This window comes from Hyla sarda, chromosome 1 (assembly GCF_029499605.1).
Source record: "Hyla sarda isolate aHylSar1 chromosome 1, aHylSar1.hap1, whole genome shotgun sequence".
In the NCBI taxonomy this organism is placed as follows: Eukaryota; Metazoa; Chordata; class Amphibia; order Anura; family Hylidae; genus Hyla; species Hyla sarda.
The window spans coordinates 410,775,078-410,902,357 of record NC_079189.1 but is presented as its reverse complement, the minus strand read 5'-3'; the positions used below and the strand labels follow the sequence as shown (position 1 = coordinate 410,902,357).

Below are 127,280 nucleotides of genomic sequence, written 5' to 3'. Positions count from 1 at the left end.
TTGAGGATGAGTGGTTTAAGAAGAGAGACGTGAAAGGCATTAGGGATACGAAGAGAAGGAGGAAGAAGAAGTTTGTAAGAGACAGGATTAATTTGACACAAAATTTTGAAAGGACCAAGATAGCGTGGTCCAACTTGTAGCTAGGGACACGGAAGCGGACATATTTAGCGGAGAGCCATACCTTGTCTCCAGGGGAAAAAACGGGAGGAGCTCTTCTTTTCTTATCCGCAAACTTCTTCATGCGTGATGAAGCCTGTAAGAGAGAATTTTGGGTCTCTCTCCATATGATGGAAAGGTCACGAGAAATTTCATCCACAGCGGGCAGACCAGAGGGCAAGGGGGTAGGGAGGGGGGGAAGAGGGTGACGGCCGTACACCACGAAAAATGGGGATTTGGAGGAAGATTCAGAGACTCTGAAGTTATACGAGAATTCGGCCCATGGAAGGAGATCTGCCCAGTCATCCTGGCGGGAGGAAACAAAATGTCGCAAATAATCACCCAAGACCTGGTTAATTCTTTCTACTTGTCCATTGGACTGGGGATGATATGCAGAAGAAAAATTTAATTTAATCTTGAGTTGTTTACAGAGAGCCCTCCAGAATTTAGACACGAATTGGACGCCTCTATCCGAGACGATCTGCGTAGGCAACCCGTGAAGACGAAAAATGTGTACAAAAAATTGTTTAGCCAACTGAGGCGCTGAAGGAAGACCAGGAAGAGGGATGAAATGTGCCATTTTGGAGAATCGATCAACGACCACCCAAATAACAGTGTTGCCACGGGAAGGGGGTAAATCAGTAATAAAATCCATACCAATCAGAGACCAAGGCTGTTCGGGGACAGGCAGGGGATGAAGAAAACCTATCGTCTATCCACTTTTTTGGGGAATTCTGGGTAATGCTGCATAGGAGAACAGTGCTAAAGGGGAATTGAACACTTGGTACAGGAGACAACTGTGGAAAATAGCGGGAGAAAAAAATACAGCTTGCACTATCTTTCTCTCCTGCTACTCCAGCTGAAAAACAGTGGCGCCCAACAGACCCCATTGACTATAATGGGGTCCATCGGGACCCACTGTTGCCGTTGCGTCCTGTCAAAATGACAGCCGTCAAACTCCCAAAAAAATAAAAAAAGAGAGTTTGACTACCGTTTTTGATGGGGAGCAACGGCAGTGTGAAAGTAGCCTAAGAAACTAAGGAGTTCTAAGGTTTTGCTGCAATGTATTTCCTAATTGCATTTTTAAAAATATATAATAACATTAGTATCTTCTGTCTTTCAGTAGAGGAAAAAATATCAACTTCCCATGAATCCATGTTAAAATTAATGCCCCGGAAATCTGATTTGGAACAAGCAATGTTGAACTTGGAAAAGAAAATACAGTTAGTGAGTTAGATGCATGATCCTTATTTGTGATGTGAACATATACTGTAGCTATCATACCCCTGTATAAACATGTGACCACTATTGTCACGAAGTCTCTGAAGAACCATACGGACATGCTGGCGGTGTTCTTCTAGATTGGCGGAAAAAATTAGGATATCGTCCAGATATACAACAACACAGGAGTATAACAGATCACGAAAAATTTCATTAACAAAGTCTTGGAAGACAGCAGGGGCGTTGCACAGGCCAAAGGGCATGACCAGATACTCAAAGTGTCCATCTCTGGTATTAAATGCCGTTTTCCACTCATCCCCCTCTCTGATGCGGATGAGGTTATAGGCGCCTCTTAAGTCCAATTTAGTAAAGATGTGGGCACCTTGGAGGCGATCAAAGAGTTCAGAGATGAGGGGTAGGGGGTAGCGGTTCTTAACCGTGATTTTATTAAGACCGCGGTAGTCAATGCAAGGACGTAGGGAGCCATCTTTTTTGGACACAAAGAAAAATCCGGCTCCGGCAGGAGAGGAGGATTTACGGATAAAGCCCTTTTTTAAATTTTCCTGGACGTATTCAGACATGGCAAGAGTCTCTGGGGCAGAGAGAGGATAAATTCTGCCCCGGGGTGGAGTAGTGCCCGGGAGGAGGTCGATAGGACAATCATAAGGCCTGTGAGGAGGTAGAGTCTCAGCTTGTTTTTTGCAGAAAACATCCGCGAAGTCCATATAGGCCTTAGGGAGACCGGTTACTGGAGGAACCACAGAGTCACGGCAAGGGTTACTGGGAACCGGTTTTAGACAGTCCTTGGAACAAGAGGGCCCCCAACTCTTGATCTCCCCAGTGGACCAATCCAGGGTTGGAGAATGAAGTTGAAGCCAGGGAAGTCCAAGGAGAATTTCCGAGGTGCAATTGGGGAGGACCAAAAGTTCAATCCTCTCATGATGAGATCCGATGCTCATAAGAAGGGGCTCCGTGCGGAAACGTATGGTACAGTCCAATCTTTCATTGTTTACACAATTGATGTAAAGGGGTCTGGCGAGACTGGTCACTGGGATGTTGAACCTGTTGACGAGAGAGGCCAAAATAAAATTTCCTGCAGATCCAGAGTCCAAGAAGGCCACAGTAGAGAAGGAGAAGGCAGAGGCAGACATCCGCACAGGCACAGTAAGACGTGGAGAAGCAGAGTAGACATCAAGGACTGTCTCACCTTTGTGCGGAGTCAGCGTACGTCTTTCCAGGCGGGGAGGACGGATAGGACAATCCCTCAGGAAGTGTTCGGTACTAGCACAGTACAGGCAGAGGTTCTCCATGCGGCGTCGTGTCCTCTCTTGAGGTGTCAGGCGAGACCGGTCGACCTGCATAGCCTCCACGGCGGGAGGCACAGGAACAGATTGCAGGGGACCAGAGGAGAGAGGAGCCGAGGAGAAGAAACGTCTTGTGCGAACAGAGTCCATATCTTGGCGGAGCTCCTGACGCCTTTCGGAAAAACGCATGTCAATGCGAGTGGCTAGGTGAATAAGTTCATGTAGATTAGCAGGAATTTCTCGTGCGGCCAGAACATCTTTAATGTTGCTGGATAGGCCTTTTTTAAAGGTCGCGCAGAGGGCCTCATTATTCCAGGATAATTCTGAAGCAAGAGTACGGAATTGTACGGCATACTCGCCAACGGACGAATTACCCTGGACCAGGTTCAACAGGGCAGTCTCAGCAGAAGAGGCTCGGGCAGGTTCCTCAAAGACACTTCGGATTTCCGAGAAGAAGGAGTGTACAGAGGCAGTGACGGGGTCATTGCGGTCCCAGAGCGGTGTGGCCCATGACAGGGCTTTTCCAGACAGAAGGCTGACTACGAAAGCCACCTTAGACCTTTCAGTGGGAAACGGGTCCGACATCATCTCCAGATGCAGGGAACATTGGGAAAGAAAGCCACGGCAAAACTTAGAGTCCCCATCAAATTTATCCGGCAAGGATAGGCGTAGACCAGGAGCGGCCACTCGCTGCGGAGGAGGTGCAGGAGCTGGCGGAGGAGATGACTGCTGAAGCTGTGGTAGTAACTGCTGTAGCATAACGGTCAGTTGAGACAGCTGTTGGCCTTGTTGCGCTATCTATTGTGACTGCTGGGCGACCACCGTGGTAAGGTCAGCGACAACTGGCAGAGGAACTTCAGCGGGATCCATGGCCGGATCTACTGTCACGATGCCGGCTGGCAGGAGGTGGATCCTCTGTGCCAGAGAGGGATGGCGAGGACCGTGCTAGTGGACCGGTTCTAAGACACTACTGGTTTTCACCAGAGCCCGCCGCAAGCGGGATGGTCTTGCTGCGGCGGTAGTGACCAGGTCGTATCCACTAGCAACGGCTCACCTCTCTGGCTGCTGAAGATAGGCGCGGTACAAGGGAGTAGGCAGAAGCAAGGTCGGACGTAGCAGAAGGTCGGGGCAGGCAGCAAGGATCGTAGTCAGGGGCAACGGCAGGAGGTCTGGAACACAGGCTAGGAACACACAAGGAACGCTTTCACTGGCACGATGGCAACAAGATCCGGCAAGGAAGTGCAGGGGAAGTGAGGTGATATAGGGAAGTGCACAGGTGAAGACACTAATTGGAATCACTGCACCAATCAGCGGCGCAGTGGCCCTTTAAATCGCAAAGACCCGGCGCGCGCGCGCCCTAGGGAGCGGGGCCGCGCGCGCCGGGACAGGACCGAGGGAGAGCGAGTCAGGTACGGGAGCCGGGGTGCGCATCGCGAGCGGGCGCTACCCGCATCGCGAATCGCATCCCGGCTGGGAGCGGAATCGCAGCGCCCCGGGTCAGTGGATCTGACCGGAGCGCTGCAGCGGGGAGAGTGTAGCGAGCGCTCCGGGGAGGAGCGGGGACCCGGAGCGCTCGGCGTAACACATATTATGGCAAATGTCCTGCGGGGGGTATATATTTATAAATGCGCCGGCGGGGTCATATCTTTATTATTACGCTTCAGGGGGCATATTATTAATGCGCTGGGGGCTAGATATATAGGCTATATGTCTGCCCCCCCCCCCCTGCATCGCTATATATCTAGCCCCCACAGCGCTTTTAATACAGATATGGCCCCAGCTGCCACTAACAATGTTCATTTAAAAACACAACTGGGAGCCCTGAATGCCTCCTTGGTACTGGCCATTCAGGGCTCCCGGCGGCGGATTTAAAAATGAAAGTAAATACACAGGATACATCGCAGGGTTGTGGATCATGCCACCCGCTCCCCTGCTTTATAACTTCTGATCGCATGGGGTCTCAGAAGTGAGACTCGGTGCGATCAATCCCTCAACCCCTGTACTACAACCCCCATCATGGAACAGACTATGTTCCAAGATGGAAGTAGTAGTACAATCACTAATATAGTCTCCCCAGCCACCCGCAGACTCCTGCAGCTGGGGGAACTACTACTCCCATCATGGAAACAAGTCTGTTCCATGATAGGAATAGTAGTAGTCCCACAACACTGCAGGAGTCTGCTGATGTCACCTCTTCTGAGCATGCTCAGAAGTAATAACAGCTAGTATAAACCGGGGGCAAACGGATGACATTACAGGTTCATCTGTTTGCCATAGACTTCAATGTTAAATTTAAAAGAACCGTTTTTCACCCATTATTTTTGACGGCCAAAAAAATTCTGCATTCAGCGTCTTTTGCCCATCCAAAATAACAGATTATGACTAAGGCCAGCACCTGGCCGAAACGCGTCATTTCCGACTTGTACCTGTTGCTTTGGGTGTGATGTTGAAATAAAGCTGCGTATATTTGATCTGCATCTGAGCTGGATTCCGTTCTATTTTTTCATTGTGCTTAAGTGCAAGTCTGCACTTTACCGTGCTCAATATCCGGACCAGGGGTGAGCTGGCTTTGCCTTAAAGTTTCTTCAAAATAACAGATTAAAAACAAAACGGGTGATACCCATTTGCAAAAGTAGTAAACGGATTGCAGAACGGGCATTTTTTCACGGGAGCAGGCGGCCGTGTGAACGAGCCCTTACCTGGTGGCAGTTATTAAACTTGATTTTTACCATAGTGCAGCATGAGAGCAAGTTTATGGGTGCAGCATTTGAATGCTGTGCCCTACATCTAAAAAGGTACTGGGGTAGGTTTTTAGGGGTTATGGGCACAATATATGAATGTTGTGCTCTACATCTAAAAGGTACTGGGGTAGGTTTTTAGGGGTTATGGGCACAATATATGAATGTTGTGCTCTACATCTAAAAGGTACTGGGGTAGGTTTTTAGGGGTTATGGGCACAATATATGAATGTTATGCTCTACATCTAAAAGGTACTGGGGTAGGTTTTTAGGGGTTATGGGCACAATATATGAATGCTGTGCTCTACATCTAAAAGCTGCTGAGGACGGCTTATAGTGGATAGGGTTAGAGGACCTTCATTTTAAAGGAGTTCTCTAAGCTAAAACTTTTAACCCCCGCTGTGCCCGGGCTGTAAAACTATACATAATAAACTTTCACTTACCTGCCTACGATCCCCCGTTGTTCCGATATCGCCGTCCCGTTCTCCGGTCCCGGTCTCTTCCACTTCCTGCGGGTCGGTGACTTCACTCTGCACACAGCCTATCATCGGCCGCAGCAATGTCCCGTCACAGCCGCTGATAGGCTGAGCGCAGAGTGAAGTCACCGACCCGCAGGAAGTGGAAGAGACCGTAGAACGGGACGGCAATATCGGAACAACGGGGGATCGTAGGCAGGTAAGTGAAAGGTTGTTATGTATAGTTTTACAGCCTGGGCACAGCGGGGGTAAAAAAATTTAGCTTAGAGAACTCCTTCAAAGCCTTCCTGTTCTTTCAAAGGCTTTTTGAGTGGTTACAAGGTGATTTAAGTTCTCTCACTGCTATTATTGAGCCACAATCCAAGCTCTAAGAAGTGCTAGAGCATCAGCAAGTGCACTGATTGATATCTCACTAGGACACTGATCCTGGCTGTATATTTCAATGTGCGGTGCATACTGACATCAAGCAATAGATCAATATCTCATCAAGCAGACAAGAAGAAAATTCTTGTGCCCCTAAGAGGACCCTTAATTGCACAGCTATTTCTCATTCTCTTCATTTCAGGGGGCAGGATCATAGCTGGACTGTTTACCAGCAGTACTCATCTCTGGACTTCCTTCCTCTTACTACTTTGGTCATTCACAGAAGAGCACTTCCACTTTGCTATGCCTTGAAATAGAGCTCATGAAAGTGCACTGGACTGAACAGACTGGCACTCTGCTTAAGGATTTATGGTACAGTACTATAGATGTCATATCGGGGAAAAGAGGGTTGTAAGAAACATCAGCTGCACAGTAAGAAAATTATTACACTAAGTACTAAACTACTGATGATAATGACAAGTTAAAGGGAGTAAAGTAAAAGGAGAAAAAGGCAGGAGGACGGCGCCACGTGTAATTCTGTGGGTAGAAATAGAGATATAGATTCGTCTCTCACCTTTTAACCCCCTTGGGTTCATGTATATCACCCCTTTATAATGGGGTACTTAGATGAAGTAGACCTGCAGTCCGTTAGTGCAAGGAACTGGTATCCTAGGCAGGAATCCGTCGGTAAGTCCAGAGAAGGCGAAAAAGTGCACCGGAGCGGTGCTGGATCTGTGTTTGTGGTTTGTAGAAATTTGGCAGAATTCCAAAGTACAAGTGAAGCAAAAAGTAAATAAAATGAATAAATAAAACAACAACAAAATGCATTTCGGGGGTTAGATCCCCCTTCCTCAGATTGGCATAAGTACATGGTGTTATAAAGAGGCTTTAAATATACACAAAATGGGCACCAACAATAGGTGTGTGGGGTCTGGTGGTCACAAAGGGGTCAATCTCAGATTCCTCATATGGTTAAAAAAAAAGGTATATAAATAATAATTTAATCTGAGCTTTTTTGAAATAGTATTGTTTATTCTCAGGTCAGATGTCTCCTGACCCAGCGGTTATGTCCAAAATGAGGCTCAGTGGGAGTATATCATAACACTCATAGCTGTTATTGTCTGTAGTGCTCGGGCGCTCAGTAATGAGAGCGCAACAGAGATCGTGGTTTGTTCTGAGAGGCTGGAGGCTGTCAGGCGCCTGTGCTAGCGCTGATGTCAGCGCAGTGGTCTATAATGAAAAGGTTACGGCGCTCGCTGTATAGTTGAGAGTGCAGCGCTGTGTGTACATTACATGATGATAATGGGCCAATAGGAATAAGGGGGAGTGAGTGGTCCAGAAAGCAGAATGAATGAATGAATGATGATAGTAAATGGGGAGCATTGCTGCATGAGAAAGAATGCCGGTATAATAGATCATATTGCTGGAATGGGAAATGCCATTAATGGTATGATATGCTGAGGATACAGTATGATATAATAGTTATATGGAAAAATGCCTAAATGTCATGGACATATGAGTATGAGTGTCTGGATGGTTTTACTATTTTATAATCATGGACATCAGGATGGTTTCGCTATTAGTATAATTTACAAGTGTAAGTTCCAATATATAAGGAACAAAAGGGTCATATATTCATAAAAATGCATGTTTTATTAGTACTGTATATGGTATAGCATACATAAGTAACATAACTATATGCACAAAAAAATATTATTTAGTGCATAAAATAATAATAAATTAATTATAATAAAGCATGTATATAAGAGGGAGGGGGGGGATGGTGCCCTTTGCATGAAAAGAACCATGTACATGGGGTCCATAAATGGAGTGCAGTGACAAGTAGTAGAATGATGATGTATAGTTAAACTGAATATATCTGGTTGCTGTCTGGTATTAGACGTTTTCTATATACTCGTTGAGACCAGTGGGGACCAAATGTTTTAAGTTTATGTATCCAGAAGTTTTCGTGCTTGCGTAGTGACCCAAAGCGTTGGATGGTGGTTTTGGGAATATGTTCGATCAATATGAGTTTGAAATCAGTGATTTTGCAGTCATGGCTGGTAGCAGCGTGGCGTGAAATGATATGTAGGGTAAATCCTTTCAGAATATTTGCCCTATGCTTGTTTACCCTGCATTGGAGGGATTGAATGGTGCTACATACTGTACATATTGTACATTCCAAGAGGTAGACTACGAAATCTGTACCGCAGTTGATAAAGGTTTTCATTTGGAAAGTCTCTCCGGTGATGTTACATTTGAATTCCTTACAATTGTGAGAGATAGAAGCACAGCATTTACATTGTGTGCTGCCACATTTATGGCTACCAGTGACTGGGGGAAGGAAGGTTTTGGTGGTTTTGATGGATTTCAGTTTGCTTGGTGCTAAATGATTTTTGAAGGAGTAGCCTTTTCTGAAAGTGATCTGGGGTTTGGAGGGAAGGATAGTTTTCAGGAAGAGTCTAGCAGTAAAATGTTCTAATGTTCTTGGATTATGGTCCGGATGTACTTTGTTGTCAGCAGTGTAAGTTGTCATGAAATTGCACGGGAATTTTTTGTGGACATTCGGTGGTACAGGTTTGGGTTATAAACAGCTTTTTTGATCAAGAGTGCTGGCTTTCTGGAAACTGTTGTATTAAAGGCTTGGGATAACCTATAGCTAGAAATATGTTTTTTTAGGGTTCGTCCTTGTTCTTGAAAATCATCCAGTTGAGTGCGGTTTCTGCATATCCTTGGACTGGCCGAAGGGGACATTCACAAGCCATTTGTTATAGTGTGGACTTTTGAAATCCAAGTAGCTGTTACTGTCAACTGTTTTGAAGAAGGTTTTTGTATTGATTTCGTGCTTGGAGTTGAGAAATATTATTAGGTCCAGGAATTCAGCATTGTTGTTAGTAATGGTATGGGTGAAGTCCAGACTCCAGGAATTTTGGTTGAGGGTATCTACAAAAGTATTTAAATCTTCACGGGTGCAGTTTCGGATGATGAATATATCGTCTATATATCTCTTATAGGTTACGCAGTGATGGAAGAGGGGATCAGTATAGATGTTCTTATAAACCCATAAACAGATTTGCAAAACTTGGCGCGAAACGCACCATAGCTGTTCAGCATCGCTGTATGTACATTTGTCCAAATTAGTTGTGTTTGAGAATGAAGTGGATACTTTCTAGTATGGAGTTGCATTGAGGTGGTGGCATCTGGGTATCTTGTTTGAGGAAATGTGCTATGTCTTTTAAACCAAGGTTATGGTCTATGATGGTGTAAAGTAAGGTCACGTCCATAGTTAGAAAGCAGTAGTTTTCCTCCCAGGGTATATTGATGATAGAGTTTATGAGATCCAGAGTATCCTTGGTATATGAAGTTAATTGTATGAAATATTTTTGTAATAAAATGTAAATGTACTGAGAGGTTGTACCATAATGAATTTATTCCTGAAATGATGGGCCTCCCTGGAGGTTTGCTGGGATTTTTATGTACTTTTAGGAGATAATAGAACAGGGGGGTGTTGGGTTCAGTGATATTGTATTGGGTGTTGGGTTCAGTGAGTTGTATTCCTGCTTCGTTAGGACCCCTTTGGTGTAGTTGGTTTCCAGTAAAGTTACGTCTGGTATGTTTTGGTAGGGTTGTAAGACAGAGTACTGTAGAACTTGGTGTCTGACAGGAGTCTTAATGCTTCCTCAATATAAGCATCTCACCCCCCTTATTTGATGATGAATTCTGTATCATAGCTCTTTTCTGTGAAAGAGTTAGATTTTGAGTTTATTTTATTTTTTGTGAGCAGAGGTTTTCAAAATCTTGGGAGACCCCTGCTGAAAAAGTTTCAAGGAAGCTTTGTTGATGGTGGGCGGGGTAATACGTGGATTTTGGTTTGAGATCTATTTTGAGGGGTGGTGGATCTAAGACGATGTTGTATTCTTCTCTGGTTGTACAGACTGCAGGGTTGGTGTTGGTGGTGGATAGTAGATTGAAATGTCTTTTTAAGATTAGTTTGCGGACATATGAATTCAAGTCCAGAAATAGGTTGAAACTGTCAGACTGGCTGGTTAGGCAAAAGGAGAGTCCTTTTTCCAAAACACTCTGTTTTGTGGGTGAGAGTGTGTTTTGGAGAGATTGAAGATTTTTATGAGGTTGGTGTCAGAGGGATGTTTCGTTTCTGGGATTCCAGACTGAGTTTGTTTATTTTTTTTCTCTCTTTTGTGTATCCCTCCTCTCCATCCCGTTTTTCATTTTAATGTAACGGGTGGTGCTCGGTCTATTTCTTCCAGTGTGGCCTTGTTGAGAGAGGGCGGAGGAGATGGTGTTAGGGTCTGGGGTAACCCTAAAAAAGAAACTTGTTCACAGAAGGTCACTTGTAGATGTAGGGTGTTAGGTGGTTCCAGATGTGTGCGTGGTGTGAGAAATATGTTTGTCTCATCACCCTGAGATTTGGGCTGAGAAGGAAGTGGATCATGGATGGTAAGGAGTGAGTCTTCTAATGTTATGTCAGACTCATCCGTAGAGGTACTTGTGTGAACCTCCCTGTGGGTAGGGATATGCTAATAGATGGATTGTCGCATACAAGTCCTGGGTTGGTACATTAGGTGCTGTGTACGTGTAGAGGGGTATTTAGGACGGGTGCTGGGTTGGTGTCGGTTATTTGTTCTGGTATTGAGGTTTGGAGGTTTTGGATATTTTTAAAGCCAGTATCTGATGTTTTTATTGGAATGGTCACTTCTATCCCTATTGAGTTTGCCCAGTTTTTTGTTCAAAGCCTCTTTTTCATTTAGGTGGAGTTTGTTAGAAAGATGGGTGACCCACATGCTGAATTCAAGTGTGTGTTTGAATTCCAGCAATTGGGTCATACAGTTGTCTATTTTGTCTGATACGGTGTGCACCAGACTGTCTCTTTTTTCAATCAAGGTTTCAATAAGCGTATTAGAACATATAGATAAAGCAGTATCCCATTTTTTACTCTAATTAGGATTGACCTTAAAAGTAGGCATAGGACAGAGTCATAAAGGGGTATTCAAGGAAAAAAAACTTAGATATATATATATATATATATATATATATATATATATATATATATATATATATATATATATATATATATATCTATCAACTGGTTCCAGAAAGTTAAGCAGATTTATAAATCACTTCTATTAAAAAATCTTAATCCTTCCAGTAATTATGAGCTGCTGAAGTGGAGTTGTTCTTTTCTGTCTGGCAACTGTGCTCCCTGCTGACTTCTCTGCTTGACTCAGGAACTGCTTAGAGTAGAAGAGGTTTGCGATGGGGATTTGCTTCTACTCTGGACAGTTCCCGAGACAGGTATCATCAGAGAGCACTTAGACAGAAAAGAACAACTCAACTTCAGCAGCTCATAAGTACTGAAAGGATTAAGATTTTTTAAAATAAAAGTAATTAACAAATCTGCCAAAAATGGAGAGGCTCCTGTGGAAAGTTTCACCAAGTGACCTGGGCAACTCAAACTGGCACCTGTAACTAAGGTGTCTGCAAAAGGCTACTAAATAGTGAAAATTATTGAGGCTCAAGGTCTGTACATAAAGTACACACTTGTTTATTGATAAATAATGAAAGATGGGATATCAAACTGACACTCCGGGATCACAGGGCCCTTGTGTATCCTCAGAGTCAGAGATATTAAATTAGTATAAAATCAATAAAATTAATAAAATGTATAAGAACACTATAAAATGTAATAAATGATATATCATCAATAGCAGCTTCTTCAGATTGGCAAAATATCAATCAATGTGCCATAAAGCTGTTGTTCAATGTCCATTACAATGCCATTGCGATTGCAGTCATAGGGAAATCACAGTTATTTTACACTTGTTATCTGTCTTTTGAAATTAAACAATTCTGTAACAATTAGGTATCCACACTTTAGAGGTCGCAGAGGTAACAATGTTCCTCAATGTAGCGATTACAGACAGTCTCAGAATACTGTAATTGTTCAGTCCACTACCACTGGTTAAAGTAATCAGTGCCGGCAATTGTTTTAAACTATGCCCATAGTATAATAATGGAAATCTCTCACCTGTCCAGATGCTGGGATATCGATCTTATAGCTACCACTCTGTGGTTGTAGCGATGTATGACAGCCGTCTGTGCCCGCTCTCCGGCCGGAGAGCGCACCGCTGGAGTCTCGGCCGACTCCTAATTCCGCGGAGCTTGCTGATGGTGGGCGAAATACTCAGGGGCTGCAGCGCTTCCACAGGTAGGTATCCTCCTCGTGGAGGTAGCGCGCGCTTCTGGTCTATGACCGCGTGTTCAGAGAGTGATTTCACAAGCCTCTGTAGATAGTCAGTGGTGGTTTCTATAGACTGCAGATAGTAATATGGATATAAGTGGTCTTAGAAGTCTTTTAGGGGGGTCACTGGACGCGTTTCAGCACCCACTAGGTGCTTTCTTCAGCAGCTTAATATATATACTTTAGCTGCTGAAAAAAGCACCTAGTGGGTGCTGAAACGCGTCCAGTGACCCCCCTAAAAGACTTCTAAGACCACTTATATGCATATTACTATCTGCAGTCTATAGAAACCACCACTGACTATCTACAGAGGCTTGTGAAATCACTCTCTGAACACGCGGTCATAGACCAGAAGCGCGCGCTACCTCCACGAGGACGCCACTCAAAGATACCTACCTGTGGAAGATCAATATCCCAGCATTTGGACCGGTGAGAGATTTCCATTATTATACTATGCGCATAGTTTGAAACAATTGCCGGCACTGATTACTTTAACCAGTGGTAGTGGACTGAACAATTACAGTATTCTGAGACTGTCTGTAATCGCTACATTGAGGAACATTGTTACCTCTGCGACCTCTAAAGTGTGGATACCTAATTGTTACAGAATTGTTTCATTTCAAAAGACAGATAACAAGTGTAAAATAACGGTGATTTCCCTATGACTGCAATCGCAACGGCATTGTAATGCACATTGAACAACAGCTTTATGGCACATTGATTGATATTTTGCCAATCTGAAGAAGCTGCTATTGATGATATATCATTTATTAAATTTTATAGTGGTCTTATACATTTTATTAATTTTATTGATTTTATACTAATTTAATATCTCTGACTCTGAGGATACACAAGGGCCCTGTGATCCCGGAGTGTCAGTTTAATTTACAAATCTGTTTAACTTTCTGGAGCCAGTTGATATATATATATAAAAAAAAGTTTTTTATCTGGAATACCCGGGCCCATGGTACCAAGTTTTCAGATATATAAACGTTCAAGAAAAGTCAAAATGGTGTTGAATCTCCAACTTAGAGAGATTTTCATGTTCCAGAAAAAGGTTTCTCATGACATTAAAACCCAGAGCAATGCTGCTACCAGCCATGACTACAAAATCACTGATTTCAAACTCAAACCAATCGAACATATTCCCAAAACCACAATCCAACGTTTGGGACACTACGCAAGCGCCAAAATTTCTGGATACATAAACTCCCCACTGGTCTCAACGAGTATATAGAAAACGCCTAATACCATCTTTCAAAAATACCAGACAGCAACCAGATGTATTCAGTTTAACTATACATCATCATACTACTACTTGTCACTGTACTCCAATTATCGACCCCATATACATGGTTCTTTTCATGTGAAGGGCACCATCCTCCCCCCCCTCCCTCTAATGCTTTATTACAATTAATTTTATTATAATTTTTTATGCATATTGTTTTATGTTACTTATGTATGCTACACCATATACTATCTAATAGACCATGCAATTTTATGAATATATGACCCTTTTGTTCCCTATATATTGCAACTTACAATTGTAACCATACTAATAGCGAAACCATCTTGATGTCCATGATTATAAAATAGTAAAACCATCCAGACACTCATACTCATATGTCCATGACATTTAGGCATTTTTCCATATAACTATTATATCAAAATGTATCCTCAGCATATCATACAATTAATGACATTTCCCGTTCCAGCAATATGATCTATTATACCGGCATTCTTTATCATGCAGCCATGCTCCCCATTTACTATCATCATTCATTCATTCTGCTTTCTGGACCAATCACTCCTCCTTATTCCTATTGGCCCATTAGCATCATGTAATGTACACACAGCGCTGCACTCTCAACTATACAGCGAGCGCCGTTGATGTAAAGTTTACCTCGATCCGTAGAAAACAGAGCGCATGCGCAGCACTATGCTGACAGCATAGGGCTAACGTAGGCAGCATTAGGAGCGTAGCCCTGCACATGCGCAGTTGTCCGTACCGCGCAAGCAGTATTCTACGATTTGTAGAAAACTAAGAGCGCATCCGTAGAAAACAGAGCGCATGCGCAGCACTATGCTGACAGCGTAGGGCTAACGTAGGCAGCATTAGGAGCGTAGCCCTGCACATGCGCAGTTGTCCGTACCGCGCAAGCAGTATTCTACGATTTGTAGAAAACTAAGAACTCATCCGTAGAAACAGAGCACATTTGCAGCACTATGCTGACAGCGTAAGGCTAAAGTAGGCAGCGTTAGGAGTGTAGCCCTGCACATGCGCAGCTGTCCGTACCGCGCAAGCAGTATTCTACGATTTGTAGAAAACGAAGAGCGCATGCGCAGCTTTCCTCCGCTACGCAGTTAGCCTAGCGACATTTAGCGCAGGTGTTCAGTGTAGTTTGTAGAAAACTTGGTACGTTTATAGTTAGAGTAGGTAATGTAGAAGGCAGGGAGAGAGGGAAAGCAGCGTAAGGTTAGCATAGTTTAAAGGGGTAGTCCAGTGCTGAAAAACGTGGGGGGGTTCGCTCCTATGGACATGGGTTAATCGGGTTACCTGCCCTTCTTCCTCCGTCTGTGGCCTGCATATTGTGGTAATTCTGTGTACAGCACATCATTATATTCTGTTTCATTTATCATTTTTTGCAGCACTGAATCATTCACCATTTACTTGATTCATTATTATTTATTTTGTCATTGTATTTTGGTGTGTGCATCATTTTGGTATATCTGTTTATTGTTCAGACCACAGCATTAGCTCAGGTTTGAGGGGGCCCTTATATATGTTATACCCATGTCCTGTGGTGATCTTTACAGGTCCCACTGTTGTAGTGTGGCTATTTGTAGCCCTTTTTAAATGTTTTTACAGTGTCTTTTTTGATATTTGCATTTTGTGTCAATAAACTTGTATTTTTGCATTACATTGTGTATTGGGTGTACGTCCATTGTGGCATTCTAGCTTTCCCTTGTTTTTCAGTTTTAGTGTAGTTAGCGTAGCACAGTTTTAGCGTAGTTTTACACAGGTGTAGTTAGTGTAGCGTAGTATTACACAGGTGTAGTGTAGTTAGCATAGCGTAGTATTACACAGGTGTAGTGTAGTTAGCATAGCGTTAGTGTATTAGCACACAGATGTAGTGTAGTTAGCATAGGATAGTGTTAGTGTAGTATTACACAGATGTAGTGTAGTTAGCATAGAGTGGTGTTAATGTAGTATTACACAGGTGTAGTGTAGTTAGCATAGCGTAAGTGTAGTATTACACAGATGTAGTGTAAATTCGATTCGTCACGACTCTTTCCTAGGACTGTATCCACCTTTTCCAGCCCACGGGAGCACCTGAAAGCTGAACTAATTTATGCAGGAAAAGTCATCAACTGCCGAGCTGAGAAGTTCGTGATGAATCGAATTTACTGTAAGTTCGCTCATCGCTAGTAGGTAGCTTAGTTTTACAGGCAGATAAAGTGTAGTTTAGAGAGTGTAGCGTAGGGTGTATCTTAGCTTACTCATACAGTGAAGGGGCTACAAATCCCAGCAAGCCCAGAAAGCCAAAGGCAGGATGAGAGTTGTAGTTTTGCATAAGTAGCAAAGGCCATTGCGCTCTGCTACATCAAAGTAGCAGAGGCCATTGTGCTCTGCTACGCTAACATGGCAGAGGCGAGTATGTCCTTGTACGTTAATGTAGCAGAGGTGAGTGAGCCCAGAGCTGCGCTAGTTAGTTCAGTAGGGTTATACAGCCATCTATATAGATGGCTGTATACGGTGATCAGAAAGCCACTTACCCACCTCCATACCTGCTCCGTCACTAGACGTGGAGCAACACAGGAAGATGACAGAGCTGGAACGGGGGGGGGGGGGGGGGGGGGGGTAAGTTAGGCTCTCCAGGGAAAGAACCTCCAAAAATGTACTAGCCCATTTTTTTTGTGTTTTTCTTGTCTTACGTGAATGCGGAGGACTATGACCTGCATTTTTTGTTTTAATAAAATGGTTAGCTAGGGCTGTAGGGGAGTGTTTTTTCTAATAGAAATGTTTTAACTTGTGGGTGTCAGTTTTTTTTTAAATTACTTTACAGGCTTAGTAATGGAAGCCGTCTTATAGACGGAGTCCATTACTAAGCCGGGGCTTAGCGTTCGCCTCAAAAACAGTTAGCGTTAACCCACAATTACCCTGGTACCCACCGCCACAGTGGGAATGGGCAGAGCCGATACCAACAGGCCCAGAGCACCAAATATGGCACTCTTGGACCTAGGAGGTAAGAGGCTGGCATTATTTAGGCTGGCGGTGGGTACCAGGGTAATAATTGTGAGTTAGCGCTAAGCCCTGGCTTAGTAATGGACTCCGTCTATAAGACAGCTTCCACTACTAAGCCTGTAAAGTAATATAATAATAATAAAAAATAAAAACATTTTTATTAGGAAAACTACTCCCCCACAACCATTGTCATAGTCCACCAAATTCGACAGTCCTCCGCATTCACGTATCTGAAACGAGGAGAAAAAAAAAATGGGTTAGTACATTTTTGGGGCACCCCCGTTCCAGCTCTGTCATCTTCCTGTGTTGCTTCAAATGTAGTGACAGAGCAACAGAGGTGGTAAGTGGCCTTGTGATCACCGTCTACAGCCATCTATATAGATGGCTGTATACCCCTAATGAACTAACTAGCGCAGCTCAGGGCGCATTCACCTCTGCTACATTAACGTAGCAGAGCACAATGGCCTCTGCTACATTAACGTAGCAGAGCGCAACTGCCTCTGCTACTTTAACGTACAAGGACGGACTCGCCTTTGCCACATTAACGTAGCAGAGCACAATGGCCTCTGCTATATTAACGTACCTGAGTGCAATTGCCTCTGCTACTTTTGCAAAACTACAACTCCCATCCTGCCTTTGACTTTCTGGGCATGCTGGGAGTTGTAGCCCCTTCACTGTATGACTAAACTAAGCTACACCCTACACTACACTCTCCAAACTATGCTTTATCTACCTGTAAGTTACTACTACGTTAGCTACACTACACCTTTGTAAAACTGTGCTAACACTACAATAACTACACTACGCTAACTACTCTAAAACAGCGATAACACTACGCTACACTAAATACCCTAAAACTGCGCTAACACTACACTTCGCTAAATACATTAAAACTGCCCTAACATTACACTACGCTAAAACTGCGTTAACACTATGCTACGCTAACCACGCTAAAACTACACTAACACTACGCCACCCTAACTACACTACACCTGTGTAAAACTATACTAACACTACGTTAAGACAGCACTAACGCTACACTAACTATGCTATAACTGAACTACACTACGCTAAAACTGGGCTAACAGTACACTACGCAAAATATGCTAAAACTGCGCTAACACTACGTTAAAACTGCTTTAACACTACAATACACTAACACTACGCTATGCTTACTACGCTAACACTACGCTACGTTGAACTCTATAGCTGTGAAAAACTACAACTCCCATCCTGCCTGTACAGCCTTTAGCTGTCTGGACATGCTGGGAGTTGTAGTCCCTTTACTGTAAAACATGCAAAACTACAACTGCCAGCATGGCTGGGCATGCTGGGAGTTGTAGTCTCTTCACTTTAAAACCTATAACCTACCTCCTTTCACTATAAACCTAAGCTACGCTAACTATGTTACAATCTAAGCTAGCTACGCTACACTAATGTTAAACTGCGCTAACCCTACGCTGATTTCCCTCTTTCCCTGCTACCTACTCTAACTACGTACGCACTGTTTTCTACAAAACTGTCTGACCAACTGCACAAACGCTAACTTACGCTAGCCTCCCTACGCTGTGTAGTGGAGGAAAGCTTAGTTTTCTACGTATCATAGAAAACTGCTTGCGCAGTACAGACAACTATGCATGCGCAGGGCTACGTTAGCCCTACACTGTCAACGTAGTGCTGTGCATATGCTCTAAGTTTTCTACAGATCGAGGTAAACTTAAACATCACCGTAACCTTTTTATTATAGACCGCTGCGCTGACATCAGCACTAGCGCAGGTGCATGTCAGAGCCTGACAGCCTCTAAGAACAAACCACGATCTCTGCTTGCGCTCTCAATACTGAGTGCCCGAGCACTACAGACAGTTACATTAACAGCTATGAGTGTTATGATTTACCTCCATTGAGCCTCGTTTTGGACACAACTGCCAGGACCGGAGACATCTGACCCGAAAATAAACAATACTATTTCAAAAAAGCACAGATTAAATTATCATTTATATACCTTTTTATATGTATTGACTATAACTATGTATATTTTACATTGCTTTTAAAAATTTTTAGTACCATATGAGGAATTTGAGATTGACCCCTTTGTGACCCCAGACCCCACCCACCTATTGTTGGTGCCCATTTTGTATATATTTAAAGAATCTTTGTAACACCGTGTACTTATGCCAATCTGAGGAAGGGGGATCTAACCCCCAAAACACATTTTTTAATTTTTAGGGATGTCCCGATACCATTTTTTTAAGACAGAGTACGAGTACCAATACTTTAATTCTAGTACACTTTTATTTTAAAGGGAATCTGACAGCAGGGTGACGCGGTTTCTGGCGCTGCTTACCGTATGATATGTAGGTTGTGTACAATGGAGGCGGCTGCTGTATGAGCCAAGATTTCTCTCTTCTCCATTGGACAGAACAGGGAATTTGCATTGTCTGTGAAACCGATGACCACATGGTGAGCAGCGGTAGAAACCGGGTCACCTGCACTGTCTATCTAGAAATTCAAGTTAATGCAGGTGACTCTGCTGTAAGATGGTCTTTAATGGTAGGTAGTATCCCCTTGCATTAGCACATTAGCAGCAGCCCCCCCCTATAGACTGCAGGCCCCCCTTGTGGACAGCAGCCCCCCTATAGACTGCAGGCCCCCCCTTGTAGACAGCAAGCCCCCCCCTTTAGACAGTGGGCCCCCGTTTAGATAGCAGCAGCAGGGCCCCCCTGTAGACAACAGGGCCCCCTTTAGGCAGCAGCAAGAGGGCCCCCCTTTAGACAGCAAGCTCCCCTGTAGACATTAGTAGTAGCACACAGCTCACCTGCGGCTGTCCTCCGTCGGGTGCTACCGCTCCACTGCCCCGTTCTTCCGTCCTCCCGGTCCGCATCATGGCGTCCTATGGAGGAGCATGTGACATATACGTCACTCCGCTTCCTCTGTAGCGTAACGCCGGGCGCAGGGGAGGAGGCGGTGTGACGTGTGTGTCACATGCTCCTCCATGGAACACTATGAAGCGGACGAGAGGACCGGAGAACGGGGCAGCAGAGCGGCAGAAGGTATCGGACATGGTATCGGGGACATTAAACGAGTCCCCGATACCATGTAAATGGCTAGTATCGGCCCCGATACCGATACTAGTATCGGTACATCCCTATTAATTTTATTTACTTTTTGGTATCAGTAAACCTTTTGATGCTTCACTTATACTTTGGAATTCTGCCAAATTTCTACAAACCACGGACACACATCCAGTGCCACTTTTTCGCCTTCTCTGAAGTTAAAGGGAGGGGAATAGTTAGGAGGCAGTACAGTGAACATACAGTACTACATACTCCAGCATGTATACAAGAGACAGCTGCTGAGAACTTTATGGGTGGTGAGATGAGAAGAAAGCCTTGATTTACCTTGCAGGGACAGTGTGGATACTCTGGAGGAGGCAGTCAAACTCACAGATGACAAATACACAGTTTAAGCTTTCTCTCCTCCCGTCATAGCACTTGCTAAGCCTTGTCTCCACTTTATGTGTTCTGTCTTAGTCTCTCTGTTACTAGAGATGGACTGAGCCTAACAACAAGCAGGGAACAGCAACTTGCAGGAAGTGAGGCATCTAGTGGCCAAGACTTCAGGGTTTTATTCTACATAAGGAATAATTTTTTGTAAATAAGGTGATGTACAAATATGTTTCGATTACCTAGGCTATAAAAGGGAGGGAAGATGTTTTTATTTTGCTATTATGCGCGGGCTGCTGCAACTAAGATAACAAACCAAACTTACCTTGTGCAGCTCCCCACGATGGTGCTGAAATCCCTTTCTCATGCTTCGGCCCCAGTCTTCGTCCTGCTTTTCGTGCCTGACACATCACACTGTGCTCCGCTAATTGCTGACCACAGCTATGTCTCACCTTGGCGTGTGATAGGCTGAGTTGCACTGTGATATAACAGGTCAGCGAAACAGAAAGATGGCCGGGCCAGTTACATCACACTGCTTTTCAGCCTATTACTGGTTCCTGGATTATAGGTTACTGCCCGTGAGTGCTCAGGTCTTATTCCTCCAGCATGTTGCACTTTTACTTGTTCTCTATTTAGGGACATATATTTTGCCTGTTCTTTCTATACATCTTTTGGTAACTACTTCATTAATTTTCCTTGCATTATCCTGCTGCACATCCCTTTGTATTTTATGTTATAGTCTAAGAGATGACGCCCTTTTTATAATGTACTATTTTGTCTCAATAAAATTTGTACATTTATTTGGGAGAAGTTCCATTCTCCCCCCCCCCCCCCCCCCTTGTACCATAGGTTAATGTAGATTGAGGTTGATGTAGATCTTAAAGGGGTACTCCGGTGAAAAACAATTATTAATCAACTGTTGCCAGAATGTTAAACAGATTTGTAAATTACTTTTATTTAAAAAAATCTAAATCTTTTCAGTACTTATCAGCTGCTGTAGACTACAGAATAAGTTCTTTTTCTTTTAAATTTATTTTCTGTCTGACCACAGAGCTCTCTGATGATACCTGTCTGTCTGTCTCAGGAACTGTCAAGAGCAGGAGCAAATCCCCATAGCAAACCTATCCTGCTCTTGACAGTTCCTGACATGGACAGAGGTGTCAGCAGAGAGCTGTGTGAAAGAAATAAAATTCAAAAAGAAAAGAACTTCCTGTGGAGTATACAGCAGCTGATAAGTACTGGAAGGATTAAGATTTTTAAATAGAAGTAGTTTACAAATCTGTTTAAGTTTTCTGACACCAGTTGCTTTAATGTGTTTTCCACCGGAGTCCCCCCCCCTTTAACGTCCTGTTAAAAAGAGGCTGGGCTTAACAAGCTCTGCCTCTCTTGTATGAGATCTTTACAGGGTGTGTCTGTATATGAGTGCGTTAACAGCAGTGCTAAACCTTACAGGATTAAACAATACAAAACAGTTTTAAATATAAGAAACACATTCATTAGCTTTCCACATGCTTTGAGTGGGGCACTACACATTTCCCTAGAGGATTCCTCTACAGTGGTTTTTTTTCTTCTTCTTAGTGCTGGGGTGTGATTCTTCTTTATTTAGGGTTTTACCAATTTTCATGTTATGTGATGTGATTTTTGACGTTGTGACCATTGACACCCAATTACATGCACTAAGCCATAAGGCTATACACCTGCCTACCACACAGTGCATTCCCGCAAGTGCATACTCATGTTTGAATTAGAGGTATTTTATTACCGCAGTGTTATAAGCTGCTTTCTAAGCTGTTTCCATAATTTCACTGATTTCAATAGAGAGATATGTCAATTCTGGCAGGAACTACATAGAATAGCCAAATGAGGGTCACACAGCTTCATCTTTGAGGCCCCATGAGTGAGAAGTGCAGCATTGTCATTACTGTTAGGGTTCCTCTATTTGTACAGTAGTACAGTTTTGCATGTGAGTGCTTGTTGTTTGTGGGACAGCTTGTAAGTTATTGGCCATGTTGCGGACTCATACTGCCATAAAAAGATGTATGGCAGGAATATGGCTCTTCCATTTGAAAAATTATGTTTTTGTGGCTTAAACAAAGTCAGTTCATTTTTTTGGTAGAACACCACCTATAATCATGGGCATAAGTATTATTGGTTTAATAAAGGACAAAAAGTTTTAGAACAGAGACCATACCAACAGACAACACGTATACTCCACCGAGATTTACTGTATTTACATTTTAGCAGAAATGGCAGCAATGACCATAAAAAGACATCATGCTTTTGTTTTAATAGTATCCAATTATATCAGCAATAAACACAACTTTAATGTTTCCCTGAGTAAAAATTACTAATACACTGCCTGGTGTATTCTAAACTACTTTGAGATACTTAAAGTTTAAGTCTATATTAATTTATGGTCTATTCAAACCTACAGTATCCTGTGCATATTTGATGCGCAGGATTTTCTGCTGCAGATTCCAATGTAAACTAGATGACCGAACACAGCTTCAAATCTGAGCAGAGTACTGTATGTGTGAATAGACTCTTAGGATGCCATTAGCTCAAGCTCAGCATAACACATCAGGTCCAATAACACCTTGGTCCAATTGCGAATTCTAACTCTTTGGACTTCTAGTGGCAAATCTCATTGATGGTGGACTTTAATAAAAACTCAGTTAAAGTTTTAATTCAAGCCACTATAATAACAATACCCAAGAATGGTTAATTTAGGTTTTTAGTACTATTTGTGTAAGTCTGCTACACCTGAGATCTTTCCTCGTGAGTGTAAATATCTCTGGTGAAGGAGCAGAATCTATGGACAGATGAAAATGGGAATGTTTTCTTTGAAGAGATGCCAACTGTCTCATTGTAGAGGAGATATCTTTAAAGGAATCATGATACGGGACTCCATGTTCCGCACAAGAGGTACTGCAGGGAAACAGAGGAAAGAAGTTAATAATTTGGTAATAGAAAAATAGCACAGCATGTTAAGATATCAGTTACAATCTATAACAATCTTTGTTAACCCCTTCATGACCCAGGGTTTTTCCATTTTTGCACTTTCGTTTTTTCCTCCTTACCTTTAAAAAAACCATAACTCTCAATTTTGCACCTAAAAATCCATATGATGGCTTATTTTTTGCGCCACCAATTCTACTTTGTAATGACATTAGTCATTTTACCCAAAAGTCTACAGAGAAACAGAAAAAAATTCATTGTGCGACAAAATTGAAAAAAAACACAATTTTGTAAATTTTTGGAGCTTCTGTTTCTACGCAGTACATTTTTCGGTAAAAATGACACTCTTTATTCTGTAGGTCCATACGGTTAAAATGATACCCTACTTATATAGGTTGGTTTTTATTGTACTTCTGGAAAAAATCAAAACTACATGCAGGAAAATTTATATGTTTAAAATGGTCATCTTCTGACCCCTATAACATTTTTATTTTTCTGCATATGGGACGGTATGAGGGCTAATTTTTTGCGTCGTGATCTGAAGTTTTTAGCGGTACCATTTTTGTAATGATTGGATTTTTTGATCGCTTTTTATTCATTTTTCATGATATAAAAAGTGACCAAAAATACGCTTTTTTGGACTTTGGAATTTGTTTGCGCGTACGCCATTGACCGTACGGTTTAATTAATGATATATTTTTATAATTCGGACATTTCTGCACGTGAAGATACCACATATGTTTATTTTTATTTACACAGTTTTTTTTTTTTAAATAGGAAAAGGGGGGTGATTCAAACTTTTATTAGGGAAGGGGTTAAATGATCTTTATTCACTTTTTTTTTCACTTTTTTTTTTGCAATGTTATAGCTCCCATAGGGACCTATAAACACTGCACACACTGATCTTTTACATTGATCACTGGTTTCTCATAGGAAACCAGTGATCAATGATTCTGACGCTTGACTGCTCATGCCTGGATCTCAGGCACTGAGCAGTCATTCGGCGATCGGACAGCATGGAGGCAGGTAGGGATCCTCCGGCTGTCATGGAAGCTGTTCGGGATGCCGCGATTTTTCCACAACGATCCCGAGCAGCTCCCTGAGCTAACCGGAATTAGTTTACTTTCACTTTAGACGCGGCATTCAACTTTGAACGCCGCGTCTACAGGGTTAATAGCGCGCGGCACCGCGTTGCTAGGTGCCGGGCCCGACCCGCTATGACGAGGGGCCACGCTGTGGCCCCACGTTATAGAATGGGAGCCGACCCATGACATACATGTATGCCATGGGTCGGGAAGGGGTTAATGATCCATTAAAACTCAACTAACTAACCTCATCTGATCCCAGTCTGACGCCATCTGGTCCGGCTTGTTACCACGGCTTGTTTCCCACATTAGCCAGTGACTGGATAAGCAGGCAGTCCTGCTGAGACTGCTAGTCTCAGGATCAGGAAGAAGCAGAGACCAGATGTCCGACAAGGAGCCGCAGGGGATCAGGGGAGGAGAGTATGACTTATTTTTAATTCATCTTCAGATATATATATATATATATATATATATATATATATAAAAATGTTCCGAAAACTTTAAAAAGGTAAAAATAGCCTCATAATATGTCACTTGATGCAAGCCAATCATAGCAAGTTGCTAAGCTGCAAGGAGGATTGCACCAGGGACCAGAGCAGTTTTACAAGAGAAAAAAATACTAGAAACAAAACCCAAAACCTTCTGCATTACCCCTTGTAATAAAACAAGGCTAAATATGGGACCAGTCACACGGCTATCATGCCTTATGTAACTCTGCACAAATGTTATATTATATGATCCAGCTGCCATCTGAATTTCAGTTGATGTGTGTTTTTTCCATAAAGCAAAGTTGGTAAAATCAGATGTGTCCCACATACATATTTGTAAAGAAGGACAAACTGTGCTTCACTTCAGACAATATATTAGTCTAGACCTATAAACCCCTTTAACAAACCCAGGTTTAGTTACTTTACAAATGCAATTTACAAAACTGGTATAAGAATTAATGAGCAGTACTTGAAAATTTATTTATAGAAAAACTATGCCTTTAAAAGGGGTACTCCACTGGCCAGCGTTCGGAACATATAGTTCTCAATGCTGTGTGCACACTGTGGGGGCCAGCCCGAGCCCCCTCATGACATCACGTCATGCCCCCTCAAATAGACTTGTACTGAGGGGGCATGGTGTGACATCACGAGGGGGCGTGGCCAACCCCCGCAGCATGCACACAGCATACGTAACTAAAACTCCCAAACGCTAGCCAGTAGAGTACCCATTTAAATAATAAATTAAGGTGGCATTTTGGCTTTAGAAATACACATGAGAGACTACTGGCTTCCAATACCTGTATAATAGACATTTTCATCCCAGCCTCTTTTGGACCATGCAGCTTTCCTAGTTTCTTCTCTGGACTGTAGATCTTTGTAAGCTGACAAACAGACCAATAATAAGTAATTTCAAAATATATATTAACAAGATTATATGTATACAACCTGTAAAAGTAGCAAAAGACAATTGCATTCTTTTAACCCCTTGACGACATAGGACAAACGTATGTCCTGGTACTTAACGTACCAGGATGTACATTTACGTCCTATACATTATGGTGCTCGCTTCATGCATGCCAGGTTCCGGCTGCTATCAACAGCCAGGAACCCACCGGTAGTGGTTAGCATCAGAAATCGCGCTGATGTCCGCCATTAACCCCCCCAGATGCCTTGATTAATACAGATCATGGCATCTACGGCAGTGCGGGTGTTCTAATGGATGATTGGATTGCCTGCCAGAATCCAATCATCCAAGATGGCAGACATTTTCCTCTGCATAGGCTTTGATAAATCTCCCCCAAAAAGTGTAAAAAAAAAAAAAAAGTGAAAAACTCCATCCCCCAATAAAAAGTTATAAACATATTTGGCATCAGCGTGTGCGTAAATGTCCGATCAAAATATACCTCAGGCATTTTGGGAAGGGAATGAACTTACTATACAGTCCCACCTTCGTGAAGGCAGCTTCCCTTACAATCCATGTCCTGGAATTGAGCCAATTTGCATATTCTATTCCCATGGAGCATTGCACGGCTTGAAAGACTCTATACACCGGTTTGGTGATCTCCTCAAGGAGACACACTACTCCCCTAGCCCCAACCTTGCTATCAGGAAGTTATAACAGTCTGACATGTTACAGATAAAAAAGGGAGATGCAGCTTGGGCAAAGTCATTATCTCTACAAGCCTGCTAGTTCACATAACACTAGCCACTCTTCATCTCTCTATTTAGTACGCGCATATATATTATTTTAGTGCCGAGTCTGCTGTAATCACAGGTTTTCATTAACTAAAGATGAGCAGGTAGGAAGTAAATGGCAGCAGAATATCTGCAATAAGTCTTTTCATAATACTGAAATGAATGAAGTGTGCAGTCCACAGGTCAATGAAGCTTATAAATAGCATAGGGCACTTTTTAAATTCCCAATTAGAATTTACATACTTGGGTGCATATCAGAAGAGACATTTAAGTAGCATAAATTGGTTTTAGTAACATTAAATTGTAAGGTTCCTCTTAATGTAATTTTTAACCCAATAAGATTTTTATTTTTTGGTTTAGTATATGTGCGCACACAGTTTATTTGAGATGTAAAATCTACAACAATGTCAAGTTTAGGGCTAAAAAAAAAGAAAAAAAATGTATAGCCTTTTTAACCATTAAAGGCAGTAGTAAAATTGATCTTATTTCACATGCAGTTAACCATGTAAATGTTTAGTACTGCTTTTGTTTTGTTTTTTTAACCAAAAGTTTAAAAAGAGAAAGAAAAGTTTTAAAGTCTTAAAAAAAAAAAAAAAAACAGTCTGAAGAATTAAAAAAAAAAGTCCCAAAATGGCAAAGGAGAAAAAAAAAAAACACAAAACATGAAAGTTTCAAACTTTTCTTGCTTGTAAAACTGTTTTTTTCCTATCTAAAATATAGAAAGAAAGAACACATTTGTGCCTAGCTTCACTCATCAACATGTCTTGTTTTTAACAGGGTGTATTACTGTATATACTTAAAGCGTACCCGTCAGATCCAACAAATATAAAAATTTTTTTTTATATATCACTCAGTACCTAATCCTGACCATGTACATCTAATTTGTATGTGTCTAGCACCTTTATTTTATTATTACACTTTTAATTTAGCTCACTAGTCTGAATTCCTCTCAAAGGCAGGGGGTGTGGCCTCACTGTGCAGGTCTCCGCCCCCTCCCTCAGTATGCTGTCTGCTCACATCTCCCCTAGCAGTTTTTCTATCTGACAGTGCCGATTTAAGGTTCGAATAATAAAAAAAAACCTCAATTAAATTAAAAAAATCTGATGTAACATTTTATTATGAACTTTGTTTTCAACTTTTAAGAGCCAAATATTTATTGTTATGAAGTGTAGTTTCACTGTATGAAAAATTTCTAAAGGAAGATTACATAAACTCCTTTTTTTAATCATTCTGCTTATCATCAGTGGCTTTTTTTTTTTTAAATAAAAAAAACTAATAAGGATGCCAGCAGAGTGTAACAATGTGTACTCACAGCTTCAATAGTAGAATCAGCACTAAGTACTTCCAACTATCAGCAGACATATACGGTAATAGATGCTAATTTGTCACTGAAGGTTTAACAAGTGACTTGTGCTGGTTACTTTTGTTTTTTACAAACAGTAAGATAAGAAAGGTCAATGGCTAAGACATCAACCAATAAATCAAGCATGTTCTGTTACCACATACTGTGTTTTATTGCTTCACTCCCTTGTAAAATAGCACTGGATTAATGATGTACAAGAATCATTCTCAAGGGGTGGAGTAGACTGTGTCATTAATGCGCTGGTGTTTTACAAGGGATCAAATTGCTAAAACAAAGTGTTCTAAAAATACTAACTATGGGCTCCATACCGTTTATAGTGGCAACACAGTGTTACTGCTGCGTCAACTCCAATTCACTAGAATAGGAACTGAGGCTGAAGTAACGCTGCGCTGCCAACACTCATTATGCAGCCTCATACTTCTAGCTCTGTGTTTTGTGTCATGCTGGTTGCAAACAGCTGATCATTAGGGGTGCCGATCAACTATTTATGACCTACCCCGTGGATACACATCCACTGCTTCCTGTTGATTTTACTATACCAGAAGGACCAATAGTTAAGCAGTATATACTAGAATGCAAACTTTATTGTGGGAGGAACTGATTTCCAGGCTATAATGGCCACTTCATCAGGTACTAACGTGAACATAGACACTCCTATATATAAAAAACCACGGGAAATTACATCACACAATACATCATTCATATACGTAATTGCATTAAAAAAAAGATTACCTCATCTATTTTTCGAACACCTCAATTAATACTGAATGAAAAAGTGTACATAATCTAAAGATACAAAAAGGATTCCCTATTGATAAGCTTTCTCTATCTATTCGGGACATACTCTAGAACAGTTTAACCCCTTAACCTCTTAAGGACCCAGCCATTTTACACATTAGGACCCGGCCATTTTTTGAACATCTGACCACTGTCACTTTAAACATTAATAACTCTGGAATGCTTTTAGTTATCATTCTGATTCCGAGATTGTTTTTTTCGTGACATATTCTACTTTAACATAGTGGTAAAAAAAATTTGTAACTTGCATCCTTTCTTGGTGAAAAATTTGAAAATTTTATGAAAAATTTGAAAATTTTATGAAAAATTTGAAAATTTTGCATTTTTCTAACTTCGAAGCTCTCTGTTTGTAAGGAAAATGGATATTCAAAATATTTAAATTTTTTTTTCACATATACAATATGTCTACTTTATGTTTGCATCATAAAATTGACAAGTTTTTACTTTTGGAAGACACCAGAGGGCTTCAAAGTTCAGCAGCAATTTTCCAATTTTTCACAAAATTTCCAAACTCACTATTTTTCAGGGACCAGTTCAGGTTTGAAGTGGATTTGAAGGGTCTTCATCTTAGAAATACCCCACAAATGACCCCAATATAAAAACTGCACCCCCCAAAGTATACAAAATGATATTCGGTCAGCCTTTTAACCCTTTAGGTGTTTCACAGGAATAGCAGGAAAGTGAAGGAGAAAATTCACAATCTTCATTTTTTACACTCGCATGTTCTTGTAGACCCAATTTTTGAATTTTGAAGAGGGGTAAAAGGAGAAAATGTATACTTATATTTGTAGCCCAATTTCTCTCGAGTAAGCACATACCTCATATGTCTATGTAAAGTGTTCGGTGGGCGCAATAGAGGGCTCAGAACCGAAGGAGTGACAAGGGGGTTTTGGACAGTACGTTTTTCTGAAATGGTTTTTGGGGGGCATGTTGCATTTAGGAAGCCCCTATGGTGCCAGAACAGCAAAAAATAAAAACACATGCCATACCATTTTGGAAAAAAGACCCCTTGAGGAACGTAACAAGGAATTAAGTGAGCCTTAATACCCCACGTTTTTCACAACTTTTGCATATGTAAAAAAAAAAAAAAAAAAAAAAAAATTCACTACAATGTGTGTTTCCCCCCAAATTTCACATTTTTGCAAGGGTTAATAGCAGAAAATACCCCCCAAAATTTGTAACCCCATCTCTTCTGAGTATGGAGGTACCCCATAAGTTGACCTGAAGTGCACTACGGGCGAACTACAATGCTCAGAAGAGAAGGAGTCATATTTGGCTTTTTGAGAGCAAATTTTGCTCGGGGGGGGCATGTCGCATATAGGAAGCTCCTATGGTGCAAGGACAGCAAAAAATACCCACATGCCATACCATTTTGGAAACTAGACCCCTTGAGGAACGTAACAAGGGGTACAGTGAGCATTTACCCCCATTGGTGTCTGTCAGATCTTTGGAACAGTGGTCTGTACAACATTTTTAATTTGCACAGCCCACTGTTCCAAAGATCTGTCAGACACCTGTGGGGTGTAAATTCTCACTGCACCCCTCATTACATTCCGTGAGGGGTGTAGGTTCCGAAATGGGGTCACATGTGGGGTTTAGTTTTTTTTTTTTGCACTGAGTAACACTGAGTAAGGAAACAGACAATGTTTCCCAACCAGTGTGCCTCCAGTTGTTGCAAACCACAACTCTCAGCATTCTCAGGCATGCTGGAAGTAGTAGTTCGGCAACATCTTTAGAGCCAGATGTTGCCGAACTACAACTCCCAGCATGCTTGGAGTTGTAGTTTTGCAACATCTGGAGGACTACAGTTTGTAGACCACTAATACAGTGGTTCCCAATCTGTGCCCTTCCAGATGTTGCAAAACTACAACTCCCAGTATGCCAAAACTGTCCAGGCATGCTGGGAGTTGTAGTTCTGCAACATCTGAAGGGCCAGATGTTACAGAACTACAACTCCCAGCATGCCTGGACAGTAAGGGCATGCTGAGGATGTGTAGTTTTACAACATCTGGAAGGGCACAGTGGTCCCAAACTGTGGACCTCCAGATGTTGCAAAACTGCAACTCCCAGCATGCCCAGACGCCAAGGGCTGTCTGGGCATGCTGAGAGTTGTAGTTTACAGGGTCCCATTACAGCAATGCATGTCGCTTTACGAAGACGTGCATTGCTGTAAAGGGCCCGACAGCGGCTGAAGATCTACTCACCTGTCGCCGCCATCTTCCTCGCCGGGATCCGGGTCCTCAGGGACGAGGTAAGTACCGGGGCCGGTCCCCAGAACTCCCCCGTCGCGTCCTCCGGTCTTCCTCCCGTCCTCTCCGGACTTTCAGGGGCCGGGCAGGACGGGAGGAAGTAACCGCCCCCCCTCCTGCGATTGGTCGGTTAACTAACCAACGGATCGCAAGGGATCGGAGGAGGTGGCCGGCTTGCCACCTCGCTCCTATACTTCAGCATGGTCCTGGCTGTCTGTGACTGCCGGGATCATGCGAAATTACCGGGCGGTCGGGTCCCAGAGACCCGATCAGCCCGGTGTCGCCGCAGATCGCAAGGGCGATTTCCCTTGCGATTTGCGGCAATCGCCAACATGGGGGGTCTACATGGCCCCCCTCGGCGTTTGCCCTGGATGCCTGCTGAAGGATTTCAGCAGGCATCCAGTTCCGATCTCTGCCCGGCGCGCGGCAGAGACTGGAAAACGCCAGGGCGTATGGATACGCCCTGGGTCCTTAAGGCCCAGGGTGTGAGGGCGTATCCATACGCCCTGGGTCCTTAAGAGGTTAAGGACCAAGGGCGTAATGTTACGCCCTTGCGCCCTGGTACTTAACGACCAAGGGCGTACCTGTACGCCCGTGGGAATTTCGGTCCCCACCGCGCCGGCGGCGACCGGACCGGGGTGACTGCTGATATCTATTAGCAGGCACCCCGCGCAAATGCCCAGGGGGGGTCATCAGACCCCCCCCCCCATGTCTGCGATCGGCGCAAATAGCAAGTGAATTCACACTTGCGATTTGCGCGATTCCGGATCATTACGGGTCTATGGTGACCCGGAATATAAGGGGGATCGCGGGTGTCTAAGACACCCACAATCCCCCTGAAGAGATAGGAGTGAGGGGGCAGGGGTTCCACCCCTCCTATCCCTGCTATTGGTGGTCTAGACACGACCACCAATAGCAGATCGGGGGCAGGGGGGGTTAACTTTAGTTTTCCCCGTCTTGCCCACCCACAATAGGTGAAGCAGAACGGGGAAATGACAGAGGACCGGTGCCGGAGTCCACTTACCGATCTGCGGAGGCTGCGGGCGACGATCGGCGTCGGAGATCGGCGATGTCGTGCAGCAAGCTCCCTGGATCCGACGGAAGCCAGTAAGTTGCCTAGCAACATCTGGAGGGCTGCAGTCCGAGACCACTATATAGTGGTCTCTATACTGTAGCACTCCAGATGTTGCAAAACTACAACTCCCAGCATGCCCAGACAGCTGTTTGGGCATGCTGGGAGTTGAAGTTTTGCAACAGCTGGAGGGCTACAGTTTGAGACCACTATATGGTAGTCTCTGAACTATAGCCCTCCAGATTTTGCAAAGCTACAACTCCTTGCATGCCCACACAACTGTTTGCTGTCTGGGCATGCTGAGATTTGTAGTTTTGCAGCATCTGGAGGGCCACAGTTTGCAGTGGTCTCTATACTGTAACTCTCCAGATGTTGCAAAACTGCAAATCCCAGCATGCTGGGAGTTGTAGTTGCGATCCCTCCAGCTGTTGCATAACTACATCTCCCAGCATGCCCTTCGGTGATCAGTACATGCTGGGAGTTGTAGTTTTGCAACAGCTGAAGGCACACTGGTTGGAAAATATTGAGTTCGATAATAGAACATAACTGAAGGTTTTCCAACCAGTGTGCCTCCAGCTGTTGCAAAAGTACAACTCCCAGCATGCACGGTCTGTCAGTACATGCTGGGAGTTGTAGTTTTGAAACAGCTGGAGGTTTGCCCCCCCCCCCATGTGAACGTACAGGGTACATTCACACGGGCAGGCCTACAGTAAGTCTGCTTCAAGTATGACCGGCGGCAAATTCCTAGCAGGGAACTCACTGTAAACCTCCGCCAGTGTAAATGTACCCTAAAAACACTACACTACACTAACACATAATAAAGGGTAAGACACTACATATACACCCCCTTACACTGCCCCCCCCTCCCCCACAATAAAAATGAAAAACGTATTTTACAGCAGTGTTTCCATGCTGGGAGTTTAGCAACAGCTGGAGGCACCCTGTTTGGGAAACGCCCCTATGTAATCCCTAATTTAGTCCTCAAATGCGCATGGCGCTCTCTCACTTTGGAGCCCTGTTGTATTTCAAGGAAACAGTTTAGGGCCACATATGGGGTATCTCCGTACTCGGGAGACATTACACTACAAATTTTGGGGGTCTTTTTCTCCTTTTACCCCTTATGAAAAGGAAAAGTTGGGGTCTACACCAGCCTGTTAGTGTAAAAAAAATTTTTTTTTACACTAACATGCTGGTGTTGCCCTTTACTTTTTATTTTCACAAGAGGTAAAAGGAAAAGAGGACCCCCAAAATTTGTAACGCAATTTCTCCTGAGTACGGAAATACCCCATATGTGGGCGTAAAATGCTCTTCGGACGCACAACAAGGCTCAGGAGTGAGAGCGTACTATGTACATTTGAAGCCTAAATTGGTGATTTGCACAGGGATGGCTAATTTTACAGCGGTTCTGACAAACGCAAAAAAATAAATATAGACACGTGACCCCATTTTGGAAACTACAACCCTCACGGAATGTAACAAGGGGTATAGTGAGCATTAACACCCCACAGGTGTTTGACAAATTTTCGTTAAAGTTGGATGGGAAAATGAAAAAAAATTATTTTTTCTCAATAAAATGCTGGTGTTACCCTAAATTTTTCATTTTCACAAGGGAAAATAGGAAAAAAGCCCCCCAAAATTTGTAACCCCATTTCTTCTGAGTAAGAAAATACCCCAGATGTGGATGTAAAGTGCTCGGAGGGCGAACTACAATGCTCAGAACAGAAGGAGCGCCATTGGGATTTTGAAGAGAAAATGTGTCCAGAATTGAAGGCCACGTGTGTTTACAAAGCCCACATAGTGCCAGAACAATGGACCCCCCCAACATGTGACCCCATTTTGGAAACTACACCCCTCACGTAATGTAATAAGGGGTGCAGTGAGCATTTACGCCCCACAGGTGTCTGACAGATTTTTGGAACAGTGGTCCATGAAAATGAAAAATTTTATTTTTCATTTGCTCAGCCCACTGTTCCAAAGATCTGACAAATGCCAGTGGGGTGTAGATACTCACTGCACCCCTTATAAAATTCTGCGAGGGGTGTAGTTTCCAAAATAGGGTCACATGTGGGGGGGGGGGGGGGGGGTCTACTGTTCTGGCACCACGGGGGGCTTTGTAAACGCACATGGCCCCTGATTAGCATTCCAAACAAATTCACTCTTCAAAAGCTCAATGGCGCTCCTCCTCTTCTGAGCATTGAAATTTGACCGCAGGGCACTTGACGTCCACACATGGGGTATTTCCATACTCAGAAGAAATGGGGTTAAAAATTTTGCGGGGGTATTTTCCGCTATTAACCCTTGCAAAAATGTGAAATTTGTGGGGAAACACATTTTAGTGAATTTTTTTTTTTTTTTTACATATGCAAAAGTTGTGAAACCCCTGTGGGGTATTAAGGCTCACTTTATTCCTTGTTAGGTTCCTCAAGGGGTCTAGTTTCCAAAATGGTATGCAATGTGTTTTGGCACCATAGGGGCTTCCTAAATGCAACATGCCACCCAAAAACCATTTCAGAAAAACGTACTCTCCAAAATCCCCTTGTCGCTCCTTCTGAGCCCTCTACTGCGCCCGCAGAACACTTTACATAGACATATGAGGTATGTGCTTACTCAAGAGAAATTGGGCTACAAATACAAGTATAAATTTTCTCCTTTTACCCCTTGTAAAAATTCAAAAATTGGGTCTACAAGAACATGCGAGTGTAAAAAATGAAGATGTGCATTTTCTCCTTCACTTTGCTGCTATTCCTGTAAAACACCTAAAGGGTTAAAACGCTGACTGAATGTCATTTTGAATACTTTGGGGGGTGCAGTTTTTATAATGGGGTCTTTTATGGGGTATTCCTAATATGAAGACCCTTCAAATCCACTTCAAACCTGAACTGCTCCCTGAAAAATAGTGAGTTTGAAAATTTTGTGAAAAATTGGAAAATTGCTGCTGAACTTTGAAGCTCTCTGATGTCTTCCAAAAGTAAAAACTTGTCAATTTTATGATGCAAACATAAAGTAGACACATTGTATATGTGAATTAAAAAAAATTATTTGGAATATCCGTTTTCCTTACAAGCAGAGAGCTTCAAAGTTAGAAAAATTCAAAATTTTCAATTTTTTCATACAATTTTGGGATTTTTCACCAAGAAAGGATGCAAGTTACCACAAACATTTACCACTATGTTAAAGTAGAATATGTCACGAAAAAACTATCTCGAAATCAGAATGATAAGTAAAAGCATTCCAGAGTTATTAATGTTTAAAGTGACAGTGGTCAGATGTTCAAAAAACGCTCTGGTCCTAAGGTGTAAAATGGCCTGGTCCTTAAGGGGTTAAAGGGAACCTGAAATAAGATTTTACCATCTATGCAACATGTGGCAAAGTGTTATATAGGGTAAAATAATTTCCCTTACCATGCCTGAAAGACGTTCCCGTCGGCAGTGATGGTGAAGATATGAAATCTGAAATGTGTCCCCTGCTGGCCCGTAAGTAGCCTCCTGGATGGGGAGCCAGCCTCTGCAAGTCCTGTCTGCTTGGACTATAATTACGCCCAGGCACGGCGCACATCATTGATCTGCTCTGTCTACTTCGAGTACAGAGCAATAACATGGATTGTCAATCAAGTTGAGTAGGGCGTGATTTCCATCCCTAGGACACAGGACTAGGATGGCTCCTCGCCCTGGGGACTACCTACAGGCTGGTGGGGGAAAACTTTCAATGATTATAAGTTTCATATCTTCAGTACACCTACTGAACCTATTTTTAGTATTGGGCTTCTTAACTCTTAGGCTTTTGTGGCCACAACAAATATTTCAGAACTAAGTAGTCCAAGCTTTACTAGAGAAAGCAAAACAGCACACAGTTAAGTAAAACAAACTTATCCTTACTAACCCTGAGAGGAAAAGTATTTTATTATTTTGCGGAAAATGGACAGAAATTTGAAAATAGTACAGACTTTAAAAAAATAAATCCTGTCGTTATGCAGTGTATTTTGACACTCAAGACAATGCTTGATATACTGTATCTATAAAATGCTAAGAACAAAGGTTCTTTAATTCAGCTTGACATGTCTTTCTGCTGTTGCTCACTATGGGAAAACAGTACTTATGCAAAACCAAGCCCTGCCATTCCCATAAGTTGGTTTATATCCTATCACTGTCAGCAACAATAAGAGATAACACTGGAAAGAAAAGCAACTAATACAAAGGGATTATTATTGCTACACAACATTTTGAATAATTTTTTTTCAAAGAAAATGAAGTTTTACTATACAGTGGTCCCTCAACATACGATGGTAATTCGTTCCAAACGAGCCATCGTTTGTCGAATCCATCGTATGTTGAGGGATTCGGGCAATGTAAAGTATAGGAAGCTGTACTCACCTGTCCCCGCGACTCGCGATGGTGTCCCCGCCGCTCCAGATGGTGATCCCGGGCCTCCACTGGGCTCTCCTGGTCTTCTCCGGTCCTCCGCTGTCTTCTCCGGTCCTCTGCTGTCTTCCGCAAGGCCTTACTGGGCCTGCGTAGCAACGTCATTACGCCGCTGTGTACGCCATTCCTATTGGATGACGTGCGCAGCAGCGTATTGACGTAATCAGAGAGGGCAGAGAAGACACCGCAAGACCAGCGCTGGACCCGGAGGGCACCCCGGAGCATCGTGGAGGGGTAAGTAATACTTACCGCACCACACGGGGAACATTAAGCAGCAGCTTAAGCATTTTGCGCTGCCGGATAGCACTCAATGCGATGGCCCCGACATAAAAAAGCATCGTATGTCGATGATGACATCGACATGTGATGGCCTCTGAGAGGCAATAGTATGTCGATTTGATTATATGTCGGGGCCATCGTAGGTCGGGGGGTCACTGTATGTACATATTTACAATGTAAAATCTTACAACATACAAATGACAACATAAAACAACAACATGAAAATGCACTTCACTGTAATGCATTGCTTAAAGGGGTACTCCGGTGGTTAATTTAATAGTTTTTTGACTATATGGCATCTTCTTTGTAAGTTTTTTTTTTTTGCAATATACATGTGTTATATGTTTTGGCAGCATGTATGTCTTTTTCTTACCTGTTTGTTGGGCAGGAAGTTCTGTAGTTCAGAGGGTTTTCTTTTACTGTCGCCACAGCGTCGGCCACATTCTGAGTCTGTTGTGGACAAGATGTCACAGCTTCTTTTTTCCTCTGTCTGCATGAGAGGAATAAGCCACGCCCCCTCATCTCATCCAGCTGAATACACAGCTCCTCACCTCCCCTCCCCCTTGCTCTGTATTCTATGGATGCAGGTCTGCACAATGAGAAGGACCTCACAGAGAAGATAAGTGTTATCTGAAGGGGAGGATGAGAAGGTGCACGGGCTGGGGATGTATGGACTGCAGGGGAATAAATCTCATACTGGGAATGATCTCTATGGGGGGAGATTTTTCAAAACCTGTGCAGAGGAAAACTTGCCCAGTTGCCCATAGCAACCAATCACATTGCTTCTTTCATTTTTCACAGGCCTTCATAAAAATGAAATAATCAAGCTGATTGGTTGATATGGGCAACTGGGCAGGTTTTGATAAAATCTCCCCCTATATGTGAAGGGGGAGGGGGGACTCCTGAATGACACATGCTGGGAGTTGTAGTCCCTGTTGTGTGTGTGTATGCTAGTGTTTACAAACCAGTGTGCCTCCAGCTGTTGCAAAACTACAACTTCCAGCATGCCCTGACAGACTTTGGGCATGCTGGGAGTTGTAGATTTGCAACAGCTGGAGGCACACTGGTTGGGAAACACTGTTCTAGCCTATTCATCAGCATACACATCCTGTTACACCAGTGTTTCCCAACCAGTGTGCCTCCATCTGTTGCAAAACTACAACTCCTAGCATGCCCAAAGGCAGTCAGGGAATGCTGGGAGTTCTAGTTTTGCAACACCTGGAGGCATCCTGGTTGGGAAACACTGGTGTATGCCCTACAGAGGTGTGGTGAACTACAACCCCCAGGAGACTACAGAGGCAGCATGCTGGTGTTATACCACAGACTGAAGACTCCTGAATGACACATGCTGTGAGTTGTAGTCCCTTTTGTGTGTGTGTGTATGACAGTGTATCCCAACCAGGGCTGATTATATTACTGTGCTGTGTATAAGGGGGCCGACCCGGGAACATAGTAGGATGGGTAAAGGGCGGAACAAACAAACAAAAAAAAGGAGCAGCCCCAAACCAGCAAGGCATGTGGCATGCTGGGATTTGTAGATTTCAGCACAGCAAGAAACAGGAAATAGAAGCAAAGATAGAAAAACAAAGTGGGGGATAAAAAGACAACAAAGAACGGAAATAGAGTAGGCTAAACAACAAGAATAGAAACAAAACAGGGAAAGTCAAAAACGGAAAAACACGTTGACCACCGGAGTACCCCTTTAACAACGACCATTAAGGGTCACCTTTTAACACCAAGCTGTAATTTGATCCACATTTCTGATATATTTCCCATAAAATATCTTTATAGCAGTTGAAGCATTATTTTTCTTATGCAGTTTGAAACCATTGCATAGCCACATTACGCCTGTCTGGCTTTTTCAGACCAGAAAAAAAATAAAAACAAAGATGCAGTTAGTGTGATTTTTTTGCAATATTTTAGCAAATTTGGAAAACTGCCACTAAAAACGCCACACAATGGTGGGAAAAAGAAGCCACGCGAGTATGCTGTTTTATAGTTCCCTATTGACTGTCAGTTACCATCTGGCTGCAGCCTTATGGGGGTTTGCTTATGAGAGACAGTCATACTCTCTTTGCACGTAAGAGGATGAGTCTCCAACTGGTAGAAGAGCAGCACTATACAGCCACCATTAGGAAGTGCATTAAAACAATGACCTGCACAGAATAATGCTCAAAAGGTGGATATTTGATTTAAGAGGCGATTATGGTGTCATATAATCCTTACCCCAAAGGTGATGCACTACATATAGCTCTCCAATCTGAGAAAAAAATCCTCCTACAGCTTCTCGATTCTCCTGGCGGTGCTTGATAGCACGAGCCCTTAATGCAACAATATAAACAGTTATGTAGATATTGAACAACTGTTACTACCAATAGTGACTCAGAACAACCTGTAGAACAATACAGTAAAAGCTATAGCCAACTTATTAATCTTTGCTTAATTGTGTAGTATATGGAGCACTTTGCAGCAATCGTATGATAGCTGTGAAAAACACATGCAACATGACAGTTATCTCGGATTATAATGTAAAAAGCTCAATCATAACTTTTGTCAAGAAAAAAAAAAAAAACACACACACACACACACACACACACACTATTGGACAAACGTTACCACTTGACCTATTGCTAGGTAACACTTCCTACAGCCACATTAAATTGAGGAAGCACATGATCGTCTGATGCATTTTACAGGGGAAGTATATTCCTGCATAATCAGCTTTAAAACAATGGAATGTATTTTCCAGCTTACATGTTACAGCAGAATTACTCCATACAGGAAGCTGTATACTGTACTTTAGCCAACCAAGTCTTTCACATACACATATGTGCTCATAAGTTTACATACCCTTGCAGAATTTATGATTTCTTAACCATTGCCCAGAAAATATGAATGATAACACAAAAACTTTTCCTTTCACTCATGGTTGGCTGAAGCCATTTACTGTCAAACAACTGTGTTTATTCTTTTTAAATCATAATCACATCACAAACTACCCAAATGACCCTGATCAAAAGTTTACATACCCCAGTTCTTAATATTGTGTATTGCCCCCTTTAACATCAATGACAGCTTGAAGTCTTTTGTGGCAGTTGTGGATGAGGCTCTTTATCTTCTCAGATGGTAAAGCTGACCATTCTTCCTGGCAAAAAGTCTCCAGTTCCCCTAAATTCTTAGGCTGTCTTGCATGTATTGCACGTTTGAGGTCTCCCCAGAGTGGCTCAATGATATTTAGGTCTGGAGACTGAGATGGCCACTCCAGAACCTTCACTTTATTTTGCTGTAGCCAATGACAGGTCGACTTGGCCTTTTGTTTTGGATCATTGTCATGTTGAAATGTCCAAGTACGTCCCATGTGCAGCTTCCTGGATGATGAGTGCAAATTGTCCGCCAGTATTTGTTGATACAGCATAGAGACAAGCCTCAAACCTTCTGGCACAAAGTCATTTGGAGTGATGAGACTAAAATGTAACTGTTTGGACACAACCATAAACGCTACATTTTGATGAAAGGTACACCATTCCTACTGTGAAACATGGTGGTGGAACGTTGATGCTTTGGGGATGTGTGAGCTACAAAAGGCACAAGAAATTTGGTCAAAATTGATGGCAAAATGAATGCAGTAATGTATCAACAAATACTTACAGACAATTTGCACTCATCATCCAGGAGGCTGCCCATGGGACGTATTTGGACATTCCAACATGACAATGATCCAAAACACAAGGCCAAGTCGACCTGTCATTGGCTACAGCAAAATAAAGTGAAGGTTCTGGAGTGGCCATCTCAGTCTCCAGACCTCAATATCATTGAGTGACTCTGGGAGACCTCAAAACCTGCAGTTCATGCAAGATGGCTCAAGAAGGAAGGAAGAATGGTCAGCTTTACCATCTGAGTAGATAAAGAGCCTCATCCACAACTACCACAAAAGACTTCAAGCTGTCATTGATGTTAAAAGTTGTTATGGTATTAACAACTGGGGAATGTAAACTTTTGATCAGGGTCATTTGAGTAGTTTGTGTTGTGATTATGATTTTAAAAAGCGTAAACACAGTTGCTTGACAATAAATGGCTTCAGCCAACCACTAACCAAGAGTGACAGAAAGGTTTGTGTGTTATCAGTCATATTCTCTGGACAATGGTTAAGAAATCATAAATTCTGCAAGTGTATGTAAACTTATGAGCACAACTGTAATAAACTATTCTTGATTGTTAGCCCCACAGTCAGCTGTAAGCAATGGGTTGGATGCAAGTTATAGTTTTTCTCCCCATTTAGTGATGAACTGTCGTAAATACTTTGGACACTGCAATCTTAGCACGCTCTAAACTTAAGACATTTCTTTTGCACTGTGTGAGCTGGAATTTTTTTAAGTTGTTCACAACAATGTAACATCTGACCTCTACTGTAAAATAGTTTGATGGCGAAAATGCAGCAAAACCAGAATATGCCTTATTCAGACTTCATTTAGTAACTGGTGGGACATTTAACCCTCTCCATCACATGACACTAATATATCATACTCTGTACAGTTGTTTGCAAAAAAAAAACCTGCAATCGTTAATTTTGTGTGTGTAACATCATAACATAATGGCCAACTGCTGTAACAGCCAGGATCTGAGAAAATTCAAACCTTGGCCATTTATCCTTTAGATGCCACAGTTACTAGTGACTGCTAAATCTGTTAAATGAAATGTAATGGCGGGAGGGAGTGCAGTCAGCCTCACAGACCCTAGATGGAGTGGCAGCGCATGTGCTTGACCACTGACTGCAGCTGTGCTGCCTCCTTTATTTTTTATGCCAAAACCTACTTTTTTCAGTATTTATCTGTCAATTTCATCATCCTCAGTGTGTGGAACATCGTGTTTATGAAAAAAAAAGGAGATTTTTTAATGCTTACCGTAAAATATCTTTCTCGAAGGATCCATTGGGGGACACAGACCATGGGTGTATGCTGCTGTCTCTATGAGGCTTGACATTATGGCAACAGAAAAGTCGGCTCCTCCCAGCAGGATATACCCGCCCACAGGCACCTGAGCTAATCAGTTTTAGTCCCAGAGCAATAGGAGAAGACAGACAGGTCAAGAGAAAACCACAAACTGTCCGAGCAATCAGAAGAAAAGGCAACTGAACACACCTTCGGACAGATAACTGAAATAGGAACACCAGAAAAAAAGGGTGGGAGCTGTGTTCCCCAATGGATCCTTCGAGAAAGAGATTTTACGGTAAGCATAAAAAAAATCTCCTTTTCTCTATCGGCTCCATTGGGGGACACAGACCATGGGACATACCAAAGCCATCCCTTGGGTGGGTAAGGAATCAGACAGGTGGACGGTTGGACCACCGCCGTCTGCAACGTCTTACAGCCCAGAGTAGCATCAACTGATGCGAAGGTATGAATCTTGTAGCACCTTGAGAAAGTTTACAAAGACGACCACGCGGACGCCTTACAGAATTGCAAGGCCAAAGCCACACAGCGGAGGGCCTAGGATGCCCCGAAAAACGGGTGGAATGAACCAAACCCCTGAAGGGTGGGATCTTCCCCTTGCAGCGGTAAGCTCCCAAAATAGCAGACCGGATCCACCAAAAAATGGTGGTCGTAGAAGCAGGTTGCCCTGTACAACGACCTTCCGGGGGAAAAAAAAAAAAAAAAAAGGGGGGTCACACTGCCGAAAGGAAAGAGTGACAGAGATAAGTCCGAACAGCCCTCACCATAACCAGGTTGCGGAACAAACGCTTCCAGAGATGAGAAGGGGCCGGACAAAAGGACGGTAGGACGATGTTCTCATTGAGATGAAAAAGTCAAAAACCCTCTCAGGTAAGGACGGACGGACCTGGACGGAAAACAACTTGTCCTGGTATACAACCAGGAAGGAAGAACAGCAGGAGAGAGCTACCAGCTCTGACACCCTCCTAACAGCGGTAAGAGCAATAAGGAACGCCACCTTCCGGGGAAGGAGGCGAAGAGAAATGTCCCTGAGAGGGTCAAAAGGGGTGCCCTGCAGTGCACCTAAGACCAAGTGTAAGTTCCAAGGGAAAGAAGGGGACTGATAAGGAGGGGCAGCTTGTGCCACTCCCTGAACCAGGTTTGGACATGATAATTGAACGTCAGAAGACGTCGAATGGAAAAGACCGAACCTTGACCCTTAAGGAAGATGAAAGTCAACCCCTGGGCCAGCCCCGACTGGAAAGGGAAAGGGGTCAGGAAAGGAAAACCGGAGAAAAGGGCTGAGTTTCACACCAACGAAAACAAGACCGACAGGTATGGTGGTAAGTCTTGCAGAGGAAGGCTTGTGAGCCCTCAGCATGGTGCAAACCACTTGGGAAGAGAAACCGTGGGTCCTCAGAACCGTTGTCTCAACCGCCACACCGGCAAAGTAGAGACAGTAAATAGGGTGGCACAGGAGAACTGAGATAGGAGGTCTGGACAATAGGGAAGGCGCAGCGTTGAGTCGTTCAGGAGTCTGACCATGACGACGAACAACGGCTGGGCCACGAGAATTGCGGGAACGCCCTACTATGAGTTTCCTCAGGACCCCGAAAAGAGAGGAAGGGGAGGAAACAGATAAGGTAGGGCAAAGCCCAACCAAGAGAGAGGAATGCTTCGGTTGTGGCGGGACAAGCAGAGGTCCATGCCAGGAGCGCCCCAGGGGTTGCAGATCACTGCAAACACCCCCGGGTGTGGAGACCACTCGTCTTGGATGACTGAGGACCAATTGAGAAGACCACATCCCAGGGACGGCTGGAATGAAGATAGCTGAGATAGCCGGAAACCTGAGTTCCGCCCAGAAGGGAAATTCCCAAGAAGCAAGCAAAGAAAGAATTGCCCTAGACCCCCCAACATGTTGAAGGGGAAAAGGGCTTTTTGGGGGACCAAGGCCCCAGACCAGCCGGTCCCTGAAAACACCTCCCCAGCCCGACAGACAGGCAGGGAGGGGCAGGAAGGAGCGCCCCTGAAAAATCAGGGGGAAAACTTAGCCACCATAGAAGGGACTGACAAGACTGTCGAGAGCCAATGGAGACCTGTCCCACCGGAAGAGAATCACCAGTTAAAAAGATTGGTGATGAAAGTGGGCAAATGGCAAGGCCTGCACCAACCAACCCAGGACATCCATGCAAAAGCGAATGGAAACTGGAGCAGGGTGCCAAGGTCATCGGACTCTAGATAAGAGAGTCGGACGATTGCTCGGCGGAGTCGAAAGCGGCCAGAGGCCGAGTCGAACTGGAGCCCCAGGAGAACGGTTGGACTTGTCTCACTTCAGTTGGATGGTCTATCAGGACAAGGTCTGGAAGTTGAGACTAAGACTCTCCAGGATCTGGGCCCTGGCTGGAGCTCAGATCAGGAGGTCGTCCAAGTCAGGAATCATGGAAACAACTCATGTCTGTATTAAAGGGCTATCACAGGCGCCACGACTTGGAAAGGGTCCGCGGAGAAGTGGCCAGACCGAAATGGACAGCCACAATAGAAAATGACCGTCCGGAACTGCAAAGCTGAGGTACCGCTGATTACCGGGATACAATGAGACGTGGAGGCAGGCATCCTTGATGTCCACCGAGGAACAAAGACTCCCCTTAAACCATGGACGCCAGCACCGAACGGAGAGACTCCATTCGGAATGGGAAAACAGAAGATGCTGGCTGAGATACTCGAGAACCAAGATTGGGCGAACAGAAACGCCTTTCTTGGGGACCACAAAGAGGTAGGAATTAACCTCGAGAACGTTCCCCTGAAGGAACCGGGACAATTACTCCCTGGATAAAAAGGATCTGGAGCGTGCCCCGAACTGCCTTTGCCAGAGAGGGGAAACAGAGGGTCCAGGAAAGAAAAAGGCAATCCCATGGAAGGGAAGCAAATTCAATCCTGTATCCGTAGACTACCACATCCCTGACCAAGGAATCCTGAATGTGTGTGGTCCAGGCATCCCAAAAGAGTAAAAGGCGACCAACCAACCGAGAAAGGTCGGTGGGTGCGGCAACCCTTCAGGCCGAGGAAGGCCTACAGGTGCCTGATGGAGCCGAAAAACGGCCCTAACGGATAACAGACCTCCGGGAGGGACGGGTCCGGAAGGGGGGAGCCCTCTACCCGTGAAGGCGCCTGGCTGGAACTTTTGTTGGAACCAAAGGTCCGCAGGACCGGAAGGAGGAGGACTTCCGATGGAAAGTGGTTCTGCGAGCCTTATCCAGAGGTATAAGGAACTCTTACCGCCTGTCGCCTCACTTCTTGAAGGATGTGTCCGCATTAAGGCTATAAGCCAGATGGAGCGACGGAAGGCTACCAGGTAGTCTGTGGCAAAGGCAGCACAGCGGCTGCGCATGGGAGCAGAACACAGAAAATCTCCGGCTGAGGAGCATCGGAGAGCTAGTTCAGATAGATTCTCTGGAGGAATCCTTAATACTACCTGGCGGAGTTGTGAGACCATACTGAAAGGGCATCTGACACCCAGGCAGAAGCAAAAGCAGGAAGAAAGGAGGAACCTGCTGTCTCAAAGGCAAATTTTGCCAAAGTCTCCACCTTTTTGTCCGCTGGATCCTGGAAGGCAGCCGCATCCGTCAACGGCAGGACAGTCGCCTTAGAGAGGCGGGAGACCGGTAGATCCACAGTTGGAGAGGAGGTCCACCGAGCAATGAGGTCCTTGGCGAGGGAATACCGCGCTTGAACCTTCTTCGTTTCTTGAAACTTCTTGTCAGGATGCCTCCAGGTGGATTCCAGCAGGACATCAAATTCAGCATGAGAGCTGAAAGTCTTGGGTGCCGGTCGGGCACGAAGAAAGGAGACTTCTGGAGCTATGTCCGAAGTTCCTGGGTCCTTTAAATGGAAGATGTCTCTTATGGCCGAAACCAATGAGCACACCACATCAGGCATATCCGTGCGGTCCTCTGAGTCGGAGGCTGTAGCAGAAATCTCATCCACAAGTTCTCCAGGTGAATGGGAACGAGGTGAGGCAGCCCTGGAAGAGGTCGGGCACAATGAAAGGCAACTTCTGGAGCCACGTCCGAAGTTCCTGGGTCCTCTAGATGGAAGGTGTCTCTTATGGCCGAAACCAATGAGTCCAATATGTCCGACATATCCATGCGGTCCTCTGAATCAGAGGCCGAATCGGAAACTTCATCCACAAGTTCTCCAGGTGAATGGGAACGTGTGAGGTGGCCCTGGAAGAGGGAGAGACTGACCTAGTACGCGGGTCTGGAGAACCAGAGCGGCGACCATGGGAGCGTCCTCTAGGGGAGCGACGCTTGCTACCAGCTGGAGTAACAGAGCGATGCCTGTGAGGGGAGCGCCCGTGCCTGCCAGGAGACTCGGGGGATGAGTCAGATGAAACACCCCTATGACGCTGCAAGAGCGTCAGGATAGGGGGGGGGGGAAGAGCGGTTCCCTCTGGAGGGCCGGTGTAGGGAGGATCCCTCCAAGGCAGTCACCACAGAACGGGAGCCCTTCACAGGGGGGTCTGGGGGAGCAGTGGTATAGGTAGAACAAATGGGTTCAGCAGAACCATACATTTTTAGCGTTACAGCCCCTAAAGGTGTAATAAGTAACCTCCCGTAGCTGTTTAGAGGGAGGAACCGGTCTGGGCTCGGACATAAGTCTCACCCAGCAAGGGCATCACTGATTGGCCCTGAAAAATCCCTCTGCGCGCACACAGCACTGATTTGTGGATAATTTGCACGCTCTGAGGAATCCCCGCTGGCCACGGGTGGGCGGAGCCAAGTCCGTACAGGGCCCGCGGTCAAACTACATGCGGCCGATAAAGGCGCCCACTCCTGGCCCCAAACGCATATGTGAATGACAGGGGAAGTGAGCGGGCGAACACACCGCCGGCAGGCTCCGCTATCTAACAGGGAACTATGAGAGGCACGATATGCAGCTTAAGCTGTTCACATTTAAAAAATAGTGAAAGTCGCAGCCGCAGCTCGCAGGTGGGCTGAGCCCACAGCTGAGAACAGGTGGGCTGAGCCCGCGGCTGAGAACATGTGGCCGGGACATAATGGCGCCCGCTCTCAGCCCTAAGCCCATATGCGGTCGCATGTGCGAGCGCAATGGGAAGGGAGCGGGTGAAAACACCGTCGGCAGCTTTTACACGCTGCCGAAGGGAACAGAGAGACGGGCGCGAGATGCGGCTGAGACTGAAGCCGGCACTTGCAAATTGAAAGTCGGCAGCCACGGCTGCTGAGGGAGGGAGCTGGCCAGTGCCTGAATACAGTTCTCACTACTGCAACAAGTGTCACACCACTGCATATGTACCCCAAACCTGAAACTAAGAGAGGGCTGCCTAGTCCCTCTTGAATAAGCCCCCAGACCACCATGAATGGGTTGTCCAGGTGAAAATAAAAAGTGGGCCAAAAACTAGTCCGCACCTAAAAGGGGGAAATACTCACCTCAGTCTGAAGAACTTACCTCATGAAGTCTTCAGCCAGCTTTAGTCACCTGCATCACGCCGGGCTACCATGTGCGAGCGAGGCGAGCAGGGAGGTAGGGGGACCCGGACCCATGAGGTACAACCCCAGGCGCTGACCGTTGGCGAGGGGGGGGGTTAACAGCGCATATACGCAATGTCTGTGCCCACTCAATCGCAATGGGGAAACAGTGAGCTGCAGTTCCTGAGTCCCCAACTGAAAACAGGAAAGAAAACGGAATAAAAAACTAACACTTCCTTAAATCTAGGAAAATAATAAAACATAAGACCTGGTCTGGAGAGAACTCCAGACCAGTGTCTACCTCCTTAGACACTAAGCTAAAACTGATTAGCTCAGGTGCCTGTGGGCGGGTATATCCTGCTGGGAGGAGCCGACTTTTCTGTTGCCATAGTGTCAAGCCTCCTAGTGACAGCAGCATAAACCCATGGTCTGTGTCCCCCAATGGAGCCGATCGAGAAAGGGAACATTTTTGCTTGGTTTTAACTACAAAGGTACCCACTGAAATCAATCTACAAAAAAATTTAATTACTTTAGCATAGAATGGCTTACAAAATCTGGAAACTGTTCTAACTTACCAGTTATTCCCCCATTCAATCATTGTTCCTGGCTGAAAGTAAAAAAAAACAAAAAAAAACACATTAGTATATTCTCAAAAACGCCTGCCAAACTTAGAAAGTTAGAAATCTGTATAGTATGAATGGGACCATGTGTGCTACTAAGAGACAAAGTATACAACATGATTTTTTAAATATAAGTAATGACTAAAGAGAAAAAAATAAATCAGATCTTACATCAAGTCCAGCACAGTATGCTCTAATTCCTGATTCCCAGCATCCCTCTCCATCTCTTTTATAATTCCTAGCAAGTCTATCTTTTTCTTTCCTGGCTCCCAGCATTCTTATCTGTCCACAGAATGGCTTCCAATCTTAACTCTGATTCCATTATTGGTTCCAGTCTGAATCTTGGTCCCAGCATGTCTAACCTCTAATTCCTGGTCTTCAGCATGGCTCCTCTCATTCTCAAATAAATGGTCCCCTGCATAGCTTCCCCTCTTATTCCTAGTCCCCAGCATCTCCCCTCTTTTTTTCTTTAAAGCTCACAACATGGCCTCCTCTCATTCTAAGTCTCCAGCATGGCAACTTTTCTTATTCCTGTCACTATAATGGCTCTCTTTCTAATTCCAGGCCCCCCACCCAACATGGCTGCTCCTCTTACTCCTGGCCCCCAACATGGCACTCTCTCACAGACCAGAATTACATGGGCTGCAGCCTCCCTGGCCTGGAGATGGAAATCCTTCTGCTCTCTCATCTCCAATTTTGAAGCACAATTTTGGTTGCACCAGTTGCATCAGGTAGAAGGTGCGAGAACAAAAAAAGGGGTGTTTCATATAAATGATACATTCCCTTTCCAATGTGTACTTTCTGTATTTACATCACTACAGTAACTACAAACCTTTAATCTATATGTTCGCAATTCATAGATGTTCGGACCCTCACGAGGTGTTGGCTCATTCCAAAAACTAAACTCCAGAAGTAATTGGTTTCTACGGGAAAGCAGCATGCGACTACGCTCCTCACGGAAAGCCAGATATTCCTGTGGAAAAAGAGGGAATGTGTTGCTTAACACCTTAAGGACCATGGACGTGTATACACCTCCAGGCTGAATGCACGTTCAGCCATTAGGACGTGTATACTCGTCCATGCTTCTCTTGGGTGCTGCCCAGTGCACCAACGAGATCTCAGCAGGGACTCGGCTGTAACACAAAGCCGGGACCCTGCCACAATGCCGGGACTGAAGTGAACTTCAGTCCCGGCATTTTAACCCTTACAGCCGCAGTCGGAAGTGACCGCGGGCTGTAAGTGTTATGACAGAGGGAGCTCCCTCTGTCTTCCCTGCAGCACCCTGCAGCGCGATCGTGGGGTGCTGTGTGTAATCCCCGGTGGGCGGGGACCTGCGTTCCTGCCGGGACCGAAGAAAACTTCGGTCCCGGCAGTTTAACCCTTACAGCCGCGGTCGGAAGCGACCGCGAGCTGCAAGGAGTTTTGACAGAGAGAGGGGGCTCCCTCTGTCTCTCTCCTGTAGCACCCCGCAACTATCACGGGGTGCTGAGGCTTACCTGGGCAGCCGGGGGTCTTTACTAGGACCCCCAGGTCTGCCCCGGTTATTGCCTGATAGGACGTCCTGATATGCTGCCTGCTAGTGTAAAACTGGCAGACAGCATATAACTGCAATGCTTTGGAATAATAAATATTCCAAAGCATAAAAAAAAAGTGTAAAACAATATAAAATAAATAAAAGTTTAATAAATAAAGTTTAAAGACAATAAAAGTAAAAAAAAAAAAAAATTAAGCGTTACGTTTTTTTAAAAAGTACAAAAAAATTTAAAAAATACATTAAATAAATATAATCAAAAATAAAAATGAATAATGTGTAGGATCACAAGGCGTACATCCGCAGCATATTACATGCTGCGGATGCCCGCCAACAGTCACAATAATGAGCTCCCTTCTGCGGCTTGGTAGCTTTGTGTGTCCACTAATAGCGGCGGATTTCCCGCCGGCAGTCATGAGCGGATACACTGAGCTACCCAGCCACAGCAGTGATCTCACCCCTTGTGACTGCTGGCGGGGCATCCGCGGTGTGAAATAAGCTGCGGATGTGCTCTGTGCCCCTACACTGCATCCCGTTCATACTGCGTTTCTGCAGTGTTAGAGGTATCTGTCAGCATCACGTCAAAAAGAGTGATGCTGACGAATACTGTAGCAGCTCCATTTATTTCTGAATGAGACTGCTACAGTATACATTGGATCCCTTTTTTGACATGACAACGGACACCTATACTGCATAAACGCAGTATGAATGAGGAATATTCATATAATGATGCCCTGAAAGCCAAAGGGGGCTCCTCTCCTTCTTGGTCCTACCAGGCGGTCAGGCAACCAGATATAGCCTAAGTAGGGGTACTGCCCAGCCCGGGACGAACAGGGTGATAAAATATGGGGCGTATTTCCTTTATTTCAAAAGCGACTTACCAAAATGATGTCCCACAAATAAAGAATTTGTGGGGAAAAAAGCTCATTTCTATTTTTCCACTGACTTTGAAATAATTCTAGCCACACAATAAGGGCTCAATGTGCTCACTTTTGCCCTAGGGGAATACTTTAGGGGGTGTAGTTTCGAAAATGGGATCACTTCTGGGGGTGCGGTATTGTACTGACAGCTAGAATGCTTTGCAAGTTGAAGTGCGGCCTATAATTTGTATAATGATATCCTAAAAGCCAAATTGTGCTCCTCTCCTTTTGGGTCCCACCATGTGGCCATGCAACCAAATATGGTCTAAGCGGGAGTATTACCGAACACGGGACGAACAGCGTAATAAAATATGGGGCGCATTTTCTACATTTCAGATGCAATGTACTAAAAATACGTCCCACAAATGATGCATTTGTGGGGAAAAAAAAAGATATTTAATATTTTCCACTGACTTTGTATCCATTCCAGCCACACAAAAAGGACTCAAAGTACTCGTTTTTGTTCTATATGAATACTTTAGGGGGTGTAGGATTCCAAAATGGGGTCACTTGTGGGGGTTCTGTATGTTTCTGGCAGCTAAAACCCTTTGCAGGCATGAAGTGTAGCCTATAATCCATTCGGCCTAAAATGATGCCCTGAAAGCCCAATGGCGCCCCTCTCCTTCTGGGTCCTACCGCGCAGCCAAGGAACCAAATATGGACTAGGTGGGGACATTTCCAAACACGGGCCGAGCAGCTTAATAAAATATAGGGTGCATTTCTTGCAATATCAGAAGTGATGTACAAAAAATATGTCCCACAAATGATGCATTTGTGAAAAAATGCAAATTTCGAATTTTTAACACTGACCGTAATAATCCCTGCCAAAAAACTATGGTGTTAAAATACTCACTGTACAATTTGCATTGTAAAAAAAACTCCAAATGATATCGGCTTACTTTTACTATGTACATGAAGGACAACTTGTGACAAAAAAAACAATGTCAGAATTATCGTGATTGGCAAAACGTTAGCAGAGTTATTCTCTAATAAAGACAGACATCCCCGATTTGAAAAAACAGGCCTGGCCTTTCAGGGGCGTACAGGTTTACTTGTATTGGTCCTTAAGGGGTTAAGGACAACCAGAGAGCAGGTGGTATATATTTCTTCACAGGAGAAATAGACAAGAACATCATGTGGAAGAAAATATAGAAGAAGAAAAAAATCATTGACTATTAATGAGCAAATAACTAGATATAAATGGTATTTATAAATGGTGGTCTACAAGAGGATTTTGTGGCATTGTCTTTGTGCATTACCTTGCTATTTTTCAACTTATTCATACAGTCCATGAGAGCAGGATATCCCCCAGAGAATCGCCACAGATGAACTGAAATGAAAACCAGCTTTTAACCAGCAACAGTGCAAGTACCCTCCCAAAAAGTCTGTACCCACCTGCTTGGTCCTGTTCCCCATACCACGTATTCCAATTACCCACCAAATCACATGGGTAATCTGGGTCATGGTGCAGTTTGGGAAGTACTTCCTCTCTACATACACAGACAGAGACAAGTAAAGCGTATTAGATGTAATATAAAAACCTTCCCCCAGTCATCATCACAGCTGATCACCAAACATTTCAGGAAGGTGTTGTCTTCATGGTACAACCCTTTAAGTCTCCAATATATCTTCTAGTTGTTTAAATCTAAGGCATGTTGAAATCTAAATATACATTCAAATGTACTATATACACTGCATATTTGCTGAAACAGATTGTATCATTGATTTACCAGCATATATTGTAAATGTGAACACACCCTGAAGAAAATACTCAAGGCAGATTTTTCTAAACTATAACAAGGGAAAGTAAAGGCGCTGCCATATATGAATTTCTGTTCTCATGAATATAGCCCCTGTCCATATACCTTATTAGGGAATAGAGACATTACAGAGTGAGTGTGGGACCCTCTATAAGTCAAAATGCACAGCTCTGGTGAACTCGTGCCATCCTTACAGTACCTAACCAGCTGCCATGTAATACTACATTACCCCAGCCAGGGAAAATGCCAGCCGGTTTGTGGCTGTCCTCAGCAAAATCAAAGGAGTACCATGGCAGCCACTTTGTGAAAGGCTTTCTCTCTGATGGACAAAGTCTTTAAAGTGGTTTTACAATATACAAACTGAGAAATGACAAAGAAATATGGTAGAGGTACAGTACATTGCCCTAAATTATGATTACATATGGATTGCCTGTGTATAGCACATGGCAGGAAGACAAGGATCTGGTGCATGATTTCACTTTTAGGATATCCTTTACTGGATAACTTTCATACAGAATCAACCGATTCCAGTGGACTGGATTACTCTTATCTGTATCAGCATTTATCATTGCAGAGTTTTCTCTGCATTCTTTTAACCCCTTAAGGACGGACCCATTTTTATTCCGCTATTTGTATTAAAATTGGCGAATTTGGCACTTTTTTAATTTATATTATAGCTTCAAAGTACACGTCATTAGAAGAACGTGTCATGACCTAATATGTATATGATTTGTGTTTGTTTTTTAAATGATAATACAGGGCTTTTATTGGCAAAGGGGCATTTTTATAATTTTTTTTTTGTTGTTTTTTTTTTACTTCATACTTTTATGGACAAACTTTATTTGTTCCACTTTTTACAGATTATACTATGCTGCAATACATTTGTACTGCATCACAGTATGACCTGATCAGCTGCCAGCCTCTGGATCTCACAGGCTTCTGTAGCAGGCAGACAGGAGGTCATAATCTGACCTCCTGCTGCCATAGCAACCAACGGTGACCTGCAATCGTGTTGCGGCACCACCGTTTGTGAACAGGGGGAGCTCCCGCCCTCTGTCACCTGCGAACAGTGCTGTGGGAACATTGACTGCAGCACTGAAGGGGTTAACTCAGGATCGGAGCATAGCTGCGGCAGGTGCCCTGCAATATGCGATTGCCAGCCCCAGCCGCCGATCACCTCCCGCACACTTGTGGCGCTGTGATTGGGAATGGACATATATATATACGTCCTTTTGTGGCAAGGGGTTAAAGATGTATTTGAATGTGTATACAGATAGGAGTAAGCAGAGCAAAAACAATGCCAGACCTCAACTTAAATAGAATGGCAGATAGATGGTACTCACGTCAGTTTGTTATAAGAGTCCAAGCATTCTGGCTTTACATTATGAACTAAAGTGGGAAAGAAAAAAAAGAAAAATAAATAAAAACTAAGAAAACTTTCCTTAGATGTGGTTAAATTTTTATCTCTAGATTAGAACACGTTAATACCTGGGGTTTCTGGTTCAATCTATGGTAATTAAAGCATATTACAATATCAAATAACAAAACAGGGGTGGCAATTTAGCTGTGTGTTTATGGCCATAAGGACTAGCTGCCATTCGGGATTCTCTGGCCGACATTTATCATCGTCTTTAGACTGTTTTTGTGTGTCTACAAAAGGCGCAAGCAGGGTTTATTTGTGCCTTTTTGTTTACACATTTCTGCTGATTTTGAGTTGTAATCCACTGATTTTGGCAATACACATGATATGGAAGGGTTTTATGAACTGCGTCTTTTTGTGAAAAGGCGCAAAAAAGGCACAAAGCCACTGAAATGTCTCAAACTACAACAGGCCAGACTTAGCTTAGCTTTTTGGTGTATGTGAAGAGAGAAATTTCAGAAAATGTGACCTGCACAAAATTTATCAAATGCTCTGTGACAATTTAACCCCTTCAGGACGGAGCCCATTTTGGCCTTAAGGACCGGAGCGTTTTTTGCACATCTGACCACTGTCACTTTAAACATTAATAACTCTGGAATGCTTTTAGTTATCATTCTGATTCCGAGATTGTTTTTTCGTGACATATTCTACTTTAACATAGTGGTCAATTTTTGTCAATACTTGCATCCTTTCTTGGTGAAAAATCCGTAAATTTGATGAAAAATTTGAAAATTTTGCATTTTTCTAACTTTGAAGCTCTCTGCTTGTAAGGAAAATGGATATTACGAATAAATTTTTTTTGGTTCACATATACAATATGTCTACTTTATGTTTGCATCATAAAACTGACGTGTTTTTACTTTTGGAAGACACCAGAGGGCTTCAACGGTCAGCAGCAATTTTCCGATTTTTCACAAAATTTTCAAACTCAGTATTTTTCAGGGACCAGTTCAGGTTTGAAGTGGATTTTAAGGGTCTTCATATTAGAAATACCCCATAAATGACCCCATTATAAAAACTACACCCCCCAAAGTATTCAAAATGACATTCAGTCAGCGTTTTAACCCTTTAGGTGTTTCACACGAATAGCAGCAAAGTGAAGGAGAAAATTCACAATCTTCATTTTTTACACTCACATGTTCTTGTAGACCCAATTTTTGAATTTTTACAAGGGGTAAAAGGACAAAATTTTTACTTGTATTTGTAGCCCAATTTCTCTCGAGTAAGGACATACCTCATATGTCTATGTAAATTGTTCGGCGGGCGCAGTAGAGGGCTCAGAAGGGAAGGAGCGACAAGGGGATTTTGGAGAGTACGTTTTTCTGAAATGGTTTTTGGGGGGCATGTTACCTTTAGGAAGCCCTTATGGTGCCAGAACAGCAAAAAAAAAAAACACATGGCATACCATTTTGGAAACTAGACCCCTCGGGGAATGTAACATGGGATAAAGTGAACCTTAATACCCCACAGGTGTTTCACGACTTTTGCAAATGTAAAAAAAATAAATAAAAATTTTACCTAAAATGCTTGTTTTCCCAAAATTTTTTTATTTTTAAAAAGGGTAATAGCAGAAAATACCCCTAAAAATTTGAAGCCCAATTTCTCCCGATTCAGAAAACACCCCATAAGGGGGTGAGAAGTGCTCTGCTGGCGCACTACAGGTCTCGGAAGAGAAGGAGTCACATTTGGCTTTTTGAACGCAAATTTTTCTCTGGGGGCATGCCGCATTTAGGAAGCCCCTATGGTGCCAGGACAGCAAAAAAAACCCCACATGGCATACTATTTTGGAAACTAGACCCCTCGGGGAATGTAACAAGGGGTTAAGTGAACCTTTATACCCCACAGGTGTTTCACGACTTTTGCATATGTAAAAAAAAAATTTTTTTTTTTACCTAAAATGCTTGTTTTCCCAAAAATTTTACATTTTTAAAAAGGGTAAAAGCAGAAAATAGCCCCCAAAATTTGTAACACAATTTCTCCCGAGTACGGCGATACCCCATATGTGACCCTAAACTGTTGCCTTGAAATAAGACAGGGCTCCAAAGTGAGAGCGCCATGCCCATTTGAGGCCTAAATTAGGGATTGCATAGGGGCAGACATAGGGGTATTCTACGCCAGTGATTCCCAAACAGGGTGCCTCCAGCTGCTGCAAAACTCCCAGCATGCCTGGACAGTCAACGGCTGTCCGACAATACTGGGAGTTGTTTTGCAACAGCTGGAGGCTCCGTTCTGGAAACAGTGGCGTACCAGACGTTTTTCATTTTTATTGGGGAGGGGGGCTGTGTAGGGGTATGTGTATATGTAGTGTTTTTTACTTTTTATTTTATTTTGTGTTAGTGTAGTGTAGTGTTTTTAGGGTACAGTCGCACGGGCGGGGGTTCACAGTAGTTTCTCGCTGGCAATTTGAGCTGCAGCAGAAAGTTTGCGGCAGCTCAAATTTGCAGCCAGATACTTACTGTAATCCTCCGCCCATGTGAGTGTACCCTGTACGTTCTCATTGGGGGGGGGACATCCAGCTGTTGCACAACTACAACTCCCAGCATGCCCGTTGGCTGTCGGTGACTGCTGAGAGTTGCAGTTTTGCAACAACTGTAGGCACACTGGTTATGTATCACTGAGTTTGTGACCTAACTCAGTGTTTCACAACCAGTGTGCCTCCAGCTGTTGCAAAACTACAACTCCCAGCATGTACGGTGCATGGTGTACGGTGACTGCTGAGAGTTGTAGTTTGCAACAGCTGGAGGCACACCGGTCGTGAAACACTGATTTAGGTAAAAAAAAAAACTCTGAGTTTCACAACCAGTGTGCCTTCAGCTGTTGCAAAACTGGCATGCTGGGAGTTGTAGTTATGCAACCAGCAGATGCACCACTACAACTCCCAGCATGCACTTTAGCTGTTTGTGCAAGCTGGGAGTTGTAGTTATACAACAGCTGAAGGTACACTTTTCCATAGAAAGAATGTGCCTCCAGCTGTTGCAAAACCATAAGTCCCAGCATGCCCATAAGGGAATGCTGGGAGTTATGGTGGTCTGCCTCCTGCTGTTGCATAACTACAGCTCCCAGCATGCCCTTTTAGCATGCTGGGAGCTGTTGCTAAGCAACAGCAGGAGGCTGTCACTCACCTCCAACGATCCAGACGCTGCAGGTCAGTCCCGCCGCCGCAGCTGCTCCTGGGGCCCCGATCCCAACAGGGGCGCCGGGGATCGGGGTCCCCAGCACCCGGGGTGCACGTCCCGCACCCGCTCACGTCCTCCAGAAGAGGGGCGGAGCGGGTGCGGGAGTGACACCCGTAGCAGGCGCCCCGATTGGTCGGCCGGTAATCCGGCCGACGAATCAGGGCGATCGTGAGGTGGCACCAGTGCCACCTCACCCCTGCAGGCTCTGGCTGTTCGGGGCCGTCAGAGACGGCCCCGAACAGCCAGTAATTCCGGGTCATCGGGTCACTGGAGACCCGATTGACCCGGAATCGCCGCAGATCGCCGACATGGGGGGGCATAATGACCCCCCTGGGCGATATGCCGGGATGCCTGCTGAACGATTTCAGCAGGCATCCGGCTCCGGTCCCCAACCGGCTAGCGGTGGGGGCCGGAATTCCCACGGGCGTATGGATACGCCCTCGGTCCTTAAGGACTCGGGATGCAGGGCGTATCCATACGCCCTATGTCCTGAAGAGGTTAATACATTTAGTGCTCCTACGCATTACCAGCACACAAAAAAATTTTGTAAAAAAAATGCTTCACTTACATCTACAATGATAAATGTCAGCCTCTATTTCTAAGGTACAGAAATCAACCAAAGGTATTCAATGATTGTGCCTGCTGCAAGAAATTAGGTGGTCAAAAGACACGTCAATCATAAGGATTTTACCTTGAGAGAGCAGAACGAAACAACATCCATGTTGCTCATTAACATCCTTGTTTAATTAACCATATTACTGCCAGAGGGCAACTTACTAATCCCAGTGTAATCACTTCTGCACTGGTCATAGAGCATGCCAAGAAAACTCCAATACAAGTGAATAGAGTTTGCTTAAGGCCATTGGGGGGAATTTATCATTATGTGTCTATTGTAGACACAGTTCTACCCCTTTACACTTGTCTATTGTACACTCCTGCTCAGAATTTACTAAGGCTGTACACTCCTTTGATAAACCTTGTGCAAATATAGAAACTCCTCCCTACCTCACAGAAAAAGTGGACGTAGGGATTTTGTTCTATTGCTTTCCGAGGCCAGGATTCCATTGAGGTGTTTTGTCCATCAGCAAAAAACGCCAGAAAAACTGTCCCAGCTTTTTCCTGCGTTTTGTCAGTTTTTTTTGCGTTTTTTACTTGCGTTTTTGCTGGTGTGTGGAAATAAAACAAAAATTACGAAACTTTTAGTTGTTTTTTTTCTTCGAAAATTTAGATACGTGAATGCGGAGGGCTATGTCAGATTTGGTGGACTGCGACGATGAACAGCGTTTTTTTTAAATGTCAATAAAAGGGTTAAAGAGGGCTGTGGGGGAGTGTTTTTTTTTAAATAAATTTTTTTTTCAATGTGTTGTGTTTTTTATAATTGAATTTTCAGGCTTACTAGTGGAAGACGTCTTGTAGACAGAATCCATTACTAAGCCAGGGCTTAGCCCCCAAAACAGCTAGCGCTAACCTCCAATTATTACCCCAGTACCCACCGCCACAGGGGTCCTGGGAAGAGCCTGTGCCAACAGGCCCAGAGCATCAAAAATGGCGCTCCTGGGCCTAGGTGGTAACAGGCTGACGTTATTTAGGCTGGGGAGGGCCAGTAACAATGGTCCTCGCCCACCCTTGCAACGTCAGGCTGTTGCTGCTTGGTTGGTATCTGGCTGATACTGAAAAAATTAGGGAAACAAATAAAAATTAAATAAAAAAGTGTGCGTTTCCCTCATTTTTTCAGTATCAGCCAGATACCAACCAAGCAGCAACAGCCTGACCTTACCAGGGTGGGTGAGGACCATTGTTACTGGCACTCCCCAGCCTAAATAACGCCAGCCTGTTACCACCTAGGCCCAGGAGCCATTTTTGACACTCCGGGCCTGTTGGTACCGGCTCTTCCAGGCACCCCTGTGGCGGTGGGTACCGGGGTAATAATTGGGGTTTAGTGCTAGGGATCGACCGATTATCGGTATGGCCGATAATCACGATTTTGGGCATTATCGGTATTGGCCTATAAGCAGATAATGCCCCGACCCACCGCACCGCGTCGCCCCCCGCCCCCACCGTAGTGCTGAGCGTCAATAAAAAAAATTAAACTTACCCGTAATGGGGGTGGTCCGGGCCATCCATCCTTCCTTCCTGTAGTGTCCGGCGGCATTCCGGGTGGAGGGTGAACCGGTCCGGGCTGTCCTTCTCCGGGGGTCATCTTCTCCACTCCGGGCAGGCTCCGGCCTAGTACGCTGCATAGACGCCGCTACACCGTGACGTCAGGTGCGTCGCTGCACACAGGCGTCACTGCGCAGCGGCGTCTATGCAGCGTACTAGGCCGGAGCCTGCCCGGAGTGGAGAAGATGACCCCTGGAGAAGAAGGACAGCCCGGACCAATTCACCCTCCACCCGGAATGCCGCCGGACACTACAGGAAGGAAGGATGGCTCGGACCACCCTGACAGGTAGGGGGAGAGAAGCGGGTGGTGGCGGCGGCCTATGGCACCGCAAAAAGCCACTGCAGTGCATTGATTTAAAGTGCCCGCTTTAAATCAATGATCTGCAGCGGTGTCGAGGGGGGATAAATAGCCGATAACTTATACCGGAATATCGGTATAAGTTATCGGCTATCGGCCCTAACCTCCACCGATTATCGGCCCTAAAAAACCCGATATCGGTCGATCCCTAGTTAGCGCTAGCTTATTTTGGGGCTAACACTAAGCCCTGGCTTAGTAATGGATTCTGTCTATAAGATGGCTTCCACTACTAAGCCTCAAAATTCAATTATAAAAAACACGACACAAAAAAAAAATAAATAAAAAAAAAAAAAAATCACTCCCCACAGCCCTCGTTAACCATTTTATTGAAATTTAAAAATGTGTCGTGGCAGTCCACCGAATTTGACGTAGTCCTCCGCATTCACATATCTGAAATAAGAAAAACAAAAACAAGAAATATGGGTTAGTACATTTTTTGCGCTCTCCCATGGGAAGAGCGCACATAATGCAGCGTGTTCCTAAACAGGGAGCCTCCAGTTGTTGCTAAACTACTAAACTCCCATCATGGGGGGCAGTAGTTAAGCAACAGCTGGAGTCTCCCTGTTTGGGAACACACTGCTCTGTTCCCATTATGCAAAATGCATAATGTGAACAGAGATCTTTCCCTCTGCCCTTGGACTACTACTCCTATCATGGGACAGAGTCTGCCCCATGATGGGAGTAGTTGTAGTACCGCAGCGCTGCTGAGGGATGGCACTTGCACATCCCCCGGCTGCGGGACTTTTAGGGCTACTACTCCCATCATGGACAAACTCTGTCCATGATGGGAGTTGTAGTCCAGGGGCTGAGGTGCAGATCGCACTGGGTCATTCTGCAGAGACCCGCTGCGATCCGCATTTAAGTTAGGAAGCCGGGCGGTACATGCGCCTACATCGCGCTGCCCGCGGCTTCTATATACACTGACATAATTCATAATCCCCGCCGGTAGAGGGGAGCTCTGATTGGTAAATAGGTATTCTCCAATCAGAGCTCCCGTGTTCCGGTGGCGGGGATTATGAATGATGTCAGTGTATACAGAAGTAGACGCATGTACCGCCCGGCTTGCTAACTTAAATGCGGATCGCAGCAGATCATTCTCTGGAGATACGGTGCGATCTGCATTTATTAACTATACAAAGCGGCGGTACATGCATCTACATTGCGGCTTCTATATACAGCTGTCATAATTCATAATCGCCGCCGAAGGGAACACGGGAGCTCTGATTGGAGAACAGCTATTGACCAATCAGAGCTCCCCTCTCCCGGCGGCGATTATGAATTATGACTGTGTATATAGAAGCCGCAGTGTAGACGCGCATGTACCGCCGGCTTTGTATAGTTAATAAATGCGGATCACAGCGAATCTTCAGAGAATGATCTGCTGCGAACCGCATTTATTAAGCGGTACATGTGTCTACATTGCAGATTCTATATACAGCAGTTATAATTCATAATCCCGGCCGGGAGAGGGGAGCTCTGATTGGTCAATAGGTATTCTCCAAACAGAGCTCTCATGTTCCGGCGGCGGCGATTATGACAGCTGTATATAGAAGCCTCAATGCAGACGCATGTATTGCCGCTTTGTATAGTTAACTAGCTGAGTACCCGGCGTTGCCGGGTTTTTCCTTCCTAATCCTTGTTGGGGAGGAAAATAAACAAAAGGAGGAAGCTTTTGACTTCATATCCCGTCCTCATATATTGTTGTCATATCCCGTCCTCCTATCCCGGTCCTCCTATCCCGACACTTAATATGTGTACCAGTTATTGAAATATCTCCAGCTGTACGGAAGTTATGTGGGAACATACATTTCCCATTGATTTGCAAGGGACTTTAAACAATAACCCCAACCCTCACAAATGGGGGTAGTTAAGGGTTCAATTAACTATCCTATATTTTAAGTGGATATATAAGTAACATGTGACCAAGTATTATCGAAATATCTCAAGCCGTTTGGAAGTTATGCAGTAACATATATTTCCCATTGACTTGTATGGGACTTTAAACATAAACCCCGCCCCTGGCAAATGAGGGTGAGTAAGGGTTAAATCAGCTATCCTATGTTTGTTGTTGACATAAGTAACGTGTGTCAAGTTTCATGTTAATATCTTTAGCTGTTTGGACGTGATGCTGGAACATACACTATACATATACATATACATATACATATATATATATATATATATAGTGATCCGCATGTAAGATTAAAGGTCGGGCAGTACATGGGTCTACATCGCGCGTCATTATTCATAATCCCCGCCGCCGCGGAACACGGGAGCTCTGATTGGAGAATACCTATTGACCAGAGCTCCCGGCGGGGATTATGAATTATGTCAGTGTAAATAGAAGCTGCGGGCAGCACGATGTAGACGCATGTACCGCCCAGCCTGTTAACTTACATGCGGATCGCAGCGGGTCTCTGCAGAATGACCCGGTGCGATCTGCACCTCAGCCACGGGACTACAACTCCCATCATGGGCAGAGTCTGTCCATGATGGGAGTAGTAGTCCTAAAAGTCCCGCAGCCGGGGGATGTGCAAGTGCCATCCCTCAGCGCTGCGGTACTACAACTACTCCCATCATGGGACAGACTCAAGGGCAGAGGGGCAGATCGTCATTCTCCAAAGACCTGCTACAATCCGCATTTACTAACTATACAAGCCAGCAGTACATGCGGCTACACTGCACTGCCCGCCAGCTCCTATATACAGTTCTTATAATTCATAATCCTCGCTGGGCTCTGATTGGTGGATAGCTATTGACCAATCAGAGCTCCTGTATCCTGGTGGCGGGGATTATGGCAGTGTATACAGGAGCCGCGGGTAGCGCAGTGGAGCAGCCGGCTTTTTAAGTTAATAAATGTGGATCGCAGCGGATCTCTGCAGAATGACCTGCTGCGATCTGCACCTCAGCCCCTGGACTACAACTCCCATCATGGGCAGAGTCTGTACATGATGGGAGTAGCAGTCCTTACTGTCCCAAAATAGACACTTCGGTACGTGTCCTCCGAGGTGGTGTATATTTGCATAAGAAAAGTGCGTTTGCGCATTTTTTGGGGTAAAAAAAAAAACGCAGTTAATAAATTCGATTCTGCAGTAGAAAGTGCTCTATAGTAAACTTAACCGTAGACATGGCCATGAAAAATTCTATCAGATTTTGCGCAAAAAAAATGCACAAAAAACCTCCTGAGCAAATTTTTGCCTTAAAAAATACACCAAAAAAAGCTCTATATACAATGATAAATTCCCCCCATTGTGTCTATGTCCTTGGGGATTACAGTAAAAGCATCTAACTTAACGAAACTATGAACTAATAAAAATTAAAACTAATAAATATACAAAAAAAAAATACTATAGAATGGAAACTGAAAGAACAGCATGTTCCAGTATCGGTCTCCAATGAGACCTCCATATAAATTAAACTGTCTGCCAAAAATGGCAAGTTTGGCCAAACCCAGGAGAAGAGGATGCTGACAAAAAAAAAAAAAAAAAATTATAATAATAATAAAATAAATAAAAAAAAAGTAAAAAAAAAAAAAAAAAATCTGAGTGGCAGTGTGACATATTGGGCCCCGACACCAGGAAGAAGTCCCTCAGCCTATCAATGGCCGGGACAGGACATCACTGCGGCCAGTGATTGGCTAAGCTGCAGTGTGATAAGTCTAGGTACATCCAGTTTAAAGTGGTTTTATTTATTTTTTTTTTTTTTTATGCCAACTTTCTGGGCAGGCTTGTTAACCCCTTGAGGATGAAGCCTATTTTGACCTTAAACAGGCACTGTCATTGTTAAAAACTTTTCATATATTGCAGGACTCATTATAATATGACATTTCACAATATACACCTGTTAAAAAAAATTAAAATTTTCACCTGAAATTCAAGCTCAAAATAGCCACCACTAGGGGTCGCTGTCTTTTAGCCAGACAGACTAGTCTAGATTTTACAGCATACTGGATACCGGCCGTAAAGCATACCGGTATCCAGTATAAGAGATTTCAATTGTGTATGCAAAACTACAGATAAAGGATGTGTGGACATGCTGGGAGCTGTAGTTTTACAACAGCTGGAGGCAACACTGCTCTAATACAGTTATTTACAAACATTGCAGCTTCAGTTGTTACTAAACTACAACTCCCAGCATGCGGAAATAGTCAAAGCTTTCTCAGACTCCTGAATGACAAAGAAGTTGATCAGACATTCAGGAGTCTGTGAAAGATGAATGACACACATAGTGACAGCTATGCTGATTAGCATCCAGCTTTACTAGGAGAAGATAAAACAGATAGAACATGTATTCATAAAAATGCTGTACTTTTATCTAAAAAATCCTTGCACTAATTTTATAAAGATCTATTCTTCTATTTATACATTTTATCCTGTTATGAATTCACCATAATGTATTCTGATTACTGCAGGCAAGCTCCAAGTATCTTCCTCTGACACATGACACAGCATAAAACCAGAGAGGAAAGGGTTACAGAGTAGAGAGTATTGATTGGCTGACTGCCCAGGCTTGCTCCTGTAAGGGAGACAGACTGACACGCCCCCTCCAGCCTGCACAATGAAAAAGTAACTCACCAGCAGATAAATGATTATATCTCTGGATATATAGGTCCGAGACACATAAAAATTATATGCCCCTGATCAGGATTGGGTACTGAGTAACATATCACTTTTTTCTTTTTTTTGCACTATGACAGGTATGCTTTAAGGACCAGGCCAATTTTCGTTTTTTTGCACTATAGCTTTTTTGGCGCGCTCCTGACTCAGCCGGCCAGCGTCGTCGTCAGGCTACTCCCACTGACAAGGAGAGCCGGTGTGAGGTGGATTTTTGCGACCCATGCAAATGTACAAAATTCCACCTCACACCGTCCCTGCCCTGCACTCCGCCTGCATACAGGAAGAAGGGCGGAAGTGGCCCGGCAAGGCTTCAGATGACGTTGTGCCTGCCGGGCCCCGCCCACTTCCTCCCTTCTCAGACGCTCCTATCTGAGGTACCGAAGATGAACATAAAAAGGTATTTTTATGGGGTTTAGAATTAAAATGAACGCTAGGATAGATAGATTTAGAGACAAAGACAGATAGGGAGGGGGATTAGGGAAAGTTTAGTTGATAATAGGTACTCTTTAAGTACTAAAGACCGAGGGCATACCCCTACGCTGTTAGTCCTTAAGGTGTTCCTTTTTGCAATTCTGACCACTGTCACTTTATGCATTAATAACTCTGGGATGCAATTTCTCTCGAGTAAGGAAATACCTCATACGTGTATGTAAAGTGTTCGGCGGGCGCAGTAGAGGGCTCAGAAGGGAAGGAGCGACAATGGGATTTTGGAGAGAGAGTTTTTCTGAAATGGCTTTTGGGGGGCATGTCACATTTAGGAATCCCCTATGGTGCCAGAACAGAAAAAAAAAAAAATGGCATACTATTTTGGAAACGACACCCCTCAAGGAACGTAACAAGGGGTACAGTGAGCCTTAACACCCCACAGGTGCTTGACAAATTTCCGCTAAAGTTGGACCTGAAAATGAAAAATATTTTTTTCACTAAAATGCTGGTGTTACCCCAAATTTGTTCAATTTCACAAGGTGTAATTGGAGAAAAAGCCTCCCAAAATTTGTAACCCCATTTCTTCTGAGTATGGAAATACTCCATATGTGGATGTAAAGCGCTCTGCTGGCAAACTACAATGCTCAGAAGAGAAGGAGCTCCATTGAGCTTTTGGTGAGAGAATTTGGTGGGATGCCATGTGCGTTTACAAAGCCCCCCCGTGGTGCCAGAACAGTGGACCCCCCCCCCCACATGTGACCCCCATTTTGGAAACTACACCCCTCACAGAATTTAATAAGGGGTGCAGTGAACATTTACACCCCACTGGCATTTGACAGATCTTTGGAACAGTGGGCTGTGCAAAAGAAATTTTTTTCATTTTCACGGACCACTGTTCCAAAAATCTATCAGACACCTGTGGGATGTAAATGATAACTGTACCCATTGTTACATTACATGAGGGGTGTAGTTTCCAAAATGGGGTCACATGTGGAGGGTCCACTGTTGTGGCACTATGGGGGCTTTGTAAACACACATGGCCTTCAATTTCGGACACATTTTCCCTCCAAAATCCCAATGGCACTCCCTCTCTTCGCATTGTAGTGCACCCGCAGAGCACTTTACATCCACATATGGGGTATGTTCTTACTCAGAAGAAATGGGGCTACAAATTTTGGGGGGGCTTTTTTCCTATTCTCCCTTGTGAAAATTAAAAATGTAGGGTAACACCAGCATTTTTGTGAAATTATAATTTTTTTTCATTTTCACATCCGACTTTAACGAAAATTCGTCAAACACCTGTGGGGTGTTAAGGCTCACTATACCCCCCTTGTTACATTCCGTGATGGGTGTAGTTTCCAAAATGGGGTCACATCTATGTATTTATTGTTTTGCATTTATGTCAGAACTGCTGTAAAATCAGCCACCCCTGTGCAAATCACCAATTTAGACCTCAAATGTACTTTATGCCCACATATGGGCTAGTTCTGTACTCAAGAGAAATTGCGTTACAAATTTTGGGGGTCTTTTTTTCCCCTTTTACCAGTTGTGAAAATGAAAAGTATGGGGCAACACCAGCATGTTAGTGTAAATTTTTTTTTTTTTAACTAACATGCTGGTGTAGCCCCCAACTTTTCCTTTTCATAAGAAGTAAAAGGAGAAATAGCCCCCCAAAATTTGTAACGCAATTTCTCCCGAGTACGGAGATACCCCATATGTGGCCCTAAACTGTTTACTTGAAATACGACAGGGCTCCGAAGTGAGAGAGCACCATGCGCATTTGAGGCCTAAATTAGGGATTTGAATGAGCCACAAAAATACCCTACAGCAGTGTTTCCCAAACAGGGTGTCTCCAGCTGTTGCTAAACTCCCAGCATGCCTTGACAGTCAGTGGCTGTCTGGCAATACTGGGGGTTGTTCTTTTTCAACAGCTGGAGGCTCCGTTTTGGAAACAGTGGCGTACAAGACGTTTTTTTTTTCTATTTGGGGGAACTGTGTAGGGGTATGTGTATATGTATTGTTGTACTTTTGTAGTGTTTTTAGGGTACGCTCACACGGGCGGGTTTACAGCGAGTTTCTCGCTAGGCGTTTGAGCTGCGGCGGAAAATTGGCAGCATCTCAAACTTGCAGCAGAAAACTCGCCGTAAACCTGCCCGTGTGTGTAGACTGCACATTCACATGGGGGGGGGCAAACCTACAGCTATTGCAAAACAACAACTCCCAGCATGCACTGACAGACCATACATGCTGGGAGTTGTAGTTGTGCAGCAACTGGAGGAACATTGGTTTACGAAACACAGAGTTTGTTACTTAACTCAGTGTTTCGCAACCAGTGTGCCTCCAGCTGTTGCAAATCTAGAACTCCCAGCATGTACAGTCTCTCAGTGCATGCTGGGAGTGGTATTTTAGCAACAGCTGGAGGTACACTGGCTGCAAAACAGTGAGTTAGGTAACAAACTGTTTCACAACCAATGTGTCTCCAGTTGTTGCAAAACTGCAACAATCAGCATGCATTGACAGCCGAAGGGCATTCTGGGAGTTGTAGTTTTGCTACAGCTGGAGGCACACTGCTACAACTTCCAGCATGCCCTTTGGTAGTCTGTGCATGTTGGGAGTTGTAGTTATGCAACAGCTGGATGCACACCTTTTCATAGAAAAAATGTGCCTCCAGCTGTTGCATAACTACAACCCCCAGCATGCACAGACTATCAAAGGGCATGCTGGGAGTTGTAGCTGGAACTCCAGCTGTTGCAAAACTACAACTCCCAGCATTCCATTTGGCTTTGCATGCCGAGAGTTGTTGCTAAGCAACAGCAGGAGGCGAACAGGCCTCTACTCCTACTGTATCCTGCCACCGGGACCGCCACTGCTGCCACTGATCCTGCTGCTCCTGTCGCCACCACTGCACCAGATGGGACCCCCACCGGACCAGGGAAAGGTAAGAAACTCCCCCGGCCCCGATCGCCGCCATGATCGCCGTCCCGATCACCGCCCAGCAGGATCGTGATTGGTTGATTGTTCTAACGATCAATCACATGATCGTGAGGCGGCACCCGTGCCACCTTACTCTTGCTGGGTAAGGGTGAATGGGCTGTCTCAGACAACCTTTTTTCCGGGTCACTAGAGACCCGATTGACCCGGAATAGCCGCAAATCGCCAGTCTGAATTGACTGACGATTTGCGGCCATCGCCGACATGGGAGCGGGAGGGTATGTGCTGTTGGGGGTTTTGCACGGGGTGCGTGCTGATAGATATCAGCAGTCACCGCAGTCCGGTCCCCATCTGGCGAGCAGCGGGGGACCAAAATTTCCCATGGGCATACCCATACGCCCTCAGTCCGTAAGGACTTTAAAACGGGGGCATATGGATACGCCCGGCGTCCTTAAAAAAAAAAAGTCCTCTTTAACTACAGCGTGATCATTTCGATGGGCCAAATATGGTCTAAGGGTAGGGTCACACACAGCGAATACAAAGCGTATTTTTACTTCAAGAAATCTGCTGCTGAAAAGTTTCTCTACAGAACAGGAAGTATCAGCTTATTACTAGTCCCACTCCCCTACAGCTCCCATTTGCCTCTGTCCGATCCCCTGTCCCTCTCTTCTTCCTGCTTTTGAGACGAGCGCAAACTGATATGACTGTTTTCAACAGGTGTTGTGGTCCTCTAGTTACCCTCTGATTTCCACCATGTATTTTCCTATGTTTTGTCTGATTTTAGATATGGATTCTCCCTATTCGGTAGGGATAATCCCCATTCTTACTTCCCATCACATACTCCATATAAACTAAACCATGTATTTCGAGTGAAAACAAGTCACATGACACACATTTTTCTGATGCAGAATATGTGTGAAAAACATGCTGTGGGATCATGACCTAAAGCAGACAACTTAAAAGAATCTTTGCAAACCTTCAAACTGTTCACTTACATTGAATTTTGTAGAGGCCACTGGTCTCCCTTTTAGACAGCAAAGTTGAATGAGCATCTTTCCGTGGATCAACCTTCCGTACAAAGAGAGACCGAAGCCAGCTGCTCTCACTGGAATCAGATGAATAACTGGAGGGAAAAAAAAGCATGGAGAGTAAATAAGCAAAAATTATTGAGCATCTACACAGAAAGCTGTGCGGTGGCAAAGTTATCTTAGCAATCATCCCATCACTTAAAGGGGATGAATACCCTTCAATGGTATGTTTACATGTACAGGATCTGATGCCTAGTTTGCTGCATATGTTCTGCAGCGGATTTTGCTACCAATTGAAGTCCATGGGTAGAAAAATCAGCATTAGAAAATATGCAGCAGATCCTGTATGTGTCAATATATCCAAAAGCAATTTTAACTTTGCAAAATTCAAAATGCTGCATCATAATGCTTATTTCTATAAACTCTGCCTTAGTTTTGTCTGCACGGCATGAGCACTATTTGAGGTGCCAAAGCCATGGTTTCTTTCTTTCTTTCTAGAAAAAAGTTCCATTCTTTCCAAATGAATGTGGCCAAAAAACAACATCACTAAAAAAATAAAAATAAATTGTACTCCCTTTTATAACCCCTTGCCTCGGTCATTCTGACCATGCAGAGTCATGCTGCTTAGTGATTCCTGATGTTGGCCTCGATCACTGTCGGAGACGGGACACCACTGCAGACAGTAAGTTGCCAATGAGGCCTTCTTTGTGTCAAGACTGCCACCAGGAAGTGCTGAGCAGCAGGAACAGGCTTAATTAGAACAATGGTGGCAGGGGATTGTTGAAATGGGCACTGTCGGATACAGAAACTTTTTATATGTTGTATATCTTGGCAAAACATTAACCTAATATACCTCATAAGAAAATTTTACTTCCTTTTATATAAATCATGGCTTATAAAATCATGGCTTTGTCCAAGCTGAAGCACAGGCATGGACAAAGTCCAGTAAATGAGGGTGGGCTAGCACTCCTCTGTGCTGTCTGATCGGACAGGAGAGAGCCCAGAGGGGTGCTATCGGACAGGAGAGAGCCCAGAGGGGTGCTATCGGACAGGAGAGAGCCCAGAGGGGTGCTATCGGACAGGAGAGAGCCCAGAGGGGTGCTATCGGACAGGAGAGAGCCCAGAGGGGTGCTATCGGACAGGAGAGAGCCCAGAGGAGTGCTATCAGACAGGAGAGAGCCCAGAGGAGTGCTATCAGACAGGAGAGAGCCCAGAGGAGTGCTATCAGACAGGAGAGAGCCCAGAGGAGTGCTATCAGACAGGAGAGAGCCCAGAGGAGTGCTATCAGACAGGAGAGAGCCCAGAGGAGTGCTATCAGACAGGAGAGAGCCCAGAGGAGTGCTATCAGACAGGAGAGAGCCCAGAGGAGTGCTATCAGACAGGAGAGAGCCCAGAGGAGTGCTATCAGACAGGAGAGAGCCCAGAGGAGTGCCATCAGACAGGAGAGAGCCCAGAGGAGTGCCATCAGACAGGAGAGAGCCCAGAGGAGTGCTAGCCCACCCTAATTTTCTGGACTTTGTCCATGACTGTGCTTCAGCTTGGATAAAGCCATGATTACTATAAAAAGGAAATTAACCTTTCTAATATACTTTATAAGAAAGTTATGTTTTGCCAAGATGTACAACATATAAAAAGTTTTGTATTTGACAGTACCCAATGAAGGAAAGTAAAGTTTTTATTTTTTGTACCCAGCCTGAGCATATTTACGTATAAAACTAGTCCACAGACTATCCTTCAATATCTTTTTTAGTTCTTTACAGGAGGTATTCCCAACTTTAAAAGATAGCCTCTATCCTGTGGATAGCAGTTAACAAGCTCATGGGTGGGGATCCGATGGCTGGGACCCACCACCAATCTGGAGAACTGAGAAAAATTGTCCCTTAAATTAATGAAGTGCACCACATTATCGGCCAGCACTCCAACCTTTCCAAGGACAATTTTCTATATTCTGCAGAAGCATGGGGTCACAACAGTTGTAACCCCACCAAACAGCTTATTATGCCCTATACTGTTCAGTGGAAATTGTTTTGGAGTTGAGAATTCCCTTTAAGCTTTAAGAGAAAGAAAGACTCTGTGGTAAAATGTATGCTTGAGTATTTGTGGGTAGTAAAGTATAATAAAAAATAAATAAACACAAGAACCAAATACATGTTCTTGATATAGAACATCTAATAAAAGAAACAGACTACCCAGTATTAGTAAACAGTGCACATTACTTCAGTACAATTGTTACAGTCTGTTTATTATGGGATTAGAACAAATGAACATTTTCAATTGCTAATTCAGCAGATTGGCTAGACAACTGTGATGGGAGCATATAGAGTATCAATGCCCATATCAGATACAATAGAACAGCAAGGTACAGAAATGAGCCTACTAAACTCTCAGTGACAATGTTTATGGAATGTGTATTAGGATAAAACAACTATAACTGAGCTTTAAACAATCCATATTGTTATTGTTCAGCCATCTACTATCCTTCTAAATTCTAACATCTCCATTGTAGTGGTATCACCATAGCTCCTAGACATCCTACCATCTGTCCTTTACTCCCTGTATCACAGAAGCACCTAAAAGAATCCACCCTCTTCTAAGGGTAAGGCTACGTTCAGACTACGGAATCTCCGGGCAGAAAATTTCCGTCCGGAGATTTCGAGTTCCGCCTGCGCCGACTGAATTAGTCGGCGCTAGGACCGCTTGGACACTGCAGTCTCCCTTAGACTGCAATGGGTTCCACGCGGATTTCCGCCTGAAGAAAGAGCACCGCCTTTCTTCAGGCGGAAATTTCCAAGCGGATTTTCCGCTTCACAAATTCCGAAGTGTGAATTTGTGAACGGAAAACCATTCACTACACTAGACATTTTAGCAAGTGGAATTTCTGACGGAAATTTTACGTCTGAATTTCTGTCGGAAATTCCGTAGTCTGAACCTAGCCTAAATGTCCAAAAGTATCTGCTGCTCTAATTCATTCTTGCCTGGATTTCAGCAAAATCATTACCAATAGGTCTTCCCTTTACTAAACGTCCCCCACTTCTGAATACAGCAGCAAGGCCCATCCTTCCTACTACTGTATATACCATAACTAGTTCCTGCACTATTTGCCTGCTCTCATAAGAAAATTAATTTATAATGCTTACCCACAAAGCCCTCCACAGTGCTGCACCCCTTTGTATCTTTCCCTTTGTCTCCATCTACCACGTGGCATCACACCTTCCACTAGTCTCCCTGACTTTTCTCAAGCTGTACCAATTCTAGGGAAAGCACCTCCCTGGGAATTAGAATCATTTGCAGTGTCCAGTTTAAAAGTGACCCTGTCAGGCCATGTTGCCCTCGCTGGAAAGACACAATGGGGGAGATTTATCAAACTGCTTAGACGGTCTATATTTGTCTCTCAGAAAGTCTTAGCCTATTTAGTTGAGACTTGTATGAGACTTTAGCTTTAGAGCCCTTCTTCGCAGAAATAGTATAGTGGTCTACAATAGAGGATAAAATTTAGTGGTCAGGAATTTATCAACTGAGACTTTTATTGAAAAGTCTCAAAAAAAGTCTCATCAACGGAAAATGCCGACGCCGAAATGTCAGACCATGTCAGACCTGGCGGAAATCCAATCTAAATACACTTTTAAAAAAAATAAAGAGAACACTTAACCCCTTAAGGACGCAGGACGTAAATGTACGTCCTGGTGCGGTGGTACTTAACGCAACAGGACGTACATTTACGTCCTAAGCATAACCGCGGGCATCGGAGCGATGCACGTGTCATGCGCGGCTGATCCCGGCTGCTGATCGCAGCCAGGGACCCGCCGGCAATGGCCGACGCCCGCGATCTCGCGGGCGTCCGCCATTAACCCCTCAGGTGCCGGGATCAATACAGATCCCGGCATCTACGGCGGTGCGCGATTCGAATGAATGATCGGATCGCCCGCAGCGCTGCTGCGGGGATCCGATCATTCATAACGCCGCACGGAGGTCCCCTCACCTGCCTCCGTGCGGCTCCCGGCGTCTCCTGCTCTGGTCTGAGATCGAGCAGACCAGAGCAGGAGATGACCGATAATACTGATCTGTTCTATGTCCTATACATAGAACAGATCAGTATTAGCAATCATGGTATTGCTATGAATAGGTCCCTATGGGGACTATTCAAGTGTAAAAAAAAAATGTAAAAAAATGTAAAAGTAAAAAAAAAAGTGAAAAATCCCCTCCCCCAATAAAAAAGTAAAACGTCCGTTTTTTCCTATTTTACCCCCAAAAAGCGTAAAAATTTCTTTTAAAGACATATTTGGTATCGCCGCGTGCGTAAATGTCCGAACTATAAAAATAAAATGTTAATGATCCCGTACGGTGAACGGCGTGAACGAAAAAAAAAAAAAAAGTCCAAAATTCCTACTTTTTTAATGCATTTTATTAAAAAAAAAATTATAAAAAATGTATTAAAAGTTTTTTATATGCAAATGTGGTATCAAAAAAAAGTACAGATCATGGCGCAAAAAAGGAGCCCCCATACCGCCGCTTATACGGAAAAATAAAAAAGTTATAGGTCATCAAAATAAAGGGATTATAAACGTACTAATTTGGTTAAAAAGTTTGTGATTTTTTTTAAGCGCAACAATAATAGAAAAGTATGTAATAATGGGTATCATTTTAATCGTATTGACCCTCAGAATAAAGAACACGTCATTTTTACCATAAATTGTACGGCGTGAAAACAAAACCTTCCAAAATTAGCAAAATTGCGTTTTTCGTTTTAATTTCCCCACAAAAATAGTGTTTTTTGGTTGCGCCATACATTTTATGATATAATGAGTGATGTCATTACAAAGGACAACTGGTCGCGCAAAAAACAAGCCCTCATACTAGTCTGTGGATGAAAATATAAAAAAAGAGTTATGATTTTTAGAAGGCGAGGAGGAAAAAATGAAAACGTAAAAATTAAATTGTCTGAGTCCTTAAGGCCAAAATGGGCTGAGTCCTTAAGGGGTTAAACACCACAATATAACTCCAAGTCAATCATACTTCTGTGAAATCACACTGTCCACTCAGGAAGCAACACTGATTGACAATCAATTTCACATGCTGTTGTTCAAATGGAACAGACAACAGGCGGAAATTATACGCAATTAGCAAGACACCCCCAATAAAAGGAGTGGTTCTGCAAATGGTGACCACAGACCTTTTGAATGCTGGCGGTACTTTCACTCTAGTGGTAGCATGAGACGGAGTCTACAACACACACAAGTGGCTCAGGTAGTGCAGCTCATCCAGGATGGCACATCAATGCGGGCTGTGACCTCACCTCTAAGCACAGCAGTGCCACGTCGGAGTTCACTGTGCCACCGATCAGTGCGCCCATCGCCCTGCTCTCTCTCTCAGTGTACAGGGCCCCGCCTGTCCTCAGTGTACAGGGCCCCGCCTGTCCTCAGTGTACAGGGCCCCGCCTGTCCTCAGTGTACAGGGCCCCGCCTGTCCTCAGTGTACAGGGCCCCGCCTGTCCTCAGTGTACAGGGCCCCGCCTGTCCTCAGTGTACAGGGCCCCGCCTGTCCTCAGTGTACAGGGCCCCGCCTGTCCTCAGTGTACAGGGCCCCGCCTGTCCTCAGTGTACAGGGCCCCGCCTGTCCTCAGTGTACAGGGCCCCGCCTGTCCTCAGTGTACAGGGCCCCGCCTGTCCTCAGTGTACAGGGCCCCGCCTGTCCTCAGTGTACAGGGCCCCGCCTGTCCTCAGTGTACAGTCCTGACGTCACGGACTTCCGTTCCCGTCGTCGCGACCCAGACTCTCCAGCGCTTCCGGACAACAAACAGGTGGATGCCACATGCAACATTGCGGCGGTCTTTGGATAAGGGATAAGATGTATAGGGTGGGAGTACCCCTTTAAAAGGAATGGCTGGATCATCCATTCTTTTCTACTGACCAGTTTTTATGTATCTCATCCAGCATACTATTTACAGAGAGTATATATTATAATTATTTTTTAATACTTACATATTTTAAAGTTTAAATGGGGGTACTCCAGCATTTTAATACTTATGCTCTTTCAAAAGGAGAGGGGATAATTGTCTGATTGAGGGGGACCTTACCGCTGGGTCCCCCCACAATCTCTGCGGGGGGGGGGGGGGGGGGGGTCTCTGCTGGGAAATCATCAATTTTTGAGATCACCATGGGGGAGATTTATCAAAACCTGTGCAATGGAACTGTTGCTTAGTTACCCATAGCAACCAATCAGATTGCTTCTTTCATTTTACAAAGGCCTTGTTAAAAATGAAAGAAGCGATCTGATTGGTTACTATGGGCAACTTTTCATCTGGACAGGTTTTGATAAATCTCCCCCGGTAAATTCAAGGGACTCACATCACATCTGTGCCCTCCTTGGCACGTATACTTCGGCAAAATTACAAAATGGGATGGCAAAATATCCACAAAGAGACATGGGCTACATTGATTTCAGTGGTCCAAATATAGCCAGCTAGTTACCACGTTTGGGTTATTTTTCAAACTTATAGGAGCTTTGTCTCAAAAATGCAGCAATGTACAATTAAAGACAAAACTTGTATATGCTTAGAAAGTGACCTGAATTTAGTCACTAGCTGACTACACTAGGGCCATTCAAATCAATAGGACCATGTAGAAATGGGAAGGCCTTGGAGAAAAAAAAAAGGGAAAATTGTATGTTTTTTTTATTTTTATTTTTTTACCAAATCAGTTTTTTTTCCAGAAAAATTTAAGAAAATAAATTATGGAGCATGGAATATATTCTTTTATAAAGATAAATAATCTGTTTATAACATGGTATTTAAACTATATAATGGTTTCAGTTCAGGTTGGCTGTGGTTAGGCTCCATCTTGTAGTATTACAGTAATTGATTGTTTCTATCCTCTCAGATCGGCCTATCAGAAAGGGCCTGAGATCCAGTTCTCATGTATCTTTGGCTTTCCCATAGAGATACATTGAGAGATCCCCTTTAGGGTCTATTCACATGTACAGTATTCTGCGCAGATTTAATGCACAGGATTTCAAGCTGTGTTCAGTTTACATTGAAATCTGCACATCAAATCTGCACAGAATACTGTACTTGTGAATAGACCCTTAATGAATATTTATCTATGCAATTCCGATTTATGGTCTCCCCCCCATTACAGTTTATGTTCTCCCCATCACAAATAAATGTTTGTCTATTTCCTGAGTCTTTACTGACCAGTTCATTGGTTTGCCTTTGACCAATATCCAGCATTGAAAGGATTTTCAATTTGTATAACTACTCCACTCCATTTTTTTTCCCTCTCTGTGCACGGATATGTAATGATATGTCAGAACTAGAGTTGGGCAAACTTACAGTAAATTGGCTCATAGTGAACCTCGCAGTTCGGCTGTTGATTACTTTAGTCTGCATAAATTAGTTCAGCTTTCCAAGGGCTCCAGTTGCCTGGAAAAGGCGGAAACAGACCTAGGAGACCCAAGACTGTCATCCTGGACTTTTCCAGGCAACCAGAGCCCTTGGAAAGCTGAACTAATTTACGCAGACTAAATTAATCAACAGCCAAGCTGTGAGGTTCGCTCAACTCTAGTGAGAACCCCTAAGTAAACCTGCTGAATGTAAACATAAGGTAGAACACAGGTAGGACAATTGTCACTGTGTAGAATTGTAGTCCCATAGCCTTGGGGCTGGCTTTACATAGACTGTATGCTTTACTGCAGAGCTCAGCCATATTCACGATTCAGACTCTCTGTAGTAAGTAAAGTCAAGAAACAAGAGCAAAGGGACATATACAGCACCCAGCTAAACTTGTTTACTGACAGATGATAGAGCGAAAGGTTAATTGCTCCCAGTCCATGAAACAAACAAAACCTTTACCCCCTTCATGCTCCAAGGCCTTACAGTGCGCGCGCTTGTAAAAGGACTTAAGGCAAACATGTCCCACCTGTCCTGAGGGAAACAAAGTAGTAAAAAATAAGCAAATTCCAGCGGCCTGTCACTTATGTGTGAATACTGAGAGTCTGGCGTATTCATGAGCTGCAGCGTCCTCTGACAACTGCTGACTAACATCTTCAGCCCCATTACTGTACATAGTGACAAAGCTGTCAGTCAGCAGCGGTTGGGCAGCGGGAGTCTACACCTCATGAAAAAGAAAATCGGCACCTGCCTCTAGTGCTGCAACAAATATGCATCTAGGTTCTCCAAAAACGAAGACATACTCACCATGGCACGGCAGTATGAATGATATGATATGCACAACAGGTATAGTAGCATGGCTTATACCGCTACATTATATGCAACCCCTCAGCCGACATGTACATAGCACACCCACTCTCTTGTAGCACAAGATACTACATTTTGGAAAACACCATGGAAGATTAGGTACCGTATTTTTTGTCCTATAGGACGCACCGGCGTATAAGACGCACCCAATTTATAGGTGCAAAATCTAAAAAAAATAAAGACTTTGAACACAATAGTGGTCTTCAACCTGCGGACCTCCAGATGTTGCAAAACTACAACTCCCAGCATGCTGGGAGTTGTAGTTTTGCAACATCTGGAGGTCCGCAGATTGAAGACCACTGCATAGGAGGTAGTACTCACGTGTCCCCGCCGCTCCGGACCCGTCACCGCTGCCCTGGATGTCGCTCCATCACTGTCGCTCCGGAACGTCTCTGCTGCCGGCCGGGTATCCTCGCACTCCGTCGCCGCCATTACGTCGTTACGCACGCCGACGCGACGACGTGATGACGAGGAAGGAGAGCGCAGGCCATACAGGGGATCCCTGAACGGAGAAGACACCGAGGAGGCAGGTAAGGTCCCTCCCGGTGTCCTGTAAGCACTAACCTGGCTATTCAGTCGGGCTGTTCGGGACCACCGTGGTGAAATCGCGGTCCCGAACAACCCGACTGAACAGCCAGGTTAGTGTCACTTTCCCTTCAGACGTGGCGGTCAGCTTTGATCGCCGAGTCTGAAGGGTTAATACAGGGCATCACCGCGATCGGTGATGTCCTGTATTAGCCGCGGGTCCCGGCCGTTGATGGCTGCAGGGACCGCTGCGATAGGTGTGTATTCGCCGTATAAGACGCACCGACTTTTTCCCCCCAGTTTTGGGGAAGAAAAAGTGCGTCTTATACAGCGAAAAATACGCTATATCATTCAAAAATTACCATAAATCTTTGGCTATGTCTACAAAAGGGAATTATCCATGAAAAGGGGGTGTGGCTTCCAAGTTAAGCGCAGTGCCAAATCACAAAAATAAACTAAAAAGTAGTCAGGTATTTCAGCAGGTACATAAAGTAGGAATGAGATGCAACAGGTAAGGGTGCATACACACCACGTTTTCTCTATACAGTTCCCGAATACGGTTTCAAGTTAAAAACCGTACAGAACTGTATAGAAAACCTAATCCATTGACTTAACATTGTGAACCGTATGTCAAACGCATCATCCGGTTAAAAGGGTACTCCACTGCCCCAGTGTTCAGAACATTGGGTTCCAAAAGCCCATTTAGTTCCGACACGCCCCCTCAATGCAAGTCTATGGGAGGGGGCGTACGCCCCCTCCCATAGACTTGCATTGAGGTGGCGTGGTCGTGACATCACAACCACGCACCGAGCTTTGTGAACTAAAATGGTCTGAAAGCTCGTGCAGTGGAGTACCCCTTTAAGGGTGCATTCACACCACGTTTTTGCAATACAGTTCCCATATAAATTTTCTATGTGAAAACCGTATGCATTGACTCTCCATTGAAAACCGTATGCCAAAAGATGCATCAGGTTGTGTCCGTTTTGCATCCTGTAAGGTTTTGTCAGTTTTTTTCCCCCGTACCCAAAACCGTAGCCTACCACAGTTTTTGGTCTGGGTGAAAAACTGTATTAAACCATATGCTTGCTTTTTTTTTAAAAAAATTATTTTTTTAAATAGGAGTCAATGGGAACCGTACAGAACTGTATGTGCAGTTCCATCCGGTTTGCACCATACGGTTTTTGACTTTGTACAGTTTTTTTTCTTGGAATGTCAATCAAACAAGTAAAACTTCATTCATAGTGAAAAGTTAAAAACTTATACGTTTTTTTTCTTAGAAAACGGATGCAACCGGACATTTTTTTTAAACCTTATATGGTTTTTAACTGTATACGGGTTAAAATTTGTACACATGTTTTGATACAGTTTAGTCAGGTTCACACCACGTTTTTGCTATACAGTTCCCGTATCCGGTTTTTGATGAAAAACGGATTCCTCAAAACCTGACTAAATTGACTCTCCATTGAAAACCATATGCCAAAAGATGCATCAGGTTGTGTCCGTTTTGCATCCTGTACAGTTTTGTCAGTTTTTTTCCCTTACCCAAAACCCGTAGCCTACCACAGTTTTTGGTCCGGGTAAAAAACTGTATTAAACCTTATACGTTTTTTTTTTTTTTTTACACATGGGAGTCAATGGGAACCGTACAGAACTTTATGTACCTACGGCTCCATCCAGTTTTCACCATCCGGTTTTTGACTTTGTACAGTTTTTTTTTCTTGGTATTTCAATCAAACAAGTAAAACTTTATTCATAACGGAGTGAAAAGATAAAAATGTATACTTTTTTTCTTAAAAAACGGATGCAACCGGACATCATTTTTTTTTATCCGTATACGGGTTAAAATTTGTACACGCGTTTTGATACAGTTTAGTCAGGTTTTGAGGAATCCGTTTTTCATCAAAAACCTGATACGGGAAATGTTTAGCAAAAACGTGCTGTGAATGCACCCTTCGTCCGTTTTGCATCCCATACGGTTTTGTCCAGTTTTTTTACCCGTACCCAAAACCGTAGTCTACCACATTTTTTGGACATGGGACTGAATGGGAACCGTACATAACTGTATGTGCGTACGGTTCCATCCGGTTTTCACCATACAGTTTTTGACTTTACACACTTTTTTTTTCTTGGAATTTCAATCAAACAAGTGAAACTTTATTCATAATGGAGTGAAAAGTTAAAAACGTACATGTTTTTTTCTTAACTGAATGCAACCGGACATCATTTTTCAAACCGTATACAGTTTTCAAAAGTATATGGGTTAAAATTTGTACACACGTTTTGATACAGTTTAGTCAGGTTTTGAGGAATCCGTTTTTCATCAAAAACCTCATACGGGGACTGTATTGCAAAAACGTGGTGTGAATGCACCCTAAGATCGGTCATAGCCCTCAAGCAAGGTGGAATATGGTACAAGCTTCATACTGGCACAACACTAGGCACCGTACCGGCATTAGGAAATACCTTCCAATGTGTCTGTCGCGCTATACTGACCCTGACTGGCTCACAACCAGGGGCGTAACTATAGAGCACAGTTTCCCAACCAGGGTGCCTCCAGCTGTTGCAAAACTACAACTCCCAGCATGAACGGACAGCCGTTGGCTGTCCGGGCATGCTGGGAGTTGTAGTTTTGCAACAGCTGGAGGCACCCTGGTTGGGAAACCCTGCTATAGGGGGTGCAGAGGATGCGGATGCACCCAAGCCCTGGAGCTTGAGGGGGCCCAATAGGTCTTTCTTTCCTATATGAAGAAACACATACAATATTTGAAGAAACTAGTAGGGGGCAACATATTTTGCATTGGGGCCCCACATCTTCCAGTTAGTTCTATGGCGAGTGCACAGCTGAAATAACTGAAGGGAATAAGTCTGTATGCACACCTGCAGATATTTCCCCCCATTTTAGACCTATGGCACTCACACAACCTCTACAGCAACGGCATGCTGGGAGTTGTAGTTTTGCAATATCTGGAGGTCCACAGTTTTGGAGACCGCTGTTCTACAAGTATGGCCAAATCCTATTTCTAGCCAAGCAATCAGAATAATGGAGACTACTAATCCACTTACTGTGACTTCTACCAGCAGACATAGCAGATCTGTCACTAAGGCATGGAAACGGTTAATGTGTTAACAGGCTAGAAACTTCTGTTCCCCCATACTAGTGGAGCCGCCCTATGATGGGCGCACAGGTGACCCGCGCTAGCGCCCCATAGTGACCGTCCTTACCAGCGGCTCAGCTCGGCCATGCATTCCCCTCGGAGCCCATAGCAGCGGCTCAGCCCCGGGATGAGGGAGATCCGTGACAGCATGTCCTCAGTGTCACATGAAAGATGGGAGCTCAGGTGGGAGCCCGTGCGTGCGCGCCCACTATCCGCGTCCCCGGGCTCAACAGGTCTCACTGCGCATGTGCGGGAGCCTCACTGCGCATCACGTTACTGGCCACTATGGAGGTCAATTTTAGGGAGGAGTTTAGTCATTAAAAACAAAAAACAAACTAACCAAAAAAAAAAAAAAAAAGACTTTCTCTAATGTGTGTAGAAAGCTGCACTAAAGTTATCACGGGGCCCCTGGGTAAAAAGGAAAATAGGGCTCTGCTGCAGGTACACACAGAAATGTGCTTAGGTATACAACCCAAAATGTCCCTCTTTTGTGGGGTCCAAAATCCCCCTCCCCTTTTTGTTTTTTTTACCCCTTAAAGGGGTATTCCGTGTAAATAAAACGTATCCCCTTTCCTCAGGATAGGGGATAAGTGTCTGATCACGTGGGGTCCAACTGCTGGACCCCCTGTAATCTCCGAAACGGGCCCTGCTACTTAGGCTACATTCACACCTCATTTTTACGTTACAGGTGCCGGGGCCGGCTGGGGGAGGGGCAAACCGGGCTCTCCCGTACCACAGCCGGACCAGCGCTGAAATCCATTTACTTTAACCCCTTAAGGACCGGAGGTTTTTCCGTTTTTGCATTTTCGTTTTTTGCTCCTTGCCTTTAAAAAATCATAACTCTTTCAAATTTACACCTAAAAATCCATATGATGGCTTATTTTTTGCGCCACCAATTCTACTTTGTAATGACGTCAGTCATTTTGCCCAAAAATCTATGGTGAAGCGGGAAAAAAAATCATTGTGCGACAAAATTGAAAAAAAAACGCTGTTTTGTAAATTTTGGGGGCTTCCGTTTCTACGTAGTACATTTTTCGGTAAAAATGACACCTCATATGTATTCTGTAGGTCCATACGATTAAAATGATACCCTACTTATATAGGTTTGATTTTGTCGGACTTCTGGAAAAAATCATAACTACATGCAGGAAAATTAATACGTTTAAAATTGTCATCTTCTGACCCCTATAACTTTTTTATTTTTCCGTGTATGGGGCGGTATGAGGGCTAATTTTTTGCGCCGTGATCTGAAGTTTTTAACGGTACCATTTTTGCATTGATAGGACTTATTGATCACTTTTTATTCATTTTTAAATGATATAAAAAGTGACCAAAAATGCACTATTTTGGACTTTGGAATTTTTTTGCGCGCACGCCATTGACCGAGCGGTTTAATTAATGATATATTTTTATAATTCGGACATTTCCGCACGCGGTGATACCACATATGTTTATTTTTATTTACACTGTGTTTTTTTTTATTGGAAAAGGGGGGTGATTCAAACTTTTAATAGGGGAGGAGTTAAATGATCTTTATTCACTTTTTTTTTTCACTTTTTTTTTGCAGTGTTATAGGTCCCATAGGGACCTATAACACTGCACACACTGATCTTCTATGTTGATCACTGGTTTCTCATAAGAAACCAGTGATCAACGATTCTGCCAGATGACTGCTCAGGCCTGGATCTCAGGCACTGAGCAGTCATTCGGCGATCGGACAGCGAGGAGGCAGGAAGGGGCCCTCCCGCTGTCCTGTCAGCTGTTCGGGATGCCGCGATTAGCCGCGGCTATCCCGAACAGCCCGACTGAGCTAGCCGGGAACTTTCACTTTCACTTTTAGCCGCGCGGCTCAGCTTTGAGCGCGCGGCTAAAGGGTTAATAGCGCGCGGCGCCGCGATCGGCGCTGCGCGCTATTAGAGGCGGGTCCCGGCTTCACTATGACGCCGGGCCCGCCATGATATGACGCGGGGTTACTGTGTAACCCCGCGTTATATCAGAAGAGCAGGACCAAGGACGTACCGGTACGTCCTTGGTCCTTAAGGGGTTAATAAGCTGACCGGAGTCAAATGGTGACTCCGGTCGGCTCATTTTTGACCCGTATCCGGTTTTGTGGTATACTACGGTTTTAGGTCCGGTCAGGAAACCGCATACGGGTCAAAAATTAACCGCCCGGAGTCACCATTTGACTCCGTTTGGCTCATTAATGTAAATGGATTTCATCGCTGGTCCAGCTGGGGTACGGGAGAGCCTGATTTGCCCCTCCCCCAGCCAGATCCGGCATCCCTATCGTAAAAACGAGATGTGAATGCAGCCTCACCCGTCCTCAGAGCACAGTGCCCTCAACCCTTGGAGTGACATCCTTCTCAGCCAATCACTGGTTGTGTCAGGGGTCCCTTCACAGCCGGCGATGGCCGAACGTACTGACATGACATGTTAGCTTTATTCTGTAGGTCCATACGATTATAACAATTTATATAGGTTTTGTTTTATTTTACCACTTTTAAAAAGTAGTTTTATAAAATTGAGTATGCTCAAAATTGTTCTCTTCTGACCCCAATAATGTTTCTATTTTTGCATATACGGGGCTGTATGAAGGCTCATTTTTTCCACCATGATGTGTGGTTTTTAACGGTACCATGGGACTTAACGATCGCTTTTTTGTTCTGGTATACACAGTGACCAAAATCAGCAATGCTTGACTTCACCGTTCAGTTTTATTAACATTACAGTGGTCCCTCAACATACAATGGTAATTCGTTCCAAACGAGCCATCGTTTGTCGAATCCATCGTATGTTGAGGGATTCGTGCAATGTAAAGTATAGGAAGCTGTACTCACCTGTCCCCGCAGCTCGAGATGGTGTCCCCGCCGCTCCCGAGTGTGACCCCGGGCCTCCGCTGGGCTCTCCGCTGTCTCCGCTGTCTTACTGGGCCTGCGTAGCGACGTCATTACGCCGCTGCGTACGCCATTCCTATTGGATGACGTGAGCAGCAGCGTATTGACGTCATCGGAGAGGGCCGAGAAGACACCGGAAGACCAGCGCTGGACCCGGAGGGCACCCCGGAGCATCGTGGAGGGGTAAGTAATACTTACCGCACCACACGGGGAACATTAAGCTGCTATCCGGCAGCACCTTAAGCATTTTGCGCTGCCGGATAGCACTTAATGCGATGGCCCCGACATAAAAAAGCATTGTATGTCGATGCTGACATCGACATGCGATGGCCTCTGAGAGGCCATCGTATGTCGATTTGATCATATGTCGGGGCCATCGTAGGTAAGGGGGTCACTGTATTTTTTATATTTCTGTGCTACTCACCGCAGTTTCAATAACACATTCACATTTATTAACATGTTTTTACTATTTTTTAGTCCCCACAGGAAACTAATACACGTAATATTTCGATTGCCATAGCAAAGCATTGCTCAGTGTTCTTGGTTGGGTTTAGAAGGCTAAAAAAAAAAATTGAAATCCCAGCCAGTAGTGAACAAGCTCATAACGTTATCACATTACAAGCAGAGCAAAGTATTGATCAGTGGGCTGTGTCCAGTTGGTGCACTAGAAATCCCAGTCAGCAGTGAACAAGCTCATAAAGCTATCACATTACAAGCAGAGCAAAGCATTGATCATTGGGCTGAACTCAGACAGTGACATTCTGTCACCTACAGTACTATGTTCAGTTAGTGCACTAGAAATCCCAGCCAGCAGTGAATGAGCTTATAAAGCCATTACATTACAAGCAGAGAAAAGCATTGATCAGTGGGCTGAGCAAAAGTTCTCACAGTATTCCAGGGGTTGTTTGGTTTTGGAGGAAAGGATAGTCCTTGTGGACTGGTTGACTTGTTTGAGATCTTCTGACAATATGATGTTGAGTCAGGTGTCAGTGGAATACTTTATTGTCTACAGTTATGTGGCCCGGTGGAAATGTTATCCTGGACCGTCTGTTCTATCATCTCTGTCTTTGCTTTCCACCCCCCTAGTGTTAATCAGAAGGATAGCATTAGCCACGAGAAGAAGTTTTTTGAGGACAGTCAGCCTTTGGAGTGTGTTGCAGAGGTGGAGGAAGTGGACGCAGTGGCTGAGCATAGTGTGGTGTCCTGGTACCATATGGTATACCGTACCTTGTGTGGTGGTCCCCAAAGTCAGAGTTACTTCGTTCGAGTAGGGTCCTCCTGGTGGGATAACCCCTAGTCGCCTCTTCCTTCTTCAATTCTGTGATGTTCACATGCATACGTAATTATTTATTTAATGTTGAATATAGTGTTGCAGGACCTTAGGTCACATGACTGATGTTAATTCTATTAGAGTATGTTGAAGGACCTTCCTAGGTCTCGTGTGTGGTCACATGTTTACACCATAATTCCTTGTAAAGTGAATGACAGATGGTATGGACCAATGAGCTCAAGGCCAGCCCCTGCTCATATAAGGGAGCTGCCAGCCAATCCTGGCTCTCTTGGGTTCTTGCTCTCTTGCGCTCTTGTTCCTGCACTGCAAAGCAAGCAGCATATCTCTTGATTCTGGATTACCAAACTGAGCAGATCTGTTATATCCTTCAAATCAAGCTTAGGCCTGAAGCCTGCCAGCCTCGGCCTGAATTCAATCGGGAGTTACAATACCAATCCCCGCTAAAGCTAGAGTGACTGCTGGACCTAAACTCAATCCCCTAAATCCAGCGGAACAGCACTGATAAATCTCCTGAGCTTAAAACTCACAAGGTCCCAACCAACTGTCAGGATCCTCATAGACTCTGATTGTACAAAGACTGTTCCTGTTTAATGTTGCATAAAACCTGCATTAAAAGTTCCAATCTGAAAACCCTCCAGTTGTGGACAATCATTTAGTATACCTCCCTATCGCTCTTGGGACAAGTGGCGATAGGACAAGAATATACAGAGGAGCCCTCACCCTGGTGTCATGAATGATAAGGGTTAAACAAGCACCCTTTAGTTACCGCACAGCTACACACCATATACCCTACACCACCAGGCTACCTCATAGCTTTTTGGCGTCTTACAAACAGGATACGGGTGTGTGCCTACAGCTGTTGCCACCATTTACAGATTACTCCCACTATGTAAAAGACTTTATTCATTTGCTGTAAATCACCATTCAAGTGTACGGGACTGTGTGTGGTGTGTGTGGTGTTGCGTGCAGAGAGGACACGCGACAAGTAAGGGGGTAGGCAAATATTTTTTGGCTGCAAGGATGTGTAAAGTACGAGGTCAATACATGCTACGATCCTCTGGTCCGGTCAGCGCTGCAACAGTTAATTAGCTGCCGGAAAAGCGTGCGAAAAAAGCCCGCACTGCGCCACGACTCGCCCCTGGGCGTGGCTACCAAGTAAATGTGTCGCAGCCAAAGGGGAACTTAGATTCACTGCTGTTGTTTCAGTGCTGCACTGATGAAGTCCTTCCGGACGGCGGCCATTTTGGAGAAGCCCATTATAAAAAGGGCCCTGCACAGCGACCTCTTTAGTCTGCACGAGGAAGAGATGGAGTGTACAGACATGGCGGAGAGCAGCGTTCCACTCGGTGAGAGTTCCAAGATGGCGCTGGAGCAGAGGAAAGTTGTGGCGGTCGCAGCCCAACTATTCCAAGAATTTTCTGGGACACCTGGAGCATCTTCACCGGTGAGATTGTCCCCTCACCACCGGACATGGGGTTCGTGGGCTGAGATCCCGACGGAGGAATCTTCTGTAAGTACCCCACCAGAAGCTGCCTTCTCTTCCTCCTTCAGTCCAGAACCAGAAGTACCCCTGTCTGATTTAAATTTGCCGAGTGTACGTCCGCGCTCGCCAAGTTTGCCTAAATGGACATTCGGGGATGAACCAGAGTTGATTCAATATATGCATGATGTTCTTCAACCCCTGCCTGGGAAGCCACTCCCACCGGTTCCCACAGTGCAGAGGGAAAGGGCATGTCGAGAAGCCGAAATTGCCGAATTGATGGAGAAACTAAAGGCCAGACACTGAGAGCTTTATGCCCCCAAACATGTTCGTCTGCCCCATAAGGAGAGGATCCGCTACCAACAATGCTAAAGAATTGGAAGCACTCTTTATTCGCATGTGGCACTGTCCCCGAGAAGGGGAGAAGCCTTTAGAGCGCCGCCATGCCACGGTGGCCAAGTTCGACAGGGTCAGAGGTTATGGTACCCTCATTGATTGCCAAACTGGCTATACCATTCTCGTAAACCGTCAAGCTGTTCAAAGGCCTTACATTGACAAGAAGTTCCATTCACTGGAGATGGTGAAATAGTTGAATATACACCTTTACAGGGTCTGCGAGGAGAGTGGGCTGCCGCTGTCACAAGACTCGCAGCTCCTACCCAGCTTCCGTTCCAGTACTACCCCTCCGATGATTGGAAGGCAGACCCCTTTCAGCTCCTGTTGCTTCCACTGATGAGCCTACAGAGAAGGAGACTCTACAGCAGCAGCCGGATACTCCTAACTTCAGCAAAGTGCCGAGGCCTACTCCTGCCAAGAAGGTGAGGCCTAAACTGCGGGCACCAACCACAGTGCCGCAGCCTACTCCTACTGAGAAGGTTTGGATGGACCAACCGGCACCAACCATTCTACCTCTGGCATCTTCAGCAGCGGCCATTAATTATATGGTCAATGTTAACCCTACAGTGTCCCACTCTACCCTCTCTAATGTGGTGTGGGACACCAACGTCAACCCCTTGCCCAGTTCTGAAGTCAAGAGGGGCAGGGGTTCTGCAAGAGGAGTTGGACGAAGATAAAATAACTTCTTTTAAAGGGTTAACCTTCCTGCTTGATCTTAATTTGATTTAGATTTTGTCTTAATTTTGTCTGCACAGACTGTTGAAATTGTTTAAGAAGGCACCTAGCAGAACTTTGCTAAGACAGTTTGAGTTATCCATGCAACCACCAAGTTTGTGCCTGACCCTTGGGTAAAGAGACTCCTAGCCCTTAGGAGATTCGCAAGTGTGTGCCCGGCTCAATGTGGTAGCCGTGTCCTATGGACTCCTAGTGCAGGTGGACTGATGATCCTTGTGCGTCTATTTAAATGTACATAATCTAATAGTAATATATTATTTCCTTGCCTAATTGCCTTTATCAGGTAAATGCACCTGAAACTTGTTGTAATTCTAATAAATGTTGTTTTCAGGTCGAACCAAATGCAAATGGTTCTTGTACACAAAATATCATGTGTTGTAGTGGTTGTAAGTAGGTGGCTCTTTCAGCTCCTCTGAGAGTAACATTTATGTCACCCCTCACTAACACGTTCTCAAAGGTCTACTCAGGGTAGCCTACCCTTAAGATATCAAGACTAACTCTTCACATAATTCACGTACACATAGTACATCAAATAATCACTTCAGTGTACTTACCTCACTCTAACTTAGTACACCATACAAAAACAAAAAAAAATGTCTCACATTATAAGTAACCAAAGAAACAATACTTTAAGGGATTGTAGCCTATGCCATTATTCAATTCCTGCCACTGTTATGTACACTAACTTTGTTCTCTTTACGTGTTCAGGATGCTCTTCATGGCCAGAAGGCGCTCCTGTAAGCCTAAGTGTATACACGTATTCAAAAGGTAACCTAGGTAAGGTTTATCTGTTGAGTTCTAGGGATAAGTGCGTGTAGCCAATGGACCCTAGTAGCTAGTTATTGGTAGATAGCCACAGGCAAGCCAATATAACTCCAGTGTACTAGACAGGTAACAAAGGTGGTAAATAAAAATGTCAAGTGAGATTTATGATAGCTGGTATATAATATTTCTAGTCAGTCAATAGAAAAAGTGTTAGGATGTATCTAATGTCTTATAATGTCATCCTGTTACTAAATTCATGAACAATGCAATCCTGTTCGTGAGTTTATCAGTATTCATGTTTGTACATAAAAATTAATGTATAATTTTGTTCACCTAAAACATAAAAGAAAAAATAAATTATACTAATTTCTTCAGAGCTTGCAAGGACATTTATCATATGCAAAGACTCTTTTGTTATGTTCATACAGCCTGAATAATGAACATTTGAAAAACTATGCCCAGGACTGTTAAAAAAGCAACTGTTGTACTTCGTCCCGCTGCCTTAGGGGACAGACGTCGAGGTCAACTTGTCTTAAGAAAGGGGGTTTGTGGTGTCCCGGTACTGTATAGTATACCTTACCTTGTATGGTGGTCCCCAAAGCCAGAGTTACTTCCTTCTGGTAGGATCCTCCTGGTGGGATAGCCCCTAGTCACCTCTTCCTTCTTTAATTCTATGATGTTTACATGTATATGTAATTAATGTTTATGTAATTTAATGTTGTAAATAGTGTCGCAGGACCTTAGGTCACATGACTAATGTTAATTCTAGTAAGGTATGTTGAAGGACCTTCCTAGGTCACGTGTGTGGTCACATGGTTAGACCATAATTCCTTGTAAAGTGAATGACAGATGGTATGGACCAAATAAGGGAGCCCCTGCCCAAATAAGGGAGCTGCCAGCCAAGCCTCGCTCTCTTGGGTTCCGGACTAGAAGAGAGGAGTAGATCCGTGCAACTTTCAAAGACAAGACCAGGCCGAATCCTGATAATACCAAACCGTGAGTTATAATACAACTCCCCGCTAAAGTCCGCGTGACTGCTGGACCTAAACTCAATCCACTAAATCCAGCGGAACAGCGCATATAAATCTCCTGAGCTTAAAACTCACAAGATCCCAACCAACTGTCAGGATCCTCATAGACTCTGATTGTACAAAGACTGTTCCTGTTTGTTTCTGCATAAAATCTGCAGTAAAAGTTCCAACAGTTTTCTGAAACCTCCGGTTGTGGACAGTTGGAGATAGGACCAGCATATACAGAAGAGCCCCGCACCCTCGCGTCACAACTGTTAAGGGTTAAACAAGCACCCTTTAGTTACCGCACAGCTACACCCCATATATCCTACACCCCCAGGCTACCACATAGCATTCACTGAAATGTCCCGTACCCCCTGTGCAGCAGAAGCCACTGGCCTCTGCCCCTCCCCCATATCATAATGCCATACAGATAGGGCATAATGACATTTAGTCCCTGACTGAAAATGTGCCTAGCAGGGCAGAATGTCAGTCAGAAGACCACCCAAGTCTCCTGGATACAGGGCTGGACTGTGGCAGCTCCCGGGGCTTCTCCTGCACAGCTGGGTATTACAGCGAGTCCACTGTGCAGAAGAAGAGAGGAGCACACAGGCAATCAGATCCCATAACTGCTCCAGGTAAGTGACATCACATTAGGGGTGGGGTCTATTACGGGAAGGGGCGGGGCCTATATATTACTGAAGTATGTAGGAAGTGGTAAGTTGCTGACTGCTGGGGGGAATGATAGTGTAATGGAGAGGGATATTATAGACATGGGACTGTATGTTGGAGGGGCCGGAGGGAGACAGCGATGTTATTTACATGGGACTGTAAGTATATGGTAGCATGCAGTTTACATGGGCCTGTATGTAGGTGGTAGGATAGTGATGCTATGTACATGTGTGGTGTCCCACTACAGATATTTAGTATTAAGCTTCCTGTAGGCCCTGTCAGGTTGAGTTCCTCAGTGACCTGGGGGCTCCCCTGCAGGGACTCCTCATGTTATATCCTGCTGATTTATTAATATGTCTGTATTACCTTAATGCCTTGGACAGGATCTCTATGTATAGGTAGTCTATCTGACCTTTGGAGGACTCCAGGACCTGTGAGCCTGTCACATGATATGTTATGCTGTTATATGATTTGTTGAAACATGTTAATCCCAGAGGGTACCGGGTTACTCTATGACCCAGAGCTTGACCAATGGGCTATAGTCCAGCCCCCTCTCTATATAAGGGGCAGCCATCTTTCACTAGGTCTTTGAGTCATGTGCTCTTAGCTATAACATCAAAGTCTTTGCTGAAGCAGCTACCACCAGAGAATCTTAGGACAGTGGGCAGCATCTGGAGTGCCGCAGAGCTATAAGTCTCCAGTAAGTCAAGTTTATGTTTGCGGTCGCTGCAGCTAGTCAAGTGCTACACATATACAAATCAAGTCTAATTATAGTCAAGCCTGAATACAAGTCAAGTTTAATCTTAAATACAAGTCTTGGCCCTACAAGCTGTGAGGTCCACTGGATACCGGTCATTCCCCCTGGGACAATCTGGCCAAAGCTGTGAAGATATTGTGGTGTCCCGATATCGCATCTTATATGGTACCTATGTATGTGTGGGTCCCCATAGCCAGAGTCCCTAGGACGTAGGCATTCCTGTGATGTAGTCTACCCCTTGTCGCCTCTATTCCAGCTCATAGACCAGTAATTTATGTAAAGGTAATGTAAATACAGTAATATATATGTAAATAGACGGTTAGTTACCGGTTCCATAGCGTTGCAGGACCTGCAGGTCACATGACTAGGTAAACTCTGTGGTATTAAGTTTAAGGACCTTTGGAGGCCCTGTGACGTAAGCAATCCCATTACTCTCTGGTGAGTGACGGATTTTCGGATCAATCAGATTCGCCACGCCCCCTGCCTATATAAGGGAGCGGCGGCCATCTTCTCTCTCTCTCTTGCTCCTGTACTCCTGACGTGGAAAGACCTGTACAGCAACTCACGCAGTGAGTTAGGCCCGAGCCTTGTGGCAACGGCTGAGTAATCCAGAATATAGAGTGTATCAATTCCCAGACACTCTGCAGCATCACCGGACCTAATATAACCCCTAAATCCAGACGGATCTGCAAATATCTACCCTAAATTCAGAGACTGTCTTAATAGCACAACTGTCAGTCACTAAGTAATATAAGGACTGTTTGTACAAGACTGTTACTGTGCCTTAGATGTATCGCAAGCACTTAAGTAAAGTTGTTCAAGTTCAATCTCCTTGTGGACTGTTACGATTCGGCAGGCTGGATGTGGATCCTCTGTGTCAGCGAGGGATTGGCGTGGACCGTGTCAGTGGACCGGTTCTAGGGTTGCTACTGGTTTTCACCAGAGCCCGCCGCAAAGCGGGATGGTCTTGCTGCGGCGGTAGCAACCAGGTCGTATCCACCGGTAACGGCTCAACCTCGCTGACTGCTGAGAAGGCGTGGGACAGGAGGACTAGGCAGAGGCAAGGTCAGACGTAGCAGAAGGTCGGGGCAGGCGGCAAGGTTCGTAGTCAATGATGATAGCAGGAGATCTGGAACACAGGCTTTGGACAACACTAAACGCTTTCACTGGCACAAGGCAACAAGATCCGGCAAGGAAGTGCAGGGGAAGTGAGGTAATAAGGACAGGGAGCAGGTGGAAGCTAATTAGGCTGATTGGGCCAGGCACCAATCACTGGTGCACTGGCCCTTTAAATCTTAGAGAGCTGGCGCGCGCATGCGCCCTAAGGAGCGGAGCCGCTCGCGCCAGGACGTGACAGCCGGGGACCGGGACAGGTGAGTGACTTGGGATGCGATTCGCTAGCGGGCGCGTCCCGATATGCGAATCGCATCCCCGCCGGCAATGTCAGTGCAGCGCTCCCGGTCAGCGGGTCTGACCGGGGCGCTGCAGAGAGAGGAACGCTGCAAGCGCTCTGGGGAGGAGCAGGGACCCGGAGCGCTCGGCGTAACAGTACCCCCCCCCTTAGGTCTCCCCCTCTTTTTGTCGGGATGTTTCTTCATCCGGGCTGAGGCCTGTATGAGAGATTTTTGAGTCTCTTTCCAGATGGTGGAGAAGTCCCGGGAAACCTCATCAACAGCGGGCAAACCAGAAGGCGTGGGAGTGGGGAGGGGGGGGAAGAGGGTGAAGCTGGGCACGGGGCAAAGTGTTACCAGGACTGGGGGCTATGAGGAGTAGACACAGCATAGTCCTGATAGGCCTTGGGGAGACCAAGTAAAGGAGGAGACACTGAGGTTTGACTGACGGGACTGGGAGCAGATGTGAGGCATTTTTTATAGCAAGAAGCCCCCCAGCTCTTGATCTCCCCGGTGGTCCAATCAAGGGTAGGAGAGTGGTGTTGGAGCCATGGCAGACCAAGGAGGACTTCAGAGGTGCAGTTGGGCAAAACAAAAAGTTCAATGTTTTCGTGATGCCGTCCAATACTCATGAGCAGGGGTTCTGTGCGGTAACTCACGGTGCAGTCCAATTTAACTCCGTTGACCGAGGAAATGTAGAGCGGCTTGACGAGACGGGTCACCGGGATGCAGAACTTATTCACCAAAGAGGCCAGAATAAAATTTCCAGAAGAACCAGAGTCCAAGAAGGCCGTGGCTGAGAAGGAGGACTTGGCAGAAGGAGAAATCCGCACGGGCACAGTGAGACGTGGAGAAGCAGACTTCGGACCAAGAGACACCACACCCACGTGAGCTGGGTGCGTGCGTGCGTTTCCCAGACGTGGAGGGCGAATAGGGCAATCCACCAAGAAGTGTTCGGTACTGGCGCAGTACAGACATAAATTGTTATCCCTACGGCGAGTCCTCTCTTCATGGGTCAGGCGAGACCGATCCACTTGCATAGCCTCCTCGGCGGGAGGCACAGGGGTAGATTGCAAAGGATACTGTGAGAGAGGTGCCCAGAGATCAAGGTCTTTTTCCTGGCGGAGCTCCTGGTGTCTCTCAGAAAAACGCATGTCAATGCGGGTGGCCAAATGGATAAGTTCTTGCAGGTTGGCAGGAATCTCTCGTGCGGCCAGCACATCCTTGATGTTACTGGATAGGCCTTTTTTAAAGGTCGCGCAGAGAGCCTCGTTATTCCAAGATAATTCGGAAGCGAGAGTACGAAATTGGAAGGCGTACTCGCCTACTGAAGAATTACCCTGGACCAGGTTCAGCAGGGCAGTTACATAGTTACATAGTTAGTATGGTTGAAAAAAGACATACGTCCATCAAGTCCAACCAGGGACTTGGCAGAAGAAGCTCGGGCTGGTTCCTCGAAGACACTACGGACTTCAGCGAAGAAGGACTGGACAGTGGCTGTGGCAGGATCATTGTGGTCCCAGAGCGGTGTGGCCCAAGACTAAGCCTTTCCAGAAAGAAGACTCACTACGAACGCCACCCTAGACCGTTCTGTAGGAAATTGGTCCGACAACATCTCTATATGTAGGGAACATTGAGACAAGAAGCCACGGCAGAGTCGGAAGTCCCCATCAAATTTGTCCGGCAGAGACAAGCGGAGGCTAGGAGCGGCCACTCACTGCGGAGGAGGTGCAGGAGCTGGCGGAGGAGATGGTTGCTGCTGTAGCAGTGGCAAAAGTTGCTGTAACGTGGCGGTCAACTGCGACAGCTGCTGTCCTTGTTGGGCAATTTGCTGCGATTGCTGGGCGACCACCGTGGGTAGGTCAGCGAGACTTGGCAGCGGCACCTCAGCGGGATCCATGGCCGGATCTACTGTTACGATTCGGCAGGCTGGATGTGAATCCTCTGTGTCAGCGAGGGATTGGCGTGGACCGTGTCGGTGGACCGGTTCTAGGGTTTTCACCAGAGCCCGCCGCAAAGCGGGATGGTCTTGCTGCGGGGGTAGCAACCAGGTCGTATCCACCGGCAACGGCTCAACCTCGCTGACTGCTGAGAAGCCGTGGGACAGAAGGACTAGGCAGAGGCAAGGTCAGACGTAGCAGAAGGTCGGGGCAGGCGGCAAGGTTCGTAGTCAATGAGGATAGCAGGAGACTGGAACACAGGCTTTGGACAACACTAAACGCTTTCACTGGCACAAGGCAACAAGATCTGGCAAGGAAGTGCAGGGGAAGTGAGGTAATAAGGACAGGGAGCAGGTGGAAGCTAATTAGGCTGATTGGGCCAGGCACCAATCACTGGTGCACTGACCCTTTAAATCTTGGAGAGCTGGCGCGCGCATGCGCCCTAAGGAGCGGAGCCGCGCACGCCAGGACATGACAGCCGGGGACCAGGACAGGTGAGTGACTTGGGATGCGATTCGCGAGCGGGCGCGTCCCGCTATGCGAATCGCATCCCCGCCGGCAATGTCAGAGCAGCGCTCCCGGTCAGCGGGTCTGACCGGGGCGCTGCAGAGAGAGGAACGCCGCGAGCGCTCCAGGGAGGAGCAGAGACCCGGAGCGCTCGGCGTAACATGGACCTTCAGTCATTTCATGCACCTATCGTTACTGGGAAGGGCGGTGATAGGCCGGAGCATTGCCTCAACATAACAGCCCTCAGCCTGGCGTCACGAACTATAGGGTTTACATTAACCCCTCATATACCGATACCATACCGATACCACCACTACCATACACCCCCCAAGGGCTACCACAAATCATTTTTGGCATTGCACGAACAGGATTCGGGTGTGTGCCTACTATTGCCACTAGTGAAAGTGTACTCCCCCCAGAAAGCGAACTTTATTCATGTGTTGCTGTGTACAAGAGCGGTGCTTGTGGTGCACCATACAAGGGGGCCAAGAGAAAAGTAAGGGGGAGGCGAAGATTCGTCTACAGTCAAAATATATTTACTGCGCAATGAGTTCATGCTGCGATCTTCTGGTCCGATCGGCACAGGCGGAGCCGAACTGCTGACGGAAAAGCGCGCAAAGAAAGCCCGCGCTGCGACATGCCCTGCCCCTGGGCGTGGACGCCAAGTGGCTGTATCCCAGCCGAAAGGGAACTCAGAGATGCAGGAGTCGTTTCCGGAGGGACCGGAAGTCGGGGCTGCACCGATAGAGTCCTTCCTGCCCAGCGCCATTTTGGAGAAGCCTACTATAAAAGACGCCACGCAGAGCGACCTCTTCAGTCTGCAGAGAGAGACGGAGAATACAGACATGGCGGAGAGCAGCGTTTCACGTGGTCAAGTTGGCAAAATGGCGCCGGAAACACGGAAAGTTGTGGCAGCCCAACTTTTTCAAGAGCTTGCTGACCGTCTGCAGCGGTTGTCATTAGACGAAGAGGGGGCCTGCAATCTTCCCCCACTGCCTGATGATGACGACGATTGGCCAGAGACACCTCCAGCGTACAGTGCAGGGACACCTGGAGGTGCGTCACCGGTGAGATTGTCCCCTCACCACAGAACCTGGGGCTTGTGGGCCGAGATCCCATCGGAGGAGTCTGCTGTGAGTACCCCGCCAGAGGCGGCCTATTCTTCCTCCTCCAGCCCTGAGGTCATACCTCGATCAAGCTTGCCAAGTGCACGACCGTGCTCACCAAAATTGCCGCAATGGGTGTTCGGAGAGGAGCCGGAGCTGATCGAGTACATGCACAGAGTACTTCAACCGTTACTTGGGAAGACACTCCCACCAATCCCAACTGCAGAAAGGGAAAGGGCCCGTCAAGAAGCCGAGCTGGCCGAATTGATGGAAAAGCTAAAGGCCCGATACAAAGAACTCTACGCTCCAAAGCACGTATGCCTTATGAAGAAAGAGTACGGTATCAAGAAAATACCAAAGAAATGGAGGCATTGTACATCCGTAAATGGGATCACCCCCGAGAAGGGGAGGAGCCATTAGAAAGAAGAAGAGCAACTGTGGCCATGTTTGACAAGGTCAGAGGTTATGGGACACTCCTTGACTGCCACACTGGGCAGACCATCCTCGTAAACCGGCGAGCAGTGCAAAGGCCATATCTCCATAAGAAGTTCTATACCCTGGAGGTGGGCGAAATTGTGGAGTACACCTCCGTCCAGAGCCTTCGTGGAGAATGGGCTGCGGCTGTCACCAGACCAACAGCCCCAACACAGCTTCCTTTCAAATTTTTCCCGTCGACGGATTGGGAGTCCGATCCCTTCAACTTGAGGCCGACAAGGTCTGCTCCTAAAGCCTCCACCAGTGCACCCAAGGAGGAGGAGCTTCAAGAGTCAAGTTCATCATCTTCTATGTACAGCAAAGAGTCAAGTTCATCATCTTCTATGTACAGTAAAGAGTCAAGTTCTTCATTTTCTACAGATCGTCTAGAGACAAGTCCTACTCAAGTTCAAGAAAGCAAGCCCAAATTGCGGGCACCAAAGACTGTACCTAGGCCCTCTCGGAGCAATGAGAGTTTGCCTCCTGCACAGGTACCAACGTATGTACCAAGGCCCTCTTCTGACATGGAGAGTTTGCCTGCTTCCAGGGTACCAACAAAAGGGTCATGGGTTGCTCCTAATTTGGAGATGGTGCTCAAGCCCTATTGCCCCACTGTGATCCCGGCTAGTAAGCCTATAACCCCTTCTCAAGCTGCCTTCCACAACTCCATCCTCACCAATGTGGTGTGGCAAAGCTATGTTAATTCTAACCCTGCCCCTGATGTTGGCAGATATAGAGGAACCAGAAGAGGCACTACAAGAGTAAAGAAGAACATCTTCTAAAGAGACTCCTAGCCTGTAGGAGATTCATTAAGGACTGTACCCGGCTGAGTTGTGGTTAAGGCCGTGTTTACCTTTCCCTTCCTATGAACTCCTAGTGTAGGTGGACTGCTGATCCTTACACTCCAATTTGTATATTTTCTTTGCACTCTTAGTGTAGGTGGACTGCTGATCCTTACACGTCTGCTTTATGTATATACCAGCAGCTTCATAAGAACTCTTATGATAAATGTTGCACTTATCGGGTGAATGCATCTGAAACATGTTGGAGTGTTGATGAATGTATAGTAAATATGTATATGGTTTTGTACACAGGAAGGTATCCTCATATCTGTGTACATAAGTAGTAAGTAAAGGTTGTACATAGGAAAATAGTTTAATGTCTATGTACATGAAAAGTAAGTTAGAGCTGTACACAGAAAATATCGACATACTGCACGTGTACACTCAACACTAAAAACCTAACTAATTCTTGTACATATAAATGTATAGAATGCTAAAGGCGTTTAGTAGGTAACTTAATAGGGGACACCTCGGCTCCTCCGAGGGTAGTATTCTTGCTGTCGCCCATCGCTAACTAAAAATAGTAGGGAGAATTCCCCTTAAAGGGGTTCTCCGGTGCTTAAACATCTTATCTTATAGGTTGTTTTGAAAGTGCTCTAGGGATAAGTAGCGTGTAGTCGATAGACCCTAGCAGCCACCCTTACTGTGACCTAGCTTCCGGCTAGCCGTATACCTTTTGTGTACTAACTAACAGGTAACTTATTGTTGGCAAATAGAATGTGTGAGATAATACAAATGCCTAGTCAGCTTGAAGCTAACTGTATAGAGAGTTGTACTAATGTCTAGTTAGCCTTATGTATAGAAGTATGTGCTAATGTTCAGTTTAGCCTCACAAAAATGTATAGAGAGCTAATAAAGTGTCATAGGAGCTAGCAACTACATGTTAGATAGCTGCCTAATTGTCTAGTAAGCTTCAAATGTATAATAAGTTTGATAAAGTTGTATAGGAAGCTAGAAGCTAAATGTCTAGATAGCTTCTTTAAATGTCTAGATAGCATTTAAATGTCTAAATAGATTTCTAATTGCCTAACCCAGATACTAGGAAAGGTATCAAAAGAATGTAAATGTGCTTAATCTACTTAGGATGTATAGCAAAAGTACAGATCATCCTGTTACATAGCATCCTGTCCTAGTCCCTCTGTCTCAGGGGACAGACGTCGAGGCAGACTTATCTTAAGTAAGGGGGTTTGTGGTGTCCCGGTATCGCATCTTATACGGTACCTATGTATGTGTGGGTCCCCATAGCCAGAGTCCATAGGACGTAGGGATTCCTGTGATGTAGTCTACCCCTTGTCGCCTCTATTCCAGCTCATAGACCAGTAATTTTTGTAAAGGTAATGTAAATACAGTAATATATATGTAAATAGACGGTTAGTTACCGGTTCCATAGCGTTGCAGGACCTGCGGGTCACATGACTAGGTAAACTCTATCGTATTAAGTTTAAGGACCTTTGGAGGCCCTGTGACGTAAACAATCCCATTACTCTCTTTAATGGTGAGTGACGGATGTTCGGACCAATCAGATCCGCCACGCCCCCTGCCCATATAAGGGAGTGGCGGCCATCTTGTCTCTCTCTTGCTTCTGTACTCCTGACGTGGAAAGACCTGTACAGCAACTAACGCAGTGAGTTAGGCCCGAGCCTTGTGGCAACGGCTGAGTAATCCAGAATATAGAGTGTATCAATTCCTAGACACTCTGCAGCATCACCGGACCTAATATAACCCCTAAATCCGGACGGATCTGCAAATATCTACCCTAAATTCAGAGACTGTCTAAATAGCAAGGTCCGCAACAACTGTCAGTCACTAAGTAATATAAGGACTGTTTGTACGAGACTGTTACTGTGCCTTGGATGTATGTCAAGCACTTAAGTAAAGAGCCCTGAAAGCGAAAAATCCTGACCCGAAAAAGCCCAGAATGTGATATGCAGAGTGCACCACTATACCATCAAAGAAAATATTATGCACAAAGCAAGAGACCTTAAACATCTAACTTACAATGGATCGGCGGTGCATCTCTACCCTGACCTCTCCATACACACTCTGCGTCTTAGAGCCTCCTTGAAACCTCTACTGCAAATCCTGCAAAATGCCTGAATAATTTACAGATGGGGATACCCCTTCTCCCTTATTGCCAAGCATGGAAACACGACTGCCACACTACGAAGCCTGAGAGATCTCCACACCTTCCTGACTACATTAAAACTACCCCGGATCTCCCTGCCTGACTGGGACGCACTTTTCCTTCAATCAACGACAGCTGCTCCCTCTCATGCTTCACCCGGTCAGCCTTGACCGCAGAGAATGGAGACCGACAAGCCTGCACCCCTGCCACAGAGACAGAAACGCAAAACTTGACCCCTACAGCTATTATGATGCTGTTTCTCGCACCCCTGTTTCTCATGGACATGTGCCTCGCACCCACTGCCTAAGCCGATTTTGCTATCTGACCTTGTCTATTGATATGAGACATTACCTGGTTATCTATTTTTGCTGTGCCCCTGAAACTGTTAACTCTAGAATTATAGACCCATGTTTAACTCCGCCCTACTTTAAGTTTTATTGGGCTTCGCTTAGAGCCCCTATTACTTCATTGCCCTTGCCATATCTATATCTGTCCACCTGAGAGGACAAAGTTGTTGCACAAGCTACACTAGGCTGCTTCTACTGATTCCCTGGTGTATTGCTATGTACCCCTGGTTGATGTTTATTGTTTGTTTACTGCCCTTCTGGCATCCCTTCCACTCTACCCCCATTAGGGACACGGTCGGACTGGTTCTGACTGTACTCTGGGTACTTATGACCCCCTCTATTAGTCCCCTAGCAGTTGCCTTCTGGAGGTTGCTGCTGTTTGTCTTCTCTCTCTCCCTCACCCCTTGTGTGCCCTCTCTCTCCTCACTGATTCCCTACCCTTTCACTCTCCATTTCTTCCCTCTCTGCAGGCTTATCTCCTACCACAGATTGAGGCCTCAAGGCGTGGTTGCACAGGTGGGACCCTCGGACAGCGGTAAGTTTGCTCACATCTCCCCTCCTCCACATGGCTGCTGATATTAATGTAACTACCCTAAATGTCCATGGCTTTAACGTGCCCAAGAAGCGTGCCCAAATCCTATATACACTCCATAAGAAGAGAACGCACATCCTGGCGCTCCAGGAAACTCACTTTCAAAATGACCACATTCCTAAATTCAACAACCGTTACTTCCCGACTTGGATACATAGCTTCAACCCTGTAGCAAAAACAAAAGGCGTGTCCCTAGCTTTCCACAAATCCATTCCCATTAAGATTATAGACACTGCGGTGGATACCGACGCACGTTACGTTTTCGCCAACTGTGAACTTTCTGGCCACAGGCTCACAATCGCCTCCATATATGCCCCTAACCATGGACAGACAAAATTTATATGCGACACACTTGAGACACTATCTTCCTTTGCCACAGGCCATATCGTTCTCTGCGGTGACTTTAATGTCCCACTCTCCCCTCTGTCTGATTCATCTTCGGGACACTCCTACATATCCTATCGACATCTCAGGGCCATCCGACAAAAGCTGCATTCCCTACAATTAAGTGACTTTTGGCGTATACTACACCCTCAGGGTAGAGATTTTACATTCTTCTCACACCCTAGACAGGTCTATAGCCGCATTGACTACACATTCTTCCCCCATCATCTCCTCCCCTCCATCACCTTGGCTTCTAACGATAACATTACATTCTCTGACCACGCCCCCACTTCTCCTTCACTCTCCCATCCTTTGCAGGGCCCCATGCCTCTTGGTGCCTTAATGAATCTCTTCTCTTGGACTCTCTGTGTCTCCAAGAATTTAAAGGGGTATTCCAGGAAAAAAAAATTTATATCAACTGGCTCCAGAAAGTTAAACAGATTTGTAAATTACTTCTATTAAAAAATCTTAATCCTTTCAATAATTATCAGCTGCTGAAGTTGAGTTGTTGTTTTCTGTCTGGCAACAGTGCTCTCTGCTGAAATCTCTGCTTGTCTCGGGAACTGCACAGAGTAGGAGAGGTTTGCTATGGTGATTTGCTTCTAAACTGGGCGTTTCCTGAGGCACGTGTCATCAGAGAGCACTTAGACAGAAAATAACAACTCAACTTCAGCAGCTCATAAGTACTGAAAGGATTAAGAATTTTTAATATAAGTAATTTACAAATCTGTTTAACTTTCTGGAGCCAGTTGATATATATAAAAAAAAGTTTTTTCCTGGATAACCCCTTTAAGGTCACGGTCGCCAATTTTCAATCCGACCATGCACATGATCACACACCCCCCCTCACTAAATGGGAGGCTCTAAAATGTGTTCTCAGGGGCGTGCTGGTGAGGCATGGGGCCCGGCTGAAGAGGGAAAACTCAGCCAAACTGTCCTCCCTACTGTCTGAACTTAGTGTCCTGGAATCCCAATACAAACAGACCCTGCAAGAACGGACCCTCAGAGAGATCATAAAAGTTAGACAGAAACTGTTGACATTACTGAATTTGAAATATAAATAATATAAGCTCTTATCACAAAGAAAACAAAGAACACCAGCACCACCGTGTAGTATATTTGCCATGCATATACCTCATGAAAGACTTACTCAGGTGTATCTAGTGGATATCAGGTGAGCGCTACACGCTAAGAAACTAGACTATGCATATAACTCCACAAAGAAAAGGAAAGAAAGGGGAGCGCTCACCGTTCCAGGGCAGACAGGTCACTTCAATAGGGTTATCTCTGGACCGGGCGTGGATCCATGCAGGTAGGCGGCAGGTGAAAATCGGGGGAGCTCAGGCGTCGGGCGACGGACCGTTACACGCCTCCAGGCGCTTTGTCAGGTCTAACGCCTGAGCTCCCCCGATTATCACCTGCCGCCTCCCTGCATGGATCCACGCCCGGTCCAGAGATAACCCTATTGAAGTGACCTGTCTGCCCTGGAACGGTGAGCGCTCCCCTTTCTTTCCTTTTCTTTGTGGAGTTAAATACTATGAGCAGCTAACCGGCCGTCAATTTTACGAGTGGGGCAACAAATCGGGCAAAATGCTTGCGAGAGCCCTGAGAGAAAAACGCTCCTCACTTTTTGTTCCATCCATTCAACCCCCCTCAGGTGCCATTTCCCATCTGACACATGACACCCTCTCAGCCTATAGACAATACTATTCGGCTCTATACAATCTCCCTACGCCTTCCTCCTCCTGCTCCCCCTTGCTACGTCACTATATTAAAGCTACTGCCCTCCCTACCCTCTATGAGGATACCATTTCCTCACTGGAATCTCCGTTCTCCTCTGAGGAACTGAACTCAGCCACATCAGCTCTCCCTGCTGGGAAAAGCCTCGGACCGGACGGCTACTAAGGCAAATTTTATAAATGCCTCCGGGAAGAACTCTCTATTCCCCTTTTGTCTGCCTTCAACTCTATCTTGGAGGCTCCCACTGTCCTCCACTCCTTTTTGCGGGCCTTCATCACGGTGATCCCAAAAGACGGTAAGGACTCCACTCAGTGTCAAAATTATAGGCCCATTTCACTCCTCAATACTGATACCAAACTATTTGGCATACTATTGGCGAATAGGCTGGCCACTCATCTGGAAGCCTTAGTCCACCCAGATCAGGTTGGATTCATACGTGGGAGAGAGGCCAGGGATAACACCCTCCGTGCCTTCTCCACTATCCATTATGCTCAAAAACACAATCGCCCCCTCTTTTTGCTATCTCTCGACGCCGAGAAGGCATTCGATCGCGTGAACTGGGGCTTCCTAGAGGCGACCCTCTCCCAGATTGGTCTGGGCACCCTGATGAGGGCTCGCATAATCGCACTCTACTCCAGTCCTCAAGCTCAGATACGTATAAATGGTCAACTATCCCTCCCGTTTGACATTCGCAATGGCACGAGACAAGGCTGTCCCCTGTCACCACTCCTCTATAGCCATGCTTATGCGGATGACCTCCTTCTTTCCCTCTCAGCTCCTCTTACCTCCCTCCCCTCCCTATTGTCTACCATACAAACTTTTTCCCAGCATAGAAATTATAAAATAAACACAACGAAAAGCGAGGCCCTTAACATTACCCTCCCCTCCCAAACTGTTCATCATCTACGCACCCCCTTTCCCTTTAAGTGGCGCGACAGAGCACTCACATACCTCGGAATCCAAGTCCCTACCCTATTGTCTGACACTTTCACCCTAAACTTCCCCCCCATGTTGAATATGTTAAGATCCGATTTGGCCAGGTGGGAGCGTAGGGACTTCTCCTGGATAGGGCGGATTAATATCTTGAAGATGAACGTATTACCTTGTCTTCTCTACCTATTCTCCACCATACCCGCCATCCTCTCCCGATCCTTTTTCAGGGAAGTCTCTGCGCTCCTCATTGGCTTTGTTTGGGCACACAAACGCCCATGGTTGGCACACGAGATCCTGACAAGACGTAAACCCGACGGTGGTCTGGGCCTCCCAGATTGCCTCTTCTACCATCTAGCTGCGGTCCTGACCAGGGCCCTTGACTGCTACTCTCCTGCCTCTGCCAAGCTGTGGGTAGGGCTGCAGCAGGACGCTTTCCCCCTAGATCCCAAAACTCTCCTATGGCTCCCAGACAAAGTACCCACCTCTCGCTCTTCTACGAACATGCCCCCAGTGACTGCTACGATAGATCACGTCTGATGCACCTATCTTCCCTCTGTGGCGCTAACCACTTCGGATTGCCCCCTAATGCCAATCTTTGGCAACACCGCATTCTCCCCTGCTTTTTCCACATCACAGTTCCTGGGACTTTCAAAAACTGATTTTCCCACCTTCTCAAATCTACTCACACCTACCTCCCTGAAACCATTAAGTGACCTCTATAGGGAAACTCCCGCCCCATTCACACAGGTCTTTCCATACACGCAACTGCAACACTTTTACTCAAGATCCAAAGATAAGTTAAACCTACATCGCCCCCTTTCCTCATTCGAAAAGCTGTGTGTTGCACCCTCTCAGACATTTCGTCCGACCAGCTCGGTATATGCTCTTCTTGACTCTCTCAAGATGAAACCACTTCCTTACAGATGTGGTTGGGAGAGAGAACTCGGCACAGAATTTACGGACGAGGAGTGGGGGAAAGCTTTGCGTTCCTGTCACAAACTGTCAATTTCCTGCAAAGCCCAGGAAGCAAACTACAAGATATTAACAAGATGGTACAGGGTTTCCTACCTATTAGTAAAGTTCTATCCGGGAGTGCCTGACACATGCTGGCGATGTGGTGCCTCAGGTGGTACTATGTCTCATGTATGGCTGACGTGCCCTAGTCTCACCCCCTTTTGGTCCCATGTTCTAGACATTACCCACAAACTGACTTCCATACACCTCCCCATGACGCCCAGCCCCCTGCTGCTATCCGTCTTCCCGTCCTCACAATCTAAGTGGTTTACCCGTCTTGCTGGCTATATGATCGTAGCCGAGAGAACGGTAATACCCAGACTGTGGAAAACAACGACCCCCCCCCCCCCCAGGCTCTCCTCTTGGTTCCAGGAGCTCTCCTACCTTCATAGGATGGAAGAGTTGTTGGCTTACTCTAGAAAACAAGCGGACTAACATCACCTTATATGGAGTCCGTGGATTGACTTTTTATCGGCTGAAGGTTACAGATACCTCCATTTGGGGTCCCCAGACTCTATGAGCTGATGGACGTTACAGAAGGGTATCCAACCTCAAGATGTCAGCCCGCCATGCCGGGGGGACCCTACCTGTGTGACACGCTGAAAGCTTCACCTCCTCATTTTCTCTCTTCTTGCCTGCACTTCTCCTTTCTCTCTCCTTCCGCCTCCCACACCATCCTGCCTCTCTTCCCTTCCCTCCACCCTTCCCTGTCTTCTTTTCCTCCATGTCCTCTCCCCCCCCCTCCTGATTTGTCATAGCCTTTATGATGCAACTGATAGGTTGATGTTACTCTTGTTACTTTGTGGTTCCACCCATGCCTATCCTTCTTGCTACACGACTTAAGCTTCTGATCTCCTGACCCCATACGAAGTCATAAGTCGCTTGCAATGTATGTGTTTCATATGTTACCATCTGTTCACCTGTTTATATACTTATATGACAACTTCTTTGATGAAAATAAAAAATTTTACTTAAAAAAAAAAAAAGAAATCACCCACCTTTCCCCATTTTTTAAATAAAATAATGTAATAAAGAATAAAAATAATCATATGTGGTATTGCCACATGCGTAAATGTCCGAACTATTAAAATATAAGTTTAGCTAAACCACACGGTGGATAGCGTACACCTAAAAAAAATACCAATGTCCAAAATTGTGCATTTTTGGTCACTTCATATACCATAAAAAATATTAATAAAAAGCGTTCAAAAAGGCCCATCAAACCAGAAATTGTACCAATAAAAACTACAGACAATGGCACAAAAAACCTCATACTGCCCCGTATGCAGAAAAATAAAAATGTTATAGGTGTCAGAAGTTGGCAATTTTAAACCACACTGGATGTTATAGTACTTGCAATTTACGCTCGGAAATTCACTGACTCAAAGATGGCAATGCATTTCTGAGCAGAATATGCAGAAAGAAACAGACATGCCAATTCTTTCTGTGGATGCTAGAATTTGACTATCTGTGCCAGATATTTCCTTTGCGGGTATTCTGCTGTGTGCACAGTGTGCCAGAATCCCATTGAAATTAATAAGACTCTTAAAAAGGTGGGCAGTGCAAAGAAGGGGTAAGACCAAAGGGAAGGTCAAATGGCCAGAGACAAAGGGGCGGCAAAATAAGGTTTTGCCCAGGGTGGCAAAAATCCTTGCAGCAGCCCTGGTGGCAGTGGCCCGATATGCTGAACAGGCAGGGTCCCTGTGCCATTTCAATCCCCCTTCCCCCTCCGATCCCCCACTGTGCCCATCTCAATAAGCCTAGTCCCAGCCAGAGTGATTGTTGTGCAAAACTGAGCAACTTTTGCAAAAGTTTAATGTTATAAATCAGTGTGTAACCTGTGCACCTAGAAAACCACACCTAGTTATTGAATAGCCGAGGATCGTGCTTTCTATCACCCAAGTGCAAGAAAAAGTGCAAACGTGTCAAACTCAAAAAAATGTGCACAAGGATGCGGTCCATCGCAAAGCACTTTGCTGAAATGAGAGAGGCCCCCCCAACGAAACCGCCCTTCACCTCTGGGCCAGAAGGCACCTGCAAGGGTCCAGGCTCAATGTCCCTTTTCTTCGAAGCTACTAGGGGACCACAAGTGCTCCCGGCGTCATCCTAAGCGTTAGCCCAAGAAACCACCCGCAGTGCCATATATTATAGCATCCTGCCTATGCAGGGATGTCCAAGGTTTGCCAGGAGGTGCGGAATCTGATGGCCACACACACCTCCCTTGGACCGCCAGGAAGGACACCAAGAAGGGCTTACTGCATCCTGACAAATCCTGTGACAAACAAAAACATGTCCAAGTAGCACAGTGAAAAACAGACATAAACAATTAAGTGAATGTGCTCCGTGAAGTACGGCCCGGACATCCGGCCGAATCTATCAAAAATTTCCCCAATCCTAGCTAGAAGGCCGGGAATCAAAGGGGTGAATGCCAAAGGTGAAGGGTGTATGGTGCAGAGCTTCCACTCAATAAGCTATTACACCCAGTAAGTTTTGGCACCTCAGGGTCACCACTCCCTGAGGCACAGAAGTACCTCAGCCTTCAACCCCCTCAGCCTCATGGTGAGACCTGGAGCGAACAGGTCACATCAGAGCAGCCGTCGAGCTGATTCCTCAGAACCAGCCCCGGAATGCCCCGAGGCACCTGCCCCCTCCATGCAGCATCCATCCTACATCAATGGCAGAGACTAGACCACTGATAAGAACAGATACTACACTTGATCTTAGCCAAAAGGCCAAGAGCCATATATGCCATCAGAACGCAGCCACATAAATGCGACACGTGCTGTATGCCGCAACTATGCAAATATATAGCAAAGCCTGCAGCCTGTTCCAATTTATTGTGAAAACACTAATTTCGGCTGGGATTACACTTGGCGTGTTTGACAGAAAAAAACACCATGCTCTCTGTGGGCACATGTTATGTTGGAATCAATAGGATAATATGAAATGCCAGACACTAATGGGGTTTTCTTCATCCTCTTATGGCCTTATCAAATCTGTGGGATGCCGAGAGCATGTTTTTTTTAGTTTTTTTGTTAACCCCTTAAGGACCACGCTAATTAAGCCTGTACGCCCCTCAAAGACCAGGCCTGTTTTTTTCAAATTTGGGATGTATGTCTTTATTTGAGAATAACTCTGGTAATGGTTTGCCAATGAAAACAATTCTGACATTGTTTTTTTTGTCACAAGTTGTACTACATGAAAATAGTAAAAGTTAATCGATATCATTTGTATTTTTTTATTTGCAATGCAAGAAACCGTGACATTTTTGAAAAAAGACGATTTTTTTGTTATTTTGACGTTAATAGGTTGCATATATTTATACATAATGTTTATTTTTTTTATCAAAAATTATAATTTCACATGTCTACTTTATTTTCTCAACTTTTTTTAAAATTATTATTCACATTTTAGATGTATCAGAGGCCTAACAAATTTACTTGACATTTTGAAAATTTGAAAAGTACATCTTATTTTTATGTGCTAAGCAAGGATTGCAGCAACTGAGAAGTAGTAGAACATGGGAACCCCCCCCCCCCCCCCGAATGACACCATTTTTAAAACTAGACCCCTCAAGGTATTCGCTAGGGGGTACAGTGAGTATTTTAATACCATAGTTTTTTGGCAGGAATTATTACAAAGTCAGTGTTAAAAAATCAAAACTAGCTTTTTTTCACAAATGCATCATTTGTGGGACATATTTTTTGTACATCACTTCTGATATTGAAAGAAATGCACCCTATATTTTATTTAGCTGCTTGTCCCATGTTCGGAAATACCCCCGCTTAGGCCATATATGGTTCCTTGGCCGCGTGGTAGGACTCAGAAGGAGAGGAGCGCCATTTGGCTTTCAGAGCAGAACAGTACCCCCACCCCCACAAGTGACCCCATTTATATACCGCACCCCTACAAGTTATTGGCTGGACCTCTCTGATTCGTCCTTGGTCGGCTAGCAGTATAACGCGTCTGTCTGTGACAGTTAAGGCTCCTGATGGATATTTCCGCCATGTTGTGGGAATAAGCACCCGCTCATGGCGAATATATCCATCACTGCTGCGGCTGGGTAGCTCAGTGTGTCCGCTCATGACTGCTGGTGGGAAATCCGCCGCTATGAGTGGACACACAAAGCTACCCAGCCGCAGCAGGGAGCTAATTACCGTGACTGCTGCATAATGTGTAGGATCACATAGTTACATAGTTAGTACGGTTGAAAAAAGACATACATCCATCAAGTTCAACCAGGGAATTGAAGGGTAGGGATGTGGCGCAATATTGGGGATGGGATGGGATTTTATATTTCTTCATAAGCATTAATGTTATTTTGTTCCAGGAATGTATCTAATCCTGTTTTAAAGCTGTTAATTTTTCCTGCTGTGACCAGTTCCTGAGGTAGACTGTTCCATAAGTTCACATGCTGCGGATGTCGGCCAATGCGATCCTACACATTATGCATTTTTCTTTTATTAGATTCATTTAATAAATGTGTTTTTATTATTTTTTTTTACATTTTTTAAATTTTTTTTACACTTTTTTTGTTTACACTTTTATTAAATTTGTATTTATTATTAAACTTTTATTTTATTATTTATTTATTTTTTTACACTTTTTAATGCTGTGGAATACTTAGTATTCCAAAGCATTGCAGTTATATGCTGCCTGCCAGTTTTCACTAGCAGGGCGCATATCAGGACGTGCCTCTGGCAATACCCAGGGCAGACCTGGGGGTCTTTGTAGGACCCCCCGCTGCCCAGGTATGTAGCAGCACCGGGGTGCTGCAGTAGAGACAGAGGGAGCCCCCTCCCTCTGTCAGAACTCCTCACAGCGTGCGGTCACTTCTGACCGCGGCTGTAAGGGTTAAACTGTCGGGTGAACTTCAGTCCCGGCAGTGCGGCAGGCCTCGGCCAGCCGCGTAGTACACACAGCACCCCGTGATCGCGATGCGGGGTGCTGCAGAGGAGACAGAGGGAGCCCCCTCCCTCTGTCATAACACTTACAGCCGTGATCACTTCCGACCGCGGCTGTAAGGGTTAAAACTGCCAGGACTGAAGTTTACTTCGGTCCCGGCAGTGCAGCAGGGTCCCGGCAGTGTGATACAGCCGAGTCCCTGCCGCGATCTCGTGGGTGCACCTGGCAGCACCCATGAGAATAATGGACGAGTATAGACGTCCATTTGCGGGAACGGCCGCCAAACTGGACGTCTATACTCGTCCATGGTCGTTATCAGGTTAAATGAAGTTTTGGCGTTTTTCTTCCCAATGTTTTTAATAGAAATCCTTTTGTCACATGATGAAAGAATCACATGACTCGTAATGAGAAAAGCCAAGGGAAAATAATTATAAAATAATAATAATAATAGTAATACTTATTGGGGGAGTTGTATGAAAACCTGTGCAGAGGAAAAGTTGACCAGTTTTCCATAGCAACCAATCAGATCGCTTCTTTCAGTTTTCAGAGGCCTTTTTAAAAATGAAAGAAGTAATCTGATTGGTTGCTATGGGCCACTGGTCAACTTTTCCTCTGCACAGGGGATTTAGTAAAAATGCCACAAAGATGGCAGAGAAAGGAAATGAGGGGGGTACAGTTTTTGGTGCTGGGAGTTGTAGTTTTGCAACAGATGGAAAGCCACAAGGGATCAGTGGTGATGTATGTCAATCTAGGACCATGATGTCTGATCTTGAACTGGCAGCAGGAGCCACAACCATTTTAAATCAGTGGCTGCCGGGATGTCTGACGAGTGACATCCTTTGCTCCAGACCACAACATCAGGGATCTCGTCAGACGTTCCGGCAGCCAGTGCTGCTCAATGAGCCTGCCAGAGCCGCACTGATCTGTGTAAGAAACCTATGGGCCCAGGCTGTTGGGGCCACCAAATTATATTACAAATACTGAGTGTCTGGTTAGGAGAAACAAGTATAACGCACCCACAGGGAATAGCGCCATTTAAAAAAAAAACTGCCCAAAATCCCTTAGATAACAGTCATACAGAATATATTAGAAAGCTTTTTTGTTTTTCAGCCAATCAGAGAGCAGCACTACTGAAATAGAACTCTCAGGAGGTAAGAGCGTGTCACACATGTGATGTCATAACCATTGTCCACCAGAGAGCAGCACTGAGCAGATATAACACTGCTCCTGCTCATTCTTCATCAGTGAGGGGCTGATGCTGGACACTGTAGGGGCCGAGAATGCAAAGTCACATACACTACTGTGACTGGTAAGTATCACATTGTTGTGACCAAAAGGTCTTTAGTGCAGTTCAATGTGCTTTTCTATAATAAACATGTAGATAATCCATCTTTTGTTTTCCTATCTTAGATGCACTATTTCCAGGATGTGGAGTAGCATTTCCGGACCTACAGCAAGACGTTGGATGAAGACGTAGATTTCCAGACCTATTCCAGAAGAATTTGGATGAAGGCACAGCCCCTCGAATCACGCACATACACAGACACATTTGCCCAAATTCTAGAGGTAACCTCCTTTAGTATGCCCAGAGGAAGGGCAATACAGTAGCCATGGATTCCCTACAGGTTTCCTCCCCTCTGGAGGTTTTTCCTGTCCTGAGTATTAGTTACTGTACGCTCTTTGTGAGTGATGGAGGTTACAAAAAATCCCTACACAAACATTTTTATATATAATAAATAAAGTTCCCTTTTTAAACCATTCTGTAACTTGTTTGACTCATTTATTTTATTTGTGTGTGAAAAATAGTGTTAGCAATATGGAGATGACATAAGGTTTTTTTTTTAAGTGTCCAAAGCTGCTCTCCTGCACGATCTGCATAATGGGGTGCGGAGAGAGGCAACTGATGCTGGGGGGTACAGTTACCAAGGCAACCATAGGACACCCAGCAAGTTCCATGCATGAGCCTATTTCTGATGAATGAGACCCTAGGAGAGTGGAGGAGGCAGGTGAGAAGACCTCCATCCACCATTTTAATGATCACCAGATGGCCACAGGTTATTTGTTCCTCGAATATAATGCCTGCATTGCCGCACTTGCCATAATCTACTTTGATCACGGCATCTGAGGGGTTAATGACAAACATTAGAGCGATCGTTGATGATTGCCACTACTGGCAGGTCCCTGGCTGCCAGGACCTGCCATACATGATGCGAGCACCGATCCATTGTTCACATCATGTACAGGGTGTAAATATACATCCAATCACATCAGGACATACTGTTACAGGGTCCACCTACTCAATTTTTATTGTAAGGCTATGTTCACATGGCCGAATGTCCACACAGAAAATGTATGAGCGGATAACCTGAAGATAGTGGAGCAGTGTCAGAATTTGCTGGCACTAAGATTGCTCATAGGCGGCAATGTATTTCTGAGCAGAATACGCAAAAAGAACAGACGTCTGTCTATTCTTTCTGCGGATGCCAGAATTTGAATTTCTGTGCCAGATATTTCCTGTGTGGAAATTCTGCTGTGTGCACAGTGCACCAGAATCATATGAAATTAATGGGACTCTGCTGCAGCAGAATTTACGTGCTGTATATCCCTGTGCAATTCTGCATAGAAAACCTAACGCGTGAACATAGTCATTAAAAAGGGGGGCGGTGCAAATAAGGGTGAGACCAAAGGGCTGGGGAAAAGGGCCAGAGACAATGAGGTTTTGCCTAGGATAACAAAAATCCTTGCACCAGCCCTGGCGGCCATGGCCCGAGCTGCCAAACAGGCAGGGTCCCTGTGCCATTTCAATCCCCTGCATATGAATTGTATATATTCTATCACTTCCTGTGATGTCACGCATACATAAAATAATTATGCAAATTAGCACGGCCAGTATTTTTTTTTGCAAGAAAGGTGGCAACCCTAGCAGGCATCCCATTGCATTCTGTCAGTGACCGGCACCTTCTGTAGGACACAGGCATACAAAGTGCCCGTTGCTTTCTATGGACATGAGGGGTGTCACAGAAAGAAAGCCAGGGCTCGAGTCCTGCAGGAACTCGTAGGAACGGCGTCCCTGCACTTTTTTCACCGTAGGAACGCCGTTCCCTTTTAGCAGTCCACCTGCAGGACCAACCCTGTGCCCGAATCTTTTGGCTGCTGGACTGGACTGTGGCTTCTCTTGTGGCGCAGTCGTTATATGGAGCAGTTTAGGAGGAAGATCACTCACCACCATTAGGTCCGTAGCTCCTGGAATTGCATCATGATAGGGGCGGGGCCTTTATCAGGAAGGGGTGGGGCCTCCTGGGATGCACTATTATATAGTATTACAGCGTACAGGAAGCAAGTGGTAAGTGTGTTAGGGGGCAGTGATATTATTTACATGGGACTGTTTGTCAGAGAGAGGGGAGTAGTCTAATTTACATGGGACTGTATGTTGAAGAGAAGGGGGTGGTGTTATTTACATGGGACTATATGTAGGAGAGTGGAGTAGTGGTATTTACATGGGGCTGTATGTAGGAGAGGGGAGTTGCGTTATTTATATAGGACTGTATGTAGGAGAGGGGAGAAGTGTTATTTACATAGGACTGTATGTAGGAGAGGGGGGTTGTGTTATTTACATAGGAATGTGTTAGGTTTAAGGTAGGGAAGTGATATTTACATGGGACTGTATATTGGAGGGGACTGTAGCTGGCTTGTCCCCCTGTGCACTGCAGTCTGCTGGGGGTGCTATTTGAAGTATCATTACAATTATTGGTAGGGTGAGGGATGCAGGCCTTCAATGGGGTCTGCGGCTGATTTTCCGCAGTGGAAATTCTGCTGCCGGAAATCTGCAATAGAGACCCCGCCCCCATTCAAACTCGCAGCAGGACACACTTTGCTAACTCGCAATAAATACCGCCCATGTGAACGAGCCCTTACGGTCTGTAAACACAAGCTGAATTTGCTGCAATAAATCCACCACGGATTTTGCTACTATTGACTTCAATAGATCTGCAGAAAACCTGCAAAAGTGTCAGATTTGCAAATTTTTTGCAGACCCATCAAAGTCAATGGTAGCAAAATCCCCTGCAGATTTTCTGCAGAAAATAAGCTGCCTGAAATATGCACAAAATCCCCTTGTGTGAACGGACCCTTAGGGGTCCCTATTTTTGCTGCAGATTTGCTGCAGCAGATTTTGCTGGTCATTGACTTTGGTAGCAATATCTGCTACAGCAAATCTACAGCAGAAAATATGCACGTGTGAATTGACCCTTAGAGCTTGTTCACATGGGCGGATTTGCTAGCAAACTTGCAGTGTGGTTCCCGCTATGAGTATGAATTAGGGCGGGCTGTCCGCAGCAGACTTTTTGACAGCAGAATTTTCACAGAGGAAAATCCGCTACAGACCCTATTGAAGTCAATTGGGTCTGTGCCATATTTCCTCCAGTGGAAATTCTGCTGCCAGTGCAGATAAAGCCTGGAAAATCAAATGTCAGCCCTCCATCTGTGCCAACATCAGTGGTGCTGGAGATATATATATATATATATATATATATATATATATATATAAAGAGAAGGACTGACTCATCAACGTCCAACCTAAACCCTTGGACCTAGAAAGCTGAATTTTTTCACTGATGTTGTTTTTAAGACATAGACAAGGAATAAGAAAGGATTTTTCATAATTACACCCTTAAGGGGGTGAAAAAGGAGTTGAAAGTTTCTATTTATATAAAACTTAATAGCCTTCATTTACTATTGGAAACCCCATGTTTTGTCGGGTTGTGCGCCAGATCCTTTCGTATTGCACCAATTCTGTCTGCGTCAGAATTTGCGCCAGAATTGAAAACCCCAGACTAACTCTCTATTTTGCGAAGAAAACCAGAAAAAGGGGCGTGGTTGCTGGTAAAAAGAGGCGTGGTCTCCAAAAAGGGGCGTGTTCCCCACATTTTCACAAAATAAACTACATATTTACTAAGGTTTCCACATAAAATGTGGTGAATTTCAGCTGAGGAAAACCCTACAGAACAGAGCAGGTGTAAAAAAAGCAAAATGTAGGGAAAAGTGGAAAATGTAGGGAAACCTTAGTAAATACTTAGAAAATAAATTGTGGGAAATAAAAGCCACAAAGAAACCTACACAACACAAATGGCCCTCATTTACAAAGACTGGAGTATCGGTTAGGTTTTTTTTTTCAGTGTACTCGTCTTTTTTTTCCATGTGATTTACTAATCTGTTGCACTGGAAAAATAAAAATTAAACCAAATAAATAAAGTAAAGTTACTCTGCACAAGGATGTAACTTAACATTCATGATTGTTAATGGGTTAACAACCCAAAAAAATATATATATAAATTTAAAAAATCTATTACATAATTTAATCATAAAAGCGTTGAGGGGTTAAAAATGCTTTTAAAGTATAAAACAAGTAATTTAATCATAAACCACAATGGTCAGCTGTCCCTTCCTCAAAAACACTCCATTTTTCCATTTTCACTCGACCCCTGGGCTGTCGGTTTTTCAGAGTTGAGAAATCACACTTTTTTCAGAGTGATTTCACAATTACTCCGAGTGATTTTTCCATTTTGTCGGGTTAACACCCATTTTTTTAGTAAACCACGCCCATATTGGAGGTTAAATTAAACTCTCTGAGTGTTTTTGAAAATGTAGGTTGTGCGCCTAAATTTTGGGAGCAGATTTGGTCGCACGCGGGATGCGACCAGATTTTGGCCGCAATAACCAAGAAAAACCATCGGTTCTCCTTTAGTAAATGAGGGCCAATGTGTGTGTGTGTATATGTGTGTGTATGTGTGTGTATATGTGTATGTGTGTGTATATGTACGTGTGTGTGTGTGTATGTCCCATGCAAATCAATTGGAAATGTATGTTCCCACATAACTTCCATATGGTTGGAGATATTTCTATACCTGGTACACATATTACAGGTCGAGATATGAGGTCGAGATAGGAGATCGAGATAGGAGGTCGAGATAGGAGCTCTAGATATGAGGATAGGAGGAGAGGATATGAGAACGGGATAGGAGTTTGGGATAGGAGGTCGAGATAGGCTGGGTTCACACCACGTTTTTCAAATACGGTTACCGTATATGGTTTTCCGCTAAAAAACGTATGGCAAAAACCGTATGCAACCTTATACAACCGTATGACTCCAAATTAAAACGTATACGGTTTTTCCCCGTACGGTTCTATCCGTTTGCATCAGTTTTTGCGTGCGGTTTTGCTATTTTGTTGGAATCAGTTTTCCAGCAATTTAATAAAGTTACTATTGTTCTATTGAAATTCCAATCTGCGCATGTGTCAACTCCAAAAACGGATTAGAAAAACCGTATACAACCGTATTCTGAAATTCTGTGTACGGTTCTCATAGACAACAATGTTAAAAGAACCGCATACGGTTCGCATACGGTTTTCCAACCGGAGGCAAAAACGTGGTCGACAGCGTTTTTGCCTACGGTTGAAAAATCGGCAAAACCGTATCTGAGGCAAAACGGATGCAACCGTACACAACATTTGGAATACGGTTTACAATGCATTCTCTATGCATACGGTTTCGTATACGGTCGTATACGTTTTTTTGCGGAAAACCGTGTACGGTTACCATATTTGAAAAACGTGGTGTGAACCCAGCCATAGGAGGACGAGTTAGGAAGTCGAGATAGGAGGACGGGATAGGAGGTTGACATATAAGGTCGAGATAGAAGGTTGAGATATCAGGACGGGAAAGGAGGTCGGGATAGGAGATCGAGACAGAAGGTCAAGATAGGAGGTCGAGATAGGAGGTTGGGATAGGAGGACGGGATAGGAGGTTGAGATAGGAGGACGGGATAGGAGGTCAGGATAGGAGGTCCGGATGGGAGGTCGGGATAGAATATTGTGATAGGAGGTCGAAATAGGAGATCGAGATAGGAGCTCTAGATATGAGGACAGGAAAGGAGGACAGGATAGGAGGTAGGGATAGGAGGATGAGATAGGAGGACGGGATAGGAGGTCGAGATAGAGGTCGAGATATGAGGAAAGGATATAAGAACGGGATAGGAGGAAGGGATACGAGTTCGGGATAGGAGGTCGAGATAGGAGGTCGAGATATGAGGACAGGATATGAGGACAGGATAGGAGTTTGGGATAGGAGGTCAAGATAGGAGGACAGAATAGGAGGATGTGATAGGAGGACGGGATAGGAGGTTGAGATAGGAGGTCAAGATAGGAGGTTGAGATATGAGGACGGGAAAGGAGGACGGGATAGGAGTTCGGGATAAGTGGTTGAGATATGAGGTCAAGATAGGACTATGGGATAGGAGGACGGGATAGGAGGTCGGGATAGGAGGACGAGATAAGGAGGTCGAGATATGAGGACAGGATAGGAGGACGGGATAGGAGGTCGGGATAGGAGAACGGGATAAGAGGTCGGGATGGGAGGATGGGATAGGAGGCCAGGATAGGAGGAAGGGATAGGAGGTCGAGATAGGAGGCCGAGATAGGAGGTCGGGATAAGAGGACGGGATAGGAGGTCAAGATAGGAGGACGGGATAGGAGGTCAGGAAAGGAGGTCGGGATAGGAGGTCGGAATGGGAGGTCGAGATAAGGGGTCGAGATAGGAGGTCGAGATATGAGGACAGGAAAGGAGAACAGGATAGGAAGTCGTGATAGGAGGACGAGATAGGAGGTAAAGATAGGAGGATGGGATAGGAGGTCGGGGTAGGAGGTCGAGATAGGAGGTCGAGATAGGAGGAAGGGATAGGAGGTCTGGATAGGAGGTTGAGATAGGAGGTCGAGATATGAGGATGGGATAGGAGGTCTGGATAGGAGGTCGAGATAGGAGGTCGGGATGGGAGGATGGGATAGGAGGACAAGATAGGAGGAAGGTATAGGAGGTCAGGATAGGAGGTCGAGATAGGAGGTCGAGATTGGAGGACGGGATAGGAGGAAGGCATAGGAGGTCGGGATAGGAGGTCGAGATATGAGGACGGGATAGGAGGACGGGAAAGGAGGTCGGGATAGGAGAACGGGATAGGTGGTCGAGATAGGAGGATGGGAAAGGAGGACAGGATAGGAGGAAGGGATAGGAGGTCAAGATATGAGGTCGAGATAGGAGGTCGGGATAGGAGGTCGAGATAGGACATGATAGGAGGACGGGATAGGAGGTCGGGATGGGAGGATGGGATAGGAGGTCGGGATAGGAGGTCGAGAAAAGAGGTCGAGATAGGAGGTCAGGATAGGAGGACAGGATAGGAGGTAGAGATAGGAGGACAGGATAGGAGGTCGAGATGGGAGGTCGAGATAGGAGGTCGAGATATGAGGACGGGATAGGAGGACGGGATAGGAGGTCGGGATAGGAGGTCGGGATAGGAGAACGGGATAGGTGGTCGAGATAGGAGGATGGGAAAGGAGGACAGGATAGGAGGAAGGGATAGGAGGTCGGGATAGGAGGTCGAGATAGAAGGTCGGGATAGGAGGTCGAGATAGGACAGGATAGAAGGACGGGATAGGAGAACGGGATAGGAGGTCGGGATGGGAGGATGGGATAGGAGGAAGGGATAGGAGGTCGGGATAGGAGGTCGAGAAAAGAGGTCGAGATAGGAGGTCAGGATAGGAGGACGGGATAGGAGGTAGATATAGAAGGACGGGATAGGAGGTCGAGATGGGAGGTCGAGATAGGAGGTCGAGATAGGAGGATGAGATAGGAGGTAGAGATAGGAGGACAGGATAGGAGGACAGGATAGGAGGTCGGGATAGGAGGTGGAGATAGAAGGTTGAGATATGAGGACGGGAAAGGAGGACGGGATAGGAGTTCAGGACAGGAGGACAAGATAGGAGGACGGGATAGGAGGACGGGATAGGAGGACGAGATAAGGAGGTCGAGATAGGAGGATGGGATAGGAGGAAGGGATAGGAGGTCGAGATAGGAGGCCGAGATAGGAGGTCGGGATAAGAGGACGGGATAGGAGGTCGAGATAGGAGGACGGGATAGGAGGTCAGGAAAGGAGGTCGGGATAGGAGGTCGGAATGGGAGGTCGAGATAAGGGGTCGAGATAGGAGGTCGAGATATGAGGACAGGAAAGGAGAACAGGATAGGAAGTCGTGATAGGAGGACGAGATAGGAGGTAAAGATAGGAGGATGGGATAGGAGGTCGAGATAGGAGGAAGGGATAGGAGGTCTGGATAGGAGGTTGAGATAGGAGGTCGAGATATGAGGATGGGATAGGAGGTCTGGATAGGAGTTCGAGATAGGAGGTCGGGATGGGAGGATGGGATAGGAGGACAGGATAGGAGGAAGGTATAGGAGGTCAGGATAGGAGGTCGAGATAGGAGGTCGAGATAGCAGGTCGGGATAGGAGGAAGGGATAGGAGGTCGAGATAGGAGGACAGGATAGGAAGTCGAGATGGGAGGTTGAGATAGAAGGTCGAGATGGGAGGTCAAGATAGGAGGTCGAGATAGGAGGACAGGATTGGAGGATGCGATAGGAGGACTGGATAGGAGGAAGGGATAGGAGGACAGGATAGGAGGTCGGGATAGGAGGTTGAGCTAGGAGGTCGAGATAGGAGGTTGAGATATGAGGACGGGATAGGAGTTCGGGACAGGAGGTCAAGATAGGAGGTCAAAATAGGAGGATGGGATAGGAGGACGGGATAGGTGGTCGAGATAGGAGGATGGGAAAGGAGGACAGGATAGAAGGAAGGAATAGGAGGTCGGGATAGGAGGTCGAGATATGAGTACAGGATAGGAGGATGAGATAAGGAGGTCGAGATTGGAGGACGGGATAGGAGGAAGGCATAGGAGGTCGGGATAGGAGGTCGAGATATGAGGACGGGATAGGAGGACGGGAAAGGAGGTCGGGATAGGAGAACGGGATAGGTGGTCGAGATAGGAGGATGGGAAAGGAGGACAGGATAGGAGGAAGGGATAGGAGGTCGAGATATGAGGTCGAGATAGGAGGTCGGGATAGGAGGCCGAGATAGGACATGATAGGAGGACGGGATAGGAGAACGGGATAGGAGGTTGGGATGGGAGGATGGGATAGGAGGTCGGGATAGGAGGTCGAGAAAAGAGGTCGAGATAGGAGGTCAGGATAGGAGGACAGGATAGGAGGTAGAGATAGGAGGACAGGATAGGAGGTCGAGATGGGAGGTCGAGATAGGAGGTCGAGATATGAGGACGGGATAGGAGGACGGGATAGGAGGTCGGGATAGGAGGTCGGGATAGGAGGTCGGGATAGGAGAACGGGATAGGTGGTCGAGATAGGAGGATGGGAAAGGAGGACAGGATAGGAGGAAGGGATAGGAGGTCGAGATAGAAGGTCGGGATAGGAGGTCGAGATAGGACAGGATAGGAGGACGGGATAGGAGAACGGGATAGGAGGTCGGGATGGGAGGATGGGATAGGAGGAAGGGATAGGAGGTCGGGATAGGAGGTCGAGAAAAGAGGTCGAGATAGGAGGTCAGGATAGGAGGACGGGATAGGAGGTAGAGATAGAAGGACGGGATAGGAGGTCGAGATGGGAGGTCGAGATAGGAGGTCGAGATAGGAGGATGAGATAGGAGGTAGAGATAGGAGGACAGGATAGGAGGACAGGATAGGAGGTCGGGATAGGAGGTTGAGATAGAAGGTTGAGATATGAGGACGGGAAAGGAGGACGGGATAGGAGTTCAGGACAGGAGGTCAAGATAGGAGGACGGGATAGGAGGACGGGATAGGAGGATGGGATAGGAGGACGAGATAAGGAGGTCGAGATAGGAGGATGGGATAGGAGGATGGGATAGGAGGAAGGGATAGGAGGTCGAGATAGGAGATTGAGATATGAGGACAGGATAGGAGGACGGGATAGGAGGTTGGGATAGGAGAACGGGATAGGAGGTTGAGATAGGAGGATGGGATAGGAGGTCGAGATAGGAGGTTGAGAAAGGAGGACAGGATAGGAGGTCAGGATAGGGGGACGAGATAGGAGGTCGAGATAGGAGGCCGGGATAGGAGGTAGGGATAGGAGGACGGGATAGGAGGCAAGATAGGAGGTCGGGATAGGAGGTCGAGATAGGAGGTCAGGATAGGAGGTCGGGATAGGAGGTCGGGATAGGAGGTCGGGATAGGAGGTCGGGATAGGAGCACAGGAACAGACTTATGTCTGTACGTATGTTTTTTCTGTACATCTGTGGCACGCGGGCCCTGTAAAATCAACGCAGGGGCCGCGCTGTCTGCCTGGGAAGAGAAGAGCAGAGGAGGTGAGCCGAGAGAGACGCCCCTCCCCCTTCCATCTCTTCCCCTCACACTATTGGTGGAGCAAGAGCACATGGTTTGTGTTTCCTGCTGCCCCACCACCGATGTTGCCACCAGCACATATCTTGGAAGAGGAAGACTTCCAATGCCTGCAGCTGGGTCTCATTCATCAAAGTCAAGTAACTTTCTGGGGAGGGGTGTTGGGGGTGCAGGTTGGGATTATTGGGAGATAAAAATACACTATCTCATGCAGCAGCTGAGGCACCCTGGTTAAGAAACAATGAGATAGTGTCTATTTACCTCCATCTTATTGTTTCTCTACCAGGGTGCCTCAAGCTGTTGCAAAACTGTAGAACTACAACTCCCAGCATGCCTTTGGCTGATTTGGCATGCTGGGAGTTGTAGTTTTGCAACAGCTGAGGGAACCTGGTTAAGAAACATTGAGATAGTGTCCATTTACCTCCACCTCACTGTTTTTCAACCAGGGTGCCTCCAGCTTGTGTAAAACTACAACTCACAGCATGCCCACACAGTCAGAGACATCTATCTATCTATCCATCTATCTCATATCTATCTATCTCATATCTATCTATCTCATATCTGTTTAACTAATTATTTATCTATCTTTCTCATATCTATCTATCTAATTATTTATCTATCTATCTTTCTTATATCTATATATTTATCTATCTCCCCCCTACCCGGGCCCCTACTTACTTAGACTCTGGGACTAACTGCAGGTTGTATCTATCTATCTCATATATATCTCATATCTATCTATCTCATATCTATCTATCTATCTATCTCTCTCTCATATCTATCTATCTATGTCATATCTATCTATCTATCTATCTATCTATATATCTCATATCTATCTATCTATCTATCTCATATCTATCTATCTATCTATCTCATATCCAGGGCTGCCATCAGGGGGTACAACCCATACACCTGTATGGGGCCCGGAGCTTCAGGAGTCCGGACGTCCCTGCGACTGTCACTCACTGACCGCTGGGTGCCCCCAGGACTATGAGCAGGCCTCATAGTCTGGGGGGCCCGCACATTTCTATTAAATTTACCTTTTTGTAGGGCGCGGGCCCCTTAAGAAACAAAGCAGGGCCGGACAGGTTAGGGGCTGATTGGAGTAGAGACGTCACGTGCCCCGCGCAGGCACACACTTCTACTCCAATCACCTGACCTGTCCCTGCCTACGGCCCCACGCGACCTCCAGCATCCAGTGACAGGATTAGGAGCAGCAGCCTCACGCTGTTGTATCGATCCCCGGCAGGGTAAGTAAACTGGCGCAGGGGGCCTGGGGGGGAGAGGGGGGCGTATGGTGGTTATGGGACTACAATGGGGGGGGGGGGTGTTATGGGTGTAATGAGAGGTGCAGGGTAGGGGTGTTATGGGGTTCATAAGAGGTGCGGGGGGGTTGTTATGGGGGTCATAAGAGGTGCGGGTTTTTTTTATGGGGGTCATAAGAGGTGCAGGGGGGGTTTGTTATGGGGGTCATAAGAGGTGCGGGGGGCATTGTTATGGGGGTCATAAGAGGTGCGGTGGGGAGTGTTATGGGGGTCATAAGAGGTACGGGGTGTGGTATGGGGGTGATAAGAGGTGCGGGGGGGGTGTTATGGGGGTGATAAGAGGTGCAGGGGGTTATGGGGGTGATAAGAGATGCAGGGTGGGTGTTATGGGGGTGATAAGAGGTGCAGAGGTGTTATGGGGGTTATAAGAGGTGCAGGGGGGGTGTTATGGGGGTCATAAGAGGTGCAGGGGGTTATGGGGGTGATAAGAGATGCAGGGTGGGTGTTATGGGGGTGATAAGAGGTGCAGAGGTGTTATGGGGGTCATAAGAGGTGCAAGGGTGGTAAGAGGTGCATGGGGGGTGTTATGGGGGTCATAAGAGGTGCAGGGGGTGTTATGGGGGTCATAAGAGGTGCAGGGGGTTGTGGGGGTGATAAGAGGTGCAGGGGTGTTATGGGGGTGATAAGAGGTACAGGGGTGTTATGGGGGTGATAAGAGGTGCAGGGGTGTTATGGGGGTGATAAGAGGTGCAGGGGTGTTATGGGGGTGATAAGAGGTGCAGGGGTGTTATGGGGGTGATAAGAGGTGCAGAGGTGTTATGGGGGTCATAAGAGGTGCAGGGGTGGTAAGAGGTGCAGGGGGGATGTTATGGGGGTCATAAGAGGTGCGGGGGGGTGTTATGGGGGTCATAAGAGGTGCGGGGGGTGTTATGGGGGTGATAAGAGGTGCAGGGGGTTATGGGGGTGATAAGGTGCGGGGGGTGGGTGTTATCGGGGTGATAAGAGGTGCAGGGGGTTATGGGGGTGATAAGGGGTACCGCCCCCATAGAATACCGCCACACACTGTGTCCACTAAATAGAATACTACCACACACTGTACCCACTAAATATAATCCTGCCACACACTGTACCCTGAATATAATGCTACCCCACACTGTATCCACTGAATATAATACTGCCACACACTGTATCCACTGAATATAATACTGCCACACATGCATACACATCATATATACATATACACCCCCTCTTATCCTCTGTGTCCTCATCATTCCTCATCACCCCCATAACCCCCTGCCAAACCTCTCCTCATCACTACTATAACCCCCCCACACCTCTCCTCATCACTACTATAACCCCCAGGGGTGTTATGCAAGGGTGTTATGGTGGTGATAAGAGGTGCAGGGGGTTATGGGGGTGATAAGAGGTGTGGGGAGTTACGGGGGTGATGAGGAGAGGTGCAGGGGGTTATGGGGGTGATGAGGAGAGGTGCAGGGGGGGTGATGAGAGGTGCAGGGGGTTATGGGGGTAATGAGGGGTGCAGGGGGTTATGGGGGTGAAGAGAGGTGCAGGGGGGTTATGGAGGGTGATGAGGACAGGTGCCCCCCACACCTCTCCTCATCACCCCCCATAACCCCCCCTGGTTATAGTAGTGATGAGGCGAGGTGCTGGGGGGGGATCTACAGTAGTGATAAGGAGAGGTGCTGGGGGGGTTATAGTAGTGATGAGGAGAGGTTTGGCGGGGGGCTATAGTAGTGATGAGGAGAGGTGTGGGGGGGTTATAGTAGTGATGAGGAGAGGTTTGGCAGGGGGTTATGGGGGTGCAGGGGGATGGGTAGGGAGCCTCGAGGCAATTTTTTGCATCGGGCCCTGTGGTTTCTAGCTACACCTATGGGGGGCAACTATTAACAGAAGGGCCTACCCAAACTATATGGAGCCCCCTATATAGTTTGGGTAGGGCCCTCTGTTAATAGTTGCTTCCATATAGTTTGGGTAAGCCCCTCTGTTAAAGAGGTACTCCGGTGCTTAGACATCTTATCCCCTATACAAAGGATAGGGGATAAGATGCCTGATCGCGGGAGTCCCGCCGCTGGGGACCCCCGTGATCTTGCACGCGGCACCCCGTTTATAATCAGTCCCCGGAGCGTGTTCACTCCGGGTCTGATTACCGGCGACCACAGGGCCGATGGCGTGTGACGTCACGCCTCCGCCCCCGTGTGACGTCACGCTCCGCCCCTCAATGCAAGCCTATGGGAGGGGGTGTGACAGCTATCGAAAACGAACACGCTCCGGGGACTGATTATAAACGGGGTGTCGTGTGCAAGATCACGGGGGTCCCCAGCGGCGGGACTCCCACGATCAGGCATCTTATCCCCTATCCTTTGGATAGGGGATAAGATGTCTAAGCACCGGAGTACCCCTTTAAAGGAGTAGTCTGGTGAACAAGAACTTATCCCCTATCCAAGGATAGGGGATAAGTCATAGATCGCAGGGGGGTGCAAGGGCTGGGACCCCGCCCCCCCTTGTGGGGACCCGTGGCTAATAGCACGCGGCATTGATCGCGGTGCCGCGCGCTTTTAACCCTTTAGATGCGGCGTTCAAAGTTGAACACTGCGTCTAAAGTGAAAGTGAAACCATGCCGGTAAGGGACAGGCTAGCTCCAGCTGTTAGGCTGTTGCTGCTGTCCGAACATCACCCTGCGCCCTAGGTCAAAGTGCAACATTCTGCAACCCTCAGGACAATTTAGATACCATGAATCACTGAATAAATATTAGATTATACACACTAAGTGATTTTGATTAGACATTGATGGTTGTGATATAAGGTAATTTTATTATTAATTCAACAAATAGTAATAATAGTGTCACGATTCGGCTGGCAGGAGGTGGATCCTCTGTGCCAGAGAGGGATTGGCGTGGACCGTGCTAGTGGACCGGTTCTAAGTTACTACTGGTTTTCACCAGAGCCCGCCGCAAAGCGGGATGGTCTTGCAGCGGCGGTAGTAACCAGGTCGTATCCACTAGCAACGGCTCAACCTCTCTGACTGCTGAAGATAGGCGCGGTACAAGGGAGTAGACAAGAGCAAGGTCGGACGTAGCAGAAGGTCGGGGCAGGCAGCAAGGATCGTAGTCAGGGGCAACGGCAGGAGGTCTGGAACACAGGCTAGGAACACACTAGGGAACGCTTTCACTGGCACGATGGCAACAAGATCCGGCAAGGAAGGGAAGGGGAAGTGAGGTTAAATAGGGAAGTGCACAGGTGAATGACTGATTAGACCCACTGCGCCAATCAGCGGCGCAGTGGCCCTTTAAATCGCAGAGACCCGGCGCGCGCGCGCCCTAGGGAGCGGGGCCGCGCGCGCCGGGACAGGACCGACGGAGAGCGAGTCAGGTACGGGAGCCGGGGTGCGCATTGCGAGCGGGCGCCACCCGCATCGCGAATCGCATCCCGGCTGGGGGCGGTATCGCAGCGCACCCGGTCAGTAGATCTGACCGGGGCGCTGCAGTAGAGAGGATGTTGCGAGCGCTCCGGGGAGGAGCGGGGACCCGGAGCGCTCGGCGTAACAGTACCCCCCCCTTGGGTCTCCCCCTCTTCTTGGAGCCTGGGAACCTGAGGAGCAGACTTTTGTCTAGGATGTTGTCCTCAGGTTCCCAGGATCTCTCTTCAGGTCCACAGCCCTCCCAATCAACCAAAAAGAACCTTTTTCCTCTGACCGTCTTGGAGGCCAGTATCTCCTTCACTGAGAAGACGTCAGAAGAACCGGAAACAGGAGTGGGAGAAACAAGCTTGGGAGAGAAACGGTTGATGATGAGTGGTTTAAGAAGAGAGACATGAAAGGCATTAGGAATACGAAGAGAAGGAGGAAGAAGAAGTTTGTAAGAGACAGGATTAATTTGGCACAAGACTTTGAAAGGACCAAGATAGCGTGGTCCCAGTTTGTAACTGGGGACACGAAAGCGGACATATTTAGCGGAGAGCCATACCTTGTCTCCGGGAGCAAAAATGGGGGGAGCTCTTCTTTTCTTATCGGCAAACTTTTTCATGCGAGATGAAGCCTGTAAAAGAGAATTTTGGGTCTCTTTCCATATGGTGGAAAGATCACGAGTCACTTCATCTACAGCGGGCAAACCAGAGGACAAGGGAATAGGGAGGGGGGGGAAGAGGGTGACGGCCGTACACCACGAAAAATGGGGATTTAGCAGAAGATTCAGAGACTCTAAAGTTGTACGAGAATTCGGCCCAAGGTAGAAGATCTGCCCAGTCATCCTGGCGGGAGGAAACAAAATGCCGTAAATAGTCACCCAGGACCTGGTTAATTCTTTCTACTTGCCCATTGGATTGAGGATGATAAGCAGAAGAGAAGTTTAATTTAATCTTGAGTTGTTTACAGAGAGCCCTCCAGAATTTAGACACGAATTGGACACCTCTATCCGAGACAATCTGCGTGGGCAAACCGTGAAGACGAAAAATGTGTACAAAAAATTGTTTTGCCAACTGAGGCGCTGAAGGAAGACCAGGAAGAGGAATAAAATGTGCCATCTTGGAAAATCGATCAACGACCACCCAAACAACAGTGTTGCCACGGGATGGGGGTAGGTCAGTAATAAAGTCCATACCAATCAGAGACCAAGGCTGTTCGGGGACAGGCAGAGGGTGAAGGAGACCAGCAGGCTTCTGGCGAGGAGTCTTATCCCGGGCACAGACAGTACAGGCCCGCACAAAATCCACAACATCTGTTTCCAGAGTCGGCCACCAATAGAAACGAGAGATGAGTTGCAAGGACTTTTTGATGCCCGCATGGCCTGCGAGGTGGGAGGAGTGACCCCATTTGAGAATCCCGAGACGCTGGCGTGGAGAAACAAAGGTCTTCCCTGGAGGAGTTTGCCTGATGGAGGCTGGAGAAGAGGAGATCAGACAGTCAGGAGGAATGATGTGTTGCGGAGAGACCTCTACTTCCGAGGCATCCGAGGAACGAGAGAGAGCATCGGCCCTAATGTTCTTGTCGGCAGGGCGAAAATGAATTTCAAAGTTAAAACGGGCAAAGAACAACGACCACCTGGCCTGGCGAGGATTCAGCCGTTGGGCAGACTGGAGATAGGAGAGATTCTTGTGATCGGTGAAAATGATAACTGGAAATTTTGATCCCTCCAGCAGATGCCTCCATTCCTCAAGTGCCAATTTAATGGCCAGTAGTTCTCGATCCCCGATGGAGTAGTTCCTCTCCGCCGGAGAGAAGGTCCTAGAAAAAAAACCACAAGTAACAGCATGCCCGGAAGAATTTTTTTGTAGAAGGACCGCTCCAGCTCCCACTGAGGAGGCATCAACCTCCAATAGGAAGGGTTTAGATGGGTCAGGTCTGGAGAGCACGGGAGCAGAAGAAAAGGCAGACTTGAGCCGTTTAAATGCGTCTTCCGCTTGAGGAGACCAGGACTTAGGATTGGCATTCTTCTTGGTTAAAGCCACGATAGGATCCACAATAGTGGAAAAATGTGGAATAAATTGTCTGTAATAATTGGAAAACCCCAAAAATGTTGGATAGCACGGAGTCCGGAGGGGCGTGGCAAATCTAAGACGGCAGAGAGTTTATCTGGGTCCATTTGTAGTCCCTGGCCAGAGACCAAGTATCCTAGGAAAGGAAGAGATTGACATTCAAACAGACATTTCTCCATTTTGGCATAAAGTTGATTGTCTCGAAGTCTCTGAAGAACCATGCGGACATGCTGGCGATGTTCTTCTAAGTTGGCAGAAAAAATCAGAATATCGTCCAGATACACAACAACACAGGAATATAAGAGATCACGAAAAATTTCATTAACAAAGTCTTGGAAGACGGCAGGGGCGTTGCACAGGCCAAAGGGCATGACCAGATACTCAAAGTGTCCATCTCTGGTGTTAAATGCAGTTTTCCATTCGTCCCCCTCCCTGATGCGGATGAGATTATATGCACCTCTTAAGTCCAGTTTGGTAAAGATGTGGGCACCTTGAAGGCGATCAAAGAGTTCAGAGATAAGAGGTAGGGGGTAGCGGTTCTTTACCGTGATTTTATTAAGTCCGCGGTAATCAATGCAAGGACGTAGGGAGCCATCTTTTTTGGACACAAAGAAAAATCCAGCTCCAGCAGGAGAGGAGGATTTGCGGATAAACCCCTTTTTTAAATTTTCCTGGATGTATTCAGACATAGCAAGAGTCTCTGGGGCGGACAGAGGGTAAATTCTGCCCCGGGGTGGAGTAGTGCCCGGGAGGAGGTCAATAGGACAGTCAAAAGGCCTGTGAGGGGGTAAAGTCTCAGCTTGCTTTTTGCAAAATACGTCAGCATAGTCCATATAAGCCTTAGGGAGACCGGTTACAGGAGGAACCACAGGGTCACGGCAGGGAGTACTGGGAACCGGTTTAAGACAGTCCTTGAAACAAGAAGTACCCCAGCTCTTGATCTCTCCTGTGGACCAATCAAGGGTTGGGGAATGGCGTTGAAGCCACGGTAGTCCAAGGAGAATTTCGGAAGTGCAATTGGAGAGGACCAAAAACTCAATTTTTTCGTGATGAGGTCCGATGCACATTAGGAGGGGT

At 45.5% G+C, this 127,280-nt stretch overlaps 1 protein-coding gene and 1 pseudogene across 1 annotated transcript; both read right to left on the bottom strand.

Annotated features, from left to right (window-relative positions):
- Window positions 1-22,344: 22,344 nt before the first annotated feature.
- NIPSNAP1 (nipsnap homolog 1) lies at window positions 22,345-80,142 on the bottom strand. The gene is made up of 10 exons (XM_056528711.1): window positions 79,971-80,142; window positions 67,940-68,067; window positions 53,201-53,246; window positions 51,493-51,587; window positions 51,357-51,427; window positions 48,479-48,619; window positions 47,602-47,633; window positions 38,839-38,933; window positions 25,536-25,619; window positions 22,345-23,135 (listed from the first exon to the last, which is right to left on the bottom strand). The coding sequence occupies exons 1-10, from the start codon at window positions 80,051-80,053 to the stop codon at window positions 23,071-23,073; spliced, it is 840 nt and encodes a 279-aa protein (XP_056384686.1). The 5' UTR covers window positions 80,054-80,142; the 3' UTR covers window positions 22,345-23,070.
- Window positions 80,143-105,861: 25,719 nt separating this feature from the next.
- On the bottom strand, window positions 105,862-106,036 carry LOC130344519 (U2 spliceosomal RNA; annotated as a pseudogene).
- Between the last annotated feature and the right edge of the window lie 21,244 nt (window positions 106,037-127,280).

What these genes read in the sequence shown, in the direction of transcription:
- NIPSNAP1 (XM_056528711.1), bottom strand. Translation starts at nt 80,053, where the DNA reads ATGCTGTCACGGATCTCCCTCATCCCGGGGCTGAGCCGCTGCTATGGG. An exon ending in GACTCTTATAACAAACTGAC is followed by an intron (nt 51,588 to 53,200) that starts GTGAGTACCATC and finishes CTGTGTATGTAG; the next exon opens with AGAGGAAGTACTTCCCAAAC. An exon ending in TGGGGAACAGGACCAAGCAG is followed by an intron (nt 51,428 to 51,492) that starts GTGGGTACAGAC and finishes TTTTCATTTCAG; the next exon opens with TTCATCTGTGGCGATTCTCT.